Here is a 142909-nt window from a genome sequence, read left to right on the forward strand (position 1 = left end):
CCAAATTCTTGTGTGTGGAGCCGGCTGCATCACCTGACATTAAGGAGCTGTGACAGATGCCTGTCAAGTTATAAATCGATCTTGGACACTTCAAACGTGTGCCACAATTATATGCTTCAATTAGGCACCCTCTGGTGATGATGGGAGGGGAGCTAATCTCAGTGGCGCTCCTCCCAACTACGTGCCGAGGGACCCCACCATTTATTTTCCCTACTGATAGTTCTATCTCCTGATACTACACCAATAGCAGTTTTGTGTTGACACAGGCCTTATGTTGCCTAAAGTTTTGTAATATTGCAAGAATGACTTAATTCTGATAATATTAGGACTTTGAACTTGTATTATTGCAGCCCTTCTCTCAGAATTTTGCAATATATGAATTCTTGGTAGATAATTCCCTGCAGCAAACCAAAGTATCAATCACAGAGGTTGGATAAACACCCCAAAAACATTTTTTTTTTAAAGATTGAAATTGAGATACAATTGAGATTATGATTTTATTTGTGAAAATAATTGTGGTATGAGATTTTTTTGCCATATATGTATATATGTGTGTGTACAGATACATCTATAAATTATTTAAAACAATTTGGCAAAAGAAATTCAAACAAACGTATCATCTTTGCCTTGAGATTAAGAGGTGGCCTGTGGTCCAAATCCCATTAAAGGCATTCTATCTCAAGATTCAGATTGTCATCGGTTTATAAAGTGCAATTTTTTAAAATCAAATATCTGTTTCAGTATAAAATGACACATAAGAATATCCATAGGTGTGTTTTGGTTAACAAGATAGACTGTAGGTGTTCATGAAGAAGCATCATCAGATCAGAAAGAGAATGTCACCCTTGAGGTCACCCTTGGTCTTGGTATTAGTGTTTTTGTTTTTTTGGTACTCTGGCAGCACTCAGGTTTCAAACAGCTATAGTTGACAGGAAAGCCATAACTGCCATGCCACAGAAAATGAGTAGTGTCTGAAGAAGGGAGTGCCTGTATAAGAAATAACTCATAGTTAGAGACATGAAATACATGTTCTTTTCATTCATGATCAATTTAGTATGTAGCATGCCTCAAACTGGATTCCTCTAGCAGATCAGGAACTATATTCACCAAGGCGATGTAAATAAATCCTCCAGAGGTGAATGAAAGTATCCAGGAAGTTGCATTTTCTACAAATGACAAAGAAATGCCGTAGGTCACAGGATGTTTAAGGCTATGAATTCAGCCAGGAAAAGAGTCTACCTGTGCCATTTGGTGATTGAAAATACAACGCGACGCAAGCCCCCAGCACACCAACCAATGCAGTGGACAGCTGCAGACGTGCAGCACTCCAGCGGTCGAAGCCAGCTCGCAACAAAATGGCATAGTCCCCCACCTGTGGACAGCGATACGTCTCATACAACAGGAGTACCTAAGAATTCAGTGACTTCCCATCACCGTTGGGCGTATTTGATTTCTCTGGTTAAAGCTATGGAAAATGTGATTTATCCAACATAATCAGGTGGATGAACCTCACCTCATGTGGGATTTCATGCAGCAAGATAGCAAATGTCGTAAGAAACCCAACCTGAAAGCAGAATAGTATCAGTCAAATTACTGCTAAATAATCTGTTTTTTTTTTTAATCACCTTGTCATTTAAGCAATGGCCGACATGGGCTGTATGTTTTACATCCCAATTGCTTTCACAAAAACACTGGTGAAATGACTTGAGTGCATGGGTGTATCAAGAGTTTAGAAATCCAGCCAATTTCCTCTCTGGCACATATAAGTATAGTTCCCACTGATAGCCTTATGTCACACCATCTGGAGTCATTGTGTTCCAGTTACAATATGTACTATATGGTCACCTACCTACTCAATAGTGTCAACCCTGGATTCTGCTGACTAGCCCAATTCATAATTTTAGACTTTACCATAGCTATCTCTATGGGACATCATGCCCGGCACTTTGGCAAGACAGTTGATAGGGAACCAAAGTCAAAGGCAATACACTGATCCCTCGTTTTTCGCGGATGCTGTAGACCAGACATGGGGGCGATAATAAAAAAAACACAAAGTAGGATCACCCCTATTATTACTACATACCATACTACATGTTTTTGCGCCTATACGAAAATACAAGTACACAAGTACAATTATCAAGAAGTGTATTTATTAAATATCACAGTTGCAGGCATATGAAAAGTCATGATGTGTTTAAAAAATGTAAATATTTTAAGTACTGTACTCAGTGAAAATAGTTAATCTGCGCTTGATTTAAATAATTTTAAAAAAGCACGTTAATGGAGCTTCAGTCTAAGTCTTCTTTGTCAGATTCGTGAGGCATTTTTCTTGTACAAATATTGCTGTTGTTGTTGTCTTGACACTGTCAAGACAATTGCCAAATTCAGTGGCAGCGACCATGGTAGATGCGACTTTCGGGCAGTGAACAACAACTTAATAAGTATTTTTCTTATATTTTTTTTATCCCTTTTTGTTTGTTCCTTACATATTTTATACAAAATTGGTATATATAGATAATTTTACAAAGGTTTCATTATTTTTTTACTGGGGTCCTTGGAATGAATGAGAGCTATTAATGATTAAAATATTTCTCTACTTGTGAAAAAAATGATGAAAACACTTCTGAAAATAATTATTTCATAAGTAGAGATGTCAGTGTATTTGTTAGTCCTACTTAAATAAATTATGCGTACAAACATCAAACTATGTCAAACAGCCCATAAAACAGAGGGCAACAAAACGTCCCATCCAGGTTTTTTTTCTCTTAATACCTTTAGACAGTCACTGACACAAAAAGCCTCTACGATTCCAATACCGTAACTTGCCCCTTCATATTCCATCATAATGAAATAAACTATTTTCTAAAACAACCTTTAGTAAAAGATAGTATGCTCAAGATGTCAGAAATGGTCAATAAAAACAACCATTTGATTCTTGTTCTGCCATCTTAGTTCATTTCGGGTGTTCGGTTGGCGTCTACATGAATTGTTTGACAATAAATGAATCTGTTTTACGTGGTTTACAAGGCAAAGAAATGCAAGCAACTAAAGTCCATATTTTGTGACATGCAGACAGTTCCTTACCTTTTTGCTAACAAAGAAGCTTCCTGCAACAGCCAGTCCGTGTGTAAAGTTGTCAATGCAGTTAGCCAGTAGGTTCAGGTAACCACAAGTCTAAAATATAGCGCAGTTATTGAGGGCATAGATTAGGATTCGGCAGTACATTTTAGGACAATTATAAACATCTGAATTAAAATAGAAGGACCAGATGCCGACAGTTCGCCATTGATTGTTATGGTGGTAAATTACTGAACAAAATGTAGATGGTATGTTTTTATGACTTTTAGGACAACAGATGCTTTAGTTGTAAAGAAAGAATAAATGCTTGAACTAATTGTCACTTAACATTTAGACTGGTCAAGATTTGGGCATGGAATGAGCAGAAACAACATCTTTAGTTTATGAAAATAATGACCTTTTAAAAAGACCAAAAAATACACAGTTGTTACAAAGTTTTTGTGGGTTTGTCGTTTTAAGACATGTTTGGCTGTAATTAAAGTAAGCTGTTGAAGTGCATCACAACACCTGATTTAATGTGCTGCATTCCCATTAGCACCCATCTTTGTATTTACAACAGTATTTACAGCCGAATATATGTATCTTAGCTTTCGGGAAGTCAACACCATTCAAGATATAGCCAAAACATACTCATGTCATGCAGAATGTGAAAATTTTCATTTTAGCTGAGTAATGATTATTTGTAACTTAATTTATTTTCCTTTTTCAGTACGTTTTCAACAAAATATACATCTGACTACCTGGATAACACCATTCAGTACAATGCCAAATTCAGCATTTATTATGAAACCTTTCAGTATTATTTCGTAACAGGCTGATTAATAATTGCAGACTTATTGGTGCCTGTGTTGCCTGTTGTTTGTGAGTTAGCCCATAGAGGTTATGCATAAACTGCCTTCAATGTAAAAACTGTTACTTTATCTAAAATCTGCCAATAGAACAAGTAAAACTTGTCTGAAAATAAGATATGAGATATATCTTTTACTAGAAACTAAACACATATTTTAGACTTTTTTTGCAAAACTGTAGTGTGCAGTGGCACACGTGCTTTTTTTCTCAAAACATTAACACATCTGACCATCTTTAAAGTTCCATTGTACGTTATATATATTAACTGTCACATAATGCATCATTTGTTTAGCAATTGTATATATAAAACACAGCCTTAAGCTATATAGTAGACAATTGTTTTAAATTTGTTCATTATTGCAAATCTGTCATTTTCCACTTAAATACCTTGACGTTTTCAGATGTTTTGTGCAGACTTTTATGCTTTGGGGCTTTCTGACACCCATTTCCATTGAACACACGAGTCTTTTCATTGCAAACTGACCTTGTCTGTACAGAGGGAAGGAAAGCAAAATGTTTATATTAGGGATGTCCCTGATCCAAACACGTGATCAGAAATCAAGTCATTTTAAGAAGATCGGAATTGGGTACATAAAACGTATTCATTTGCATATTTAAGTATTAACTAATTAGCTGACATTGTCAATGACAGATGCCCAATCCAATTTGACTGGGGCACTGGTAGCGATCCAAGTCTAATTGAATTGGACGTCTCTCGCCATCAATGGCAGTGAGACATGGTCCCTCTCTATGGCAGTTACTGAGGTAAGCTAACAATTGACAGAATGATCGATAACTATAATGCTAAATATATAGAACACTGTTGAAACAAACCTTACAGAAAAAGAGATGTCCATGTATTTAAAAAATATGAAATCTCAATGTACAGTTTTATTTCCCATTTTACCTATATACCAGTTTTATGGGAATCCTAAAACAATTAAATTATTCAATTCAATTTCAAACATGATCCCAGACATCAACTATCAGCACCAATTGGGAATATTCACCATTGTTGAGAGTTGCATTTATGAAGAGAAAGGATATCAATGTGTCAAAAGAGTTGGTTAAAGCATAGTGAATGGTGAAACGTGGTTCGTTGAATAAGGTGCACACTCCGAACTATGTAGCACGAAGAGAAGTCTGAATGACACGAATCAAACAAAACTCAAATGATTTAATTGTGAACTGTAATAATTGTTTTGAAGAATGCATTCATTGTTATGGTTATTTGCAGTAATTGAAAACGTATACTATTGGTAATATTGAATGTGCACTTGTCATATTGAGTCTTAACGACCCAGAAAGAATATGTTGCACTTAATGCACTGAGGGTGAGCTGCATAACTTACAGTAGAGTAAGATTTCAGGTCTGGTTGTGATGGGGAATCTTTTTCTCCCTTTTGGTCAGAGAACAACTTCTCTAAAAAAAGGAACGCCAGTAAGCCAGTGATTACCCACAAGCCTTGTGCCATGTAGTGTTTTTCTTTGCTGGCTGCAGAAGAGGAGAAAAACATATTTACTTTTAATAATTGAGTAGTTAAAAGTTTACACTACGCATGAGAGGCAGTGAAACACAACAGTAAACATTCAATGAGCTGTGATCGTATGTTGAGACACTGAAATTGACTTATGTATTTGGGGGAGAAGTCATAGTGTTAGTGGAATCCAGGTGACCTACCTGAAGAATCAGAGAGCGCCCATGCTTCAGGGAGGAGATGAAGGAATACATCACCAAGAAGACCACCAATAGCGAAGCTTAACAGTCTTTTTAGCTTCTGCCCTCCAGCTATGGATATAAAAAAAGTGTGGAATCAATTATACTGCGACTTCATTGTTTTCTCTTTACAAATTAGGAGTGTGGGAAGAATTATACAGTGACTTGTCATACATTTCATTAAAAAATTAACGATTGAAATGTGTTGTATTGAAGTTGAGCACCTCAGGTTCAGCATTTATCAAACACAAAATAAGAAATCAAGTCCTTAATCTTGATCTGCACAAGCCTTAGAACAGAACCTCAGGAGGAGCATTTGAGAGTCTCAACACAGCTGACAAGGCAGAAAATAAGAGTGAAAAAATCTTTCGGCATTACAATGACCGAAAGCATATGGTCAAGGCAACAAAGGAATTTGTTGAAAAGAACGACAATAATTCTCGTTTTAATCCTATAGAACATATGTGCAGGAGTTAAAACATCAAATATCCAAGGGACATCTTTTAAAATGTGAAGGATTTAGAAACGGTCTAATAAAAGAAAGAGACATTAATCTTGAAGTGTGCACAAATCTGTCTTACTCCATGATACTTTATGTCTGATCACAGTGCTAACAAGCCCTTCTCTGTCAAGTATCAAGTAGAAATTGACAGATTATTGGTCAGGCCGATTATCGGTCCCGAAATTTGGACATTTAACGTTAATTGATATTGGCCTTTATGAAAAATCTGACTAGCTAATGAAGAAATCATTTTAAAGCTGGATTATTTTGGCTCAGATGCAAGTGTGGTGCCGAGAGCCTAGCCCAGGGGTGGGCAAACCGGTCCTCCAGAGCCGCTGTGGGTGCAGGTTTTTGTTGCAACCGATCCAGCAAAGGCACTTTAACCAATGACATTTCTGCAGAAAACAAGAAGCACCTGACTGCAATCTACTGATTGCACTTGCAGGACACCAGATTGGTGAAAAGGTGGCCTCTTTATGGGTTGGAATGAAAACCTGCACCCACTGTGGCCCTTTGTGGAATAGTTTGCCCACACCTAGCTGAGCCTAACACAAACGAACTGTCACAGCTTCTCGTTAAATCGAGGCTTTAGAGTTGCACACAGATGCTTGCCGCTACTATGCTTTAATTCTGCGCGCTTTGTTGGTAATGAGATGCGTCTTACCTGCCCTCCCTCCGAACTCTATTTTCTACAATTTTTAACCTGGCAACCAATACAGGGAGTACCCTGCATATTCCCATAGTTAGCTGTAAAAGGCTCCGTCACCTCTACGGCCCCAATGAGGAAAAATGGCAGAGGAGAAGAAAATATCAGATATAGTCAAAACATTAACAAAGTGGCATAATAAGCGGTACGGAAAACGAATGAACGAATGAATGGACTTTTTGTTTCCTATCTGTGAAACTAGCCTAGTTGATTTCCACCATTTGATCAATTAAACATCTCACCAAAATCCAAATAAAGATTTCTATCTTAGAAGCGGTTCACAAAATGCGATGAGAGAGATGAGATCTTAAAATGGGTCGGATTATTAAAGTACAGTAGACTCAAGTGACATAATTGTAGAGTACAGTGCATGCATAACCACACCGAGTGTTTTTTACAGTAGACAGGAAAATGCCATCTGCTCAATATCAGATGATATTTTAGTGCCAATGTTCAAGGTTTCCAATGGTGAGCCAATGTCAATAGTTAAAAAAATAAATGCTCGGGAAAAAATAGGAAATACATTTTCCACAAGGACGAAAATAGTGGTAGACTAGACAATGCAAATGATCATTATGAAAAGTTACAAAGACATTTATAAACAAAGGAAAAACTGCAGAGACTTTTGGTGGAGTCAAAAATCCTCAAGAATATATCTGGACGTTTGAAGTCACTTATAAGTGTCCAGCCATGTCACTGTTAAAATGTCCTTAGAGTATTGTACACAAGAATGCAACTGGTTTTCTAACCATCCATGTATTGGTTTTGTTTTAAAATGTGAATCCTAAATAAGTATACAATCCAATAGGCATAATTCTACCTCCACGTGGATTTAAAAACATGTATATTTATATATGGCTCTGTTTTAACATTTTGAATGGGGATTCATTTATTCCCAGAAAAATGAAGTGTCCTGTCACTGGAGAGCTATTTTTTGAAGAGTCTTATGTGCTATTTAATGTTCCACAAGGGCTACCTGATGCCTGTGGGCACCACATTGCTGACCCCTCCATTAGAAACATCTTGTGAACTAGTACATGAAAATAAAAGTAAATGAGGTGACAGATCCTACCTTCAGTTTTAAGGGCTGCTCCAGCTTCAATTGGAATGACAAGCAGCGGCAAAATTCCACTGAGACCTATAACAACTGAGCCCGCGAGGGACAAGAGCCAGACATGAACCTGCTCACTAGCAAGAAAGTCTGCTACTGCCTGGAGGCCTTGAAGGTCATCGGTGAGGTTAGGGCCTGATCTTGCAGCCGTGTCTGTAGCATGAGCCATGGCTGCTTGGGTCATCTTCTGGGCTGATGCCACCTCAGAGGTCAGCATCAGAAGGGTGACTACGATAAACAGAGCCAATACAGCCCAGAGGGGCCTCTGACAGTCTTTAGCTTTCATCCGTCCCGTGGGCCGAAGAACACATGCAACCGGTAATCCTGTAATAAGAGGAATATATTTAGGTCTGCACAATGTACTCAAAATACATAAATTCACAAAAACAGCTTTAACACACTATATACAGTATGGAAAATGCATATTGTATTCCACAGAGGAAATTGAAACATTGCAAGTAACTCTACGATTCTCATTTCTCAAAGATGCATGGCATTACAAAAAGAAATACAGAAATCCAAGCCAAAATCACAGAAACCTGCATATGCCAGTGATGTGGACTGTGAGCAGCAATCAGGTAACAACATACTAAAAAGGGACAGGGAAGGAGCCATTGACTGGAAAGAGCAAAAGCTGACTTTTCATGCCTCATAATATCGCGTAACAAACTAATTGTTTTAATAGACAGGTAGTTGTGTAGTTGGGCATATACATTTATATACATATACATACATATACATCTACTCGCAAGAAATGTCCCGAATACGGGATGAAATAAAGTTCTAACCTAAGCTAACCTAACCTAATTATGAACTAATAACGCAAACTCTTTTAGAGCCTTAATTGCTAAAATACCATAAAGAGGAGTGGCTGTTACACTATGCAGAAACTCCAGCAGGACTGCTGCTGGTGACGTATAGACTGCACGACAGAAAGTTTTTACGTCATTACAAATTGGGTAGTTCCACCCAACAAAAATGAAGGACAGCAGGCTATCATACTTATTTCAAAACAGCCTGACAACCTCTGCTTATCTTGGGTTATTTCCAACAAAATATCATCAGCAGTTATAGACAATGGCTCTATTGTCTTTTATTTGTTGTTGTGCGGCCTTTGCGACTGTACTGTCTAACTTATAACTATGCCTTTTCTTGCTACTGTCACAATGAAATTTCCCGAATACGGGATGAATAAAGTTATCCAATCCAATCCAATCCAGTAAGTAAGGATGTATCTGAGTAATAAAGGGACTTTATGGATAACGTGGGTACAGTCAAGGCCAGAGCAACGCAATATATAGACATGCTGCAGCAAATGCACAGCCGAATGGTACAGGGCAGCATTTCCACAGTGCCCGTTGGAAAGAAATAAGTTTCTGTTCACTCACACGTGGATAAACAGTTATAATGTCCTTGTTCTAATTTGTCATGTCCCTATCATTGAGGTAAGGTCTGCAGCCATACGAGAACCAGAGAAAATGAATAAATGAACAATCTGCAGCCTGTCGGTCTGATACCCATATTTTTAGACCTGTAAAAATAATACAAAAAATAATGTAACCAGTAAAGGGCAAAACATATTTTACCTATTATAGTGAGCCTTGTGATACCGCTTCAAGAAATGCTCTTTTTACAAATATGACACAATACTCTCTTACTATGATTAGTTTCTAAAGAAAACTAGTCCAAATAGCTACAGAAACATAATAACAAAAAAATGCATAGTGAATTATAAAGACATTTTCATCCTATAATGTCCCCGCCATCCATGGCCCCTGTTGAGAAACTAGTCTGTAAAGCTCATTTTCACTACACATAGGAAAGTCTGACTAAAATGTGGTCATTCACTGGATAGAATGAGTGTCAGTAGGAAAATATACAGTGGCACACATTAGTTTTGTATGTTGTTATAGAAGTTGGAAGTAAACATTGAGCACACTATCTATATACTGTACTAAGTTTAAATGGTGGCCACCTATGGACAATTTGAAGTGTACAATCAACTTGACCACACATTCTTAAAGATTTGTTAGGAAACCACGGTAACCGGGATAAACACAGGCATGGGGAGAATATGCAAACTCAACACAGAATGTGCCATGCTAACCAGTCAGCCACAAAGCCACACTAACAGATATTCATCAAAATAATATAACATATGCAATGCATGTGTTAGTGAAAATTGATTCCTTAACAGGGTTATGGCACACTAATGCACCTCCAGACATCACCATGGGTGCTGCAGGATTTTTTTGTTTCATTTGTCAGAAAATAAGAGATTAATTACAAATTCCTTTGCCACATATCCACCACATGTTACCATATTATATCTTCCTGTGAGTGTATCAGTTTTGTGACTAATCAAAAGGGCCCGGATTTCAAACGGAGAAAATAAATTCATTCATTCATTTTCTTTACAGCTTTATCCTCACAGGGGTCGCATGAGGTGGTGGAGCCTATCCCAGCTGAATCCGGCCCAGAGGCGGGGGACACCGGGGGACACCCTAAATCGGTGGCCAGTCGATCGCAGGGCACAAGCAAACGGACAACCATTACCGCTCAGACTCACACTTGGAGTGTCCAAACCTACCATGCATGTCTTTGGAATGTGGGAGGAAACCATAGTACCCGGGTAAACCCACGCAGACCCAGGGAGAACATGCAAACTCCACACAGGTGGACTGACCTGGATTTGAACCCAGGACCCCACAACTGTGAGGCTGACGTGCTAACCACTCATCCACTGGCCGCCGAGTAAATACATTAGAAGCAAAAAAAAAGTATTGATACTTTTTGTGACGTTTGTCTAGTGTTTTACCATTTAGCCTAAAGTACATAATGCAAGGCAGATCAAAAGCGTGACCTGGCTACATGGAAGTTATCAAACACTGTTGAATACATCAGATATGTAAAAAAAAAGTTTTTTTTCTTGATCAGAAAACTATGTATATCATTTCATTAGGCATTCCCTTAGAAATGCTCGCTTCCTTATAGTTTCACGGAGCCATTACATAACACACTGTATACAGTATTATTTATCGAGTAATACGCATGCACTATAAACTATCACAATAAAACAGACATTACCAATAGGGTATTTGCTCACTTCTAGTTTTCTGTCAGCGTCTAACAAGCCAGGCTCCCCATGCACAGAAAGTTAGCAAGCTAACGCTAGCTCGTATAAAACACAAGTAAAGTCATGAACGTCGACACATTCAATCAGTGCCCAGTACTACCGCAAGCATCACTTGCACTTAGTGCCCGCGACATGAGGCCGATTATATTGTCCCAATACCTTATGAGTGACGCAATCTTTGCACCAGAGTGTCCCTGCCATCCAGGCCAACTTAATCGAATCTGTTTGAGCCCACACTGACGGTCGGCGAAAGCAAGAATGCTCCGGTCGGAGCTGCTTTCGCAGAACGCCGCTTCTCCCCCTTCTTTTGCCTCCAGGAGCCACGTATGAAGATCCGGAGGAGGAAAAGTTGGAGAACGAGAGAGGAAGTGTGAGACGTGGATGATCACGCCCAACTAAACAAAATTCTGGAGAATTCTCTCCAGAACGTAGTTATTAAGCAAGGCGTGTACTGGATTTAGGGATTCTAGGGCGTCGCTTTGCGTTAGGTTATAACAAAACGAGCTACCTCATGCGTAATAACCCCAATTGCCGAGTTACAAAGGTGCCCTGCCTAAAACCTAAAAATAAATAAATACATATTAATATATATATTTAAATAAATAAATAAAATAAACAAATAATTTAATATATATATATATGTATATACACACACATATATATACACACATATATACATTAAATATATATTTAAATAAATAATAATAATGATATATATATATTTAATTATTATTCGTATTATTATTTTTATTTTTTTAAATATATATTTTTATATTTATTTATTTATTTTTAGGTTTTAGGCAGGGCACCTTTGTAACTCGGCAATAAAAATAATAATAATTATATATATATAATTATTATTTTTATTGCCGAGTTACAAAGGTGCCCTGCCTAAAACATAAAAATAAATAAATAAATATAAAAATATATATTTAAATAAATAAATAAAATAATAATAAGAATAATAATTATATATATATAATTATTATTATTATTATATATATGTATATATATACATATATATATATATATTTATATTTATATATATATTCATTCATTTTTAGGTTTTAGGCAGGGCACTTTTGTAACCGGTAATTGGGGTTATTACGCATGAGGTAGCTTGCCAATGAGGTGCCTATTGTATGTGGGAAGGTTTTCAGTCAAGTAAGACAGTGTGAGCGGGATAAGCTACCAAATTAGTAACAGGAAAAAGTAAAGACAGTGGTAAAGAAAGGCAATCTTTTTTATTCCTATCATGCTTGCTGGTATTCATTTGTTGCTCTTTTGCTCATGGAACTCAATTTGGTTCCTTGAATAGCATTTGTTTAATTGTATAAATTTAAGAATTGATTGTGTCATATCACATTCGAACTTTACGGAAACGTATCATTTTGTTTCCTCTTCATATGCTTATGAAAGACTTTCAACTTAAAAGTAAACAGTTATAAATATTCATATTAAATGTTCTCTTTTGACTGACCAAGTGTCTGAGCAATGACCTTTTAATGATAATACGTTGATCATCCAATACAGGGGCAATTTAAAGTGTTCAACCAGCCTACCCTGCATGGTTTTGGAATGTGGGAGGAAACTGTGGTAACCAGAGAATCCACAGGCAAGCCCGGGGGTTCAAACCCTCGACCCCAGAACTGTGAGGCCGAAGCCATAACCACCTTCACCAGTCCCCCTTATCCGTTCTACCAAATACAATATATTTTAAATAAAATGAGGCACAATTTATATTCCAAAAAATATAACACCAACTAGAGAAAGAGTTACTATTTTGCACTGCCTTTTTTTAATACTTAAGCTAATCAAATAATATTGGGCTTTTTGTCTGAACTGTATTTGGATTTTCAGTTTTTCACAGCCTCATACTTGTTTATGGCTTTTGTTTCCTCTCATCTCATCTCATTTTCTGAACCGCTTTATCCTCATTAGGGTCATTGGGGGTGCTGGAGCCTATCCCAGCTGACTCCGGGCCAGAGGCGGGGGACACCCTGAATCGGTGGCCAGCCGATCGCAGGGCACGAGGAGACGGACAACCATGCACACTCACACCCATACTTAGGGGCAATTTAGAGTGTCCAATCAGCCTACCATGCATGTTTTTTTGGGGGAATTTGGGAGGAAACCGGAGTACCCGGAGGAAACCCACGCAGGCCCGGGGAGAACATGTAAACGCTCCACAGGGGGGCCGACCGGGATTTGAACTCAGGACCCCAGAACTGTGAGACTGAAGTGATAACCACTCATTCGCCGGGTCACTATTATAATCGGACACATAATCGGACACAGGCCCTGTCGTCATTATCAACAACACAAAAAGCCCACTTGTCATCACACCCAGAAACTGCGTGTGACGAAATTGGTGGTGCTTCCTAAATAAGTGCTAGTTACGGAGTTATATGTGTATATTCTATAGAACTATTTTATTCAGTACTTTTTAAATGTCAAACATGTGTCATATGAATTAGTGTATGTATATATGTTTAAGTAAAACTTGGACTTTTTTTCTAGAGTCAAAAGTGCATTCTTTGGCAAAGTGAGTGACTGGCTCAGCCGTTTTTGGTGCCCAAATGGCAAAAGAAGTGTTGAGAGTGTTTACTGGCTCATCGGTCATCACTGTTTACTAATGGCAGGAACAGTTGAGGCTGGTGACTGGGCAGCGTACTTACTGCCAACTAATTTGAAAGCCCTCTATTAGTGCTACTATCAATGTCAGACTGGTGATGCCCTGTTAAAACTTCTTCTTCTTCCTAGTCTTGATGTTAGGAGTGACAAGATGATTGGTAATCTTTTATATGGGGGCGCTCAAGAGGCATTTTGGAGTTTGCACTGTCTGCTCCTCGCAGATCTTTTGCCAACAAGGAAAAACACAGCAAAACGTTTGTAATTTGGCATGGCTTGCCCCTATGCGAGTAATAGTGCAGTGCTGACAACTTTGATTGAATTGAATTGAAATGAATGCTTTTGTTGTCATTATACAAATGTAATGAGATTTGAAGCTTCACCACAAAGTGCACAAATAACAACAAACAAACAAATTAATAATTAATAAATAATAACAATGAAAAGTAAATTAATGCTTTCATTCATTCATTTATTTTCTGAACTGCTTTATCATCATTAGGGTCGCGGGGGGTGCTGGAGCCAATCCCAGCTGTCTCCGGGCCAGAGGCGGGGGACATGGAGACGGACAACCACACTCACATTCATTCCTATGGGCAATTTTGAGTGTTCAATCAGCCTACCATGCATGTTTTTGAAATGTGGGAACAAACCGGAATACCTGGAGGAAACCCACGCAGGCCTGGGCAGAACATGCAAACTCCACACTGATGGACTTGACCTGGATTTGAACACAGGACCGCAGAGCTGTGAGTCCGACGCGCTAACCGCTCATCCGCCGGGCCGCCCATGAATAATAAATAAATAATCGATAAATATGTATTAAATAAATAAGTAGTCAACAACATAAAGAAGTAGGGAAGTGCACAAATAACGACAAACAAACAGATAAATAATCAATAGAAAAGTAATAAATAAGTAAGTAGTAAACATAATAGATAAGTAGTAGTCAACATGAATAAGTGGTCACATAAGTATGTAAGTACAAAAGTGACTAAAGTGGTTAGCAGCCTATGGAGTTTTAGTGCAAGTACAAGACTAGTCTTGATTTGGTTTCCTAGGTGCAAAACTCCAGTTGAATATGGTGATGGCTCTTGGGAAGAAACTGTTCTTGAGTCTGTTTGTCTTGGCTGTTATGGTCCTGTAGCACCTGTCAGAGGGCAGCAGGTTGAAGGGGTGGAAGCCTGGATGTGTATTGTCTTTTATGATGCTCTCTGCCCTTTCTAGGCATTCATAGATGGTGGACAGGGTAGGTAGGGGGCAGTTGATGATCTTTTGGGCTGTGTTGATCAACTCCTTTAAATTTTTCTGGGTGTATAATCAGAGGCTATGTCACCATCTATTTTAATTGGTTTCTTGGTTCATTATTCTTCATGTTTGGTTTTATGATTATACCAAACCATTTTGTTTTTCTTCATGACCCTTTGATGGTCTCGAAAATGGTATATTCGCTCTCTGTGTTGCTGAACCTTGTAATCCCGACTTTCGGGGGCATGTTTATATAATGAAACAATATCATGATAATATTGATTATACATGGGTTTAGGGGCCTTCTGTCATAGTCTTCGTCCTGGGCCCGCAGGGGATTTGTTCCGCCACTGGCCTATATACCTCCTACCATTCATAATACATGAAACCAAGGTCCCATCAGGAAGACTTGCGTTGGAAAGGAGGATGCTGTAGTGGATGATTCACTGAACAAAAGGGCTGCAAGTGCGGCGGTGATGGTCGTAACTACTGTCCAAGTGCCTGGATGGAGGAGCTGAGTCATGCTGCATCCACATTACAATGTGTAATGCTTAACTTTATATATATTTAGCTATTACTGCATACATCTTAGGACCATTTTGTTTTGTATTCATTCATTATGTGATGTGATGTTTTTTGCTTATATCATGCTTCAATTAAACCAAAATGGGCAAGACAAAATGTAATATTTTGTCTTTGTATGTAAAAAAAGCTTAACATTGAGATTTTATTATATTTCTGTTTAGAGAGTTGTAATAACCTGTTCATTCACACCACAACAAGCCAAGATAGCACTTTATAATGGAGAAAATATAAACTTAACTAGCCAAGGACATACTAGTTTAAACCATTGTGTGTCTGGCCACTAGGTGGTGTATGCAAAAGCAATGCACTACATAGGCCAAGGGTAGGGAAGCGATGGCTCGGGAGCCATATGTGGCTCTTCTGATGGGTGCATGTGGCTCTTCGCTGACCTGTGAGGTAAAATATGTATTTAAACCGCTAGTGACAGAACCGAGTCCCGAATGCACCAATAGGAGCGTCACTACGGCTCTAACTTCAAGCATCTTTTTTTTCATTAGACTTTTCTGTGTGTTGTAACAGTAACAATGTTGTAACAGTGTTGTCAAAAGAATTCAAAAGTGGTAAAACAACCCCCCCAAAAAATCACATCTCATTTTCACATTTTTACTCTTAAATTCTGAGTATGGCTCTCAAGGAATACAATTTGAAAACCAACCATGAGCATTATTTTTTACTGATACTTGATATAAGCTGCAATTGATTGCGGATTTGTCATCACACACCTAATGTGACAATTTGACTTCATGTGACCCATTTGACAACAATACATTCGGATTGAAAATTAATGAGAGGCTTACTGTATTTCTTTTTTGTTTATTTTCTATTTATTTTTTTGAACAATACCTCATTTGAAAAAAAGATACCAGTGCCTGATCTGGTGTGGTAGATTTGAAGATAAAAACAGCACACACACAAAAAAAATACATGATTAATATCCGCTCTGAGTCATCTTTGTCTGGCTTAAGCAACAGCAAAAGAGGAACTTGGTTGCTTGGAAGGACTGAGGCTGAAAAAGCCTTATATGGTATACATTTCTAAATGAAAATTTCCTATGCTAAGGTTGCAAAAGTAACCATCCAGTAAAATGTATTTAGATTAAAAAAATTAAAAAAGTTTATTAACCAATTGTAAAGATATGTTACATTTTTTTGCTTTTAGCCCATGTGCCGCAAATGATAATTTTGTCCATGTGCCTCATGAACCACACTCTTCTAATAATACCCGTGGCCTTCGTGAGCTTTGGTGTTGTGGAGTCCAGATAAAATGAGGAATCAGGAATAAGAAGTGAGAGCTAGATGTCCTCTAGCACGCATGTTAGGTTACTGTTCCATGTCATTGTGAAACAAATAATGGCCACTGAAACTTTAGCTTAATGTCACTCAGTAAACAATGAATTTAATTTTGCCCTGTACACCTACAGAGGAGAATTGATAAATGGAATCCAGGAAGTAGGATTTATAAATCCATGAATTAAATCAAAGATTTGTTACCATTTATATGCCTATGCAACTCTTTGGATAATTTTAATTGTGATTTCACCATCTTACACTGTATAGAATTGACTTTTTTCGTCTCCTGATTGAATAGTTCTTGAGTTGAAAATACAACAAAAATTATATTTGTGTTTCACCCAAAAACATTTATATGTTCCAATACATACATGCAGAAATAAATTTAAAAATCAAGTGAAATGTCGGAACATTATATTACGTCTTTTGCTTAGTGAAAAAATAATCTTTCTGCATCTTGTGTAGTAAAGAAAAATAAGCAATACTGTACTGTACTGTAAAACCATCGGAGTGCAAACTGACAGCCTGAAAAAGATGTTCTGTAGGAAGTTTGTCACCTTCTTGTTTTTTAATAAGGAACAAGAAGAAATAGGAGAAGAAGCCTTATGGTTCTCAACCTAAATTGGCAGAATTAAGGAAGTTTTTAGTTCCCCTGCTAATTCAGAGATATATAGAAAGCTGCATTTTTCATCCACCTTTGGCAATTTGCTTCTAGTAGTTAACCACGCGACATTTGTGGAAATGTAAATGCTACGCGATGGATGGATGATTTACACAGCAAACTGGTAAGATCAAATCATTTTTGTTTTTTTATGAGAGGCTGTGGGCGTTCCCCAACGAAGACACACTGATCTTTTAGTGTTACTTTGTCTACTTCATTGTCAAACATCACAATGGCGACTTTAACAGTGTTTAACCTTCAGCTTAATCATTTGACCACCAGTCACTATCACATTTTGGGTATTCTTTATAATTGCTTTACACAAGATAATACATTAAGAGTAATATCATTTTATGAATTATATGGGCAATACTTCTGACTCCTACATTTACTTTTGGTGTGAACAGGTCAATATTTACATTGACATGTATAAATGCATCCAAATTAATGTATAGTCATTCATTTTCTGAACCCTTATCCTTACAAGGGTTGTTGGTGTAGCATATCCCAGTTAACTACGGCACCAGGCAGGGATGGGTGGCCATCAATTATTATATAATATCTATTAAATCAAGCAGAAGCTCTTTTAATCCCTTCTACGGTATGATAAGAAATCTGTCTAAGAGTTACAATGTATAACAAAAAACAACGTATTTTTTTAGTGAGTTAAGCTGCATTGTTTTGCATCCAAGTATAGTAAAAGTAACAAAAACATAATTTCCCCCTATAAATGGTAATTTGATATTTTATAGTATAAAACCAAGTTTCGTTTTCCTTTTTTCTTTCTCTCTTTCTCTCTTTCTCTCTTTCTCTCTTTCTCTTGCTCTCTCGCTCTCTCGCTCTCTCTCTCTCTCTCTCTCTCTCTCTCTCTCTCTCTCTCTCTCTCTCTCTCTCTCTGCTCTCTCTCTCTCTCTCTCTGTCTCTCTCTCTCTCTCTCTCTCTCTCTTTCTCTCTTTCTCTCTTTCTCTCTTTCTCTCTTTCTCTCCTTTCTCTCTTTCTCTCTTTCTCTCTTTCTCTCTTTCTCTCTTCTCTCTTTCTCTCTTTCTCTCTTTCTCTCTTTCTCTCTCTCTCTCCTCTCTCTCTCTCTCTCTCTCTCTCTCTCTCTCTCTCTCTCTCTTTCTCTCTTTCTCTCTTTCTTTCTTTCTTTCTTTCTCTCTTTCTCTCTTTCTCTCGTTCTTTCGTTCTTTTGTTCTTTCTTTTTTTTAACCTGCATTCCTATGGTAAAAAGCGTAGATGATTACAAAATATGTGCACTACCACAGGATCTACAAAGTTTGGACATCAACCAGCACCCAGTCTGGCCAAACTGATGTTCTGCAGAGGAGGAGCGCAACACTTCCTGTTGCGCTGTTGCCTGTATCCTGTTTTTCCACAGTCAGTGGTCATGCGTGTCATTCCCCAATGCAAACCTGCGTGGGTACAAACTCGTGATCTTGTGTTGTGAGGCTTCTGAAACTCTAACTCTAACAATCAAAATGTCCGTGCTAAAAACTGTTGATGTCAGCAACATGGGTTTTGCAACATGTCAGTTGACAATTACAAAGTGACAGTTTAGTTTAGTGAGTTACTGCATAAGAGGCCTAAAAGAAGGAATATAGAAAAATAGTGACTTTTAAATATTTGTATGACCTATGGAGTTTTCGATTTGCAGATCAAATGTAGTTTGACAAACAATGTCAGGCACTCATCATTACTACCTAATCACATCTGGCAGCTTTGCGAGCTCCGTCATAGCTTTGTAAATATAGTCTAAATTCTAAATTTGAATGATTTTGGAATCATTTAAATTGGTGTGTGATATTGAATGCATTTTGTGCTCAAATGACTTTGTTCATCTTGAGATCTACAAAAATTGAGAGGTTAATGGAAATGAAAACTAAAGGAAATCCTTCCAAATGTAACCAAATTTGTTATGCGTCACCCTCAGCGGCATTGATCATCTTTTATCTTGATGCTTTCCTATTTTTGCCTTATATACGCTACTATATACCCTCCTTCTGTACTAATTTCTAGTGCATCACTTTTGTTGTTGGAAGCGAAGTCACCACGTAGCTCATTGCCTTGTGCCCTCTGTATTTTGGGCTGGCCCTATGTGTTTTTCATCCCAGGTATTTTTTTTTAATTTTTAGCCAGCCTATGATCACCTGCCAGGCAAATAAACTTTTATCCACAACCCGCCTCTCGCCACAGTCTCGCGCATTTGAGTCCCACTGTGTGTTCCACCGTGACAAAATTATACAACAATTCAATCATTAACTGGTCAAACATTACCATTTTCAGCCATTAATACATATTGTAAACATCACAGGTGGGTTCGAACCTCAGTTGTCTTTTGGAATTTGTTAGAACCGGTCTTCACTTATCTAGGCATGCCAGTCACAGCTATAGACTGCCTTTGTAGACATGCCTGTTTGAGGTGATAATTTGGTGGATAAGAAGCCCACTTTTAATATACCATTTAACAGACAATAAAAGTTTCAATGCAAACTAGAATGTTGGTCTGGAGCAATTTTGGTAAGACGGTAACAGAGGAGCAGAAAAAGAGAATGTTTTGCATACGTGTGGTGTAGACGTGTAATTCATTCTTCTCACAGAATGAAAACGCGTGCGTCCCCCTGAATCAATGTGCAAATCAATTATTTAGTCATTTATCGGAGTGTGGTAGTGGCAGGGCCTATCCCAGCTTACTAATGGTTGGAGTTGGGGTACACCCTGAAATGGTGGTCAGCCAGTTGAAGGGTTTTTATAGACAGACAAACATTCACACACAACACTTCCAACTATGGGGAATTTAGAGTGTTCAATCCGTCTATTATGCTTGTTCTTGGGATGTGGGAGGCAACCAGAGTGATCAGGTTTGGAAGGCAGTGTTCAAGCACCTATTTCACAGTACAGACCTGCAAAAGAAGACTTTACAACATCTGGTTGAGAGGGTGGCTTGGCTCAGAAAACTTTGACCTTGACAAGTTTCTTTTTCCTTGTGTTAAGGTCGAAGTGTGCACTGTGAACATGCTATTTTTAAAAGCTATGTGAAGAAGCCCGCTTATTAGTGGAAAATGATTTGAGTACGTTTATGCAGCATGTTCCATTCTAGTTCCAAGCCGCAATTATGAAAACAGTCTGATTATATCTACACTGTGCTTCTTAATTCATATGATAATATTACTTAAAACTTGCTAAAGAAAACCTGACAATTCACCACAAACTGTAACTTTGTGCATCTTGCAATTATCTGGAAACGTATTGTTTTCATTTATTTGGGCAGAAAACTGAGCACTGCATTACATTTTAGAGAACAAAGTAGTACTTTATGCATAGTCACGGGCTACTGCAACATAGTCAAACAGGTGTTAGTGTGCGATTAAAAAAAAATCCTTTTGTAAACCATAAATACCATTTCAAGTGAAAGACCTCAAGAGGAAATCTTTTACCATCACTTGAATTGAATGCTTTTATTGTCATTATACAAGTATAAAGACATTTAAAGCTTTCACCACATAGTGCACAAAAAACAACAGATCAATAATATATACATAAGAAAAGAATATATAAGTAGTCCAAGTGAAGTCAGCAGAGTGAAGCAGGCTTGTTCCGCCTGAAGTCCATTATTCTATTGACGAGCAAAAAAATTGACCCAGAGGCAAAATGTTAACGATGCATTTTTAAAAAGTGCAGCATTGATAGTGTACAGGGATCATATCTGAAGCTAGATAAAAACTGAAAAACCAAACAGAAAAGCCCCCCCAAAAACAAACAATTCTTGCCGAAGTATAGTAAGAGTATTAAAAATAATTCATTAACAGAATTTTTGTTTATTTTTACTTCCTTGGTCTGCAACAAAGGAAAAACATTTTCCAATTCATATTGAAGTCAGGATCATTTTTACACTGCGACATGCATGCGGATTTATTGTAAGACATTCATAGAACCGAATCCGAAAGAAAACTTTCCAGTTCCTCATTTTACTTTAATGGTTGACGTGCCCTTCATTTTATTCTGCTAAGTTCACAGACCACAGAGAAGACACACCAAAAACATTTATGATTTCGTAATGAATACTAGGTTGCATTGAATGTAATTTCCAATGTTTTGTTCGTCTTGTGTGCATGTTCAGATTAAGATTACAACACTAAACCAGTTTTTCTTTTAACATTTGACAACATTTTTTGTTTGTTTTGTTCGTTCAATTTATTCCTTATAATGCATTATTACTTACAACATAAACCTCCCTCAACACTATTTCTTGTAAAAATCTAGCCTGGTAATGAATGTTTTTATAGACTATAAACCTCAAGTTCATAGCACTTCATCCTATTTGCATACATTTCTACTTCGTTGACAAACAAAACAAAAGAGACCAGGAGAATGGGCTTGACTGAAAAAGAAAGAAGTATCCAATTAAAAAAAAGAGTACTTTATAAAATGACGAGACAACTGAATTGATACTCAATTTACTTGAATTTATTTAACTGCTCTACTCAAACACAATAATAACTGGTATTGCTTTCCCCCCCAAAATTCAGCTTCACCATATGAGGAGGTAGAAGGAGTGCACCATTCACAACATGTAGAACTGAGATGGAAGGCTGCTAACCTCAACTCAAGTCCATGGACCAAAATCCTTCAAAGATATCTTTAATGCTACCGAGATGCCTTTCCATGAGGAAAATGAAGAGATCTCTAAATCTGAGACATTGGCTTCAATCGGAAAATCAAGGTCTTGTTCAGAATGGAGAATGGAAATGGCATCTGGGCATCTGGATAGGTTGCCTACGGGATGGCTTCTTTTGGAAGGTGTTTGGAACATGTCCCACTGGAAGGAGATTGTCGGTTTGATCCCTTACAAGCTGGGCGAACAATATCTATTGGTGTGGATTGATTGCAATGAAATGAATCAACAGGTTTGTGTGGATTTAAATGTCAAATCTGAAAAACATGAGCTGAAGTGTAAAACAAAATGCTTATCTTGCATGATTATGGTTCATATTTTTTTAGCATCTCCCTTAGACTGTTGGTCAGTTTCTGGATCTTACAAATGTCAGAGGAATTTAATATCTTAAATAATGACCGAGATTATCATTCAACCAGCATATTTTTGTCACTTAACACTCAAAGGGTTTTAATAAAAGAGACTATAAACAAAGTAGGGCGGTCCGGCGGTTGAGTGGTTAGCACGTCGGCCTCACAGCTCTGAGGTCCTGGGTTGAAATCTAGGTCAGTCCACCTGTGTGGAGTTTGCATGTTCTCCCCGGGCCTGTGTGGGTTTGCTCCAGGTACTCCGGTTTCCTCCTACATTCCAAAAAAACATGCATGGTAGGCTGATTGTACACTCTAAATTGCCCCTAGGTATGGGTATGCGTGTGTATGGTTGTCCGTCTCGATTTGCCCTGCGATCGGCTGGCCGCCGATTCAGCGTGCCCCCCGCCTCTGGCCCGGAGTCAGCTGGGATAGGCTCCAGCACCCCCAATGACCCTTATGAGGATAAAGCGGTTCAGAAAATGAATGAATGAATGAATGAATGAAAAAACAAAGTAAAAACAAAGAGGACTTAAATACGTAGACATGTGTTAACAAGACATTGAGAAAAGGCACAAGGCAACAGAAAGGCTGAGACACATGGGGGAGGCGACAACAGGTGAAAATAATTGACAATTAGCACAAATTATGCAGGAAAAACATCAAAACTAAAACAATGCCAAACACCAAAAGCACATAAACTAACAAATTTCAATTGATTGAGACTTCAAAAATGTCGTCAGAGTTCACCTGTCTGTGCCATAAAAATAAATGAATACCAGTATGTGTGCAAGCTGAAATACACAATTCAGCTGACATTTGAGTCATGTCACGATGTTGCAAACTGTATGATAATTACATTCATTCATTCATTTATTTATTTTTTGTACCGCTTATCCTCACAAGGGTAGCGGAGGGTGCTGGAACCTAGCTAACTATGGGCACCAGGCAGGGGACACCCTGAATTGGGGGCCAGCCATTCACTGATTTGATTTTGTTTAGTGTTTCCTAAAGCCAGGATGTTTCCATCTTAAATGAATGGAATTTAGTTTTAGGGGCTGTCAATGGTCTGCTTTTTTTCTACACAATTAAACTCCTCAGTGATCATTTGCTGAGACTGATAAGAATTTGTCAGGGGTTGTTGGTCGACAGAGCTCACAAATGGATATGTAACCTTGCAATTACAGGTGTAAAAAACTAAATGTTTCTTGGAACATTTTTTTTCTACTTTCATCTGGTGTAGTTGGTCTAATTGGAAATCTAACCTGGCTGTAGAAAGTTGCTGAATTGTGTCAATATGCTGTATGTTCACAATTACTTTTTTGTTGTATTTAAGTTTTCTCATCATATCCAAGTGTACATAGCCCTTAACAGATAGCAGGTAGCACTGAGTTGTCAGGGATATTTTCTTTATTTCTAAAAGCTTTCCTTTGCTTGCATGGCAAGCATATGCACTCCAAATTATATCCTGAATATATGTTTGGGATGAATGCGATCAGCCAGCATTACTCTACGAATTTCAATAGAGATGGTGTTTCAGGATATTAAATTGCATGTCATTGTGGTCTGTTCTGTTACCAGTTCATCTGTGTCTGGTCTAATGACTTCTAGCAAATGTTTGCATTCCATACCTTGTGAATTAGTCTCTTCTTGCTGGAAAAAAACTGAGAAAATGACCAAAGACAGTGAATGATGCTAACATGACATATGGCAAGAAAAAAAAATACATAAAAAAGTCATAGTTGTAGCTACTAAATAACATGTTCATCGTAATGACACATATCTTTGTGAAATGTAGCATAAAAATTGGAATCCTATTGTTGTGTATGAACAATAATACAGGGCCATTCCTTGGTGCGTTGGAGGACGACAAAACAAAATTAATATTCATTCATTTACTGGATCTCATACCTGTCAACCTCTGCCGATAACTGCCCTTATAAATGATTATGATTCCCCTTACAAACCCCCAAAAAACCTTACAAACACCATACGAGTCGTACGGTGTTTGTAAGTTTTTTTGGGGGTTTGTAAGGGGAATCATAATCATTTATAAGGGCAGTTATCGGCAGAGGTTGACAGGTATGGGATCTTCACATGGGTCGCAGGGTGTTCTGGGGCCTTTCCTAGCCAACTACGACAATACACAGGTGACAGCCATAAGCAAGGCAGCAACATTAATAACAGATATTAAATAGTTAGCTCATTCTAAAATATTACACTTATAGTATTATAAAGGACAGTACAACAGACCAACATCAAAGTCATATAAGCCCACCCCATCTCACCCTACCTTTATTTTCTTTTCTTAAATCTAGATTGCAAGCAGGGGCTATATCCCCTTTTGGCATTTTTTGGGATAGCCCTGTATCTCCTATGTGATAATCAGAATCTCCAAAACTGATACTGTAGCTTCATCTTATCTTCCAGTCATGTGCGGGTATGCATGTGATTGTATGTGTGTATTTCTAGTATGCAAACTATTGAAGGGGGAGCAATTTAAGTGGAGGGTGAGGAATGGAATCCAGGTTTTGACTGGATTTCAGTGTAGCTAAGTGGTTGGTTTCTTATTTACATTTGACTTATTTTCGAAAAAGTGTAACCTAAGGGGAACTTAACAAAAAAATGGTAATGAAAATATTCACATGTACTGAACGGACCCAACTAAACCTATTAAGCGATGCTTCCATATGGATGCTTTAGACAGACTAATTAATTCACTCTATTTTGCAACACAGACACCAGTTTGGGGCAATGACATTTTAATCATCATAAAGACACACTGAATACATTAAAAAATATTCAATTGTATATGAAATGCCTAAGAAAAATATGCATGAATATTCTCTCAACCTAGTCTCATTGCAATAGCAGCCTATGAGTGAGTGCTGATGACAAATAGGAAAAAACTTAAATTCTGGAACAACCCAAATCAATTTCCGAATCATTGCCTTTGCCTCTAGTGATTGTAGCAGAATTTAATATGATGAAGATCCCCCTGACATGGGGACGTTAAAAGGAGACACGGTCACTGATGATTGGCCACCAAGGGTGGTGACAATATAGAGACGCTGATAAATGTGAAGTTTCACGAGACTAACGCAGTAGACGCACTCTGTTGCTCCCACCTACACACATTTACAGAAGTTAAGTTCCTTTTTCATTTTACCAAAAGAAAGCCTATACTTATTTTCTATTTGTAATTTATCCCGCTGGAGGCCTCCTGGATTGGTTCAGCTCATGAAAGTGAACTAACTATACAATAAGTGAGACAGAGGGACATGATTTGGCTATCGTTAAATGAGAGGAAATTTTGAAACGTTGTGCAATGGTGCTGTAAAAGTTTTGAAAGGTTGGAAGAGCTTTTGGTCTGCAAGGTGTCTTTGAGCCCACTTGTTGGAGAAGAAGCCCCCATGTTGCATCCCTACAGAATGGAGAGTTACCTCATAACACCTGTAAGTATAATTTTTTTCCCTCTATTTTTTGTTGTCGTGCCTTCCATTATACGGACTAATTTATTTATTCAATTACGAGGACAAATGTCTTCAACACATACATGAATAACCAACCTACTGAATCATTTTATGTTTGATAAATGACCTACCAAACTCTAGTTCATTTGTATATAGGAGGGCCAAGACTTAAAGTCCGTTATACGAAAAGCAACACAAGAACGAAACTTTTTGGTTCTTGAGAGTTTCAGAACAGCAGTTGCAACATGTTTTTCTTCCAAAAAAGCTAACGCCGACTTAGTGTATTCAAAATAAAGTATGTACTCAAATGTATTTTTGTTTGATTTGTATATATATATATATATATATATATATATATATATATATATATATATATATATATATATATATATATATATCTGTGTGTACACTGCATATGTTCAATGTTTATTACATGCAAATGTTTCTGAATACGTATGTGAATAATATAAAATCTGTGAATATGATTCAAATTCAATACAACTGGACTAGATTTTCCTTGACTTATGTTTCACAACTGACTGTTTCTCTGAATGTTTTTGTATGTGTGTAGTCTTCAGAAGAATTGTATGAACCAGATATCTACAGACACCAAATTCCAGAATATTATAGCCCATATGTTCTGGATACAGAAATACAGGCAGGTCAGTGTAAACATTTGGAATTAATTTATGTTTTTGTACATTAATTTTTAAAAGGTACTATGACTATAAGTTATTGTATTTCATATGTAATTACAACAACATTTATTAAGATGTAATATGAAAAAAAATAACAAGTTAATCCTTGTGAGTAATTACTAATGCATACATTCATTCATTTTTTGTACTGCTTATCCTAAGTGTTGTGTGCTGAAGGATACAATGCATACTTAAATGTTATTTTTTAATTACGCATGGATAGAAACTTTTTATTTATTTACTTTTTTGCACTTAAGGTGAATATGCACAGCTGAAGGGTACAGGAAACAGATGCTATTTTTTTGGTCGCTTCTGCAACTACAGACATAGAACAATTTACGCCCCTTGGGGTTTTGTTGAAATTTTCTTGGTACTAATTTTGAATATTCCACCAAAACAGACTTAAAAGAGAAAGAGGAGTGTGTTTTCTTTTCCAAAACTGTTTCCATTAAATTATTTTCAAAATTAGGGCAAATGAAAGTCTATGGTGAAAATTTGGCACATTCTGACAAGATGTAGATTTCATATTGACTTATATATTAGAATTAAATTGGCAGTGTGCCCAAATGCTGAAAAGCAAAAGTAATCTTGCAATTAGACCTTGGAATTGGCTACATTATATTTAACAAGGCAGTGTCTGAAAATCCTTAAATGTTTTCTTTAATTTTGGGGGAGGAAAATAGTTAATGAAAAATATCAAAGTCCAGAACTGAAATAAAAATGATTTCACATTTTATATATATATTTTGAATATAATGAAAATGCCCTTCTTACAAATAACTTGAAGCTTGTGTTGTAATAATTGTGTCTGATGTAATCCATGTTTCGCCGTTTTCTGATTAGATCACTGGGACTATCATCCTCACACTCATGTCCACCCTGTTGAGTTTGAAAACCTTCAAGAGACAAATTTTACAGAGCTGCAGAGTGTTCAGTCTCTGCACCCACCTTCTCTAGTTCGACATGAGGTGATTCGCTACGATGCAGAAAACCTACTGGATCCAAACCTTGGCCCACATTCTCATATGTTACAGCAACCAGTAAGTCACTCTGTCATGTAATAAGTCCATAAAACTGTATATACTCAGTAAAATCCAAGAAACCAATTTACATACTCAAGTGAAAAAAATTAATAAATGATAATAAAAGGATACTAAAAAACCCTCCCCAGCTATGATGCCTTTTTTGTAGCGGATAGTCATTCATTCATGCTCATTAATGCCGTTAATGAACAAGACTAAAACTGCATTGCTTTGTAATGTTATTTCTGCTATCTACCCCAAGTATGGATTTTCTGGGAGGGAAAAAAGTTGTTCAACTAGATTTCCTTTTTTTAAATTTCATCACCACTATTCAACAATTCAGTTGAATTATAAAATATTAGAACATATGCTACAGATGTTTCTTTTAAAAAGCCAAGTACATGAAGTAAATTTCAGTGTTTCATTATTGGCAACAACAAGAAAATACACACTAATGCCACTAAATTCTTCTCAACCTCTTTTGCACATATTATACAATAAGAAATATTAATTGAAGTAAAAGCCGCATTTTTGTATGGACGCAGCAACAATTTTGGACAGAACAACACATTTTCAGAAACACAAAAAAAACTTAAACATAAGCTTAAAAAAATTGAGCTCAAAGTTGAAAATCTTCAATTGTAAAAACATCAGGCATTTGTTATGAAAACTTTAAAAATATTGGCAAACAATAATAAAAAAAATTCTTGCAAATATTTAACAACCAAAGAACAAAAATATTGCATTTTTCAGAGTATGTATAAATTGCCCTTGATTATGTCGCACTTTGGGATAGCATTTTTTTATTTGGACACAATCCAAGAACAAACACAGATTCAAGAAACTACCATAAAATGGAGAACAACTGGCCAAATTGGCATTTGTTAACTAAGCAGTTTTTTCAGACAATGATAGCCTGAAAAACAAAGCATGACAGGCTGTCGATGGTAAGAGAGGAAAAAAAACATATAAGTCGCAATAAATATTAAGTCGCTGGCCCAGCCAAACTATGGAAAAAAAACACGACTTATAGTCCAGAAAATACGGAGCCAAGTTAGAGAAGTCACTGTATATGATATATGTTGTATATATACTACAGTAGTAAACCATTGAAAATAATGAAACAGTGAACAGTGGCAACATATTTTGGCTCATCGCTTCTTCAGTGTAACTTATAGGTTACATAGCCTTCCAACAAAAAATTGATGTTCATAAATAGTGACACCAATATTGAAGAATTATAGTTTGCGCTATGGGGTTATTCAGCCTTAGAGGCAAAACTATTCATGTTCAAAATAAAAAGCTTTGTCCAAGTTGTTCCTTTTCGGAATTGGAGATTTACACAAAGGAATACTATGAATGTGAAATCTCTTGAGATCCTTGTACTTAGGATTGTGTAAATAGACTTGACAAATGAAATCATGGCTTTGGCCATTTTATATATTGAGTTAAAATTTGTCTCCTGCCAATACGCCCGCTTATTAGGTTAGTACATATAGTTTGAATGCTCTAAATCACCTGTCAAAGTGGCGGCCCGGGGGCCAAATCTGGCCCGCCGCATCAATTTGTGTGGCCCGGGAAAGTAAATCATGAGTGCCGACTTTCTGTTTTAGGATCAAATTCAAATGAAGAGTTTACATGTATATTAAATTTCGTGTTTTGCCCCTTTTAAATCAATAATTGTAATCTTTTAATCATTTTCTTCTGTGTTTTTAGTCCAAAAATCATTTTGTAAAATCTAAAAATATATATAAAAAAAGGTAAAATAAACATTGTTTTAGATCTATAAAAAAAATGAATATGCAGGGCTTTTAATCCAGTCCTTTTAATCCATTTATTTAAAAAAAAATCTAAATATTATATCTAAAATGGTCCGTCCCATGTGAAATCAAGTAGACGTTAAATCGGCCCGCGAACCAACTCCAGTCTGACACCCCTGCTCTAAATTGAAAACCAGCGACCCTTGTGAGGATAAGCGGTATGGAGAATGAATGAATACCTTGAGGTGAATACCACATCGAATTCACTTGAAAGCATAAAGTGTTCAAAATATGAAGCTTTCAAAAATCCATGCCTGCATGAGGTTTTTAAATAAATTAATTATAAAATTGCATGTTCCGATTGGAAGATGAGTTTTATGTAATATTATTATCACTTAAGACAGATTCTTAATTAAAGCAACTTTCTCTGCTATTTTACAGGTAACATTCTTCCCACGGACAATGTATCCGGCGCATGTGTCCCAGCGCAGCACTGATGATGAAGAGCATGGACGTCCAAGTCCGCCCCTGGAGGTGTCTGATGAGGAGTGTCTTCGAGATCAAGTTCCTTACGTCATACCTGGAGAGATGGGTAGGTCAGCCCATTTGTAAAAGTGTATCGTAAGGTGTGGATGAAGAGAAAACAATGAACAGCAGAAAGAGAAGGCTAGCTACAAAGGAGTAGAATCATGCGAAAAGTAAAAAAATGAAACAAGAAAGTTTACAAATGAAACGTCATTCAAAGAAATTTGGTTTACAAATGAACACTACCATTCATAAAAGAATGCATTTTGTTTTGCAAATATAAAATGTAGCCAACAAACGGAAAAAAGTGGCTGAAACCCTCTTTACGTCTATGCAAATCACGTCTTCATTATGCATACAGTATAGTATATAGTTTTAAGTTGCAAACCACAGTTTTTCCCCTTTTTAGTATTGATTCCACCTCCATAAGTTAGCTACCCCGTCCCCCTCCAAAACGGTTCATTTGTATGAGTGTTCTTTCCATTTCATCCAGACGCCAGCTCATCTTATTCATCAGCTTTCATTATCAGAAAACTGAATTGGATCATAGTTTTGCTCCCTCTCTGTGGTTGACTGCATTTTGCAGACTACAGCATGTGTGCTTCTTGTTTTGTCAAGCTACAGGAGCTGACAAGGCAAGCTGACCCCATCGGGCATTTCACAACCGTGATCTTTGCTTACATATGTCTTTTAAACAACATAACCTTTTCTTTAAACATACTTTTTTATTTTACTTAAAAGGGTAAGCAGAACAATTGTATATGGCATTTTTCGAACTACTCCGTGACACCCGATTTTGTTGAAAGAAACATGGTATTTACTTTTACAGAGTCCCCCCAAAAAATTTTGTTAAGAATTTTTTGAAGTGCGTATTGGCAAGTATCAGCAAGTGACTGCACTGTGCCAAAGTAACCATAAGCAAGTACCGTATTTTCGGACTATAAGCTTCACCTGAGTATAAGTCGCACCGGCCAAATAATGCCAAAAGACAATAAGGAAAAATAATTTCACTTCACTCGTTTGAAATTGTTATGTTAACCTTTTCAGGCTCAAATTATGACTTTAATTCACCGGCTGTCATTGACGGCACTAAACGTCCAATTCATTTTGACGGACGGGGAGGGGCGGCTGAAATGACAAAATTAGTGATTGAATCACTTTTTATCTTTCCCAAAGGTAACAAAAAGAAGATTCGATTGTATCAGTTTCTGTTGGACCTTTTACGGAATGGCGACATGAAGGACAGTATCTGGTGGGTAGACCGAGACAAAGGGATGTTCCAGTTTTCATCCAAACACAAGGAGGCTCTCGCACATCGCTGGGGGATCCAAAAAGGCAACCGCAAAAAAATGACTTATCAAAAAATGGCACGGGCTCTGCGCAACTATGGCAAAACTGGAGAGGTAAAAAAGATCAAGAAAAAATTGACATACCAGTTCAGTGATGAGGTTCTCGGGAAGAGTCATTTGGAGAGAAAGTCGTACATGTAGGCAGAAAGGTAATGATGCAAAACAAATGTTAACAATTCAGGTATGGTTCCTAGTTCTCCTTCTTAGTCATTGTTAACATTCCAAGAAAATAGCATTAAAAGTATCATAAAAGCTATCCAGTGTTAATGTACAGCACATGTATTTCTAACGCTACAGAAATATATTGCAATGATTTCAGTTTCTGTCAACCAAGTCAATACCGCTTTTGCAATTCAGGAAAATGTGAAAGCCAGATTTAGTAAGGTGTGTGTATAGCGTTTTCTGAAATATGGCCATGCAATTATGAGTATGTAACCTGTTATTTAAAGATGATAGATTATGGGCCTGAGTCACCAATAACCATGTTAAAATTGAATTTTTGTACTATATAAGTGATGAATAAATGAAAATGGAATAAACAAATATTTCAGTCATAACGCAATTTCCTGTGGATGCCACAGTTTGTTGGTTTTTAATGGACATGTGGGACTTCATTAAGAACGGTTCATAATTAAAGCCTAACGAGCCAACTACGCGTATCTGCCCATGTGGCTCATACACGTGGTGGCAAACCAAAGTAAAACAGAAGCATAGATTAGATATGGGTGGCAGAATAATAACTCTATTTTTATCCAACCATTAAAACACCGACAACCCGACCCCCCACCCCAAACACACACACACACACACACACACACACACAAACACACACATGGTGCCCTCTGGTAAGAATACTCAAAAGGCCATAGCACCGCTAGTTACATTCATGTGTATTTCATCATGTATAATAAATTTGTGTTTTTCTGATGTTTTTCCTTTCTCTCTGTTCTTCTTTTAAAAAATGAACGAATGTTTATTCACCCCTCCTAGTCAAAATGGATGGGACTTCTACCGCCGTCAAATGCAGCCAATGACGTAAATAAGTGTCCTGTGAGGATTAAAAAAAAACAAAAAAACATCATTTCTGCATGAAAGGGTTGATGAGAATCCAGCTGTTTTCAGAGGCGTATAAAAATTAATTCCTAAAACACCTTGAAAAAGGACATTCTGTGCCTTTTAAATGCTAATTATCACGCCAAGCTGATAAAAGATCACAAAAAAACATCTGTAAGAAAAAGCCCAATTTCCTCTCATCATGCAAATTGGTGCATACATTTAAATATAAATGTGTCTGCACGATGATAATAATTATCAGTATAAATGACCAAAGAAAAGTAGGGTGCATGTCACCTTGAGTCAATCACTCGGCATACATACATAAATAACTTAACTCATATTAGAACGCCTAGAAAAATCTTCTTTTAATGAGGCATTATTTTGACAACCTAGGTCCCCTAATTTAATAATGTTGATATGAAATGCAAAAGAGAAAAAGCAACTCATATTCTACTCTTCTACAACTAGTAAATTCTCTGCTTCTCTCCTAGAGATAAAATTTAACCCATTATTAGCACAAGTAATTGAATTCAAGACAAAATGGAAAACCTCTGGCCTATCTGTCCAAGTACAAATATAAATTACTAGTAAAAGGGACAACAACTAAAATATTGGTGGAGAGCATAACAAAATTGGCAAATCGTGGTTTCAGGGAGGATTATTTCTATTCAATATGAACCATGTGCTGTCGAATACACCGTAGTTAATGGGTGACGAACACGTGGCTCCTGAGCCGCATATGGCTCGTGGCCAAATGAATGCGTGTTAGGGTTGTTAGGTTTTATGCTTTCCCCCCCCGGTGTCCTGTCTAAGTGATTGCCCATTGTGTTCAACTGTCGTTTCTCCGCCCCTGGTCAGTTTTTTCGCACATCATCCATCAGGACTCTAAACTTGCGGTAACACGACACACAATCCCTTCTGTGTAATAACTTCGGGGTGAGGTAATATGAAAAGACGTTGGGCGGTGATCTGCCTCCTTCTGGCTGACTGAAGGTAAGTGAAAGACAGTGAGAAGTAAGTGATCCGCTCGGGGGGTGATGCGATGTATCCATAACGGCAGAATGCCAAATTACGAGTCCGAAATTATCACTTATTTGGGTCTTTTGCCGAGAAAACGCACCTTATGGAGAAGCACTACCAACTTCGTCATACGCAGTTTCTGGGTATGATGACAATTAGGCTTTTTGTTGTTGTTTATTGAGTCAATGATGATGACAAAGCCTATGTCTGATTATTATTATCTTGTTATTATTATTATTATTCCCTGCCTGCTCCCTCGTGTGATTCCCAGGTGTTCCTAATTGTCTCGTCAACCCATTTCTATTTAAACCCCACTGATTGTTATGTCATTGGTCAGATCGTCTGCTTTCGTTCGTCCTCGCCATGTTTCCTCGTTACCTCGATCCATGTTCCATGTGCATCGTTCCTCGCTTTCCCGTATCTCGCCTTGTCAGGTTTGGTTTTGGTTTGGTTTCCCTCATCCTTGTCTGCTTCCCTGCGATTGGGTCTTAATTCCTCGTTACGTCACCACGACGTCCTGCCAAAGATGTAACAATGCGGCTCTTTGCTTCTTATAATACTTTGTATATACTGTGGCTCTTTGCCTCTTTTCATATTTCTCTTATTTTTATACTCTCTTAAAACACATTCAAATTTATCAGGGCCCATTAAAAACAAATTATATTTAAATAGTAATTTGGCAGACTGGATTTTTTATGCTGTTTTCGTGCTCATTTTCGTGGGTGTTGATCTTTGACTCTCGCAGTTTAAATTGTTTGCTCTTTGTGTCTAACTTGTTCACCACGCACCCTCGTGTTTTGTGATGCAATTTGTTGTTGTACAGAGGTGATAAGAAAAAACAGGGAATAAAAACTGAAATGTGTACATTTCCTCCAAAATTGAAAATTTAATGTCCGAACACTTTGATATTGAAAAGTGACATTACCTTGTTTTAAATGGATAGAGAAGATTTGCTTACTAATTTTGCTCCAAACTGAAATTTCAAGTCTATAATTTCTTGTATATTCTGGTTGAATTTTCCTTTCATATGATACAAATGGAAGCCCTGATACAAGCTCCTGAAAAAAGGACAATGGATGCTAATTAGCTTTCTTTTTTCACTTAAATGTACTTCACACCCCACATAGTCTTAGTGTTGTCTTTGTTACCCCCTCTTCTTATTTATTTTTTAAATAAAAAGTTCTAAAATTAACCGGTGCCTAACATCCCAGGCTCCCGCTCTCAAGGCCTGTCATTCAGGCGAGGTGTTGGAGGAAATGATGGTTGAAATATAGCCTGGTTGCGTGGTCGCGTGGGTGTATGTGCGTGCGTGTATGTGAGTGTGGCATGCGTGCTGATGTGATTCTGGGTTGGGATGAGCTTTGATGGGACGTGTGTTAGGGCAGCTGTTGTTCTTTGGCCTTCATGTTATGGAATTGAGGTGTCTAGAGAGGTAGTGCACTTATAGAGAGCGAGCACTACTATTAAAGGCAAAAGACAGAGCTAGACAGCAGACTGCACTTTGAGGAGAGGACATCATTCAGGAAGATGCCAGAACCAGTCAAAAAAACAAGTGAGTGCAGATTGTATCCTTAAAATTGTGTGTACTATGGTAGCTAAATGGCCATCCAATCTCACACAACTGTAATTTTTAGTGTGCTATAAGACATTTCCTCTCTGCCTAAGGACAAACCTTTTGAGGCATGAGAACAAATGTGCTGCTTCACAGCTGTCTTAAGCAATATTAACCACAATCAAACTGCTATAACAGGCCAGAGCAGATAAGCTTTTACCACAAAATTTTGCAACATTTACAATTTTGTTTTTTTAACTTGCCTGGCATGAAAAGAATAACCTTAAAAAAGGTAGGTACATAATTACACATAATTATAAAGCAGGATAAAAGTCATGTTGACATAAACTAACACCCAAAGGTGAATATGAGACACAATGGCCTTACTAGGGTTGGTTAAAACCTCTGTGGCACTTAAAATGATTAAAAATCAGTATTGCTTTTTGTCATTGCCACACTATTTATTATGGTACTAATAATGTGCCTGTTAAACATACTTCTTTATCCACTTCCACGCTTGTGTCTACAATTTTATAAAAAAAAATGTTAGGGATGTTCATCTATTGCAATGTATGGCACTATTAGGGTATTACAAAGTCTTAACAAATGGAAACAACCTCCCAGCTTCAGTAACACGAAGGGTCCACAAGTATTTCAATGACTCCAAAGCTGCAAAAATAGACTCAAGATAATCCCATCGCTGCGATACCTGTTCCTCTGGTGCAACTGAAGCCTGCCACTCATTCATTTGTCCACTTCATCCTATATTTAACCCACTCATTGAAGCTGCCACTAGCTAATGTGCAAACACGCACTGTAAAAAATAACTGAACCATTCACCTTGTCTGCAAATACAGTTGTACCCTTACTTATGAAATTAATTGGTTGCAGAACTTGTTTCCTATTTTTTCCCCATAATTATTTGTAAATTATCTATTTCATTCCACGATTCTCCAAAAATAGATAAATAATTCAATAAAATTAAAAACAACAACTTAAAGTTTTTTTTAATCCAGAGAGCTATGAACGGTTCATATTTGTAAATGTACCCAGAATTTAAAAGTAAAAATAAATGCATACATATTTTTGTTATTTCAACACTTAAAGTACAATAAGTATCTACATTATTTTAATAACATTATAATGTTACTAAACAATGAGTATCAATGAAAGTATGGGAACGAAAAGAAAAATTATGACTAAAGCAACGCTAAAGCACCATTTAAACTGAGATGTGCCAACGCGAAGCCCCATTGGTCAACAGAGCGCATTCGAGGTAATGTCGCGAACACTGTGATGTGCCAACACGAGGCTCCCATTGGTCGATGTAGCGGCCCCACTGAAATGTGCCAACTTGAGACCCCCAGGGGGCGATGCAGAAGCGCCACTGTGATGTGCCAATGCAAGGCTCTTATCGGTCGATGTAGCGGCGGTAGGGTTAATGTCGGTGCCACTGGGATGTGAAAGCGTGAGGCTCCCATTGGTCTATGTACGATGTAAGCTTGAGGTAGTGTGATGTGCCAACACGAGGCTCTTATTGGTGCGGTTGAGACTCACCAGCAGGTTCCACCTTTTAGCTTACTGCTCGGTGGAGAGCCATATATACACCCATCAAGGAGCCATAGGTTCCTGACCTCTTGTACAAAACCCATTAAAAATTATCAATGTCCCAATTTTGTCTGAAAGATAAAAGAAAGACAAAAAATAAAGAAAATGATAAGAAAATTGTTTATTAATGAATTAAAATAAACATGCAAAAATATGTTCTATTTGTTTTCGTGCGGGAGTATGTGTTAGGAGGAATCTAATGTTTGGCAACAGACAAAGCACGCGAACACATGCCGATAACACACATCTAAACAAATTCAAATTATGAATTCAAAGCAACTTGGCATTTAATAGAACTTGCAATATCAGTCATGGATGGATAACACACTCCGCTTCTTCAACCACACTCAAAAAAACAAACAAACAAAAAAAAACATGGAGAGTTGTTGTTGGGAGACGGCCAATGGGTGGCCTGCAATGCGTTGTGGGATTGTCAAGCAGGACTCAATGCTATTACGACAATTTTTAAATAAAATAACGAATACGGGAAATGTACTTAAGTTTTGGGGGATTTCGTAACTTAGATCTTGTTTACTTACAAAGGAAGAGTAATTTGCATACTAACAACAGCAATGATCCCACAAAAAAATATAAACTGAGTCATCTTATAATATGCTATTATGTAGGTTCTCTATAGTCAAACAATTTTAAGGTTCAATATGTAGTTTTCTCATTTTCCTTGTTTCAGATTCACCCTTTGCGAAAAAGCCAAAGGCACAGGAAGTCGAAGAGGGGTCCCTGGTGGTCTTTGAAGCAGAAACTGAGAAGTCTGATGCTAAAGTTAAATGGCAGTGCAACACAAAAGACCTTGCCAACAACGACAAATATGACATCACAGCCAATGGAAACAGGCACTCTCTCAAAATAAAATGTGTTAGCCAGGAAGATGCTAATACCTACGCCGTGATTACTGGGGGTTCAAAGGTCAAGTTTGAGCTGAAAGTCCTACCAAAGAAAGGTAAGAGACTTTGGTGTAAGTTGACTAACAGTTTGTGCATCCTAGGCAAAAACAGTACAGTTTCTATATTGCATGGAGACAAATGTCTGTACATTAAAAAAATCTTTTGAATTGTATTGTATAAGTGTCATGATCCCACATATGACAAAAAACTTTTTTTAAAAGCTCTTCCTCCATAAAGACTCTATTTGGCCTGTAAACCAATAGAGGGTGAGACCTCCCAATTGTGAGCTATCTTCACTTACATCTTTCCCTTGAATTCAATGTCTTTTGGCATTTGATTCAATTTAGACAAAGATTCCAAAATGTATTAACATACTAAGATATCTTAAGTTTTTCTGAAACATTTTTTCATGAGAAAGCCACTTTCTGGAATATATATATATATATATATATATATATATATATATATATATATATATATATATATATATATATATATATATATATATATATATATATGTAAATCATAATTCCCCCTTTCAATAAATTCATGAGCAATGCTTAAGGATTGCTTGGATCAGTTCAAATGAAAACAACAGTTGTCTTCCTGAGTGTGCCGAGACCTTGACCTTCAACCAGTACAATTTTTCACAGTGAGCAAGTAACTCTTCATTGGGTCTCACGATAGGCTTGAGAGGTGGCTGATAGTGCATGAAAGCCATCAAAACAAAGACAATGATACAAGTTTCTTAATGTGGCTGAAAAAAGAAATTCATGAAGAATACTTTCAGTTTCAAACAGGGTGAGCACATTAACAACAAATATGCCTTTACTTGGGGAAAACAGATTTTTGAAAATATGTTGTTTTGCTGTAATACATTCAAAAAAATAAATGCAGTTGCTCATAACATAAAATTTGTATTTACAATTTGTGCCTTTTATTTCTAAAACCTTTATTGGGTGCCTTACACCAAATTAAGGAGCCTGTAATTCGTTGTATGTCTGACGTGCATTGTCACAATGGTAACACAAACAGAAACCCCAGCTGAGACTCCAGTTATAATGCCAGAAGAGTCAAGTGCAACACAAGGGCAGCCTAATTCAATACCTGCGACTGGACCCACACAAGACAAGGCCACTCCCCCAACACATGATGCCCTTCAATCAGAGGGTCAGCCAGCACAACCAGTATCATCTAGTTATTTGTCAATACATTCATAAAATGATGTGTATTCACTGCTGAATTGAGCAGATGTTCAGCATCCAGACACCAGACAGGATCTCACCGGCCTCTTCACCGAGAAACCCAAAAGTGGAGAGGTCACTGTTGGTGAGCTACTCACAGTATATATAAACATTCATATATTATATATTAATTTAGCATCCAATTTATATTCAAAAAACAGAAAATTGCCGTATTTTCACGACTATAAGGCGCACTTAAAAGTCTTAAATTTTCTCCAAAATAGACAGGGCCCTTAGCCTTGTGCTTTTTCTTGCCAATAAATTGAATTGAATTGAATTAATCCAGTGTGCTTTACATATGGAAAAAAATTAAAATGTCTCATTCAATGAAGGTGCGCCTTATAATGCGGTGCGCCTTATAGTCGTGAAAATACAGTAGATGGCTAAAACTACAAAATTGATGTTAGGATTTTAAAATGTACCGAATACCCATCGATATGTATATTTTCTATTCTCCCATTCAGGTGGAAACATCACATTTGTGGCCAAAGTTAATGCAGAATCACTGCTGAAGAAACCAACTATAAAATGGTTTAAAGGAAAATGGATGGACCTCGCCAGCAAGTCAGGAAAACACCTCCAGCTAAAGGAGTTATACGACCGCAACACTAAAGTAGATTACTTCATGCTGTTTAATTTGTTCCTGGGTTCCATCATGTTTCAGTCAGAATCCATTTAGACCTGTACACAGTATATATCTGCCATTTTTAATTCAGATTTCGCCATTTTGCAAATGTGAATCCTATTATGTTTTTTTGTAATTCATCCAGAAAAAAACTAAAGAATGGTAATCAATTTTCCGGATTGACTATCAAACAGGTTTACACATTTGAGATGCACGTCTCGGAAGCCAAAGCTAATTTTTCTGGAGCATATAGATGTGAAGTTTTATCCAAAGACAAGTTGGACAGCTGTAATTTTGAGCTCATTGTACACGGTAAGTGTAATTGTTAACTTTCTTTTTTAAATGTTTAATGTTTTTTTTTTACCTTAAATAACTTACATGTTAAATCAAAATGTTTTTGTGTAACATTTTTTGTTTTTGTTTTTATCCTTATGCATACATACTCAAGAGGCTTGTACTTCTAATGAAGGCTTTGATATAAGAACAGCTTTTCGACGCACGTAAGTTATCTTACTTTTTTCCTTTCTTACATTTGCTGTTTGTCTTAATGTGCGCAAAAAATAAGTTTTTCTATTTCGGCTGCTCGAACACAAATGTTTTTATTTGACAAAACCAACATTTTTTACGCTCAATAGGACACTTCACTTGAATATTGGGCTTGAAAAGCCTTCCCTCTCAGTGTGTTGCAAGTACTCACATTATAGTTTTTTTTTAAATGACTGACAAACTAAATGACATATTAACTGATGCAAAAATCCTCAAATTTATTCCAGTATATGTCATCATATCCAGTAGGAGACAAACATTGACAAACCTTGTGAATAATATTAAGCACTGATCGATCTTTCTGTGATTGGAGTGATTTAATATCTTCTGTAAAGATATGGCAAGCGTTGGCTTTCCATCCCCATACTATATATTTTGCATAATCACTCAATATCTTTATATCATACTACTATGCCAGATGGCAAACTGATTAGTACTGTTAAGTCTCAAGACTTAACACAAAAGGATAAACTGTACAATCTAAACTTTCTACTAAATGACAAATAATTGTGGAAATGCTAACCTATTAGGAGCGATCCCGATGTGAAGAGAAGTGGCGCATCACCAAGGTAGTAAAGGTTTAAAATTCCACGCATTGAAGTGGAACTTCTAGTGTGTTCCAGAAGAAACAAGAACCAAGATTGAAGTCCTTCAACTTTGGTCACTTTCTTCACCGTCAAAACTGTAAAGTTTTGAAGAGAAGCAGAAGGCAGAACGTGATAGAGGTGTAAAGCTCAAATTCAATAAATCTTACAGTAACTAGCAAGTACAACATTGTGCTTCAACTCACACGTCTCATGATGTGGAGTTGTATTTTAAAACTACACCATTTGGTGCCTCGGCCTTCATTGGGAACATACTCGACAGCATCTCTTGATAACGTCACCTTGGAATTTAAAAAAAACTGTAATTTCTATACAGAGTGCCAACAACTGAGCTAGTATAATATCAGGGGGAAAAAAACCATGACAAAAACAAAATAATGAGATTGATGAATTAATTGAATCTGTCAATGTAGCAAATGTCTTCAGATGACTTTGTTCGGTTGAATTTGGCTTGCTAGAAGATAAAAAATGTTGGACGGCATCAACGGGAGAACTCGTTTTAAAATCAGTACCAATAGTACAATAATTTAAGGAACGCGAGCCAGTCTGTAGATCAGGGATATTCAAACTCTTTAGAAAAATTTGATGGCCAACTTAAAATCCTCCCTCCTTCAATTGTTAATGAGACGTCTATCGATATGACTGGCAGTGAAAAATTCAATACCCGCCTTCTCAGTTGAAACTGTCAACGGCAGTGAACGAGTAAAGGGCAACCAGCCCAAAATATTCCTGTGCTAATGCGATATTGTAAAATATATACCTAATCACTTTTGCATTCACATGTGAAAAGAGAGGGACAGAGAGAGAGAGAAAGTCAGAGAGAATATTAGACTAGATTAGATAACTTTATTCATCCCGTATTCAGGAAATTTCACTGTCACAGTAGCAAGAGGGTGAGAATACAGACAGAAAAATACATTTTAGGCATAAATAAATTGGTAATAAATAAGTAAATAAATAAATGTATATTATATATATATATATATATATATATATATATATATATATATATATATATATATATATATATATATATATATATATTGTTATACGCAATACTAGAAGCTCTGAGGTCAAAGTTATGCTATGAAACAAACGGGATTCCTTTTCATTTTCATTTAGCAAATAATTTATATGAGAATTTATTTTGAACACCATGTTAATGACAGGTTAGGATAAATTATGACAAGCACTTTCTGATCTGCTTCTGGGTCTCATTCAAAACAGCAGTGACAGCTGCACAAACAGCAATCCACTGAGTGAGCTTTAACAGGAGTTTTGGCCTGACTGAAAGTGCTGGATGTGCTAAGACACAGGGGCTTTTCAGTATCCAGGTTCCTCCACTGGGTCACCACACTGAGGAAGCACAGTTATGGAGTGTTGTAACTTCCTCGCACAAGCCACACACTAACCCCCGAGTCGCAAGGAGATCACAGAAATGCTCACCAATGCTGTTCTTCTCATCTTGTTCATGCTCTTTTTTTTTTTAAGTGCCGGTGTGTGGTGTTGGTAAGATGGCTACTGACGCATCTCTTGGCTAAAACAAACATTTAGATTAAATGTTTGCTTTCTGTCCAACATGAGAAGAATGCCATTTGGGAATGGGATTTAATTATTTTGTTCAATATGATGAGACATGGAATTGTTAAATCTAAAGCATTTTAAAGTGATCACAACTTTCTTTCTAGTTTGGAAAAAGTCTGCAAATGTAACTTTAACTATCGTATTTTCCGCACTATAAGTAATTTAAATTATCTGACAAGCTGGCAATGTGCATTATAATCCAATGTGCCTTTTATATGGATCAATATTGGTTAATCAATGTATAGAAGGCGGCCCGGTGGGTGAGTGGTTAGTGCGTCGGCCTCACAGTGGGAGACCTGGGTTCAAATCCAGGTCGGTCCACCTGTGTGGAGTTTGCATGTTTTCCCCGGGCCTGCGTGGGTTTTCTCTGGGTACTCCAGTTTCCTCCCACATTCCAAATACATGCATGGTAGGCTGATTGGACACTCTAAATTGCCACTAGGTCTGAGTGTGAGTGTGCATGGTTGTCCGTCTCCTTGTGCCCTGCGAGTCAGCTGAGATAGGCTCCAGCACCCCCCGTGACCCTAATGATGATAAATCGGTTCAGAAAATAAGATGAGAGAAGATGAGTTTGGCTGGGCCTGTGACTTAATGTTCAGTGCAACTTATTTGTTATTTTTTTCTGTCTTACCATCGACAGCCTGTTATGCTTTGTTTTTCAGGCTATATTTGTCTGGAAAAACTGCTAAGTTAACAAATGCCTATTTGGCCAGTTGTTCTCCATTTTATGATTGCTTCTTGAATGTGTGTTGGTTCTTGGATTCTGTCCAAATAAAAAATTGCAATCCCAAAGTGCGACATACTCAAGTGCAATTTGTACTGATACAACCCCAAGCCACTACTACTATTACTCCTACAGCTCCAACTAGTGGATGTATAACACAACTCCCTTGCAACTACTACTACTACTACTACAGCTCCATCTAGTGGATGTATAACACAATCCTCTACTAATACTACCCCCACTACCACAACCACTACCACCCCCACTACTAGTACTGCATTTTATAATCTGGGTGTGCTTGATATATGAAACAAATTTAAGATTTGTTCAATATAGGTGTTTCTTATAGTCCTGTACGTCTTATAGTGCGGAAAATACGGTAATAAGAGAAATCCAAAACTTAAAATGATTCTGCAATTCTACTACAATCTCATCATTTTTTCTTTTTTAATTTACGTTTTTATGTCCATCAAGAGTACTTACTGGACTTACTGTATCTCAGATACTGTGTTTGAATGTTGAGTTGTGTTTTCCTATAACTGATGTCTCTGCAGTAGCACAGAAGGTAAAGAAGACTCAGGAGAGCTGGACTTCAGCACATTATTAAAGAAGAGGTAAGCTTTGCAAATATAAATGTGAACAATTTCCTATTTGCTTTTTCTTGCTTCAAAAAAATCTATTCTCTCTTTTCATTTTGGATCATTTTACATCTCCAGAGAGTAAGCAACGGCATACATTTACTTTACTAAAATGAAACCACATGCACAGACAATTGTGAATTTGTCTTTCAATTGATTTTATTCTAATTTAACAAATGCTGATTTAAAATAATTTACTGTATCAGATGCATGACATAATTAATGAATAATATTCACAACATCTATGTTCCACTGTTAATGACTTGGAAGTTACATAAAACAGTTTTATTCTCTGGATGAATCCTTAATATTCAGAATTAAACATGCACATGCAATACATTGAATAATCATGAATACTAACCTTCATATTTGGTTTATATTTTTTTTCTTAAAAAGTGCATGCAATATTAGAATGACATTATTGTATTTTTTGGACTATAAGTCGCACCAGGCAAAGAATATACAGTGGAGAGGAAAAACAATATATAAGTAACAGGAGTATAAGTCACATTTTTGAAAGGACTTTTTATTTTTTTATTTTATCAGCAACCAAGAACAAACATACTATGTAAAAGTAATAATAGTAAAATGTAGAACAACTGGCTAAATAGGCTTCTGTTAAGATAACAGTTTTTCAGACATGTATAGCCTCAAGTAAACATTATAACAAGCTGTTAGTGGTCAGGGATTTAAAAAAAACAGATATTAGTTGCACTTGAGTTTTAGTCGCAGGCCCCAAAAAACTTTGAAATTAATTGCGACTTGTAGTCCGGAAAATACAGTGCTTAATTTGATCTAAAATGCTTATTAAAGTCCATTTAGGATGCTGTAATGTGCTTTTCTAATCTTTCTGGTTTGTTTTGCTGTTTTTACTTCTACCTTTGAACGAGCAGCAGTTTCTTAAAATCCTCCAATCGGTAAGGATTTTCTTAATGGAAAAAGTGTGTGTCCATGTTTTTATATTATTTTATTATATAAGTACGTGATGCCATTCTGTTTCATTATGTTTTAATAATTAAATCAGTCAAATGAGATCCATTATTGTCCACACACTGTTGAAGGTGTCCACGAAAGTCATCTATAACGGCGCTTCATTTCATGTGGAATGGCTGCAATTTCATGACAAATTAAGTAACAAGATCATGTTTCGAGCTGGTACGGGATCATGTCTAGATCGAAATGCAAACGGAACACTCGTGTTGCATTAACACATTTATTTGTTTTGATAAACGTTTCCACAATACTCCCAAGTCCAATTCATGGCAGCAACTAAAAAGGAAACGAAAAATAATGGCATTATATGCACTTTTCGAAAATAAAAACCCTTTTTTGTTACCTAATTGCATTTTATTAAACCTACAAATTTGTGAGATTGAACACTCTAAATTGTCTATAGGTATAAGTGTGCAAGCAAATGGCTGTTTGTCCTTGTGCACTGAAATTGGCTGGCAACAAATTCCCCCATCTACTGCCCGGTACACGGTCGATTGGTCGCCGGTCTTTTGGTCACCGATCTTTTGGTCACCGGTCTTTTGGTCGCCCGGAAGGTTCTTGATAATTACCATCTAAATCATTGCTCAAATTCTCTAAATACAAACTGCAAATTACTATTTAGTCACACTTAATGCTCTAGTAATTATTAGGCTAAAGAAAAGCTCCAAATTTCCCTGACTTTTTTTGTTTTTTGTTGGAGAATTTGTTAAGACCCTGACTGACGTAGCTTCTTAAAGGGACAACGAGTGTACATACAAACTCTTATACACGCTCACGTCGGCTCAGTGAAACTGCTCATGGTCATTGTTGGCTTTTATTGATGCGTAGACCGTGTTGTTTTACCTTGTTTTGTTGCCGGTCTTTTGGTCGCCGGTCTTTTGGTCGCCCGTTGTCGCGGTTGGATCGACAAAAAGGCCACGACCAAAAGACCAGCAACCAAAAGACGGCGACCAAAAGACCGGCGACCAAAAGACCGGCGACCAATCAACCGCACACGCTACTGCCCATAGTTGGCTGGGATAGGCTCCAGTGCCCCCGTAAGAATAAGTGGAATGCAAAATCAGTGAATAAATATACATACTGTTTCCTACAGTGATCGTAACTAATGGAGAGGCACTGTTAAAGTGACTAGCTCCATCTAGTATTAAACCTGAGAAATGCAACAAAATGTAGGCTGTATTTAGGATTCTTTTGTTTTGTCACCCCTATTCTCGACACTTATTTTGCGTGACGCCTTCTGGAAAAGCTGTTCATGTGTACCGGCAATACGTATTGAAACTGTAATATACCTGCCTTCGATGTTTCAGGGCCGTTCAGATCAGTACAGAGCCCGATGTGGATGTCTGGGATATTCTCAGCCATGCTCCTGCCTCAGAATATGAGAAGATTGCGTTTCAGCATGGCATCACTGATCTGAGGGGCATGCTCAAAAGACTGAAGAAGATGAAGAAGGAGGAGAAGAAAAGTGCAGGTTGGTGCACAGTTAACGCATAACTGAACTATATATTTTCTGGTGTAAGAAAATGAGGTGTGTCTGTTTGCAGCTTTCCTCAAAAAGCTTGATCCTGCCTATCAGGTGACAAAAGGCCATAAAATAAAATTAGCAGTGGAGGTAGCTAATCCAGATGTTGATGTCAAATGGCTGAAGAATGGACAAGAAATGCAACTAACTGGAAGGTTGGAGCTTTTTTAATAATTATCTATGCATTATCGTGTTTTTTTCTGCAATCAGTTTTGGGAAATGACAATTTTATAATTCCCCCTCCATGACGGCCATTCTCCTCCATCTCCAGCAAGTAAGTGTCCCAGATGAAATTAACCAATTTATTGCTTATGAAAGATTACTATATGAGAAAGCATGAGAATTACTTGTGACTTCTACAGGTACATTTTTGAGAGTGTGGGAAACATGCGCTACCTTACCATCAACCATTGCTCTCTGGCTGACGATGCAGCTTACTGCTGTGTGGTGGGAGAGGAGAAGTGCACGACAGAGCTTTTTGTCAAAGGTAGATTTGATTCGTAGTCAAATAGGCAATATATACATGATCACACCATTTCTGTCATTTTGACCCTTTTGCTTTAGAGCCTCCTGTTGTGATTATGAAGAACCTGGAGGATCAAATGGTCATGAAGGGGGAACGTGTGGAGTTGGAGTGTGAGGTGTCTGAGGAGGGTGCTAACGTCAAATGGTTAGATTTGCTTCTTTGTCTGCATTGGGTAAACATGTACAATCTATTGATTTATGTGTATGTAGAACATTAAAATAGTACTCATTTTTAGGCCTGCCAACCATTGACTACACAGCAAGAATCCAAAAACGTATACGTTTTTTCCGTACTTTATACGTTTTTTCGATCATTTCAAATTGTGTACGCCATATAACAACTTTTGTACGGGAAAAAATGTTTTACAAAAAGTATGTTTTTTGTAAAAACCTATCTCGTCTTCCCCATTTCGGTTCTATCTGGATCGTCTCGATCACTGGTATCAGACAAAAACGTAATTGTCGGTTGCTAATTTTGTCATGCTTTGAGCATGATCTGCGCATCCGCGTCAGTCACTTCCGCTTTTTCACTGCGCGCCAGCAAGCAATGTACCCAGACAGTCAAGCTGTCAGCGACATACAGTGACATCAACAGAATCTTGAATTTAGTGCATATTTAGACTTTTAACTGCGACCTATATGAGTAAATATGTGCTGCATTGTGTTTGTATGGTTTATTATAGCTTAATAAGGAGAATTCCAATCATAACGGGAGCCATTGGCCGAGATTGTGTGTTAAACAATCTAACTATACAGGAAAAATACACTCTTTAGAATACGCCAAAAACATAAAGAAAGATGTCCCAAAAGGTCCTCCTATATTCGTCAATTAATTCACCATGTGTGTTTTGAAATGTGGAAGGTAAGGAGAATATATGAAATGTCAATAGAGGAATTTTTAAAGATTTGAACAAAAATAATTCTGAATTTAATCAAAATTATTTAATGAATTATTTTGAAATTTTTACTTGTTTAAATTCTTAATAATTTACATGTTTTCGAACTAAAATGTATGTATTTGATGAATAACGATGAGTAACTTCAATGAATAACAATAAATAACTTGAAATGCCACAATCCAAAAATCACCATTAAAAAGGTACAATTACAGCTGACAAAAAGATTAGTTAGAAATCCTTTCATCATGTTTTTTATGGTAAAAAGAGTAGGAACTAATGATAACATTCATTTAAATAATAACAGTGGTTTTACGTGAGATGATCTCAGAATGCTCCATCCACCTCTGAAAAGAATTTTTATGAATCCTGAGGTGTTGCATACTATACTTGTGCAGGGAAAAGGACGGTGTAGAGCTAACTAGAGATGAATCCTTCAAGTATCGTTTCAAGAAAGATGGCTGCAAGCACGTTTTGATCATTAATGAGGCTGCCAAAGAAGACTGTGGTCATTATAAGGTCAAAACAAATGGTGGAGAATCTGTTGCTGAGCTCATGGTGCAGGGTGAGTGTTTTTAGTTTGTTTTTTTCCACATTGCTGTCTGCACGCAAAGTTCTAGGTTTAAAATAATGAATCGCCTGCAGAAGAATTGTGGTTTTGTTTCGTCTCACGTTACATGTCTTTAAAAGTCCTTAAATTAATCTACAAAATCTTATCTAGGCCATCAACTCTTCAAGGTATTCTGAAGTTTTTTAATATTGCTCTCGACCCACTAGTATTTTCCAACATATGAAGAACCTTAAAATCAGTAACTAGTGACAGAAAAATGTTATTTTGCTATTCTATGACATCTAATATTCTTGAATATATTCTATAATATTCTAATACCCCAGCTAATTACACCCTAGCCTAGACCCTTAATTGTTGAGCAGACAATTGCAGGGCATATTATTCTTTTTGAAAGAATAATATAAGATTCAGACAGAGGTCTTGGTAAATAAATGTTCTTTTCTAAGAATTGATCAAATTAAAATATTTCACCATTTTGATCAGGTCTTAATGTTTACTCAGAAAATTAAATAATTGTTCATCATAGCTCCATTAACTGGAAGCTAGAAGTAACTAAACCACAGTGAATGGTTGATCTTTTTTTTTAGAATACCACAAATTATATAATCTTATATAATTTGTTTCTCTTCCTCTTGTTCCCAAGATACACACAAAGTCTGTGTGCACACAAACATATTCGTTCTTTAGTTATTTGCATTACATTACATTACTAATAGAGTTAGAGCATATTAGCAAATCCTTTTTTTCTCAAAACGTTACCCTTTCGAACATTATGGTAAAGTTCATGTTTGTTTTGCTTGTCGATCAACTTTGTTAGCATCATTAAGTCTAATTATCCCAACCTTTTTGTTTTATTTGTATTGCCACAGTGTAATTGGCATTTTCTAATGTCATTTTGTTAACATGCGTGACATTCACTTCTACGCTTCCGTTGTTGTCATTTAAAGTTGGTCTACTAGTTTTTTTAAAACAAATTTATTTTTTAAACTTTGGCCATTAAGTGGTTTATAGATATAGATAACAATGAAAACATTTGGCCTCACTGTTCCATCACTTTTTAAAGTCAGTGTATTGTGTTGACTGCAGAGAAAGAGTTGGAGGTCTATCAGAGCATTGCTGATCTCTCAGTCAAGGCAAAAGATCAGGCAGTGTTCAAGTGTGAGGTTTCGGATGAGAATGTGAGGGGTACCTGGTTTAAGAATGGAGTAGAAGTCAAACCGGATGCCAGAATTAATATTTCACACATTGGCAGGTGAGGTCAACTATATTGTTCTAAAATATATTGACAGGAAAGTTCAACGTTTGACCCTTTCAGGATCCATAAACTGACCATTGACAATGTCAAACCTGAGGATGAGGCAGACTACACATTTGAACCCGATGGCTATGCTTTCAACTTATCTGCAAAACTAAATTTCATGGGTATTTTTACTTTCACAACATGTCGTAGTTTTATCTCCTCTGCCATTATGCTCTTACTAACTTTGTCCTTTTTTTTTTACAGAGGTGAAGATTGACTTTGTGCCACGTCAAGGTATATCAAGAAGCTTTCAGTGTCTATAGCAAACATTAGGCTGAGAATCACAAGCTAAAGACCTGTACTGTATGTGTTATTTTATAGAGGCGCTACTCAAATATAGTAAATATTACATATAATACAAAATTATGAGAACCATTTTTTATGAAAATATGCCACTCGCCATTATCAGCAAAGCCCAATTCGATAATGAATACCTTTTAACAAATTTTGTCATATATTAAATATTGTCATATATATTTACATGCAACCATTATACTGTATCAGGGATATGAGGCTAGTCTTTATTTCAAATATGTTCTCCCAAATGAATTGCTAAAATAAAACAGAAACGCTCAATTAGAAAAAATGTCACCAAACACACTTTCACAATCCTTTCATAGTCCTCTCTATTACCTCTTTTTTATATTAACCCAGATAAGTGTCTATCATAGATCAGGAATGGCCAAGTCCGGTCCACGAGAGCCCCAATCCAGTCTGTTTCCCATATCACCCTCCTCTACCACACCTGAATCAAATGATCAACTCATCAGAAAGCTGTCCAGAAGCTTCATACTGATCCCGATTATTTGATTCAGATGTGTTGGTGGAGGGAGACATGGAAAACAGACTGTATAGGAGCTCTCGAAAACCGGACTTGGCCATCCATGTCATAGATTAGATGTCAAAGTTGACACTAATGTATTTTTGGGTCATATTTTTCTTTGGCTTACATTCTACAGTATTGTCCATTCCTTGCACTTACTTACTGTCTCATGGTCTGTGCATGTGTTCTTTAATTTAACAAAAAAAAGATCCTCCTAAGATTCACCTGGACTGTAGGGGCCACACAGCTGAGTCTACTATCGTGGTGGTGGCCGGCAATAAATTACGCCTGGATGTCCCAATAACTGGAGACCCGGCTCCCACTGTTGTTTGGACTAAAGGTGGAAAGGTAAATACACACAAATTATCATTTGATTGACTTACACTTCACAAAAAAATTCTCGCCTCATTTATCACTTGTCGCTAAGAACTTGTAACTTCGACTCGGCATCCCAATGTGTTCCTCAACTCATCACATTTTGGAGATTTGTATTCATTGATTTGTCTGACTGTAGACCACAAAAATGGTGGTTTAGTCTGCTTGGTGATGATATTAAGAGAGCCTAGACCTAAACCCCATTAAACAGCTATTATTTTAAACCACAAACAAAAATCTCTCATTTGCTGTAAACTGGGCAAGACCATTAAATAAAAAATATTCATTTAAAAGGTGAGTGCTGTGAAGAGATTCTCTACTCTCGCTGGTTTTCACTGTTTTGCTTTACTCATGCGTAGGCTAGTTCTCTTAAGCCTGATATAGAAGAGAAAGGAGGGTCAACTGCTTCTTGGAACATGAGCAGTGGGGTAAGTGTGCATGTTTTTTTTCCAAAGTTTAAGAGCCAGGCTCAGAACTATGTTGGAGCTATGGCATCTGGATCATCAGGTTTGAGTTTGATACATTTACTGATAACATCTATCCAACCAGTCCACAAATAGATTTTATGTTCTCTGTGTAAGTACTATTAGCCAGTTTCACTATAGCTGACTTTTCCTTGGCTTGCTGTCCTTTCTGTAAGTATACCGTAGGGATGCTGTTCAGGTCTTTACTTGAATGTACTGACCTAATATCATATTGCCACCTGTGCGTAACGTACTCAACTCCAGTGAGTTTTACTCTCAGACTGATTATATTTGACTGAAAGATTCTATTTCTACCCAATTCTCGTTTCTTTCTCAGACCAGCGTCAGAAACTACCCCCTTAATACAGGCCATTTTCTCTCCCAGAACATATGTGCTCATCTACTAAATGACCAAATCCAGTGGTTCTTAACCTGGGTTCGATCGAACCCTAGGGGTTCGGTGAGTCGGTCTCAGGGGTTCGGTGGAGCCTCTGTACTATATATCTTGAATTTGAAAAAAGTCATTTTATTTTACACCAAAGGAGGGTTCGGTGAATGCGCATATGAAACTGGTGGGGTTCGGTGAAGGCGCATATGAACCTGGTGGGGTTCGGTAGCTCCAACAAGGTTAAGAACCACTGACCAAATCCCTCTGCAATGAATTGCAAGTCACTCCTGATAAATAATGATTCAGAAAGATTGGACTCCCACAGATGTGCATTAAATCTCTATCTGTCCCAAAAGTACAATAATGATCCAGATCTTTTCATTTTTGCAGGTCATCACAGAGGGAGATGGTAGAGTCCACGTAGAAACCACCAAAGGCCATTGTATTTTTACCATAGAAGGGGCCGAGAGACAGGATGAAGGGATTTATTCCGTTGTGGTCCGTAATCCGGCTGGGGAGGACACAGCAGATATCAATGTGAAAGTTGTTGGTAAGTATATGAGGAAGTACCGGTATTGTTCAACAGCAAGACTGATAATAAACTCCAATGTAGTCCAATCACACATTTCGTACAACCACAAGCAAACTGTGATTGGATACTTGCCTGTTATCTTTTTGACGTACACATTTTTAATTACCATCAGATGTTCCTGATCCTCCCCAAGCTCCCAGAATCCTTAGCGTGGGGGAAGACTCCTGTGTTGTGCAATGGGATCCCCCACTCTTTGATGGAGGCCAACCGATTGTTGGTATGGAAAGAAAAATGAAATTCCCTAGTTTTCCACTACTTCTGACAAACCTGCTACAAAAAAATCACAAGATTGATCATCAATCGAATCAATATGTTTTTTGTTTTTGTTTTACACAGGATATGTGTTGGAGCGAAAGAAAAAGAAGAGTTACCGATGGATGAGGTTAAACTTTGACCCGTACACCGAAACAACGTATGAGGCGAAAAGGATGATTGAAGGAGTGGAATATGAAATGCGTATCTATGCTGTCAACGGAATCGGCATGTCTCGCCACAGTCCAGCCTCACAACCTTTTGTTCCTGTTGGTGAGTCAGACATACAGACAGTCCGATGCACTTTTTTGTTTAGCCGTATATCCTGGTACGTCCGACGGACTGTTACCTATTTCACATATGCACCCTGGAAAGTTCCATTTGAACCCTTTTTCATGGGAGTAACCTTTAAAAAATAGAAAGCTGCTGATTGGGCGATGGCTGTTTTCGTTACATTCATCACCGACCGATCCACAATATGCCACATATGACATATGGGTCACGAGAAGAACATTGTTTTTTGTTGAATGAAAAATATTTTGGTTTTTAAGGAGGACATTGAGTGTATTTGTAACAAAAATTTAGAAATTGAACAAGTTCTATAAGAATGCTATTGAAATTGCAAAGACAAAAACATAATCGTCAACTGCTAATATTGTCATGCTTTAAGCACGATATGCGCTCCCGCATTCTGCTTTCACACGTCCGCATTTTCACCGTCAGCAAGCAATGTACCCAGAAAGTCAAGCTGTCAGCGTCATACAGCGACATCTACAGAATCTTGAATTTAGTCCACAAAAAAGTTTAAGTGCGCCATATGTGAGTAAATATGTGCCCTGTTGCATTTGCGCGGTTTATTATCGCTTAATAAGGGGGATTGCAATCATTAATAGTGGAATTGGCCGAGGTTTACGGGTATGTATTTTTAAATGTTATTCCTTGAGAGCCATACTCAGAATTTAAATGTCAAATTACATGAAAATGTGTGCTTTATTTCTAATTTCAACACCCAAAGTACAAAAAGTCTCAGAATTCGTTTAACAACATCAATGAGTATCAATGAGAATATGCATACACAAAAGACCAACCATCAAAAGAGCCATGTATGACTCGAAAGCCATTGGTTCCCTATCCCTATCACTAATTGTTAAGGGGCTCATACAGCTTTTGAAAGCACTGCTTGCTGGTAGTAGCCTACTTATTAGGTTCAACTCTCAAGTCATCAATTTCCACTAATAAGATCACTGTAATGATTTAACTGAGCCCTTTAAGTTGGCCTGTTTGCCTCTTTCAGCCCCAACAAGTGAGCCCATCGGACTGTGCGTGGATGACATCAGTGACACTTCCATCACAATCAAGTGGCGAGCGCCTGAAAGAATTGGCTCAGCTGACCTGGAGGGTTATGGGGTTGAATACTGCAAGGAAGGCAGTAAGTCCTAGAGCAAACATGTTTTCAATTTTGATTCATTTTTTTTCCAGGCAAAATATTAGGTTTTCCATTAGTAATAAAAACAGCAACATAGTATCTATTTTGAGAAAGTTAAAATATTGTATGTACTTTGTGTGTTACCTGAACATAGCTGATGAGTGGGTACCAGCCATTCAGGGTCTGTCCGAGAGAACGTCAATGACGATCCGAGAGCTCACCACAGGAGACAAGCTGCAGTTTCGTGTGCGTGCATACAACATGGCAGGCCCGAGTGCAGCAGCAACCCTGGTTCAACCCGTCACTATCAGAGAAATCATGCGTGAGTGAGGAGTGGAAAATGACAATATATTTATGTTCCAACAATGATTTGTGTCACTTTTCTTTAAAATTAGAACGACCTAAAATTTGGCTTCCACGGAACCTCCGTCAGACTCTAATTAAGAAAGTTGGAGATACTGTCAACCTTATGATTCCATTCCAGGTGTAGTAGGTTGGATTCTGGTAGAAAGTACTTTCTGCTAAATAGATTAAAGTAAAAGCAGTGTGACTACTCCATCCAATATGATTATGGTGCACTTGCAATGGTTGTTTTTTTATTCGTCACTCAGGGAAAACCCAGGCCTAAAGTTACTTGGAGCAAAGATGGGCAACCACTTGACTCATCGTTTGTCAGCGTGAGAAATAGCGACACAGATACAATTCTATTCATCCGCAAGTCGGAAAGGAAACACTCAGGGCAGTATGATCTCCAAGTAGAGATTGAGAACGTGGAAGACAAAGCCAAAGTCACGCTGCAGATTGTTGGTGAGCAGGACCACAATATAATTTGTTTATAAGACTGCTGTTCAATTTTTTTTGTTCTCCATTAGCTTTGTTGGTTTAGCAGTGTTTGACTATTTTGCCAAGGGAACACTTACCATCATTACTGATATCATATCCAAAGTGTGTTCCTTTTGCATAACATTACTTACTGTTACCTTCTATAAAATTGAACATTGACAAATGCTTCAAACAAATAGTTAGCAGCAGTGTACATCACAGTGGGATTTTTTTCTTCTCTTTTTTTCAAACATTTTCAATGCATTTTATTGTAGATGTCCCGGCACCCCCTGAGGCCCTGAAGGCTCCTGATGTCTGGGGCTTCAATGTCGCCCTTGACTGGAAGCCCCCGAGAGACGATGGAAACTCTGAAATTACTGGTTATTGTATACAGAAGGCTGACAAAAAAACCATGGTTAGTAATGAGTGAGATTGAGCCAGACGACATAACTAAAAATGACGTGGAAACACTAGTTAAGACCTTGTAAGTTCCAGTCTGTCATCTGACTGGACATAGAATAATGTTAGCCTTCCTTCCCCCTCGCTAATAGAGAATGAAAACAGACTCATTGCAGGGGTCCTTTCCCCCATGGCCCACATTATTCCTCCTGACTGTGATGGGGCTTGAATAGAAATTTCATGTATAGATTTTTGGGCATTTCCAGGCTACTTCCTGTTGTCTTTGGGGCAACTCATTGGCTGCTATTGAAGGCAGGGGGTGAATGAACGAATGTTATTGCATATAGGAAATTGCGAAAAGTGTACGTACTTTATCACACAAATCACAAACTTCTAGTTTTGTGGCACCCTTGTAGAAAAAATAAAAGCATTTCATTCTGGACGCACAGTAAGAATGAGCTACAAAGTTCCCGTCAGGCAGTACAACCCTGCGGGCCGGATCGGACCACCTAGCGGGCCACTTTCAGCACACGGGCCACACATTTGACCCTCGACTTAGTTATAATATACCAGTACATTACCCGGAATCATGGCTTTCAGACATGGAAAAATGTACTGGTACTTTACTCGGCTCTCCAGCATTGAAATACTACGTGTGACTATACATGGCATCCAGCCTTTTTTACTTCTATAGATTAAGTTCATTTATTGTAACAATCAGACCCCTTCATATGTAAAAGACCAGACTGAATGAATACAAAGAGGGCAGCCCGGTGGAGCGAGTGGTTACCGTGTCGGCATCACAGCTCTGGGGTCCTGGGTTCAAGTCCAGGTCATTCCACCTGTGTGTAGTTTGCATGTTCTCCCCGGACCTGCATGGGTTTCCTCTGGGTACTAGTTTGCTTATATTTTTGCTCTGTTTTTGCCTACATCATACATTTGCATACACATTTCACATGCAAATTGGTATACGTACTTTTTTCATTTTTATATGGTTTATCATGTGTAGTATTAAACATTGTGGAACAAATTGTGCTAATTCAATGTAAAATGCTGCTCTACTTTTGAACAATCCAAGTTACGACAAAACTTCTGGAGCCAATTAATTTGTAAGTAACGGTACCACTCTACTGAGAAAGATTCAATTCTTAATTGGGTTATAGAGTGTGATTTAGGTCAAATTAAGTAGGGTACATCATGGGTTGATACGGTAGATAATGGAGGCTACCATGTTTTTCCAGTAGGGGTCACATTCACATTTTAATAGCACAATGTTTGAAAAGTCCCAAGAAAATTAACTCTTTTTTTGGTTTTATGATTTAACACTTTTGAAGGAATGGTTCACAGTCTTTGAACATTACCGAAGAACCAACTGTGTTGTTTCTGAACTCATCATGGGAAATGAATATGTCTTCCGAGTATTTGCCATCAACCTGGTGGGTCGCAGCCCGGACCCCTGCTATACGAAGGACAGTGTCTACATTCAGAAAACTGGTAGGTGGGATTGTAAAGACAAAATAAGGACATTTGATATATTGCTTGTAATCAGTAATCCATTTTTAACCTGCACAACCCAATTCAATGCATTGGAAGGGATTGAGTGGAAGCCTGCTGCCTACAAGGATCTTGACTTCTCACAAGCTCCCAAGTTCACTCATCCATTAGTGAACCGCTCAGTCATAGCAGGGTACAATGCTACTCTCAGCTGCTCCGTCAGCGGCATCCCCAAGGTCCGTGAGTTCAATGCCCTTCTGTGAGGTGATATATCCAGTGTATCAAGTACTGACCATGCCATTTATTTAACAATAAATACTCATACGTTTGATTTGTTCACTCTTTGCAGTTCAAACTAAACAATTGCCCTTATTTGCAAGCTACTTTAATGACTTGATAACGTAAGCTATTAACTATTCAATCTGAAAATGTAATGATGCAGAGGCTTGGTACATTTCGGATAGGTTGGTTGCCAGTTCGACACAGATTAGTCAAGGAGATAAACGATCTATAACTCAAATGTACCCCCGATCCAGGAATATCTAATGAAATTGGGTTGGATTGGATAACTTTATTCATCCCGTATTTGGGAAATTTAATTGTTACAGTAGCAAGAGGGTGAAAATGCAGATACAGGAAAAGACATTTTAGACATAAATAGATAGGTAATAAATAAATAAATAAATAAACAAATAAATAAAATACATAAATATATAAATGAATTAATAAATATATATATGAATTAATAAATATATAAATGAATTAATAAATATATAAATATATGACTAAATTAAATATATAAATAAATTAAATATATAAATAAATTAATTAATTTAATTAAAAAACATAAAACAAATATCTCAAGGAAAATAGCTGAATGCGGTTGAAATACAGGACTGACATATTTTGTTGTTGTTAGCCTAAGGTGACCTGGTACAAAAACAAGATGGATATCACAAATGAAGCCAAGTATAGAATGCTCAGTAAGCACGGTGTTCTGACCTTGGAGATCCGAAAGCCTTGTCCCTTTGATGGAGGAGTGTACATGTGCAAAGCGGTCAATGACAGTGGGGAAGATGCCGTGGAGTGTAAACTGGAGGTTCGCCGTAAGTGTTGTTCACATTTCAACACTTTCAAGTAATACCATTTTGCTTGTTTGTTATGTATATCGCTTTAATACATCATGAATGTAGCACTATATGATAATGTTAACTGGTAAATGTTTCACACGGTTAGCCGGTTGCTTAGTTTTGTTAGTTTAGCCATTGCTTCCCGCAAGCATGGAAGTTAATCTTGAATTTCAAAATAAGAATTGTATCGTATTAATTCGGTTTTGCAACGACATATATGAATCAAGTCACTGCATACTAGGGCTGAAAAACTAATTGACTAGACATCGAAATCGAGACTTTAGGCATCGCAGTTTCAAAATCGGCACCGATGTCTTATCGTCCCAGGTGGTAAATAATAAATCTGGTCTTTTCTGCCCTTCACATTTTTTAAATTAATCTGAAAAAAGTACATCATTCTCAAATGATCACAATTGACATACCATTATTGTGAGAGGATTCAATTCGTCCAAAGTAAAAAATGTTATGCCATATTGCTCAGCTCGGCCTACAGTCTCCGTTTAATGCCGTTAGTCAATATAACGTAGTACTGATGTACAATAAACATTTACATTAGTGCTAAAGCTTAAAAAAAGTTTGATTAAAAATATTTTTAAATACACTTTGTATGGCACCAAGGGTCAATGCTTGAAACCTTAAAACACTAAAGCACATGTGTCAAAGTGGCGGCCAGGGGGCCAAATCTGGCCTGCAGCATTATTTTGTGTGGCCCGGGAAAGTAAATCATGAATGCCGACTTTCTGTTTTAGGATCAAATTAAAATGAAGAGTGTAGCTGTATATTGAATTTGCTGATTTTCCCCCTTTTAAATCAATAAATGTAATTTTTAATCCATTTTTCCTGTGTTTTTAGTTCAAAAATCATTTTGTAAAATCTAAAAATATATTTAAAAAAAAAAAGCTAAAATAATCATTGTTTTAGATCTTTAAAAAACTGAATATTCAGGGCTTTTAATCCAGTTCTTTTAATCAATTTATTTAAAAAAAACACTAAATATTATATCTAAAATGGTCCGCCCCACGTGAAATCAAGTTGACGTTAAAGCGGCCCGCGAACCACCCTTGCACTAAAGTCATTTTTGATAGAATGGTGTAATTCCATGACATGTTTGCTAATGACTGTGAATTTTGCAATGAAGCTTGGTTTGAAGAAAATCGTGAACCGAATAAAAATCGCGGTATTAGCAGTAAAAACTGCAATTAAATTTTTAATTAAATTGTTCAGCCCTATTGTAAAGTTTGCTTAAAGGCCATTGCAATAAAAGTCAACATATTTTTAGGCAATATTGCCCAGCCCTACACTGTATACTTAAATATCTTGTTTGACATACACATACACCATTTTTTTAAATGATTGGTTGCCATTTCAGTGATATGAGATTAAGAGTGTTGACATCTCTGTACTTTACCTTCCTTATAGCACCAATTGCCAAAGAAGAAAAGAAGCTGTGAGGGTCCAATGTTTGCTGAACCTATTTCACCTCTCACTGAGTGTTCGTTCACCTTCATACCATTTATTATTATTATTATTATTATTATTATTATTATTATTATAACTTTTTTTGGCAGGAGTAGCTTTAAAATTGCATTTCAGTTTCCTATTCAACCTCCTCACAGCTGGTCATGTATCATATATCCAAAACATGCACTTGTGTCCATCTAAATTAAACCAGTTTTATTTGTCAATCACTCATTTACTCCAACACGTTTTTGAGTTGTGTTGTCTCACTACTTGTTGTGATCCATAGAACATACAAGATGTGCTGCTAATTCTCAGACATGCACATGAATGGATATTTGAGTTAACGCTGGCTCAGCTTTTATAGCAGCCGAGCCTCGCTTAAACCTAAATGTGAGAGGTCGGTGTCTCGTGTATAAATGACAGGTCTTTTTAACCACTAAGCATGTATGAGAAAAGTGTAAACATATGGCAGTTGCTTATCACATAGTTGTTTTGTTATTGAAACATTTAAATTTAACTATTCCCTGCATTAACATTATTCTGTTTGGAAAAAAAACAAAAGTTTAAAAGACCTATTATAGATTTGCATGACAAGAAACTCACTAAATACCGTGAGGCCAATATATGCCTCTTAAATACATGTTTAAACAAGACTTTGATGAGCTTGGTGAACAATTGTTAACTTTGATGGATATAATCGAAGTAATATTTATATTACCTATTTGTGTTAAAGTCAATCTTTACACAAATCAAGGGTAGGTTTATGCCTTTATTTGTAAAATAATAATTGAGACTAGATTACGAAAATGATGCCCCATCGAAATTGCATTTTTTTTGTGGTAAGATGACTCCATGCTCAGTTTAGTTAAAAATAGCAGCTTCTGTTGCTCAGAAATAGAACGCTTAACATCAGCACATGGGAATCAACACCACAACCAAGGGTTGCTTACACACATTGGTCTTCCTTATCCAGTAACTTCGAAATTAAGTGTTTTATACAATTAACACGATACTAATACCCAAATACTGGGAGCTAATATTACTTTTATAGTAGCGAGTACTTAATGCATGCCAATTGATTGTTAAAGTATTTATCGGTAATATAAAGAAAATGAGTTGATGTGGATTTAATTTGCGAGGCAAGATTCTGCACCCATATATATATATATATATATATATATATATATATATATATATATATATATATATATATATATATATATATATATATAATTCTCTAACCCAACTTAAATTTACAAAGCGCATATTTATTGAACTCATTGGCTGCCATTGATGGCGCTACAGGGTGAACGAACGTACATTCAAAATAGTTTGGACGTTCACTGCCGTCAATGGCTGTGAAACATGAACATTCACAGCAAGTCTCCCCAGATTAAATGAATTGGAAGTCTAGTGCCATCAATAGCATGTCATGAGTAAAATATTATTAAAAAAAATAGTATAATTCTATTTTAAAAAAAATAGTATTTTAGTTTTAAAAATACTATTTAAAAAATAGAATAATTCTATTTTTTTTTAAATAGTATTTTAGTTTTAAAAATACTATTTTTAAAAAAAATGTATAATTCTATTTTTTAAATAGTATTTTACTCATGACATGCTATTGATGGCGCTATATATATATATATATATATATTGATATATATATATATATATATATTTATATATATATATTTATATATATATATATATATATATATATATTTATATATATATATATTTATATATATATTAGTAATTATTGTTTATATAAGTTTTTAAATGACCAAAATTAGTCATTAGCCAACTAACTGGTAAGAAGAGTTAAAAAAAGAAGTTTAATTACCAAAAACACTTACTCTGACAAACGATTTGTTAAGATTTGAACAATAGATAACATTTCCTGAAGCCTTAAATACTTTTCTCCAGTGGAGATAACCTGCTAAAGGAGAATAAAAATAAATAAAAACTACCGTATTTTCACGACTATAAGGCACACATAAAAGTCTTACATTTTCTGCAAAATAGACAGGGCGCCTTATAATCCAGTGCGCTTAATTTATGGACCAATACTAAAATTGTTATCACGATAAAATAAAATAAATCAGTCGATAGGGTACACCATCCTCTACAGCTCTCACAACTGCAGCAAGCAGTCCCCGACTCTACTTTCTCCGTAGAAAAAGTATTGTACAGTGACTGCTGGGATATAGTTATTTTGTCAATACACCCAGTATGACGGTGAGCACACTAATTTGGTGCTCGCCGTCATTCCAGGTGGATTTACAATAGAACTCCTGCCGCTAGATGTTGGTGTGGAAATCGACATCAACACAGCTTTACGAAGGGTGGCAGGCAGCGCCGGGCTAGTTACGCTAGCTACTAGATAGCTACTATTTGCGAATGGATTGTGGCCGCCTGGACGAACGTATAAAACTCAGCGTTTTCGATGACTCATTTGGACAATTGTTCAATTTGGACACAGAAAATGAGGACTTTGATGGATTTGTCGGTGATCATGACATGAGTACATTGTAAAATGGCTAAATAAATTACACCCGAACTCAGTTTTGCTTCCGTTGCCTCTTTAAAAACGTGTTTTTAGCGTGTCCGTATGTTTAAGATGGTGTATGTTTCGCCATGCCTGATTGCGTCTTTAAAAACGGTGTGTCCCGTGTGTGTAAAATACAGAAATAGCACTTGTTACTGACACTGCGCCTTTAAATGCGTTGCGCCATAGAGTCGTGAAAATACGGTATATACTAGAGCAGCATGCATGCATTGAGAGCCAAGTTTTTCACCTCAGCCGCAATGTCAAATTCTCAGGTGTTGAATATTTCACACAGGTTTTTCATGTCCACATATTTAAGAAATTTTCCATATATATTAGTTTGACCGTTGCCATTTTTCACCTAGTGCTTGAGGTATAAATCCACACATGGCGGCTGTGTTTCTCCAAATTTATTCACATTTCTTTGTCTACATGAACAGATAAAACCATTCTGGGAAGATCTCAAAGAGAATAAGAAAAAATGCTGAGTATCATTTCTGCATAATTGTCTATAAAACAAAATTATTGCTTTATAATTTGGTTAAAACGTAAAAATCACAGTATACAATATAGATTCCTCCCAGAAATAGCACTGAATATGTTCAAACACGGGTCGAAACAAAACCAGGCACGTCAACAAGAGGGGAAAAGAGATTTCTTGTGTAAAACACTGCTGCTAAATACAATCGAGGAGGTAGCTTCCTAGAACAGCATCCCAGTCTTGATATTTCTCAAATAATTTATAGACAGCTACAAATATAGACAATAACACCTAGTTTCTTAACAAATGTCAAGTTAACTACGAAAACACCTGTACATTTCCACCAGTAGGGACAGGCGCTATGTCGATACAATGGAATTTGGGCAGGCGCGACAGATAAAGAGTCTAGACAATGCATACATGAGCACCCAAAGGACAAAAAAAAGATTCACTTAAAAGACACCAGATTGTCTTGATGGCGGAGACAACAACGTTCCATTGGATGAATTCCTGAGCACATGTACATACATGCTCTAAGGGTGGTACCCACTTAATGTGTAAAACAACTTCAGCCAAGTCTTTGCACGCAAGGGTGCTTGGAAATGAGATTAATATGCTTAACATTCGATCATTGCTCTTCAGACCACTTTGACCTAAAATACGATCCACTCTTCTATCGTACTTTATAATGTTGTTACCGTGTGAAGCAGATTTGAAGAAACATATTTGACATATCATCTGTTCATTTTCAACTACACATGCACCCAGTCTGTAATTAATGTTCAATTAAGGGCTTGGAAGAAAATTGGGTAAAATTTGTGCGAAGCAATTACAGTATAGTTAGCCAGACTTAAAAAGGTGCAACATTCTGCATTAACCTAGGACACTCATTTAGTAATTAATTAGCTGCCACTGACAGCACTAGGCTACGAATCCATTTTGACTGTGAGAGGCTGGCAGCGACCGATCCTTGCCAACACTCCCAGTCGAAATGGAATAGATGCCCCGTGCTGTCAAGGGCACTGAAAGATGAACATTCACAGCCAGCTCTCAAGAAAAATAAAATAAAAAATAGAATATTACTGAAGGCCACAACCAGTGTATTTGGGGGTTTTGTTTGTTTAAAATAAAGATGTGGAAAAAAAACAAAAGAATAATTATCAATAACGAAACTTTACACATATATTAATAAGAGACAATTGGACAACACATTTTAGGTCATGTAGGCCAAACTTGTAGTGTACCAAAACATTGATATCCAAAACCAATATCTGAGGTCCACATATGTGGACACCCGGTTTTTAAGTGGTTAAATGAGGGGTCATCAAAATTTAATTTTCAATTCAGATGGGGGGAGAAAAACAACAACTTTTGCTCAGTTATTTGCATGTACCAGTTTATGCATTAAAGGATACAAGTGGACTGACTATTTGTGGTAGTGACCAGGCCTGACTGGAAATAAATATAATCCCCATTTTAGCGCTGACAAAGTGCCTTTGTTTGTCTTTACTGGTTGGCTCCACCTAAACAAAGACATTCATTTGAAAAATAAATCCAGAAATAAGAGTGATTCTGCAACCACATATATACGGGTAATGTATCGTATGCCATTAGCAATAACTCTACAAAGGCTGGTAATTGAACAAGATTGCCTTTCAAACAAATGACACCATCTGCATCCAAAAATGAATGTCGCTCAAACAATAAATAGGAGCAACACTCTGAACAAGCAATGTGAGCTGTTACTCAAAACAGTGATATCTGCTACTCCGATCACATTCTTAGTCTTGGTGACTTAATAATACAAATAAGTGTGAAGTGGACAACCACAGCCTCTCAAAGCATTAGCGCACTGCTGCACACAGTCACAGTTACAAATACGGGCAGGCATTATTCCATCTTTAAGTTGGAAACCACAAGACTCATACATTCACAGGTTACAGTTGTTTGCAACAATTTGATTAGAAAAGAAAAACAATTAACAAAATATACATTTGCTGTGGCGGCGCTTCACCATTTGTTAGGGTTTAGAATAATTTCAACAACAATGAAAAACAAAAGGTCACGGGTGTACATAAGGAAACCACAAGTACAGGCACGAAGGCAGGCACAGCTGGCGAGTCATCCACTGAGACGTCTGTTCATTGGCCAGTTTTTGACACAATCGCATCCACAAATGCTAAATTCAAAGTTCCCTTTAAATGATTGCTTGTGTGTGTTTGCTCTGTGAAAACAAACAAGTGCTCGCTGTCCCCCATTCCCCAAGGTAACCGCTGACGCAGATCTTTGCACGCAGATAGTTTAACAGGGCGCCAGAGTGGCCTTAGTCTCTGACTCGAGGTATGCTGTACGAGTAGTTTACTAGAGGGAGGCCTTTGCTCTGACAGAAGCAGGCTCTGCCGCACGCCTGAACTTGGTCCGAACTGTCAGAGATGAACGAGTCCCCCTCATCGGCGTATTCGGACTGAGCCGACGGCGTGCCGCTCTCCGGCCGGAATCCCTCGGTGCGCTGGCACGCGGCCACTCCTGTCAGGAGGGTGGGACAGCTGCGAGATTTCACCATGTGTCTGCAGACGGCGGCGGACGAGAGAGAATTGCAGGTCTTGGCATGCAGCGTGGCCTCGCACTCCTCACACAAAACCACGTCTCCACAAAGTTGAGAGTAAACGCCACAGTCAAAGTTGAACTGAGCGGAGGAGCCTCCGCCCGTCAGCTCAGAGTCGCCACTGGCGGCGTCTCCGAGGCTGTCGCCTCCTGTTTGCTTGCCCCCCCTGCTCATATGGCAACAGCCCCGTAACCTCAACCAGTCCTCCCGGAAGGCCGGGCTGAAGAAAACATAGAGAACCGGGTTGAGGCACGCCGACAGGGGGAAGAAAATAAGAGTGACGGACTTGGCGATCGCTGGCCCTCCGGCAGTGGATCCTGCTAAGAGGGGGGCAAAAGAGAAAGCAGCCACAGGACAGAAGAAGATGCAGTTGGTGAAGATGAGCCAAGCTACATGGCGTAGAGCGCCAGTTTGCTCGGGGTCAATCAACTCCACCCTTCCCAGGTGGCAGTATAGCTGAGTGTATACGGCCGCAGTGAAAAGGTAAGCCAGGGCGTTGAGCAGCACCAGAACAACGGTGACGCTCAAGGCTGGACTCTCGGCTCCAGCAAAAGGCAGGCAGAGGGGCGAGGCCGGCCGCTCGCCGTACGTCAGCAGAGGGAGGCAGGCGGCGCCGCCGGCAACTAGGCCCGCAAGGCCAGCAGCCAGGCCAAAATGTCGATCTCGTCTCCAGCATCCTCTGCGGCTGAGGACACTTCTCCTAGGCGTTCTCATCGCTTTGCCGAGAATGTCCCGTACGGCCACGCTCCGCTCCACAGCTGCCAGTAACAGCAACAAAAGCGCCCACTCGGACGAGAAGACCGCGAGAGAGCCCGTGAACTGGCAGCCGGGCCCCATTTCCCACCACACACCAAACTCGGCAAAAGATCCCCATGTGGTGATGTCCAGGATGATCAACACCCCCAAATAAAGGCCGGTGAGCAGGTTTGCCAAGGCAAGGAGCCCCATCAACAACCTGCCTGAGGGAATGGATGGAACCCACCAATGAGAGCGGCCTAAGGTGCAGTGTGAGGGGAAGAAGGTGGCAACTAGCACTAAACTGTTAAAAACCAGCGAAACCAGGCAGATGAACCACACCATCAGGCGAATCATCCAATTCCCTAAAAGATGCTCACAAGGCTTGAAGGCTCCTAAACATGGGAAAAAAAGTTCAATGAAAATAGGACATAAACTCTGATACATTGAGGTGGAGGTATATGGCTTACCTGGTGAGGGAGAGCAATGCATAATCATAGGAGTTTGTTCCACATCCTCTCCACCTAAAAAAGTGATAAAGTTTGGTTGCTTGTTTTGTTTGATTTCATAGTGTTCAACTCATTGCCTGCCATCAACAACTATCAGATATCTAATTCAGTGTTTTCCAACCTTAAAACTATGTCACTTATATTAACAATATAAACTCGTTCTCATCAAAGTTTTAACACCAAGAATTAAATGAAGACCAAAAATGATTCAAAAATCCAAATTTTTATACTGGCCTAATGTCGCCGAAAGTTGATGTTTGCGGACCCCAAACAACTTCTGGTGATGTAAAAAGTTATGTAACATTTTTAATATTTTTTTAATTTTATGAATCAACCCCCTGCACCCCCCAGTATTATCTAAATCTCCTAATATAACACGAAAAGCAATGTTGAGCTCACACAGACTTTACATCGCCAAAAGTTGATGCCCTTGAAACCAAAATGACTTGCGGTTCACGCAACGTAAAACCAAGAAAAAGTCTTGAATCTTATAACATTACAACTTATTTTTACTCCCGATATTACTTAAATCTCCTGACATTACACAAAGAGCAGTTCAAACAGTCCAAACGTCGGCAAATGTTGACGCCCGTGAAGCCAAACAACTTCCAGTTCACGTTATAGAAAAATAAGCAACAAATGACTTTATTATCATTGAACAGTAATCCCTCAAATTTGGTGGATAATGTAGACCAGACATGGCCGTGATAATCGAAAAACGACTAAGATTATTATTACTACTACTACTACTACTACCATACGTGTTTTCGTGCCTACGATTATCAAGAAGTGTATTTATTAAATGTTACTGTTACAGGCGCACAAAGAACATGGTGATTGGGGAGTTGTGGCCGCTGTTTCTTTTGTTTTACAAATATGCTTTTGTACAAGGACATGACACTGTCAAGATGATTGTCAAATTCAATGGCTCCGACCATGTTCATCAATCTCCTGAACCGGTTGTTGAGAAGAATGACAGTATTACGATTTGAATCTTGTAATAGCACAATCTATGATTAAATATTCGTCGTATTCAGATTTTAACCACAATAGTTAAATTTTAAGATCGTAATATAAAGATTTTTCTCTGAATATTACAAAGTAATATGACTTCTTGCTATTTCCCGCGGCACACCAGTGTGCTGCGGCACTGTGGTTGGGAAACACTGATCTAGTTCATTTAAACTGGGAAGAATGGATGTGCATTCTCATTTAGTGCCATTGATAGTGCTTAATGTCCAATCAATTTGTCTGGGAGGGTTGATAGTGATCATTCACTGCTTGCCTCTCCTAGTCAAAATGGATTAGACATCTAACGCTGTCAATGGCAGTCACTGGATTAAATATGTGCCTTTTAAAGGGATCAGAATTCATAGCAATTACATTTGTATGGGGAAAAAAATTGAGGAAGTTCTGTCAAGATAGCATGGCAAATTTCCTGTTTGCATGCCACATTTTGAAGGGAATGGGCTCCCACCTGTTGATCTCTTGACGTCACTTTCCTCACAAGAACCTGCCATCGAGTCACATCCGACAAATGCACAACATTGGTAGGCATAAGGAACGGAGACAAATCTACAAGCAGAAATGGCATATAGTCAGTAAATATATTTGCTACAGTGTAAAGAAGCAAATGTCTATTATCCCAGAGAGAGGGAGAGCGTACAGCGGAGGCTGTACTCTGCTACACTTTTGTATTCAAATTGTTACTGTGCAGCTGATGCGACGTGAATGCTAGTTCCAGACCAACATTCAGGAGACGAAGAAGATGGTAAGGAACAAACAGCTATTTTTAGAATGGTTAGCTATATAGCAGCTAACACAGAGCAGGAAAGCAAAAGGACTAAAACAGCCATAATGAGCGATTGTGAGATGCAGGACGACACAGAGCTAAAAGATTCAAGGGAAGTCTCCCTGTCGTTTTTTTTTAGCCTTATTGAAAATTTCCTTAACCCATTTTAATTCATTCCTCATTTGAGGGCAGCCTGTAATTCTTTTCTCACTTGATATCAAGGAGTTACCCCATTTTATGCAAATGTTTTGAAAACAAGGTTTCTTTTTGTGAGGCTGAAAATAATATGCTTGCCAATAGTGATGTAGTGTAAGGAGGGAGTTGTCTTATGTTATTGCACAACAAAAAACATCATATTTTATATTCTGGCGTGTGTCCACAACACATCTCTGGGGTCGAGACTTGAACCCAGGTTGGTCCTCACTGTGTGGAATTTTCAGGTTCTCCCCAGGCTTGGGTGGGTTTTCTCCAGGTAATCCAGTTCCACATCACCAAAACATGCATGTAAGCTGGTTAAACACTCTAAATTGCTCCTAAGTGTGAGTGTCAGCATTAATGGTAGTCCGTCTCTTTGTGCCCAAATCAGGATGTGCAAAGTCAGGTGGGATAGGCTCCAGCACCCTCCGCAACCATTATGAGGATAAGCGGTACAGAAAATGAATGAATATTTTATATTCTCTTTTCTTTTAAGGTAATGAATGTAATTACTTTCATAATCGGATAACGAGGAAAGTGATTTATTTACTTATTCACCGAATTTGGACGTTTCAATTTAAAAGAAAAAAAAGGTGATAGTTATCGTGATAATTATCAATAGACTGCTTTTTTTTTTTTTTTTTAAATCGTGATAATTTTTGTCATATCGTCCAGGCCTAGGGACAACTGTTTAGAACTAGGAGTTATAAAAAAGTTGCAGCCAGTGACATTTGAGTATTGCACTATTGCATTTTTTAAAAATGTTATGCTAATAGTTATTTGCTTTACGCACACTGTGGTGAAGTGAACTCAACACTAACAAAAAAACTAAAATGCATACAAACCACGATGTAAAATTAGTTGCTGGAAATTCTGTTCAATCATTCTTCATTGATTCCTCACCTGAGTTTGGGTAACTCATTTACTGTCAGTAAATTTTTCATCTGTGGGTTCCCTGAGAGTTTTAGTTGACTTAGGACGCTGAGCCCAGCCGTCGGAAATGCATTAAGATAATTCATAGTCAGATCTCTGTGGGGAAAGGATTGTTCACACAATATTAGACATTATTCTATATTAAATGGATTTGATTTGGTCATCTTTACTTACAGGCTTGTGAGAGCAGCAAGGGTGAGAAAAGCATCTCTGTGAATACATTGGATTTTATTCCTACTCAGGTCTCTGTGGAACACAATAACAATCAAGGTATGCAAGATAATTGGGCAACGAGCAACCGCATGCGAACGCTTCTATGTAGTGTGGGAAAGGGCTAAAAAAATGAATTCAGTACTTACAGTAAACGAAGAGCAGAAAGACCTTGAAAATGTTCCCTTCCAATTTCTTTAATTTGGTTGTGCTGAAAGCTTCTGTAGATTGAAAAGCAAGGTGACATTAAAAATGTAAGTTTTAGCAACTACAGTGGTATAAATACATGTTTTTATTTTGAAACTTCAATTTTCCAGGTCCAGAATGCAAATGGATATCAAAACTCACATCTCCTGCAATTGGACACAGCCCTGAAGGGATGGCAACTCCTTGATCTCATTGTAGGACAAATCTCTAATGAGAGCAATGGAGAGAATTAATTAATTCACTGGGAACATCTGAAACCAAGGAGTGATGACAAAGACAACCCCAAAGGAATGGAAAAGAAAAGTGTCTTACAATGTCCTTAGCAGCTTGAGATCATCACACAAGTCAGCGGGTACAGATGATATTTTGGTCCCTGACAGTGTCCTGGGAACACAAAAACCTCATCAGCCTCCATTATGCAGCACCAAATCAAATAAACAGTGTTTATGTATTCTGTTTAACTCACAAGCTCTCAATGTTGTTTGTCCATGTGAGAATAGGGAAATCATGCATCATGCCTGCCCCACGCAGCATCCTAGAAAACACAAAGGATATTCAATTTAAGCATGCAATGCATCTTGCAATGCTGAATGACTTTAGAACAAATATTTAGTTTTTCTAGGAATATATATTTTTTGTTATTTTTCTTCAGATGAAGCCTCAATTAAAATTCTCCATGAACTGTCATACCCGAAACATTAAAGAAGGTTACATCATACCATTAATAGATTACAAACATTTCTCTGATAACAGAAGAAAACTGAAGAGACTCCCTAAGGCACTTATTTACAACAAGACTTTAAGTGAAGCAAGAAGTAATGCTTGCTGATATTCTATCTAAATAGTGTATGTAATTGTTAGCGCTGTCAAGCGATTAAATTTTTTGATCGCGATTAATCACATACAGTCCAAAGTTAACTCGCAATTAATCATACATGTATATATATTTTTTTTATATGCAAAAATCAGATTCACTTCAAGTTCTGGGTGTACCACTGACCCTTTTATTTCCTCTTAGGAAAATAATTTATAATAATAATTTCCTCCTCATCGATAGTTATTTTTCACTTAAACAAAATTTGAATAAGAGCTCTGTCATGATACATTGTAGACAAGCATGAACACGTGTGCGTGTGTGCGTATGTGCGTGCGCATAAGTGTTTAGCATTTGCCTTTTCAAACCCCTCTTCTAACTCGATGGGTCAAACTGAGAGGATAAGGACTATTCTAGGAACTGACGAAAATAGTTATGTAGTGTCATGAAACTTACAGAGAGTGGAGGTCAGACAAATTTTGGAAAGCCGTTGCACCCACAAATGACAGAGGGTTGTCATAGAAATGTCTGCCATGAGACACAATCATATATTAATACAAAGTTAATGCAATGGAAAGAGTGCTATGTTGCATGATGTCTTATATGTACACTTTGAGTACATAGTGGGATTTGTCGTCAAAGGGTGTGCACAATGTCTTACATGGTTCGCAGCAAGGGGTTGTTATGAAAAGCCCCTTCAGGTATAGAAGAAATATCATTGCTATGGAACCCCCTGCAATATAAAAGGCCAAATACACATTGGGCATATGGAGAGACTTAACATACATCTCATGTTAATTAAAATAATAGTAAATACCAACACCACACTGTATATGTAGTAAAGTTTATATATATATATATACAGTGGTATCTCGTCATACGACCGCTCGTCATACAAAATTCTCGTCTTACGGCGGAAATTTCGATCGAATAATTCGCCCGTCATGCGATCAAAATTTCGTGATGCGACAAAGCCAGGTCTTTTTTGCATATCTTTCGTGTATAAAAATATTTACGAGCACGGAACGATTAATTCAGACGAGTTTCTCCTAAGACCAGGAAACGCACAACGCGCATGCGCGGGCAAAAAGAGGGCTTTCTGGGTAATGAAGTATACTCGTGCACACAACACCCATAGGCAATGGCAACCTTTCTCAGAATAAAACTTCATTACCCACAATCAATATGTGGGTAAGCTCAACTATTGTATTTCCTGTTATTCTTTCTAAGGAAAGAAGCTCCCGCGATCGTTCTTTAAAGACTATTTCTCGTTGGCAAGTGGTCGTGCGTTATCCTATTGTGAGGACATTTGTGTGCATCATTTTGGGAATATTTTGAAGGCAATACAACAGCAAACAGTCCATCGATAGCGAACGTGAGGGCGGAGGCGTGGCAAACCGCCAACCCGGAAAATGAAGGTAACAAAAGATTACAACAAAATTAGAATTCAGTTTTGTGTAAAGTTACATTAAACGTATGTTTGAGTGTCTGTATATATTAATCCAAGTTAATTTAAATTTGTTTGTTACGTTTACGAGTGCGTTGTCGTGGAAAAAAAACGAAACGAGCTCAGTCCCGGAACGAATTAAGCTCGTATCTCGGGGTACCACTGTGTATATATATATATATATATATATATATATATATATATATATATATATATATACATATATATATATATATATACACATATATACATACATACATATATACATACATACATATATATATATATATATATATATATATATATATATATATATATGTATATATATATGTATATATGTATGTATATGTATATATATGTATATGTATATATATGTATATATATATGTATATATATATATATATATATATATATATATATATATAGAGAGAGAGAGAGAGAGAGAGAGAGAGAGAAACATTTCAACAGATGACCAATACCACTTTTACGGTTACTTAAAAAAATAAATTAATACTTACAATTCCTTCAGTTTGGGTAGGGCTTCAATTGCTTTGGGAAAAACAATCAGGTTGTTAAAGTTAAGATCCCTACAAAGAGAAAAGGCACACACATAAGCAAATAGTTTGCCAGTGGTAAAGTTTAATTGTCTCCAAGGACTATGAAATAAAGTTGTTGGCAAGCCAACATCTTTTTAAAAGCAAATGTATTTGTTTGAAAAGATCTGACTTGCAAGTCAGTCATACTGTCAAAATTTACAAAATTCATGGCAAGTCACTCTGGTTTTCTCTGCTTAGGGCTGGATTTTGAAATCAATGCTAGAGGTGGGGCGAACAGACAAATGATGAATCTGAAAGAATCAGATCATAGAAGCACTGATGACCACAAACATTGTCATTCATCAGTGCATTGCCAGATAGAGGTAAGTTTCTCAGACTAACCAAACTTACAAATGACATGTTATGCACAGTCATTTAAAAAATATACCTATGAATATGGCCCAGTAGAGGAGTGGTGTCTGCCTCATAGTTCTGAGGTGAAGGGTTCCGTGACCGGACGTTTCGTCGAAAGACGTTTGGTCGATGGACGTTTGGTCGACGGACAGTTCGTCGAATGGAAAATTCGTCGAACGGACATTTCGTCGTCGCCGGGTTCGCTCGCTCTCAAAATTATAATCATGAGTGAGAGAGGGAGAGAGAGTTTACTGTTGAAAGCAATCAACCAGGTAATCTCTCGCTCTCAAAATTATATTCATGAGAGAGTGAGTTTGTAATTGCATTGACAATGTAAGAGCATTAACATCTAAATATCTAATATCAAAATTATCAATAAGTTGCGTATTATTGGCATGTGTGTACATGTTACTCGTCGCCGGATTCGCTCGCTCGCCCCGCCCCCGGATTCGCTCGTATTGGCGTGTGTGTACATGAGAGTGAGTTTGTAATTGCATTGACAATGTAAGAGCATTAATATCTAAATATTCAATATCAAAATTATCAATAAGTTGCGTATTATTGGCGTGTGTGTACATGTTACCCGTCGCCGGATTCGCTCGTATTGGAGTGTGTGTACATGTTTTTCAAACTGCGTCTGTTCGACGAAATGTCCGGCGGCGAATCCGTCAACCAAACGTCCGTTCGACGAAACGTCCATTCGACGAACTGTCCGTCGACCAAACGTCTTTCGACCAAACGTCCGGGTACCTAAGGGTTCAATCACCGGTGCGGTCCGACCTTCCTGTGTGAAGCTTGGATGTTCTACCACCTCCCAGAGACATGCATTATAGGCTGGCTGAACACTAAATTGTCCCAAGGTATAGTGAGAGCGTGACATGTTATGCATTGTGTTTTATTTTTATATATCTGTAATATCTGCAATATGTGTGCGCGCGTGCGTGTCTTAAAACCAAGAGCCACCCTAGAAAATCCTCCTGACATACTTTTTCACCAAAAAAGGAGTTAGCCATTGGTTGGGTGGCTTTTGAGTTCACAAAAGGATTTTCCATGATAGTGTGTCAGGAAGAAGCAAACAGTGGGAGGGCAGATTTGATAACGATCTTGCACTTTGCTCTATTTATCTTCAAGCAATTACAAGAGGAAGTGGGGACAATGATGTCTGGACAACCACAGCAAAGGTGGGGTGTGGTGTGGGTAGTCGTCGACACGTGCGCACACATCCAAAGCCACACAGCGCCAATCACTCGTATACACATTAACTCAAAACTTACAGTGTTTCCAGGTTTATAAGACCGGTGAAGCAGTTGTTGGCAATTTTTGTTATTCTGTTATTGTGGAGATGACTGAAAAATAAGGATGAAAAAAAAGTTTTAAAATGTATTTTTTTAAATGACATGCAGTACATAGTACGATACATGTGGTTTATCATTTGTCTTATTGGTCACTCTGATGCTAGGAACTGATAAGAGCCTCATATGAGTGGCTCTGAGTGATGTTTTCCATGCTGCAAAACACTCTCTGTACCTCTACATTAAGCATTTTTTAGGTGTACTTTTTAGAACCCCACAATGTACTGAATCATCAAAACGTGACCCGCAAAGTATCGAGGATCACTATATTGGCCAATGCAGTTATGCAAGTTATATATATCTACATTCATAACTACTGAGCTTTGTCGTTGGCCTGGAAAGAAGGTATATCACAGGATGTTGGGTCCTTGAAAAAGAGATCTTGGATCAATAAAGTTTGGGTAGCCCTGGTTTGCATTAAAACAAAAGTCAGAATTTTGAAATTCTTGCAAAATTGACATTTTCATTTTTTTTCCTTTATCAGTGAGCTGCTCAAACACCAGACTTTGCAAGTTTCTGTGGAGGAAACCACAAATAATCATATAAACATTTTGATATAGTATTGTTTTCAATTTCAAATGACAGGCATGGATCCTACAACTGCTTTGGGTAATTTTAAGAAAGCAGAGACTGTCTCCCTAATTAATTTTTAGCAGTACACAAGCAGGTTGGTCCTGCTGTATATGCATTATGACATACTGAAAGTTCCCTGGTTTTGCAAGGGACAATTAAAAAGATACTTTGTACCAAGTGTTCAGCATCACGATTTTTCGATTGGTCCATTCATACATTTTGTATATTGATTGCCTTTATAAGGTGCATAGGATATATGGAAAACTAGATTAGAATATGCTGTTTAAAGAAGGGTAAAGTGATCTGTAAATTTTAGATTTTGTATGGATTGGAAAAAAAATAACTGTATTAAAAGGACTTTTGATTTTTTTTTTGCAGTTTTTTTTTTTCACCTGAAAGCCAATAATTGATGGCGTTTGGTCAAAACTTGAAAGGGTTTCATTGTTTGATGCAGAGCAAGTGGTGAATGCATTCATAATGGAGAATCGTGACTAGAACTAAAATGATCAAACCATTATTATTATTGTCATTTTTGTGTATAGGTTATATAAAAATCACAACCAAATGAAAATTACAACAGTAGCACGATGAAACTTACAGTACAACTAGACTGGTGAGGTTTGCAAAGGCGTTGTCTGGTATGTACAAGATGCGGTTGAGCGCCAACGTCAGTGCTTGTAGATTTGCTTGGTGTTGTAATGAAGCAATGGGGACCTCTGTAAGGTTGTTGTCATCCAACCATAGATGTCGCAGTTGTTGAAGACCCTCGAAACTGTCATCTGGAACCGTAGTAATGTGGTTTGCATCTAGTCGACTAAAGAATACAAGGACAGTGGGGATGGGTCGGGAGGTTGAGCATTAGGACCCAAATTTTGCACATACAAGGCTTATGTCACTGGTAAATACTTGTCGAGCTCGTTGTTGTTAAACATGCATTTAGAAATATTTACCCAGAGTTCCATCATGTAAATATTCCCTCTAATCGCTGTTGATCCTTTTATTATTACTTTGCTAAATATCGATGTCACATTACTCGATCTAGAGCCTTATATATATATATATATATATATATATATATATATATACATATATATATATATATATATATATATATATATATATATATATATATATATACATATATTTATAATTCAATGTAAGGTTTATCACACAGTTGCCCAAAACATTGGAAATTACCAAAATACTTTCACCCTGATAATTATGTGTACGCAAAATCTGACAAAAGGGAAAATATATAAAATACTATGATTATCAATAGGTTTTCTAATTTAAAAAAATGTAACAATTTTTTACTACATTCATAAAAAATACACATACATTTTAGTAACATTCTATTTCTTTTAGATGTCAAATTAGATTTACTTTCTTTGCTGACCAAAATAATACATTTTCATGGTAAAATCTTGTGCTTTGAGATTTCCATAAGAACATTTCGTGTATTGAATAGTCAAGTGTTTTTCACACTATCATCAAACTATTTTCTCCCACTCTACACCCTCACTGTGTGTCTCGCCCTCCCTCAAAATTCCTCAAGTGTCTGAGCTAGGAGAAAAACACACTTGATTGACATTTTGCTCTTTGGGGCCTATGACTTCAGCAATAGACTCTAAACCCTAAACGTCTGTTAAAAAATAAATACAAAGTAAGACATAGAAAAGGAAAAGAGAAACAGAGGACAAGGTGGTGGTTAATAGAGTTTCAACTGATTACATTTAGACTTTCAACATGTTAGTCCTGATGGAACCATTCTCACAATAATCAGTGACTATATTTACATGGACAAAATTTCCTGAATCCAATCAGTTTTAGTTTAAAGTTATGACCGGATCCACTGATTTTATGGACACTAAAAATTATTTTTTAATTATTTTTTTTACTCCATGCATCACATTCAGTTGGAACAAATTTTGGACATGCAAGGATTGACCAAATATCTTCTACTTCTGACCAAATATGTATATCGGAAATACTAGTAAAAGAATCCGTCCTGAGTTTCATATCAACAAGCCATCACTCCAGTCTTTTCCATGTTGAACGTTAGCATTAGTAGGTGATTTTTCACAGGAGACCAATAGTAATTGTATCAATTTATTGCAAAGCATGAGTACTGTTCTCATTGTGTTGTAAATTATGTTAGCCAATCTAATTACCGTATTTTCACACCTATAGGGCACACTTAAAAGTCTAAAAGTTTTCCCTAAAATGGACGGGGTGCCCAATCAGTCGGTGGGGTGCGCCTTGTTTTTGCACTAAATTCAAAATTTTGTATGACCCTGACCGCGTGATTGACTGTTTTTTTCTTCCCGACATGCTAATTATTGCGATCAACCCAGCGGACGTTCACCCTAAAAATAGCCTCCCCGCGTATTCCAAGCATTACGGTAAATCCATTCAAAACATCCCAGACGAGTGGCAAGGCAGTTGACTTCCGTGTGCTCGTAGCACTTTTAACCCTCCATACAAAGACAGGCAGGCAGCGTTGCACGAGTTACGTGACCAATTGGAATGGATTGTCAATGCCAGGGCCAAAGTGCCAGCGAGTACTGTAGTTTGAGCTTTCGTCAAAGCTGGAATCACTATTACGAAACCCCACGGAGACAACTCTGAACCTGACAATGAGAGGGAACCCAGCATTGTTGGCAAGCACGCCCACTTGGCTGAACTCTATGTCGGATACAGAAGATGATGACTTTGACAGATTTGAAGACAGGGTGTCTGCAGGTTGGAACAAGTGCAATTTTAGACTATTTTAGACCTTTTTTAGACCATTGCGGGTTAAATTTAAGACCTTCACGAAGTATTAAAAATAAGAAAAAACAGACCCAGATTGCATTCAACTGACATTTATTGTCATTGAAACAAACACAGACTACAACACGCAACATTTTCAGGTTTTTTTTATTAGTTTGAACAGTTCCCCCATGTTGTCGTTTGTTCTGTATGACTGGTGTTTCGCCACGGTGTTCAGTGCCCACAAAACTTCTGCCCTCATCGTTTGTGTCGAGCCCATTAGGTCATGTATGTCATTTGAAGTATCATTTGTGGATGTGTCTGCCAACAAATAGAACTGGGCAATTCTACGAGACTCACGTGCTGATTTCAGAGAGGCCTGGTGTTTATTGGATTTAACGTGGGATTCGAGTGCCTTTATTCCCAGGGTCCTGAGCTTCAATGGTCTTTTGCACAACGTGCAGTACGCCTCAGTGTCATTGTCAGGGACACGTTTGAGCCAGTCCGCAAAATCCTGTCGTTGGAGCCAGCAATCATTAAATCTGCATTTACCCATTGCTTATTTTGTCCAACTGCCATTCGTCTTGCATTACGTGACAACTATTTGCGCCTCGCGTCAATATCCTGTGACGTAGTTTTATTGTGCTTTCCGCTAACAGAACTACAAGGACAATAAGCCACCAAAAAACGGAACGGCGTGATAAATAGACGCAAGAAAAATATTTTTAATATGTATTCTACATCGATATTTTGCACTTTTGCGCTAGGTCTTAAATGACCCAAATGAGATTTTAGACGTACAGTGGAAAATATCTCGGTATTTTAGACTTTTTTAGGCCTAAAATTGAAAATGTCTATTTTTAGACTTTTTTAGACTCTGCGGACACCCTGTGAAGATGTTTGAATACTTTGACTTGTATTTTCGCAACTGTGACGGACGGCGCCCTTTCAGCCGGTCGTATGGGTTTGAAAATATGATCGTAATGAAATGACCTTTGATAGCAGCCATGGCATTTGTTTCACACTTGATATAGACACTAACTAGCTGGTTGCAATCATTATTTGATGACAGTGTTAATTTTATATGGTAATCCCGAATTTGTCAAACAGTAATGGGTGGTGGTTTTTCTACTGTGTTTAGGTGTTTCTACAGTAATAAAAGGTTTTGGAAACTCACAGAGACTGGAGAAAATGAAGGTTCTTGAGGGCAGTGCTTGGTACCGTCTTAAGTTGATTGTTCTGGAGCATCCTGATGGTGAAAAGTATGTCCATTTTCAGATGAAACTCACAATTTAATCTAATAAAATCCAACTACTATATAGGTAAGCTCCAAAGGATCTAGGGTTGTGTGATGTGTTGTATCGTTCAATTCATTCATTTTCTGAACCGCTTTATCCTCACTAGAGGCGCGGGGGGTGCTGGAGCCTATGCCAGCTGATTTCGGGCCAGAGAAGGGGGGACACCCTGAATCGGTGGCCAGCCGATCGCAGGGCACGAGGAGACAGACAACCATTCACTCTTACACTCATACCCAGGGGCAATTTAGAGTGTCCAATTAGCCAACGACGCATGTTTTTGGAATGTGGGAGTAAACCGGAGTACCTGGAGAAAACCCACGCAGGCCCGGGAAGAACATGCAAACTCCCTACAGGTGGATCGACCTGGATTTGAACCCAGGACACCAGAGCTGTGAGGCCAACGCGCTAACCGCTCAAGCCCCCGGGTCGCCTTGTATCACTCAATTGGATCAAAATTTTGTTTATTTTAGTTGCACATAATACTAGTGATCGACCGATATATCAGGCCAATATTTGGTAATTTCACATATCGGTAAAGGCTTTTTTTTAATCCAACCGGCCGATATGAAGAAATCAATTTAAAACTGAGATATTTTGGCTCAAATGCAGTCACACCTCTCTTGTCTGTCCTGCCTTGCGTTTCTGCCTCTAACAAATGACGAGGGCTTTAAAGTTGTTATCATTAATCTATCTATCTATCGGCTTCAAATATTGGTTATCGGCCTTCCCTAACTACTAATAATTAGTAACTACTGAAAATTCCAAATCTGTCGATCACTACATAATATACGGCATTTCAACAGTTTATGATGCAATATCATTTCAGATTTAGAGTTTTGCAATATGTATGTAAAAAAACAAAAACAGTATGGTACATTTAAGTACTGCATGCATTGTTATTTTTTTAAATGTTGGATTTCCCTTAGTCCCATTGGGGATATCCTGCAGTTACTTTTCAGCTGCTTAGTATAAACCCTACACTGAGCCAAAGGGGTCCAATGCCTTCCAGGCATAGCAGCTCACTGTAACCCCGCCAGGCAAAGGAAAGAGTTGACTTCACGGCGGTAAGCCAACTATGTGGGTCAATGATTGACGTGCCCTGCAATAGTTAATTTGCTTGAGTTATCGCTGCATTCTTCCTCAACATACAAGTTATTCATGGCAATTTAGTTGGGTCATGCAAGGCATCTTGCTGGCCAACCTGTTGAGTTTACATTGTGCTGAATTCTCAGGAAAAAGTCTTATCACTTTAATGACAATGACACATCCATATCCATAATTTCTTATTTTTAGCATCTACATAAATACTTTTGCCTTCTCTCTTCTTAGTGCTAGTGTGTTTTAAGCATTACCACACTTTTTGGATGCAAAGTAAACATGTTCCCCTTTTGGGACTACTTTTTAAGCACAATGACAGTAACAGAGAATTGTGTAAAAGGAGGATTTCTTGAAGTTGTACCAACAGGGCTCACTAATACAAAAAAACTGATTCTGCATTTGCAGCAAAGTCCGCAGACCAAAAAAGCGGAGTTTTATGTTTTCATCAGGAGTGAATGTGATTCGCGCAAAATCGATATAAAATGTAAAAAAAAGATAATAATCACGTAGGACAATTTAAATCAAACTGTTATTATCATGTTTTTACATGAACTGAAATATTGTGGTTTTGGAAACTATTGAAAAAGTAAAGTAGAATGAAAATAAGTATATATATGTGTTTGCGTCCTTCTAAGTGCGTCTTAGTCACTATTTCCAACCTGTGCCATGCTGAAGTCGCACTTGCATGTTGTGCAATGTGCAAATGTTGGTCTTTTTGGAGATGGCTTCAACATGGGATATTTCGTCGAATACGAACGAAAAAACTTCTGCGAGTGTCTGGATTTCTTCTTAGAGGTTTCATCCAAATTGCCATCCATTTTGCGCTTATCCTGAGCAGGCATATTGATAAGATTTACCAGTGCTGTGTACTCCTACTTGAAAGGATTTGTTTCAAAACAAAAGACTGCTGGTTTAGTCAGCCTTAATAATACTTACTTCCCTAAGGAAAAAAAAGAAAATGCTAAAGCGATAGAGACTACCTATGCAACTGATTCCAAATCGATTGCCACGCTGAAGTCCCACAAGACGAATCATTTGTCAGAACTTGTAACTCGGATGATTCACAATGCACTCGTGTTACCGAATTCGTCCGGATTACAGTGCAGTTGAATCAAATGCGGATGTAAGATGGCCGAAGTCGTAGCGATGGTGTGAATTTTGAGGCATTTAAATTGGAAATTTGGTACATTTCTGAAATGGTTGCTTAAAAAAAATGGGGGGATTTCCAGAGTTTAAGAAGGTTGTCAGGAGTCCCCGGAGTTTGCGTTGCTTGTCCGGAGTCAACTCCGGAAATTCCGGAGAAGTTGGCAGCTCTGGTAAACTAATCGTTTTACAAGGTATGTTAGCAATAAACAGTTGTTGGGTAAGTGGATTTAAGAACAAAAATAAAACGTATGCTTATTTCGGTAAGAAAGAATCCATGTTTTGGGATATCAATAACTAACAGTACCTCAGAGTTGCACCACAACATAGTGAAATATTTACATTTCTCCCCACCCTGTGGGTGGAAAGCTTCACACTGTCACTGTGTGGGTTTTTATCTACATGAGAGTGTTAACAGGAGTGGTGGCATGGAGGGTGGATACTTACAGGACTTTGAGCTGATGCAGTCCAGACAAGGCTTCAGGGTGGATGAAGGATAAGTCATTACCTGCAAGTCTCCTACAAGAAAAAGAAACACAATTAAATTAAGTATAAATCTAGTGTAAAATCAAGCAACAGTTTAATGATAAGTGGAGCCAGAGAAAAATTGAAACCTTAAACTCAAACTGTGTCAGCACCTAAGATTTGGTTTGATTTGTCACACTAAACAAGGGGCCAGAGGTGTCAAAGGCATGTATGTCAGGGCCTGTTGTCACTTTGCCTGTCACCCAAACAAGATTAGAACTACAGGACTTCCAGGTATCTCCTCTCCAAATTGCTTTGCTCATTTTGCACCAACAGTATTTTTTGAAGAATGGAACCAATGTATATCTCAGCTTGTGAATGTAGCCATTGACTTCACCCTAACAGTTTTCCCCCTAAAGTTATCCCGTAAAACACAAAAAAAAGGGTGCAGGGACACCGCTTTTCCTGTTGCCAACAAGAGTTGTTCAGACAGTGTGTCTCCATGGGCAAAGTTTAGTGAGACACAGAGTCCAAGTATACCATTAGGCCTGGGAGATTAGCAACAGATTTATCACTCCGCTATGTACGAGTCTGACAAGGTTAAAACCCCGGCAACAAGTTGGGTGCTGGGTGTGAAGCCGAAAATGAAGGTTGAGGGTGTCAGAACACTACATGCTTTTCATGTCCCAGAGAAAATGAAGAATAAAATTCATCAAAATAAGAACTTGCCCTAGACATTATAGAATATTAAAAAATACACATCTTTCCCCTTCAATTTTTTCATCTTTCCTGCTGTCCTGCTGTCTCAATATAACGCTAAACGTCTTTAGGCGAATCATCCGAGCACCATGCTAACATGCGATTCGAAAAATAAGGTTTTTTTATATCTTACAGCGATCCTGAGTTTCAAACTAGAGCCCAGTAAAGTTAACAACCGACATACAAAATACCGTATTTTCTAGCATATAAGCCGCACCCTTAAAATTGCCTTAAAATCGTTGAATTTTACAATTTCTCTCGTATTAGACGCCCCTGATTCACAATTTTCACCTCCATATTCATGGTTTTAATAGGCAGTATTGATGTGTTACTTTGAAGGGGACAATCTTGAGAAAATCATTGCACGTGGTATTTCTGAGATACTGTATGAGAATCGTCTGCTGGATTGCACATTATTTGGGTCAATATCATAAGGAAGTTAATATGCCTGTCTTTGTAAATGCAAAATATCAAATCATTCAATTTGAAAAACGAAATAAGTCGTTAATAATTCTTAAGGAGAACCTGATGCTTTTTAACGACAGAAATTACATGTTTCTTACTAGAAGTTTAAGATGTTGTGGCGGCCATATTGGTTCTAATGTCGAAATATCAAGATTGTTTCGATGGTTCATATTACTGCAATAGTTGTCACTTTTGAACAAGAAATAAAAATAATGTTTAGCGTTTTATGTGTTTATCCTTTCTCTATTTTGAAATAAATTACGTTATGGCGTTTTGTCTTTGTAAACAATGTTTTTGTTTTACCAAGTTTTCTGTTGCTTATTGTGATCAGGCAGCTTCGCACCCGCCGGCATCCAGTTCTGACCAATGGGTAGTTTTCAAAATATGTATGACAGTAGGTATTGCATACAACACCCTAGTCCAGGGATGGACAAACTATTCCACAAAGGGCCGTGGTTGCGGGCTTTCCTTCCAACATATAAAGAGGAAACCTTTCCACAAATCTCGTATCTTAGAAGTAAGTACAAGTAGTGGATTGCAGTCGGGTGCTGCTTGTTTCAACAGAAACCCTATTCGTTAAACTGTCTGTGCTGGATCGGTTGGAACAACAACCTGCACCCACACCCAATTACCAGCTCTAGTCAGCGGTCGTCAAATTTATGTTCCTACTCAATAATTCTGTAAGAGTGCACGCACTATGCTTATTTATTCTTTCCCCACCCACATGTCAACATTGCACTGTGTCACTTTATACCACTAATGAAAGAATAGAATGCATCCACTCACAGCTCCTCCAGATAAGGGAAGTTCTTGAAAGCATTCGCTGGAAGCTCAGTAATGTTGTTCATGCTCAGGTCTCTGTAGAAAAGAAATAAAAATATTATGAGTTAACTATTTGATCTGTTTTTAGGAAGGCTATAGCCACAAAATGCAATGTTAAAATGTCTCACCAGGGTTTAACATAACATTAAATAATTTTAATATTGGAAAAACAGAAGCAGAGTCAGAGGGATAGTTGCATTAAGACATTCTGTATATTTAAAAAACATGTTTGGTCTTAATGTAAACATTTAGTATGATGCACTCTTGACCCGAAAGTCTCGAAGTTCTGGCATTGACTTGATGTGTCTAGGCTGTATTTTACATTGGGCCACAGTGGGTGCAAGATTGACTCCAAACCAAACAAGACACCTTTTCACCAATTTTGTGTCTTATCCAAATTGCAGTCAGGTGCTGCTTGTTTAAAGAAAAACTCTACTGTATTGCTGAAACTGCTCGTGCTGGATTAGTGTGGGAAAACAACAGCACCCAACGGGTCTTGATGACCGGTTTGGGGACCCTTAAGCTACAGTAACTATGTAGAATATATCAGAACTTTCTAGTCTAGACAAGATTGGAAAATTTAAAAATAGACAGTAGTGCCTCTACTTACAAATGTCTCTACATACATGCGATCATTTTGCCTCAGGATACGAAAGAAACTGAAGTCACGAAATGCAAACTCTCAAAAAATTCAAACAACCCCGAAATGTAAATACACTACCTGTAACCTGTATTTTAATGTGAAATTATCAACATAAAGTTGCGCTCTCATTGTCTATCTCCCAACACTTTACTTGCCTCTCATTGGCTAGGAGGCATCTGAATTTCCATGATGCTTTTTATGTCTCCCTTAAACTGCCATTTGTCGTGACGGAGTTCTAACAGTGTTTTGTGAGTTTTTCAAGTGCACTTTAAGCACCTTCATCCTTTATTTTTCATCATGAGCCCCACGAAAATCATGTTTTTTTTTTATTAATAATTTTAAGTTGCTAATTTGTGTTTACACACATGCATTCTTAGGTTTTCAGTTGTGAAACATTTGTCTCCTCTCTCACAAACGCACTTGCCCCTCAACAACAATAAAATGTTTTTGTATTTGATTAATGGCTTAATTATTAAGCCATCAATCACATACAAACATAAAACATTTAATATATATTAAGCCTTAATATATTGTACATGTCTTATCTTTTTACCTTTTATGCTTTTCCCACATATTTCATACACACTATGTATACTTGGACCATTTTTGAATATCTTAGTTGGTAGTATTGGGGACCTTAGAATGGATCACAGGTTTTACATGTAAAATGCATCTCTAATTGCGAAAAATGTAGGTTACGAAACAACTTCCGGAACCAATTAATGTCATAGAGGCACCACTGTACAATCGAATACTGTCACGTCAACTAACAGAAGATTTTTCTTTTCAAAATGTGGACACGTGCACCTCCAAAAGTATTTTTAATGCTTAGTTTGTTTGACATGCTTGGTTTGAGCTACAAGCTATGTTCTTTGTGTTTATCTGGACATGCGAGTGACTTAATATAGAATAGAAGTATTCACAGAAGCAAAGGAGATGCTTATGTTGACACTATCAATTAAGTATCTCGTTTACTTTTCTTAAGATATTTAGCTACATATCTGGTACGTGTGTGCTTAGCAACCTTCAATAGTGAATTTAGACTTAAGTAATGCTGCGATAACTTGCTAATTAGTTTGAACTTACATACTGCAGTGCCACATTTAAACTGAATATTGTTCCTATGTCCATCCCTTTATCACCACAGTGTGTACCAATCTTCACATGGCTACTTCCACCAGATAACACGCCGTGTCGAAAAGCTTGAACCGTCTCAGTGTTTACTTGAACATGACAATGAGTTCACTGTACTCAAATGGCATCCACAGCACCTTTCGGATGTGGTGTTATGCGAAATTCATATCATGGATGTTCAGCCAACAAAACTGCAGCAACTACATGATGTTATTATCAATTAGGACCAAACTCACAGAAGAATGCTTCTATAACATGTTTAAAATCAATATGCCAGAGTCAGCGAAAGGGAGCTAAGAAGGGAAATGGGGCTCAACACGGTACCAGTAAGGTGTACCTAATAAAGTGGCCAGTGGTGTATAATTCAGTATTAATGTTTGTTTTGGAAATTAAGAAAATTAAAAAAACCTTTGGTTAAAAAGCCACAAAAAAAACCTTTCTGCTGCAGGGATTTTTACGTTTCAATCTTTCCTTGAGATAAGCATGTAGCAGCATGACAAATATGCACACAGGACGCGATTTGCTTCCACACAAAAGGAGAACAGAGAAGAGTAGAGATGCATTGTATTGATCCAGAAAATTAATCAAATGAACTGACAAAACAATATGCAAGACTTTCACGTGAAAAGGTGCAGACTACTGACAAGAGAAATACGATACTCTTGACCAGAGATTCACACAGCTACTTCACAATAAAAAAAATAAAAAATAAACATTAAAAACATGTCTACCAAAGAATTTACAAATCAAGCACCATCTTGTCTTTAATGCTTACTCTTAATTTGGTCATCTTAAATTTCATTGCCAGATCACTCGATGACCTGTGTGCGCGCCTGAAATTCAGCATGGATCATATTGCCACTTTTCTGCATTCCCAATGACATACGCATACACACAGTAGCATTACATGAGGGTCCCATTCCAGAATGCTCAATGTGCTTACGATCCATCTCCTGTCTACCCAGTGATCCAGTTACTTTATAGGCAACATCTTAATTCTGATTCCTTTTTCCAACAAGTAGTGGATTTAATCAAGTAAGGCTGTAACCACATGTAGTCAGCAGGACACATTCCTAAGCATATTTTAGTATGTAGGTTAACATACGGAACTGTGAAGTCGCACGCAGAATAAAAGCACATTTTTTACTGACGTCCTCATTCACTATCGGACTGCTTTACTCATTAAGGTACTTGGCCTATCCATGCTAAGATATATTAGACAGGACACTTAAAATGTAGTTGTGATAAATGATGACTAGACTAAATTACTATAAAACCTGTTGTTACTAAATATCAATCCCATGTGTTTTCCCATGTAGGCAAAAAAAATAAACTAAACCTACTCTTTAAAAAAATGGAAATGTCTAAATTGCTAATTTAATCAATATCTTAAATCTAACTACATTAGCTAGCGCATATTTTGCTTTAAAACACACTGAGACAGTGTAAAACCGCTCAGATATTGTAATGGGAAAATAAGTTGATGGTATCTCAATTCCTGGCAGTGAAAGTGTTAAATGTAGCTGCTGTATTCCTCTCAAACATTTGCCATTGTTCTCGAAAACAAAAGGAAGCTCTGCGTGATCCGGTAACCTATAAAAATGATTGACAGGTATTAAAGACCTGCTAAAACACATTTGTAAATGATGTTATTTTGTCACAGTACTGTACCTATCCCTATCAAAAACCCAAGGGGTAACATAAAAGACTACAACAAAAGTACAAGATTGGACAGCGATTGAATGTCAATGCAGACTAGAAGATATTCGTGCATTATCAGAGGCGGTGGGGAGGTTTGTCCAATGAGTGCTATGCTTGAAAAAAATAGATAAAAGATAATAATATTGCTACAAAAAATAAAAACAATCATCGTCACTCTCTTGAGCTTTGTCTCTGAGAAGTTGCATGTTGTGATGATCATTTGGTTTGCAAATGAAGCTTTATTTTGCAATTATCTGAAAAATTGCACAAACAACTTACACTACCACAATTCATTGGGTAATTTGGTAACAGCGTACATAAATGAAATGCCCGTTTTACCACACAACACATTATCATGGTATCATGAAATTCAATACATACAAATTTCCCATTTGAGAGCCAAGGCAAACACACTTATAACGTTATGGAAAGGACAAGTTAAGTAAAGCACAAGCACAGCTATTTATAAAAAAAATGCTGCAAAGCACGCTTGGGAAGTAGCACGGCAAAACCCCACTGTTCACAGCATTTCTGCGCCATGCCATGTTGACAAAAGGAAATTAATTTGCAAAAAAGTGTGTTGCTTATTATACATGTATATATGTGAATTACATCATATTGCATTGACATTTGCTGGCAAGTACCGTATTTTCACGTCTATAGGGTACACTTAAAAGTATAAAATTTTCTCTGAGATGGAGACTGCGCCCAATCAGTCAGTGTGCTCCTTTTTTTGGACTAAATTCAAAATTTTGTATGACCCTGACCGCTTGATTCACTGGTTTCATTTTTGCCGATATGCTCCTTATTGCGGTCAACCCAGTGCACGTTCATGTTCTCGTGGTCAAATGAGCAAATCCCAAAAATAGCCTGCCAGCATACTCCAAGCATTACGGTAAATCCATTCAAACCATTCCAGACTTCCGTGTGCTCGTAGCACTTTTAACCTAGACGAATGTGAAGCACATCTGCCTCATTGTTCCCCCTTGAAGTGAATGAAGTTTCCCTTTGATTTAGCATTTTTGGTACTGCGACTTATAGTACGAAAAATACGGAATTTCTTTAAATACAGTTTGTATCTAATGTAGACCAGACATGGCCATGATAATCGAAAAATCGCAAAGTAGGGTCAACTCTATTTATAACTTTTTTTTTTCTTTTCTTCAGTGCTGAGTCCTAGTAGCAAGAGTGCCTTCCGCTTACGAGTTTCAGCGTGGTTTTTCAAATTTTTATGATTTTTTTAAATAATTAATAGCGGAATAAAATCCCGAAGTAGTGTATTTGCGATAAGTGAAGACGCGATCATCGGGGATTACTGTATACCTTTTATGAATGATATTACAAAAGAAAATAATTTAGGATAAACTAACTAAATAGTTTTGATGTAGAAAGCATGAATGTGTTTTGTTTTTGCTTCAGTGTTTGCTAAGGACACTATTTCTTCCCAAAAAGCATTTTTTTCACATGAGAGAATTGTTGTGTTTGGTTGATTTGTCACTTTTTATTTATTTTTACTTGATTGTCGTTTCATGTTCAACTTATTTGTTACAGTCAGACCGTTGAGCAACTTCAAAATATACTTGCCTCTACTAAAACAAGTTAGGCAACATAGTTGTAGCTAGTTAGACCTCCGGCAATAGCTTAGAACAGTCTGCCAACGTTTTTTGAGCTGCAGCACACTTTTTGCATTGAAAAAATCCCAAAACACACCACCATCAGAAAATCTCATTTAAAACCGTCACCTACATTATAAATATAAAGTTGTACTCATCAAAGTTTTATCAACAGGAACAAATAACTCCCCCCAAAAAGTAATTAAAAATCCACTTTTTCACACAGACCTAATGTCACCAAAAGTTGATGTTCATCTTGCATAAAAATAAGCAACATTTAGTCAACAAATGACTTCTCATATTAGTATTTGAATCTTGTAATAGTACAACGTATGACGTAATGTTCGTCACATTTCAATTTTAATCTCGTAATTTTAAGATTTTTCTCTAGGAATATTACAATTTAAGACTTCTTGGCTGACCATTTCCTGCAGCACACCTGACCATAGCTCACGGCACACAAGTAGTGTGCCGCGGTACAGAAGTTGGGAACCACTGGCTTAGAGCACACGTACTGTGTGCCTGTTTATTTTGGAGACATAGCTGTGAGTGCGGCAGTCCACACTGTTTAATCGATTAAAGGCACTGCTCCTGTTGTGTGTTCAGCTTTGTAAAGGGGAAGAATTGCACTCCACCAAATAAACTACTGGGGGATCCCGTGCCCAATTTAAATACTTCATAGGTACATCGCTTCTCCATTTTAGACATCCCGAACTTGTTGATAGTTTTCGTCCTCTTCTGTAAAGTTTCATGGGAGTTGGCAGTTTTGTAAGGTTCACAACAGTAACCACCTAATGAATCAATTACCGACTAAGCTCCAACCTTTTTATTATAGCAGACTGGTAACTGTTTGATAATTTACCCGCGTACTGGGGAGGTGAAAGGACACAGAGGACAATGCGATGGGAAAGGCATACCTAGCGGTGGCCAGGAAGCAAAGTCCTAAGCATAAGTGCATATATTTTTTATTATTGAACTAGAAAGTGTCTTTACTTTTATTATTGCAAGAAGTAGGGTGAGACTACAACAGCTGTAAAAACGGCTATATACTAGTTTCACCGAGCAACTTTTCAAGTGTCCCAATGCTCGGAAAATCTGCATATATGGAAAAGCCCCTCCCACATTCAAAATGAACATGCAGCAAGATGTGCACTCCTATCGCTTCTCTTAAAGGTCTTTATGCCCAAAGTACACAGGTGCCATTGTGCCATCCAAACAGTGTGCTGATGCCGAACGCCTGTTTATCAGATACCAAACTCTTGGTACTGGTACAAAAAAGAGTTTCTGAAACAGTGTGCCACTGTACAAAGAACACGTACAGCGAGTATGTAGGTGCAGCAGTGTTGCCAGATTCCCCTTGCGGTATGGTACCAAATAGCATATGACAGACCATGCTTCGTTAACAATTGTAGGGACGTATGGTTAGTCAATGGCCTTTTGGGGGACAGAATTTGCTTAAGGTTAATTTTTGGCAACTTGTATGTAAAATATCGTGCTTAAAACCAAATTCTAATTTTATGTATTGTTACAGCCCTGGGATATGCCGTAGTCATGCACAAGACTTAGCAAATAATTTGATTCAATGGGTACCACTCTTAAGTGAATGTACCGCTCTTAAGTGAATTGCTTGAATTTTTAAAATGTCAAACAAAAACTTGAAATGAACATCAAATTTTAAGTGTGATTGGGCCCGAGAAAAGAAAACAAACTAAACTCAGAAGTATTACAGATGTCAAAAAAGCACACCATTTATTCTTCCCATATGGGTAAAATGACTATTGCAGGCATTAACCAAGAGAGAAATAACTCTTGCAGCTGCAATATGTCTCACTAATCCATCACGATCCCCAAACCCCACCACTCAACATACAAAAAGCAGAGGGAGTGGTAGAGGACAACTAAAGTTCAAGACTACGGGAGAACAAATGAGGAGAGCCAAGGAGTGGGGACAAACAACCTTTCACAATCCTCAGAGTTTCAACTGCATATTCAAGTATCTTAGTGTTAAATGTAAGAAAATGTGACAAAATAACAAGAGAAGTTAACATACATAAGTATGAAACTATCACGAAGACAAAAAACAGCTGAGTGCTTGCAAACACCTTTATATGTGAAAAGTCTGCTTCTTGTCAAGATCTCAATGTGAGACTGAATAATACAGAGTACTCATAAAGAAAAAATTGTGAAAAAGTCCTTTGACACTAAAGAGTACGCCCACTGTGACATCGTGTCTTGATGGACGACACTAGTATATAAATTGACTTCCTCTGTTTACTTTTCAGAAAACATTCCTAACAATGGCGACCAGACTAATGTTGGTTCTGCTGTTTGGGGACAAAAGCAGATTTTTTTTAATACAATGTATAATCCCCAGCCACGACTATGATCCCCTTAAAGAAGTAATGAGACCCAAGATTTTTCCAAAAGTCTGCCTTGATAACATTTAAACATTTTTTTTTTTACTTTGCACTATTTATAAACACGAGCTTTCTGATCTTTAAGATTGATGTTGTATTTTCTTAGGCACACATCATTAATCTGTTGTAGTTTTAAAAATCTGAGCTTTATTATAATTATTCATGGATTTTCTATATAGGTTTTAATTTTAAGTTCATTAGTTTGTATAAGCAAAGCATGTAGTACTAAGTCCAAAGTCCAGGGCCCACCTGGCCCACCTACCAATATTTACCAGTCAGAGAAAAGTTCTAAAAACAAAATGAATTGAAGTAATCATGTAAAAAAAATAATGCATTTTAAAGATGTTTCACTGGAATTGTGTTTTTTGTGGCTAGTTATTTAATTTCCAACACAGGCAAGGAAATGTTCTCAACATAGTCACCAAGGCGGTTAAACAAGTTGATTATTAAACCCAAGATATTGTGAAACAACCTGGGTATCTTTTATAGTGTGAAATCATCAATGGAATCTATGGTGTTTTGTAAAAGGGAGTTGTGGGTTGTGTTGATTTTTTGTCCGTTTGTTTTTTTTCTTAAATGGAGGTTGTGAAAAATTGGCATTTACAAGTTGGCATTTGAGAGAGAAATACACATTTCCCATGTTTTAAAATGGTATCGATGACTCTCTGTAAAAAAACACATTAAACCAAACATTTCCAGCACATTTTTTATACAGGTATAAACAATGATCACTACAAACAGCCTGTTCTTACACTTGGGAACATGTGAATTTAATCATGTTTTATCAGTGCTGTTCTTTCTCTCTGTCCCCCATAACTCCTTTATTGCGCAGCAGCATTCTTTGACTAAAAAAACCAAAATAAATCTACCATCTCAGCCAAGATGATGAATGGTGGAAAATATTCCCTAATGGCTTAGGTTTTATTCCATTAGAGCAGGACAACAATCTACCAAATTTAAGTGTTTATTATGTTTCCCACTGAAAAGTTACCAATCTTTCAGACTTTGGATTTGACCGTATGGTTATTAACATGGTTGTAGTTTAACATAGCGTAATACGGTTCTAATGCAGTTTGGTCTACTGATTAACATTATTATTTGTATTAGTATGAAATGTGTTAGTGACTCATTATGAAGTTTGCCAAAAGTACCTCATGTTGTCTGGGCGGCCTGGTGGCACGAGTGGTTAGCGCGTCGGCCTCACAGTGGGTGACCTGGGTTCAATTCCAGGTCGGTCCACTTGTGTGGGGGGTGCATGTTTGCCCTGGGCCTGCGTGGGTTTTTTCCAGGTACTCTGGTTTCCTCCCACATTCCAAAAAACATGCATGGTAGGCTGATTGGACACTCTAAATTGCCTCTAGGTATGAGTGTGAGCGTGACTGGTTGTCCATCTCCTTGTGCCCTGCGATTGGCTGGGCCCCCTGTCCCGGAGTTAGCTGGGATAGGCTCCAGCACCCCCCGTGACCCTAATGAGGATAAAGCGGTTCAGAAAATGAGATGAGAACCTGATGTTGTGGGTGATGTGTGCAATGGTTCTGGCACAATTTATTATTACTAATAAATAAGTTTTCTTAGAAAATATTCTTCAATTCACCCCAAAGCACAACATGGGGAATACATAAAACCACTTCTTTGACGTTCCTGTCGAAATGGAAAGTTGTCAGTACCCTAATAACCCAGGGGAGTTGAAATAATCGATACACGACAACAACACTAAATGAGCCTATGTTAATCAGGTCATTTATGTTGCGCGGAGCCAGAAGCTTTCTCTGCCAATCGGCGTGTTTTGGCCGGGGAATTTCGGCGTGGACTTTGGCGAAAACTTACAGGTAGTAGGTGAACGCACTGAGGCCAGCCGGGACGGTCGTCAGTCCTCTCCCAGAACAATCCGCACCTCCATCTTCATCGCAGCTACATGAGGGGGAACAAACTACCGGAGTCGACGGTCCTTGGCCGGTGGCTCCGGGACGAAGAAAGCACCACAAACAGATCCAGAACAACCCGAAAGGCATTTCCCCCACGTCGATTCAGGTGACTCCAAAATAAGAATTTCAAAACAGGGGGGCTTTGTTTATGGTCTTATCGACGTCGATCTCTCATGTGTTGGTGGATCGTCATGAAAAGAGGTAGCCTGATCGAAGTTAAGCGTCCGCGCGCTCTGTACCACGAAAATGCCAGGTTAGGTGAGTAGTTACTATTCAAACAGCGACATGGTCTTCGAAAAATGTGCGATATTCCTCGGCCAGAGGCAATTATACAGCGCCAGAACGTCGCATTAGTCCGTCAAAATAAAGTTGCATTGATGGCGACAGCCGCGGTAGCCTACCTTGTCGCCCCATTAAATAACCACAAACCGAGCGGCGCTTGTTCGTCCGTGCCGAAATCTCAAAGCCTCGCTCAAGTGAATTCTGGAAGCGTCAGTTGAGCGGAGCAAACAATTATTTTCCACCCTGCTTTGCTTTGCGCCCTCCCTCTCTCACTCACTCACGCACGCTCGGCTCATAATGCTCCTCAGTCCTGATATCAACAGCATGCGTGAAGCTGTGCAGGCACCCTATCGGACAACCTGGAGCAGTGGGCCCTTCCTTCCTGCCTGGCTGACTGCTTGCCTGCCTGTGTCAAACTAAAAGCTGCACCCGTGTGCCTGCGTGCTCCTTTAACCTTCCTATTATGTTACAGATCAAATGGACCCATTTCAATGCTGCAAGAGCAACGAAGTATACTTAAAAGTATTTTGTACGATGAAACTTCTGCGTGTCTTAGTTAGTACAAAAACATATGAAAGGAAAATGATTTACCCCCCTCGATAGCGCATAAACTGAGGCTTGCGGGCCAACTATGGACCCCTGCCTAGTTTTTATTGGGCCGCAGCAAATTATGAGGAAACCAGTGAATATTTTCTCTCTTCTGCAAAGTTTGTTTCATTTGTGTAACAGACATCCCAAGTTCCAAAACCTCATTTATGGTGATTGTCTACTTTTAGAGACGCAACCCGTGCTGGTTTATTTAAACATACCTGTCAACTTTGGCCAATTGCAATTCCCGTTATTCAGCAATAATAAACCTTACAAACACATTGCGGCACATATTTTTAATCACATACGGCACACTTAAAAGTAAAAAAAAATCCCCCAAGTGGACGGGGTGCCCAATCTGTCGGTGCGCCTTTTGTATGCACTAAATTGAAAAAGATGTCACTGTATGAGGCTGACAGCTAGACTGTCTGGGTACATTGCTTTGCAGACACACATATTTATACAGTGAAAAGGCGGGCATGCTTGACGACAGAATGCGGGTGTGAAAGGAGAGGGGGCTTGGGAAAGAAAAGAGCATGTGCCTAAAAATATCCGGAAACGGAATTAACGTGACCATATTATGCTTAAAGCATGACAATATTAGAAATTGACGATGACGTTGTCATCTGCTACCAGTGACCGAGACGATATGGATTAGAGGCGAAATGGGTAAGAGGAGATTGGTCTTGCCACCCGATGGTGCAGTAATTCTTCCTCCCGATTTTGATGCGGGCAGTCTGGGTTCGATTCCCACTCGGTGGAAGTGTGAGTGATTGTCTGTCTCTGTGTGCCCTACGACTGACTGGCGACCAGTCTAGGGTGTAGTCTGCCTTTCGCCCGAAGACTGTTGGGTTAGGCTCCAGCAACCCCCGCAACACTTTTGAGGATGGGCGGTATGGGAGATGAATGAATGAATGATGAGATAGGTCTTACAAAAAACATGCTTTTTTATTTATTTACCCGTACAAAAGTTGTTATACAACATACACAATTTGAAATGATAAAAAACATATAAAATACAGTCGTACCGCTACTTACGAAATGAATTGGTTTCAGAACTTTTTCATAAGTTGAACATTTTGTAAGTAGAGCAGTACTTTATATGTAAATACTCTAATTCGTTCCACGTTCCGCACAAAACTATCAACTAACCCTTAAAAAATTCATCAGTATCCCAATTTTGTAAGAAAAGTGTGAAGACACAAAAAAATGAGAGAAAATGATCATAAAATTATTTAATAAGCCATTAACGTGAATGAACATTCAAAATCCTATTTGTGTGTCACGAAGCTAATGTTAGGAAACAGATGTTAAGATTAAGAATTCAAAACTATTACATTGAAGTTTTAATCTTTTTCATTAATGTTTTATGATTTCTTTGGCATCTAATTTTTCACCCATTTTATTTATCGCCACCGCTTCTTACCTGTTTGGATTTAAGTTCACCTTTGGCGGTCTTGTTGACAGACGTTTGAGAAAAATCGATCTTAAGCCAATTGCCTTTGACGAATTTTAATAATGTTTCGAAAATGCACAAGACAAACGTCATCAAAGTGGGCCATCCCACGACTTGTGAACACTTTTTCAGGTTGTTTTTTCCACGAAGCCCGTTTTTTTCTGATTTGTGCTGTTGGAATGGCGGCTGCTTCCTCCTCAGCCGCCTTCTCGTTGAATTCCTCGTGCATTGCCGAGCATTGCATTAACTCCTTCTCCGTTGAGAGTTCGTTTTGGTGCCCCTCGACCAACTCGTCAACGTCCCCCTTATTGACCGCAACTCCCATTGCCTGTCCCCGTGGCACATTTTCGCCCACTACAGGCCGCGGTTCAGGTTGAGGCTCAACTGTGAGTGGGTCCAAGGCACTCAGCGGCCACAGCTTCCAAGAAAATCTTTAAGCCCACAATGGCGGTGAAAAAAACATAAGAGAATCTTGAAACATGAAGAGTTGTCGACTGCGAGTCCGTTGAAGGTACTCGGCCACAGCTTCTTCCAAGCACAAGTTTAAGCAGACAACGGCGGTCAAAGATACATGGGGGTTGTTGTGAGAGAGACAGGATGCACCGCTTTTAAAGGCACAGCCAGGCATGGCAAAACATACACCAGCTTAAACATACGGACACACGCTAAAAACACGTTTTTAAAAAGGCAATGGAAGCAAAACTGAGTTCGGTTGTACTTTATTTAGCCATTTTACAATGTACTCATGTCATCATCACCGACAAATCCATCAAAGTCCTCATTTTCTGTGTCCAAATTGAACAATTGTCCAAATGAGTCATCGAAAACGCTGAGTTTTATACATTCGTCCAGGCGGCCACAATCCATTCGCAAATAGTAGCTGGCTAGTAGCTAGCGTAACTAGCCCGGCGCTGCCTGCCACCCTTCGTAAAGCTGTGTTGATGTCGATGTCCAGGCCACAATCCATTCGCAAATAGTAGCTAGCTAGTAGCTAGCGTAACTAGCCCGGCGCTGCCTGCCACCCTTCGTAAAGCTGTTGATGTCGATATCCAGGCCACAATCCATTCGCAAATAGTAGCTGGCTAGTAGCTAGCGTAACTAGCCCGGCGCTGCCTGCCACCCTTCGTAAAGCTGTGTTGATGTCGATTTCCATACCAACATCTAGCGGCAGGAGTTCTTTTGTAAATCCAGCTGGAATGACGGCGAGCTGTAGAGGATGGTGTAACCTATCGACTGATTTATTTTATTTTATCGTGATAACAAATTTAGTATTGGTCCATATATTAAGCGCACTGTATTATAAGGCGCCCTGTCTATTTTGCAGAAAATGTAAGACTTTTATGTGTGCCTTATAGTCATGAAAATACGGTAGTTTTTATTTATTTTTATTCTCCTTTAGCAGGTTATCTCCACTGGAGAAAAGTATTTAAGGCTTCAGGAAATGTTATCTATTGTTCAAATCTTAACAAATCGTTTGTCGGATAAGTGTTTTTGGAAATTAAACTTCTTTTTTTTTAACTCTTCTTACCAGTTAGTTGGCTAATGACTAATTTTGGTCATTTAAAAACTTATATAAACAAACATTACTAATATATATATATATATATATATTTATATATATATATATATATATATATATATATATATATATATATATATATATATATAGCGCCATCAATAGCATGTCATGAGTAAAATACTATTTAAAAAATAGAATTATACAATTTTTTTTAAATAGTATTTTTAAAACTAAAATACTATTTAAAAAAATAGAATTATACTATTTTTTAAATAGTATTTTTAAAACTAAAATACTATTTAAAAAATAGAATTATACTTTTTTTTAAAATAGTATTTTACTCATGACATGCTATTGATGGCACTAGACTTCCAATTCATTTAATCTGGGGAGACTTGCTGTGAATGCTCATGTTTCACAGCCATTGACGGCAGTGAACGTCCAAACTATTTTGAATGTACGTTCACCCTGTAGCGCCATCAATGGCAGCCAATGAGTTCAATAAATATGTGCTTTGTAAATTTAAGTTTGGTTAGAGAATAATATATATATATGGGCGCAGAATCTTGCCTCGCAAATTAAATCCACATCAACTCATTTTCTTTATATTACCGATAAATACTTTAACAATCAATTGGCATGCATTAAGTACTCGCTACTATAAAAGTAATATTAGCTCCCAGTATTTGGGTATTAGTATCGAGTTAATTGTATAAAACACTTAATTTCAAAGTGACTGGATAAGGAAGACCAATGTGTGTAAGCAACCCTTGGTTGTGGTGTTGATTCCCATGTGCAGTTGTTAAGCGTTCTAGCCAATAGAGTGGAGCGAGGTTCTAAAGTGAGAATCAATGCATCCGCGTCAATATTTTATGAATAAAATAACAGATTAGGAAATGCATTTACTTTTTGGGGGGTTTCGTAACTTGGATCTTTTTTGTATCTCGAGGCACCACCGATTCAGGGTGTCCCCCACCTCTGGCCCAGAGTCAGCTGGGATAGGCTCCAGCACCCCCCACGGCCCTAATGAGGATAAACCGGTTCAGTAAATGAGATGAGAGAGGTTAACACCAAACATGAGTTAAAAAAAAAGTTGGGCTAAGAGCAGTGGTTCGTTTTGACAAGAGGGAAACTACTGTATTTTTCTCAACAGCATTTAAACACAGTAGTAAATACCGTATTTTCATGACTATATGGCGCACCGCATTTAAAGGTGCAGTGTCAGTAACGAGTGCTTTTGCAAAAGCTCGAACAACCGTGCAAGCAGACACGTTCGTCCAGGCGGCACAATCTATTCGCAAATAGTAGCTAGCGTAACTAGCCCGGCGCTGCCTGCCACCCTTCGTAAAGCTGTGTTGATGCCAATGTCCAGCAGTTTTCAAGCATCTGTTGTTAGTGCCTTTAACAACCGTGCTAGCAGACACGTTCGTCAGGCCGGCACAATCTATTCGCAAATAGTAGCTAGCGTAACTAGCCCGGCGCTTTAGTTAAGCCTCCGGGAATGACGACAAGCTCAGAGTTTATTTTCGTGACTTGGTTTTTCACCGCTGCTTTGGGGGGCCTTAGAAACCAAACTGAAATTGTTTTGCAATAAACAGATACCCACACTATATACGGGTACCTTGTAGGGTCGTGCCTTTAGCGTCTGACCCCACCCACGTCCGCCTTCTCTCTATATAAGAAGAGTGTCGGCAAGAAGTGTTCTCAGTCAGGCTTTAAAGCTTACACACGCCGCTCCGCATTATAAGGCGCCCTGTCTATTTTGGAGAAAATTTAAGACTTTTTAGTGCGCCTTATAGTCGTGAAAATACATTACCTCATTTTATGATATATGACAGTATCCACAAAGTTGATTTGATTGCTCCATTATTTTTAATTTCAATTACTGATTTTAGCCGGTTACACACATCCACTGCTGGCATTTGTTACATAAAGCACCATCTGGCTGACAGAACCCCCACGGTACGCAACACCGGCCGTCTGCGATGCTGTGCATTATTAAACAAAGCCCAAAATATGTTAAGGAATCCCGTGTGAATACATATTTTGGTGACATGGAGTTGTAACTTATTGTCTGCCGCAAGAAATTCAGCGGGCACTTGGAAGAACTGTAAGTTACCACCATAGACCATCATATTACCTCCACCATTCCTGACAGATGCCCTCAGGCACTCTTCAAGCCCACCCAGTAGAGGTAATGTGTTGGTCTTGGTTTGGTTTGGTGCTGATAAAATGGGAGATTTATACAAGACAGAAGGTAATTTGAATAAGGAAGACTATCGCTCCTTAAATAGTTCTTGCATTATTTGAATGGCGGCCCGGCGTCTGAGTGGTTAGCGTGTCGGCCTCACAGTGGGGGTTCAAATCCAGGTCGGTCCACCTGTGTGGAGTTTGCATGTTCTCCCCGGGCCTGCATGGGTTTTCCTCCGGGTACTCTGGTTTCCTCCCACATTCCAAAGACATGCATGGTAGGCTGATTGGACACTCTAAATTGCTCCTAGGTATAAGTGTGAGTGTGAATGGTTGCTTGTCTCCTTGTGCCCTGCGATTGGCTGGCCATCAATTCAGGTTGTCCCCCGCCTCTGGCCCGAAGTCAGCTGGGATTGGCTCCAGCAGCCCCCGCGACTCTAGTGAGGATAAAGTAAATTCAGAAAAGGAGATGAGATTATTTGAACGCGTGCTTCAGTTTATGGTCCGGTTGTTGAGTAAAATTGGCTCCAATTAAGCATTGCTCACAGGGTATGAGAGGGTGCTGCAAAATGGAGCGGTATCCTATAGTAATAGTTTATAAGAGAAACTTTGTTTTGGGCTGGTCACCAGCAATAACAAATTGGCGCCCACTCAAATCCAGAACACTAAACCCCCATTCACACCAGAGGGAGAAGACAAATGTGAAAGATAATAAATACTATACTACTACATGACTGGCTTTAAATGAAAAAAAGATGGCAATTGAATTGAATTGGTAGTTGTGAACGGTAGTATCCCAACAAACAGTAATCCAGGTTTAAATAATATACACTGTAGGGTAATAAGAAAGCATACTGCACGATAATATGCAATTAATCTCAAAGTGGACTTGTTTAATTCTATAATTTCATTTCACTATTTTAACACAGTAGAAGTCACTGGCTTGGTATGAAGGGAAACACTACCCCACAGTGGTTAGTGTTTCTTAGTGCTTAACACTGTTTTTGTCTCTCATGCTCATTTTACTTAAATCCACATGGAGTGTTTTGCATTTTTACCCTGTGATAAGGTTAATTACATTTAAAGTTCTCCAACTTCACTCTTGAACTCCTTTTCAAACTTCTGTGTTGTACTAGAAGAATAGAATTTAACGTCCATTATCCATCACATTGAAGTTAATTCGAATTAACAGTGAAATGTTTTAGAGCAAACATTTAGTTTGGGTCCTTCAATTTGCCACATCAAAAATAAATTCATTCTGGATGGTTTTAGAACCGCAATAAGCTGTTTTATTTTTATATCCCTTGACTATTTTACAGTCCAAAAGGAAAATGTTCGACTGTTAGTCCCACAAGATTGTGAGCAAACGGGAAAGTGTATTGCTAATTCAATGAGTCATAAAAGTGTAACTTTTCTTTTGTTAGAAAAGGCTATATTTCTGACTGACACACAAAATTGTGTGCATCTTTTCCAACTTTATTTAAGATCTAAAGGTAATTTGAACTACCATGTAGTATTTTCAAAGAAATTAGTGTATATGAGCCTGAAACAAGTCAAGTCAAATTTATATATAAGTTTAGATTTTTTTTTAAACTCCAAAAGGGCTTTAAGAAATATCAAACAGTTAACAATTAATACATTAAATCAGCCATATGTAAGAATTGCACTACAATTTTTCATCAAATGGCGTAAATATTTTAATAGACATTAAAGATACATGTTTTTTTTAATACTCACAACACATTTCTCAACAGTTGAATTGAGATTTTCCCCATGTTAAAAGCTGATACCTAGCATGTTTTAGTTCACATCAGATCTCCTGCCCTCCACCAATCAGCCAATAACGACATAAATTCTTTCTTTGTCCAGGTTTCCAGTGGGCTACAAAAACCAAAGTTGGTACAACTTTCACATTCAGAATTAACAACACCCTTTACAAATAAAGCAAAGAAAGAAAAAGAAGCTCTCTTTCCGGATATTAAATAAGTAATCACGACAAATTCAGAAACGAAACAAATATATGCATTTTAGCGTGTGCGGTCGATTGGTCATCGGTCTTTTGGTCACCGTCTTTTGGTCGCCGGTCTTTTGGTCGCGGTCTTTTGGTCGCCCGACCGCGACAACGGGCGACCAAAAGACCGGCGACCAAAAGACCGGCGACCAAAAGACCGGCGACCAAAAGCCCGGCGACCAAAAGACCGGCGACCAAAAGACCGGCAACCAAAAGACCGGCGACCAAAAGACCGGCGACCAAAAGACCGACGACCAAAAGACCGGCGACAAAACAAGGTAAAACAACACGGTCTACACATCAATAAAAGCCAACAATGGCCATTAGTAGTTTCACTGAGCCGACGTGTGAGTGTATAAGAGTTTGTATGTACATGCGTTTTCCCTTTAAGAAGCTACGTCAGTCAGGCTCTTAACAAGTTCTCCAACAAAAAACAATAAAAGTCCGGGAAATTTGGAGCTTTTCTTTAGCCAAATAATTAATAGGGCATTAAGTATGACTAAATAATAATTCGCAGTTTGTATTTAGGGAATTTGAGCAACGATTTAAATGGTAATTATCACTTACCTTCCGGGCGACCAAAAGACCGGCGACCAAAAGATCGGCGACCAAAAGACCGGCGACCAATCGATCGTGTACCCATTTTAGAGGCCTTCGATCAGTGGAGACAACTGAAAAGGGAGACAAATGGACGACAGACGCCCAAGTTGTATGAGTTTGAGTTTTCCAATATTACTTCCATGTATGCTAAAGTGACATTTGGAATATGAACACAGTTCGCATGCTCAATCTCAGAACTGTGAGGCGGACGTGCTAACTCCTCATTCACTGTGCTGTTTCTAGAATGCAACAAATATAAATTTGTCTCCTGACAAAAATAAGGAGCAACTGAGGCAAAGGGATCAAAATAAAGACTTCATTGCCAAATCTGTAGAATAAAGTGCTTGCTTTTTTGTATGACTCTATATAAATAACCAATGTATAATGCTGTAAACTTCAGGCAGTTAAAGGAGCCTTTGAGGATGCACTGTCCATCATCGTGTTGCATTTCTGGTCTCAACGTGCTTCGACGTGTATGTCTCATTTGCACCACTTTCATATTGCAAATGTGATCCTCGAGAAACCTCGAATCCAAAATAACTAGAACTTAATATAAAAGAGACCGGCTTGTACTTACTCAAATAGATGACGCTTGTGTGAACATGGTGACCCAGAAATGGAAACTATTAAGGCGTTCAGCTAATGTTCTCATATCAAAGGTTGCTCATGGATATATTGTAATTTCCTAGGAACAATAGAGGGAAAATTGCTCATGTTGAAGCCAGTAGCTACTTTTGCTAGTTAGAGCCAAAAATTAATTCATTTTCCTGACCACTTACCCGTGTGTTTAAGATCCAAGTGTTGTAAGCAATGGTGGAATTAAAATACAGAAGATACCCTGTACGCATTCAGATATATTTTTTCTTTAGACAAAAGGTCAAAACTTTGGGCCTCAAATGAACCTTTGTGGTCTTATATGACGGTCTAGTATTGCGTCATTCAGGCTGTAGTCCTATAACTCATCCTTTCTGTCTGTATGAATACACATTGTGTTATTTACCCATCCAACTATATTCTTGTAATGACGAATGCATCACCACAGTGCCCACTGTTCATTCTCAATACTATTCAGTAACAAATGTCTGATGTCCTTCAGATGAACACCAAGGGCCTGATTGAAACCATCTGTCCGTATGGTACAATTTCTCTTTGACATTACTTTTTCCAAAGGAAATTACAAGAAACTTGAGAGTTAGTTTGCTTCACATCTAGATCCAGATACAGTTCGACCTCGGTTGACCAGACCAGGAATAATAGATTCTCGGTTTAACAGACAAATTCTTGCATAAATAGAGAACACCTGCACCTCAATAAACCTGCGTGTAGTGAGCAGTCCATTTATTTTAGAATTCAGCACTCTGTTTTCTGACACAAACAACAGACCAACTTTTGTTCCGTGTCCAGGAAAGGCTCAGAACGACATGACGTTAGATCCTCTGCCATGACCAGTACTAACTAGGGTGATAGGGTAACCATATTTTGATTTAAAAAAACTTAAATTAGCCTCATGGTTCACTCAAAGATTTCTTATAATTGTATTTTTTTTTATTGCATTTATGTGTTTAAGATTATGCAAACCTTTCTCGCAGCTGACTTATGAATTGTTGTAAACTGGTGTTGGGTAACCCTAGTCGACTGGAACTGCCACTTTGAATTAAAAAGATATCAAGTAAAATATTAATTCATTTTCTGAACCACTTTATCCTCACTAGGATCGCGAGGGGTGCTGGAGCATATCGCAGCCGACTTTCGGCCATAAGGCGGGGGACATTGAATCGGTGGCCAGCTGATCGCAGGGCACGAGGAGACTGACAACCATACACGCTCACACTCATACCTAGTGGCAATTTCGAGTGTACAAGCAGCCTACTATGCATGTCTTTGGAATGTGGCAGGAAACCGGAGTACCTCAGCCGCCGGGCCTTGAGTAAAATATATTAATTTCAGCAATGCTTTCATGGTTGGCCTTTCCTAGATGACTGTGGGCAAAAGGCAGGCTGCACCAAATCAGTCCCTCGGTCACGCACTCGTAACCGAACAAACAAATTTAAATTAACTTGGATTAATATCTACAGACACTCAAACATACGTTTAATGTAACTTTACACAAAACTGAATTCTAATTTTGTTTTACATTTTTATACCTTCTCCTGGCCGGGTTAGCTGTTTGCCACGTCTCCACCCTCACGTTCGCTATCGATGAGCTGTTTGCTGTTGTATTCCCCTCAAAATATTCCGAAAATGATGCACACAAATGTCCGCACAATAGTATAACGCACGACCACTTGCCAACAAGAAGTAGTCTTGAATGAGCGATCGCGGGAGCTAACAGGCTAAGGAAGGAAAAACAGGAAATGCAAAAGCTCAGCCTACCCACGTATTGATTGTGGGTAATGAAGTTTTATTCTGAGAAAGGGTGCCATTGGCTATCGGTGTTGTGTGTACGAGTATACTTCATGACCCAGAAAGCCTCCTTTTTGCCCGCGCATGCGCGTTGTGCGTTTTCTGGTCCACGTGTAGGAGAAACTCGTGTCAAGAAACCGTTCAGTGCTCGCAGATATCTGTTATACACAAAAGAGATGCGGCAAAAAAGACGCTACAATGATAAACAGCCTCTCATGTCATGGCCACCTGGCCTTCTCGCATCTTGAAATTTTTCTCGTATCTAGAGCTAATTGTTTGCTCGAAATTTTCCTAGTATCTCGAGCATCTCGTAGGTAGAGCTGCTCGTATGTAGAGGTACCACTGTACTGTACTTTACTCGCAGAAGAGACATGCGGAAGACTTGGACAGGTTTTCGGGGTTTTGTTGTTGTTTGCCTCGGATATGGTGGCCAGTAGCCGTGTAGTTTTTTTGAATTCCCAATTTGTTTTTTATTTGACAAGCCTACATAAACAATGTTAAAACAAAAAATATTTCCCTCACCCATCTTTTTCCATTTTCAAAATTTAAAAAAACCCTCCAGTGAGCTAATAGGGTAGTTGCTGATTTGAGTTGCTGATCCATGCGTTAAACCCATGTCTGTGTATTTATGTCCCCATGGTTCATTCATTTCTTGTTGCGTCCTTGTCAATGTCACGTCAATGTTGGGTGTGCATCCAAGCCCTGGTCTGGTATGTTTGATTCTCTAGCTTTTGATTCATCTTTCTATTTTTGGATTCCCGGCTCTTGTTTGCACTTTGTTTTTGGTTTGTTTAATTAAAACCTTTTGATTTACCAACACTATTCCTGGCCTCTCTATTTCCATGCGATTTGGTCCATTACCCATTTTTCACACCTGCTCGCCCGGTCTACTTGACAATAACTTTGGAAAATTGAAAAATAGCAGTATACATGTATCCCACTGCAGTAGGTGCATTTTGAACAATGCTGTTTTCATTGACGCACACGTAAATGCCATTTTCCGAGTGTACTGTTGAGTGTGCATGTGGTGCACCACAGTCATTCTCTGATGACCTTTAATACATATTGCATAATGAAAGTCTTTGTATTTCCTAAAGATTGCTAATTCATCTTTTGACCCTAACAAGTTAACCCACTCCCCATGGGGATCAGTTGTTATGATTCATTGTATTGTTATTATTGCTTATGTAACTCAAATCGTCATAGTTTTCTAAGGTCTCCTCTCCTGTTCCCTCGCTTCGAGTCACACGTCTCAGTTTGTCTTTCTTCTTTTTCTTCATCTTTGTGCTAAGTCTCAAGGGTAAACTCAGTGCCCTCTTCCATTTGGCAGCTATTTTGGTCTCCATGTCAACAAGATATGAGTCACTAGACACTCCAAACACAGGCCAATCGCTAAAAATGTCTACGACCAATAAATCAATCAACTCGATAAGTTAACGCAAAACCTTTGCGGTCCATCAGTCATCAACAGTTCAAACTGCCTGCCTGATCGAGCCTAAAACAGCAGTATGAGGAAGAACAAACAAAGCCTTTTACTCTGTGTAACTTGGCTTATTAAAGATTCTGACTCCTGGAGCCTATTTTTTACAATCCACTTTTAAAGCACTTTCAGCAAACAAAATCCATTGAATCTGACTATCTGCCATCAGCAAAGGATGTATTTTGTCAGATTTGACACGATTCATATCAGATATGTAGTACCCCATTTTTCTACATGAAATCCATCTTTTATGCAAATGTGTATATTATATGCAGTAATACCTTGACATATGAGTGCTCCAACATACGAGAAAATTGAGATACGTACAAAATTCCAAGCAAATATTTGGCTTGAAGAACGAGACAAATTTTGAGATACGAGCATACGAGACACCCAGGTGGCCGATGGGCGAGAGGCTGCTTATGATTTCTTTCTCGCCGCATCTCCCTCGTGCAAAGATCTCTACGGGCATTGGGCAGAGGGTTGCATTTTTACCATGTTTTTTTGCGTTATTTAGAGCAGAATTAAGGGAAACACAATGGGTCCAAAGCAAGGCGTTGCAATAAAGGGTAGTCCAAAAAAAGGCGTATGATGACAGTCAATATTAAGCAATAGAAAATAATCCAAAAACATGAGAAGTGTACACGTGACTGAGCTGGCTCGCCAATACGTATGGAGAAGCAGGAAGTTCACCTCGAAAGCCACGGTGTAATACATTTACCTCTTTGCCTTGGTTATTGCACAAGAAGGTTTAAATTTAGTGTAACGTAAGATTAAAACTTGTTACAACCGCATCTGTCAAGTCTCTCTCTCTCCCATCTGCGAACTCCGTGTTGTACTGAACAATGTCTCATTTTAGTATTAAACATCAAAACCACTAGTTATTTGTTACTCTGTTAGTAGATGGTGAATTACAACCAATAAAATGTTTATCCATTGTAATATCCTGTTTTTTGGTGTGTTTTTTCAGAGGGTGGGAACGAATTAATTTTTATTTAGTTAATTTCTACGGGAAACGTTGATTTGAGATACGAGTAAATCGACATACGAGCTTGGTCCTGGATCGCATTACGTTTGTATCTCAAGGTATGAAACTCCAGAAAACAACCAAGATATATATATATATATATATATATATATATATATATATATATATATATATATATATATATATATATATATATATATATGTATATATATGTATATTGTCTTCTGGAGTTTCCTGCATTGTCCATGTTTGGAAAACAGGTGATTGTGTTTCTCCCTTGCACCGACCTGAGGTCCTCTCCAGGTCAATTAACCTTAATTCACAAACTGCCTCTTGTCCAGCCTCATGCCTTTCAGTCAGGCTCTGGCCAATGAGGCTTTCTGCCGTTTAAAGAAGGCGTTTTTTTTCAGCCCCTTTATTCACCATCCCTGACCTGCGGTGCCAGTTTATGGTGAAAGTGGATGCCTCAAACATGGGTCTTGGTGCGATTCTCTCGCAGTGGTCCAAGAGGGACAACCACCTCCACCCTTGTCCCTTTTTTCCACGGAAATTGACACCTCCCGAGGGGAACAATTGTGAGGGGACCTTATTGCTGTCAAGGCGGCCTTAGAAGAAAGGAAGCACTTGTTTGGAGGGTCTCCGTATCAGTGTATTTTTTTATAGATAAACATGGCTAGTTTGTGCGACTGATGAGAGGAACCATTAACCAGGGAGTACAGATCAAAGTGCCAGATAAAATAGTAAATTAACTAAGTTAATATAAGGTATACATGGTCCATTAGTTACTTTGTGGTTAATTTGGAGTGAAGGACACTTTTTTAAAATGATAAAATGACACCTCAATCCACCATTGGTAGGACAGTCATAATAAGAAGCAATTCAGCAGAATGTGATCGGAACCTTGATTATTGAGGTTCCTTCTATATACTTAGTACAAACAGATATAATTCTCATATTTTTTCACCTTGAAAATGTTTTGAGCTGTTAGATGCAATGTACTTTGTACTGATGTGCTGTACATTGGGCATTGTTGATGTCCCAGACAAGTATTTGGGTTGGGTTGTCATTAAGGTCACTTGGTAAAACTACTTCTGCACTATTACTTAGAGAGCATTTTGTGGAACACTCCATAAAAGTTTAACCATGCTTTAGTCTGTTATAAGACTTGCTATATTTATTCGTCTTAAATTAGGAAGTCATAAATAATTTCTATGAGTTGGCCAGCAGACATGGGTGACTTCACACTGAACTGTAACTGCAAAAATATATCCATCTTAAATGAGCCTGGGCTGCAACAGCCATCCTATATTACACATAAAGTCACCCTGTTTGTCAGAGATTGAATAGGGCAAAAGGTATAGATTAGTCATCAATTGGGAAGCAAAAAATAATTCATTCATTTCTATACCGCTTATCCTCACAAGGGTTGCAGGGTGCTGGAGCCTGTCCCACCTGACTTCGCCCACCCTGCATGGGTGGGCAGCCAATCGCTGGGAAAACGGAGACGGAGAACCATGCACACTCACACCCATACCTAGGGGCAATTTAGAGTGTCCAATCAGCCTACCATGCATGTTTTTGGAATGTGGGAGGATACTGGAGTACCCAGAGGAAACCCACGCAGAGAAAATGCAAACTCTGCACAGGTGGATGTGATCTGGATTTGAACCCAGGACCCCAGAGCTGTGAGGCCAACGCACTAACCACTCGCACCACCGGTAAGGTAAGTTTGAAACTAAAGCATGGGTGTCCAAACTCGTCCTCCAGGACCGCAGTGGGTGCCGATTTGAACTCTAACCAATGAAGAGGATACATTTTCACCAATCTAGTGTTTTAAAATCAGTGGATTGTAGTCAAGTGCTGCTTGTTTCAGCAGAAACCTTATTGGTTAGATTGTATGTGCAGTATCAGTTTGAACTTGTTACTTTTTGTTCTTTCTTTGAAGTATTGTTGACAGAATGTTCAGAAAACCTCTGGCAATGGAAGTCATGTGAATGAGGAAAAAATATTTGACGACTTCTCGTTGTAATCTGTCACAGAAAAATAAACTCAGGCATTTTCTCTGGCTCGCAAAAATTCATCATGGTGGTGCCTGATGCGTGCCGCCCCCTGCAAGGCCACCCATGCACAATGACATTGTATGAGAACCCGTCCTGGGATGAGAAAAAAAAAGCTACAGGAAAGAAACTTTATGCTAAATCAAAACTTTATTAATGTAGCAAAAGAATGAGTGGAATTAATTTTAGAGATACTTTATGCAATTTGAAGAACTCTTGTTAACTATAGTTTGTCATACCTTATTGGTTGAAATTTTCAAAAATAACAATTTTATCGTTTGATGGTGAAGCCACTAAGACTTAAAGACAAGAGCCAGGCAAAGTTAAGTCATATTTCTATTTAAAATTTTCAAGCAGTTAAGTTTTTGGAGAGGTGAAAGTGATACAAGCAGTAAACACAGCATAAAAAGCCTATATATCGATTAAAAGAATTACATATTTAAAGATAACGGTCTGATGTAAAAGTTATTTATAATTTCTGAACCCAATGTCCTCAATGAAATACATCAGAGGATTGAATTGCATCACTCCATGTCTCATGGGCACCTATTTATGCCAGTGTAGTTAAGCAAGGCTTTCCTAAAGACCTCGAGGCACTTGTGTATTTAATGAGATGCTGCTAATAAAGAAATCATGAGTCAAAGAAACACAGAGCAAGTGAAGGGGCGTGAGGAGATCTGGAATGAACACTGAGGGAGCAATAATGGTTCATCCATATTTTCTAGAAACTTACCCTCTTCTTACTCAATACAAAAGTTTGATCATTTTCTGATGAAAAGCTAGTTTTTATTATCATTCATTCATTTTCTGAACTGCTTTTCATTCATTTTCTGAACTGCTTTATCCTCACTAGGGTCGCGAGGGTGCTGGAGCCTATCCCAGCTGACTTCGGGCCAGCAGCGGCGGACACCCTGAATCGGTTGGCAGCCAATCGCAGGGCACGAGGAGATGGACAACCAGTCACGCTCACCCTCATGCTTTGGGGCAATTTAGAGTGTCCAATTAGCCTACCAAGGATGTTTTTTTGGAATGTGGGAGGAAACCGGAGTACCGAGAGGAAACCCAAGCAGAGAATATGCAAACTCCACACAGGTGGACCGACCTGGATTTGAACCCAGGACCCCAGAGCTGTGAGGCAGACGTGCTCACCACTCAAGCCAGTGGGCCGCTGAACAGCTTTTATGATTTCTATTTATAACTGCATGACTGAGTTGTTCGATTGTCTATTCCCGCAAAATGTGTTTGTGTCTCACAATTAATGATATTCATGACGTGACAACAAAACATCCACCCAAGGCAAAGATGCATAGAATGGAATATCGACGGTGACGTACGTGTCAGGTGTTTGCCATCTTCCTGAGTTTTTAATATTTGAATGTTTACCAGACTTAAATTGTTCCCTTTATCAAATTTATTTAAATATCAGTCAAAGGCAAGCCATTTTTAAAGCTATTTTTGATGGGTTTTATTAAAAATCCACCTGATGGAATGGAAGTTCACTCACATGACTTCGGTGTGGGCAGGCGCGGGTTCAATTCCCACTGGTGGTAGTATGATTTTAAGTGCAAATGCTCGTCTGTCTTTCTGCCCTACGGCTAGCTAATGACCAGTCTAGGGTGTAGTCTTCCTTTCGCCCAAAGTTGGCTGGGATAGGATAGGCTCCATCAACCCTTACGGGGATGCGCGCTATTGGATTGGATTGTTTTTCCCAAAGCAATTGAAGCCCTACCCAAACTGAAGGAATTGCATACCTGTCAACCTCTGCTGATAACTGCCCTTATAAATGATTATGATTCCCCTTACAAACCCCCAAAAAACCTTACAAACACTGTACGACTCGTACGAATTGTAAGTATTAATTTTATTTTTTAAGTAACCGTAAAAGTGGTATTGGTCATCTGTTGAAATGTTTCTTTATATATATATACATATACACGTGTACATACACATACATATATATAAGCACATATATCCATACATACACTAAGATGTACATGCATGCATACGGTAGGTCTTAACACAGCCATTTTTTTGTTAAAGAGCCTGACAGCTGATGGGTGGAAGGATTTGCAGAAGCGCTCCTTCCTGCAGTGAGGGTGCAGCAGTCTATTGCTGAAAGAGCTTCGGAGGGACTCCACAGACTAATGGGGGTGGGAGGTGCTGTCCATGATGGACATCATCCTGGGCAGCATCCTCCGCTCTCCCACTTCCTCCACAGAGTCCAAAGGACAGCCCAAAACAGAGCTGGCCCTCCTGACCAGCTTATTCACCCTGTTCCTGTCCCTCTCCGTGCTCCCGCATCCCCAACAGACCACTGCATAAAACACTGTAGTTGCCACCACAGTGTCGTAAAAAGTCCTCAGCAGTGTCCTGCACACTCCAAAGGAAGATGAATGAACAACGGCCCTCACTGATGAGGCCCCAGCAACCTGAAATGTCTTGCACTGTCTCCACCCTGTCCCCATGAGGTTATTGGTGGCTGAATGTCCAGCTTAGTACATATCCCGAAGTACACAATGGATTCCATTTACTTGTAGGGGTTGAGGACAAAATTGTTGGTAGCGCGCCAGTCTGACAGCCGCTCTGCTTCCACTTAATAATGAGTCACGTCTCCCTTAGAGATTAAATTTACCACCGGTGCCAACCGCAAACATGATGATGGTGTTGTCCGAGTGGCCAGACGTGGGTGTTGACCAGTGTTGTTTTCGGTAACAAAACAATTTTTTAAAATAACAATAACGAGCTATACACGTCTTGGATCACTAATACAGCGAAACCTTTGCTAATTTACATCTGAAAAGACAACACGAAAATGCAAATTACTAATGTACTGGATGTTCATTACATGACTTTTTTTTTGCTTATTGCAGGTAGAGTTTGTCAGACTGCACCCTAGCCATGTTTGGTTAAGTGACTTGTGTATTTTCATCTATAAAAACACAAGATTCAAACTGAAAGGACTGGCAAAAACAACACTGGTGTTCCATCTGGGTCCTTAAAACACAACAAGCATGTCTGTATAGTCTGACCAGGCATCTCTCCAGCACATTCAACCTCAGTGTGTGACCACTTTGAGATGATTGAGATTACCTCGTTCAGCAGCAAAAACCAATATTGGCTACCGTTTCCACTGAAGCCAGTGTTAGCTAACATGTGTGGAATTACAATTCATGGTTGCTAGACCAGATGGTAACGGTTATGTTGGCTACCGATCACCACAATCGAGGACCACAGGTGGCAGCCCCAAACCACTATGCAGAGGATTTTCACACCTGGAATTCACTTCTAAAAAAACTGTCCATTATTGTTTAACCCTAGAAGCAGTCAAGGGAGCCTTGACAATTAACGTAGCAAGGTGGGCCCTCCTCTGGTAAACTGCCAAGTGGAGAAGACTGACTACCCTCTGCGTATCTTTCCAATCATTCTCTGAAGATCGCCGCAAAATTCCGTGAGACAACCTTATTTAGTAGCCTCAACAAATGGAAAGATTTCTCTTGAATTGAAAGCTTTGTTCATTGCACATTGTACATCGTCCAACAAGATGCCTTCCAGGTAGAACCCGACTGGACAGATAGTTATAACATACGTACATATACAATAAAGACCAGGCTACCTGCCGACTCGCCATTGACTGAGCTCTGAAATCAGTGTAGAAATTAAAACAATGTGCAATATTAGAATCACTTAAAATCTGTACACTCAACACCATTCACTCCTGGGAGATTTCGCCAAGGCCAAAGATAATTTTTCTATTCCAGTCCCACGATGTACAATGTTGCTGAAATCGGTGCCTTTTCTTGCCTCTCTCCAATGAAGGAGATCGAGCACCGTGTCCAGCTTGTGCTTGATCCCAGTAACATGGTCACTTGCCGCATCAGGCTGAAAAAAAAAATGAATAAAAAAAATAAAATAAACCAAGGCAGAATCTATTGCCATGGTAGCACAAAAATGGTGAAACCTATTTGGGCAAACTATTTCGCCACTACAGAGCTTGAAGATAATAAAATAAAGATATTAAAACCATTGTGTCACCAACACTAAAAGCCATCTAAATGTGTCCGTATGAGTGTTTGTGTGGGCTGTCAAACCAGCCCCTGTGAGAAAGAAAATTAGTGAGTAAGTGATAAAAACAAGACAGGACGCTGTGTTGATGAGTGAGAAAATGCCGCACGTTCATTTTGTTCTAAACAATATCTGACTCCAGGAACAGTAACTTTGATAATTTGTAGAAAGGCTCGAACAACAATTTTCCAAAACGTCAGTTGCGGTCAGTTGGACTAAAATCCTGGACCCACTGTGGCCCTTTGTGGAGTAATTGCCCATCCTTGGATGTAAAGGGCCAATACCGGGACCCCAAAAATATTTTATCACCAGCTGCCGCTGCTATACAGTCTGTATGTCACAACACTACAGCATGACAGGACACAACCTATGCCACGTTGTGGTCAGTTGCTGTGTTGTTTCTGTTCTCACTATAAACGGACCCCCATAGAGTTTGAATGGAAGCCATCCGATGTTTAGTTTCACATCTGAATGTGGATGTTGTGTTCATAGATTCCTCAATAGAAAAAAAATCATCATTTGCTGAATTTTTGATACATCTTTAACCTATTAATTTCATAAGGTGGTAATATTCAATTTCAGATTTGGAGGGTCAAACCAAAATGCAACATGAAAGGATGTCTGATTGAATTGAATGTTCATGGATGAATTCATCTTCCGTACTGCGCATCCCATCAGCCTATCCCAGCTGACTTTGAGCAAAAGGCAGACTCCACCCTAGACTGGTCACCAGTCAGTCATAGAACACACACATGCAGACGACTATTCGTGCACACAATCAAACTGCTACCAGCGGGAATCGAGCTCGCATCTGCCCGCACAGAAGTCAGAAAGAGTGAACCACCACACACCAGACGGCTTCGTGGATGTCACTAGGCACAATAGTCAGTCCTTAAATATTTTTATAATTATATGACCTTTTTTCTTCTCCTACTTACATACATACCTTAGGGGAACGATCAAACACACATGGAATATGAGCCACAATTGTATTTGGTCAAAGTGGAAGGAATGAAAGCGCCCGTGAATATTATCACTCAACTTGATAGTATGTATTCATGTCATGCTTATGTATGCTGAAGAAGAAATACATTAATTTCTTGTGATAACATGCAGGGAAGATTAAAATCTGCCGAGACCCAGATTCCTGCTTGAGGAAATGCATCGGGGGTTCTGAATTTGTCTTTATATGGAACAAAACTGCTCATTTAAAAGGTCACTGGCTTTCCTAATGTTAAACATTTCAAGGAGGGCAATTAATGGTGTGTTTCTGGATGTAGGAGTCCTTTTGCATTCCCAACATTCTTTAACCTTACGGGTCTTGGGGGGAGGCAAAATGCAGTCCTCAAAATAACAGTTATCTTTATATCTCTGTATACTGGTAGGTATTTCACCAAGTATATTGTCTTCATTTTCCCCAAGTATTGTTTATATCAGTTCACATAACTAGCGCTTGACTGACTTCGGTTCCTTTCGACACTTGCTGATTAAATCATACAAGGGCAGAGAAAGTAAGTGTGTGAACATACTGGGATCAGTGCACATGCACAGAAAATGGTGCCTTAGCAAAATGAAAAAAAAGCGGAATCATGACATGGCTCTTGATTATAACATAATAAGAGCGGATTTGTGCTTGACGATGTATTTGAGTCCCTTATGGGACACTAGAGGGCAGGGATGCTCTAAATTGTTATCAATTCCGAAAGCTTTAGCTTAGCAGGAAGGGGTGGGGGGGTCAAATTTATTACCAAGACGTTTATGGTGATGAAGTCAGGGTTTTGTGCAGTACTTCATGACAAAATCACCAAACTATTCCTTTCAGGACTTCTTAAATCAATTTTCGCTCAATTTTAATTTGCCAACCTCTGGTGATGAATCAACAATTGTGCTAACATATTCAATTCGGTTAAATAATTCAAAGGCAAAAATGCTACCTTATACAAGAATGAGTTGGAGGAGCGGATTCAAAAAACATTTGCACTGATTATTCTTCTGTGCTTGCCTGTTTTTTAATACTCTAATTATGATTGTCAACATGCAGCACAGTGTTCCTCAACCCAAACAGTCCTAATTTAACACTGAGTATCAAGATGTATGTTTATATGGGGAGGGGGGTGAGAAAGTGTTAATTTCAGTTAGGTATTGCAAGTGTGCAATGGCAAGGTAGATTCAAAGGGAAGTAAGAGCAAGGTGGTGGTGCAGCTTATGCTGTACATGGATTTTTACAAGGTGTTTAGTCTTTATAGTCCACTGGAGGTTATATGTGAACAAATTGTTTTCTTGGGAAATTTGGTGAGTGCAGTTTATATTAAAAAAAATCAAATATAAATAGTTTTGACCTTTACTCAAATATTGACTGCACGTACATGTAGTCAATGAAGCAACATAGATCAAACACCAGAACTAAATACAAGAAAACGACGAGAAATACAGTGCCTAAAAACGGCAAAACGAAAACCTAGTTGCACCAAATATTAACGAAAGACAAAGGAAGACGACAGCATGTATGCAAATCACAAATTCTGGCACTTTTCAGTTGATTTAAATGAGGAAAATGGATGTTGCTTATTCATGTTGATTTTGTTCTCTAATCAAATGTCTAAGCAATACTGATTGAAGTAATTTTTCATCGATCAATATAAACCAATGATGTCGAAATGTCACATTGATAGATTGGTTAAGGCAGTTTACCATCAATCTGCTGCCTTCTGTATCGTTCACAGCTCCATTTCATTATAAGGTGTGTGCAGCGCAGACACAGCAATCCTGTAGTCCAACAAAGGAGAGTGAGTGGTGCTTGCTCTAATAAGGCAAGGAGATGAGTCATCAACTGAAGTGAGGCATGTATATATGCAAGTGCAGAGATGAAAACCTCTGGAAATGGACCAAATCATAGCGACATGCAAAGGTCTATTGTTTTATCAACAAGCCGCAGCTCTAGAGAGAAAAATATTGCAAATCAGTATTGGCTTCATTCCTCATGGCTTTAACAGAGTGATTCATTTTTGTCTTAAAAACCCTACCACCCTCACAGGAGTGACATTTCAATTTGTTTTTAAATGAACAATTGGATAAAAAAAACACTGATTACAATGTGCCTTGCAGGATGATGAATTGCCAGAGACATTCCTGAGATAAATGTATCCGGGCTGTGGAAGTAACCAGATTTTCCTGCAACACCTTAATGACGTAAGTCTTTTCCCTGACTTGCTGATCTGAATTGAGTAACTGCCCAACTCGACAAAAACACTAAACACAAATGCATTTGGTCTAAGATGAACGCTGGCCAAGACTGAAACCAGGCTGGCAAATGTCAATTGAAGGATGTTGTCTTTTTGTGTACATCATGCTGGAGGAATGGGAGGTATGTGAAGCCAGACAGACATAGTCCGAGTCACAAATATGTCATTCATCGAAAGGAAATGAAATAATAAACAACCTTCAACCTGACAACGTGAAGCGTTTTTTAAAAGTAATTTAATAAAAGTTTAGTCTAAGGACGAAGGGGTTGGTGAGTCATAGGTCAGTGGTGAGTAGAAGGTGAGAACATTGGGAAGCCTGAGGCATTTAGGGAGTTAATGAGCCCTTGTGGACCTCCCAAGTTCCAAGCATTAAGACATATTACATCCTTTTAGGCTCGAGCTACAAGGACCTTGCTTTATTCACAGCTCTAATGCAGCTACAATCTACCGAAATGCATACGTTTTGTTACTTCTATACATATGCTAAGTCTAATTTTTTTTCTGTAATTAGGATTAATACTTTCTAAAGTATATGTTAATTGCTTTATTAGATAGATTGTAAAGAAATCAAATGAATGACTGTGGGAGAGGGCGACACCGTAAACTGGTCGACAACTATTCAAACTCAAATCATGAATACAGATAAATTAGTGTTTCAAACCAACGTACCATGTGTGTTTTGGAGATGTTGGAAGGAAACTCATACAGCCACAGTGAGATACAAGTTCCACAAAGGAAGACCAAATCCAAGGGTTGAAGCCTCCATTTCAGTATTAGTATGTGTCAGACGTGCTGCCCTATCATTTATTGTGTCACAATATAAAAAATAGCGGATTATTGAATGCCCCAATACTTTTGTAATGTTCAGTTGCTTGAATGGCAAATCTGAGGGGCTGTTTACACTGAGACACTGCAACAGCAATCAGCAACGATTGTGTTGCAGATTAGCCCCGTATTTTGACATTGATATTACAATGTTTTGGATTCCAGTGTCACGTGAAGTAATAATTCTAATCTTATCATTTCACTGCTCAAGGTATTGAAAAACAATGTCAGTTTTTCTGCACCCGTCAGCCTAAGATGAATAGGATGGTGTCAAGAAACTGTACGTTTTTGCTGTTGCACTGTAAAACTACACTGCCTCCTACTGCATGGGATGAATACTACATCATATTCACATGGATTTCCGGCTTTATCTGAATGGAGTTCGAAATCAGGGTGTTTTCAATTGAGTCAGTCAATGCGTCTCCTTATAAGCAACCGCTGAATATCTTTAACTGCTGAAACAGTTTAATAGTGCCACAAATAATTTTTTTTTGACTCACTTTGTGTTTGTTTATAATAAGTTGTCTATTAATAAATTGCAACTGGACAGAAGTCGGTTTAAGGGGACAGGCGGAGAGAACAAACATAAGGAATTGGAACACACAGACATGATTGAATATATAAGCAACCTGGCAAAACCAGATGTTACAAAAATGTTTTAAAAAAATCCTCATTAAGCAAGAGGGGATTTAAACTTATCACCCATGAGGAATAGAGAGTCGTCCTACTTAGTATTGTCCTATAGTCTTATTGTCATTCCAACGCCACTAACTATAATTATGCTTATTCATCCTACATGCGAGTTAATCAAACTGAGTAACTAACTAATTGTCATGGTCTTGTTCTGATATAGTAACGTAAGAATCCACTGGTCCTGGGAAAGTAGTTTTGGTTCGGTTATATACAGAGAAAGGCATGCACTTATGTCCTCTGGAGGCATAGAAATGTAAACATTGGCTGGATGGGGAAGGAAGTGCGTACATTTCAAATAAATTATTAATCCTAAGGCCCCCCAAAAATAAAAAAAAACTTTGGCAAAAAAAGAAAAAATTAACCATCAAAAAGGCCCGGTGGATGAGTGGTTAGCGCGTAGGCTTCACGGTTCTGGGGTCCTGGGTTCAAAGCCAGGTCCTTCTATGTGGAATGTGCATGTGCACCCTGGGCCTGAATGGGTTTTCTCTGGGTACTCTGGTTTCCTCCCACATTCCCTAAACCTGCAGGGTAGGTTAATTGAACATTGCTCCTAGGGACGAGTTTGCGTGAATGGTTGTCTGCTTCCTCGTGCCCTGCGATTGGCTGTCCACCAATTCAGTGTGACCCCCGCCCGGGACCCTTGTTAGGATAAGCAGTTGAGGAAAAAAAATGAATGAATGATTGAATGAATAGCCATCTAGAAAAGTCGGAAATCTGTTTCTTTTCACTTCCTCTTACCACCTGTATGTCAACTTTCCTGCAATATTGTTGTTTTGAAACTATGATGATATGGAAACAAGGACATTTACATTTGTATTTGGTATTGCATAACTACATGAGATCAAATGAGCATATAAGAGTTATTTGTGTACATATCATATTAAATTACGTGTGCATTATTTTGCCACCAACTTGTGACTGTGGTTATGTGTGAGTTTAATACACACTGTACAACTTGTAAACCATTGCCTCATGTTTCTTCTGTCTGGGTTTGCCTAAGTCTTTCCTGTGCTCACTTGTTGCACCACATGCAGTAGTTCTTCCCCAAAAAGGTCAAATGTCTCTAACAGAGTCAAGATTTACTGAAAGCACTCTGCTTGACTTCTTTATTTGGGGTTGCTAAATTCTCCCTCTGTGCTTCCTTTCAGCCAGATGATGTAAGTTATTTATGTAAACTCATTCACAAAATGTTTCGGAGATGTCAAATATGTAAACTATCATGCACTACCCGGACTCGACGCTTAGTCCCTCGGCAGATTGGGAAGGAATTCAATATTTACATTTTTCTATGTCATCAAAAATTCACCAGACTTAACAAAAGGATGACTATGCAGCATAGCCCTGGCTTTGTTCTGTTAAAGGAAGCAGTCTTTAATTCTTAAAATATCTGGAACATTGTCATTTGGAGTCCCACCATGGAATTAGGGGAATTTAGAGGCTCTAGCTGGTAACTGTCAGCGCACTCGCCAATAAAGGTGAAGGTTGTTTGGTCATCCTATAGGTAAAAGTTATCCCCAAAAGTGTAGCTTCAAATATTTAAATAATACAAAATGTGCTCATGTGTAAAGAATTTCTAAGCTTGTTTAATGTAAGCAACAAAGTACCTTTAAGGATATACAGGAAAGCCAGGACAAAATAGGTTTGATTTCAATGGCTGTTTTGGGTTTGTTAGTTATTGGGATGATGTACAAAAAAATATAACCAAATCCCATTAGAAGAAATGACACTTGTTGCTCAAGAAAGCTTTCGTTCATGAGGGCAAAACTTCAGTAAGAAGGGAGCTGTGTCCTGTTAAATGATAAATTTTGCCTACTAAAGTATATCATATCTACAGTATGAATTAGTCATCATTGAACAGAATCATCTAAACCTGCATAGAAACATCTTCTACCTACTTTTTGCCGTGTTCTTGACAGTGAACATTCTGTTGCTCTTAGAAACTGCAGGCTTCAACATTTTTCACGTTTGTTTACTGCTCAACCTTAGGAGAGGTCTGCATGCGTCAAAGTGCTTTTTAAATCGCTGTGTTTGACCATGAAATGAAATATGTCTATCATAAAAGCTATAGAATGTGTGTCTTGATATGGTCGAACGGACCAAAACATATTAATAAGTCTTGTTTTCCAAACCAGATGTCTGAGGTAATACACTGAATGACCTGTGACAGGCAGGCAGAAAATACACGAGAAAGAGAAGTAGTAGAATAAGAAGAAAAAGCAAGGATAGTCGTTTATCTGGTAGACATTGCAGTTGAAATCATATACTATATATATTTTGTTAAATACTATGCGAACACTTCACAAGTGGCTTCTCCATTTTTTAAGTTAAAGCGCAAGTTAGAGATCGCTTTTGTTTCACTTAATTGTCACATAAGTCTTCGTCCAGCCGTCCTAAGTGTTTAACACACACAAGGATTTTGATCGTAAATACTGAAAGTTTTTAACATTTACGATTGTCAGATATATTTAGGCCAATGGTTGGGTTCTGGTAAGTGTGCTGTTAAGTCAACAGACGTCTGGGTCAGGCACGGGGAGTAATAAAACGGCTGAGTGGTCGGCATTCCAGATATTTTACATCCGTTGATGAAAATCCAACGCATCAGTCTTGCTACTGACCTGGCTTTATAGACATGAGCACTGCACCCAAGGCATTATAGTACCTATGTAACCCCAGCACCAGACAAATAGCCATGTCCCATTTTTAATTGCCTGTGGAATATTTGTTAAAACATATTGATGGCTATTTTCATGAAGTCAGTGGCCCCTCCAGTGACTTGGACCATTGTATGGCGTAAACTGTTCTTGTGTTTATTCCATATCCTGACTAGACCAGTTTATATTTGTCATTTGTGTCCTTAAATAGGCCAAATCACCAATTAGCACCCAACCCAAAATGATATTAAAATAAGTTTGAACAAAACAGCACGATGGAACACATTCAAGTTAACGCTTTTCAATCTGTTAAACGTTACGCCATAAAGTATTCATTGCCTTCTTTAATACCATGCGGTGGTTTTATTTATTTCTTTTTTTCAATCGGACACAGGGGATTGGTGTGTATAAATCATTTCGATCCATTAACAAATAATGGAAAAGCAGCGATTTTAGTTTGTGTCTTCAACAACAAGAACAAGTATGCTACCCCCATGAGGCCTAAAAATATTTGGTGTATCAGAGATTACTCAAAAAATAAATACAGTGAAGACCGAGTTACAGCATTTATACGTTCCAGGGTTTGGATGGCAATGGGAAATCATTGTATGGCGAGAAATTGAAGTTATTGTTATAGTTATAGAATTGAAGATTGAGTTGAATACGTGAGATCTGAACTGAGCGAGCGATAGCTCCATCCACTCTTGCTCATTTTGTGCTTTTGCTGCTTTTCTGTCTTAATGATTTGATTTGGTGATTCTTAATGATCCCATTTACTTTGATTTGCTTTGTATTTTGTGCTTTTGCTTTGTTGTTCTGTGGCCTTTGCGACTGTACTGTCTAACTTAGAACTACACCTTTTCCTGCTACTGTCACAATGAAATTTCCCGAATACGGGATGAATAAAGTTATCCAATACAATCCAAAGAGAGACAGAGGATCACTAAGGCATTGTGAGAAGGATTTTGAACACCGTCTAATAGCAAACCAGCATCTTAATGACGTCATGACGCCAACTAATAGCAGACCAGCATCTTAGTGATTTCATAAGGCAGGAAAATGTCGTAAAAAGGGATGAAAAAAACTTTATATTCCGTTTAGTAACGTGAACAAAACATTTGGTTGGGATGCCATATCTCGGGGTCCACGGTACCGTATTTTCCGGACTACAATTTGCATTTTCTTTTACTCAATTGCAACTTATACATGATTTTTTCTTTTTTCTACCATCAACAGCCTGTTATGTTTTTTTAAAGGCTATAGTTGTCTAAAAAACAGTTTTGTTAACAGATGGCTATTTAGCCTGTTGTTTTCCATTGTACTATTTTTCCTTTATTTTTTTTGTGGTTCCTGAGAAAATAAAATAATGTGACATAGTTTTTCCTCTTCAGTGTCTATTGGCTGCTGCGATGTATACTCGGGTGCGACGTATAGTCCAAAAAATATGGTCTTTCTTCAGCAAACATCACAGATCACACTAATTAATAATGATTAAAAGAATTAAGTGAGTGGGTGAATGGATGGATGGAATGGAAAACAATGTCATTTAATGTTATTGTAATCACAGTAAAATGTTAAAAAAATGTAGTCTATTCTACTGTATATAAAACATTACCAATTATTTTCTCTACTTAAAAGAAAATGTAATCTAAACAGCTACATTTACTGTGTTTAAATGGATCAATGAGTGAAGAATGGAAGAATATTAATGTCATGTAATCACAATAAAATGAGACCAGTATGGTCTATGCACTGTGTATCATCTACTGCATATAAAACATTACCAATGACTTTCTCGGTTAGTTTCTTAATTAGTCTCTGCCCAATTATTGTTTCTCGCTCATTTGTCAAGTTGTTGAAGATATTTGTTTTCAGCAGTGTGGCAATAAAAAGTCATTCTGTTAATGTGCCCTCCTACTACTCTAGACTATGACTCATATCTAAGCCTCACTGCAGAGAGTTTTATGTGCTGTGAATACTTATCAAGACAATATTTTGAAACGTGTTTCTTTACTTTGGGCTTTAATGAGTAAATCAGTGGCAATGATGCATATGTTTATGCTTTCATGTACAGTAATGTAGATGAATCTAGAATAAATTAAATTCAACAACTGTTTGGCTCTGTTTCAAACCATAGCAACACATGATTTTAAATGAATGATTTAAAACAAAATATACTCTAAAGTATTAATTAAAAAAACAGTACCTAGTACCTAGCTGGTCATGTTGTTGAAATACAGGCACAACACATGTGCATATCAATCCTGGTTAACTTATAATCATTTTGATACTTGTAATTTAACTAAAATTGTCTTCATTTATTTACATTTAATCTCTTTATTTACAATTAGATACGGTTATCGAGTGTGTTTCAGACAGAGAGGGGTCAATGTTATCTGACCAACTGGAATAAATTTAGTTTGACGTCATGACTTTATTTTTAGAAAGTAAATATATGGTGTGGAAGTGCCTTTTCATGTTCCAAACAAAACACAAAACACATGGGCCACATCGATGTGTGCATGTGTGGAGGCATGTGACGGCATGTGTGCATGTGTCTATTGCTTTATCACGTGTTAATGAACTACAGAAGATTAAAATGTACCTTTTTCCCTTTTTTTAAGCAGGGCTCTTAAAGATAATGCCATGTAAAATGAAGTAAAGGTAAATGTTAAATAAGTACTAAAGGTAAAACATAAAACAAAGCAAGACACCATTTTAGGAAGGAGTGGTCAAAAATATAGGATAACCTTCATACAATGAGATTATGTTGTTCCATTGTGTAAAAATAAAACAAGCAACCCATTGTCATATAATAAAAACACATTTTATTTTGCCGGTCAGGGCTAGCGCATTTTACATTGTTGGCACATCGGTACTCTTGTATTGGGCTAAAATTAGTTTAAAAAAATGATATTATACATGAAAAAAATACATACATTTGTCTTTAAGCATCGATTTGCTAATAATAATAATAATAATATAATATGGTTTCAGCCATAACGTCCCTTTTGTTTTTATAAATTCTTGCTTTACTTTGGCAGTTACTCCCTCTTTCCTGACATCAACAACACAGACTCCTAGCTTGAAACCACGTTTTCAAGGCCTTGGTCTCGTCTCGGTCTCTAATCCCCAAATTCTTGGTCTTGTCTCATTCTCTGAATGAGCAGCATTGATTTGCTATTTCTCAACTTTATTAATGTGATCATGAGAAAATTCACTGCAGTTACTTCTTGGTCGATCACACTTCCTACAAGACGCTTTGGTTTGATTTTTTTTCTCCTTAACTCGATGAACAGCGTTAAACCTCAGGAAAACGTGTGCACTATTGACCAATTGTAGCATGTTTCTACCTGTCTATTTCTTGACTAATGTCTGCAATATTACAGCTCCTGCTTGTTTCTGCGCTCACTTCTACCATTCGTGTCTTTCTACTTCCATCACTTATCAGCTGCCATTGACTGTATTAGGTGTCCAATCAATTTCAACTTGGAGAGCTAGCAGTGGGTGATCAATGTGGCATTGATGGAGTAGACATCCATTTAAGATTAACCGTGGTTGGCATTGATCATTCAATCCCAATCAAAATGGATTGAACATCTACGTATACCATCATGAGTTAAAGCACACTAATTGTCCAGTATTTGGTAGGAGTTATCATAACTTTAAAGAAAAAATTCATCATCACAGTATTTGGGCCTACATACTATCATTTAAACTAACTTTCCATGAACAATGAATTTCTACAATCTAAAAACCTTATTTAAATAAAATACAGATAAAGTTGTTTTCAGTATGAGTAACACCGGCAAATATTTCTTGCTTAAATGAATTATTATCATTAGTGTCTTTCATTCCAACCAAAAGTTGGCTTCATTTACCGTATTTTCACGACTATAAGGCGCACCGCATTATAAGGCGCACCCTCAATGAATGACACATTTTAATTTTTTTTCCCATACATAAGGCGCAATGGATTAAAAGGCACCCTGTCTATTTTGGAGAAAATTTAAGACTTTTAAGTGCGCCTTATAGTTGTGAAAATACGGTAATTATTTTATTGGATTCTGGCTGTATCTGATATGCCATAATAACAAAATATTTTCTCAATTTTCAAACCCAAGCAAGGCATTTCCTTCAGAAGCATTTTATTTGAGAAAAAATAAATAAATGTTTATATAACACGCTAAATTGCCCCTAGATATGAGTCTGAATGGTTGTCCTTTTTCAATATTTTCTCAATTTTCAAACACACACAAGGCATTTTATTTGAGAAAAAAATGTTTATATAACTCTTTAAATTGCCCCTAGATATGAGTCTGAATGGTTGTCCTTTTTCTCTTTGTAACCTGCGATTGGCTGGCCACCGATGCCCGTAGTTATATGGGATAGGCTCCAGCACCCCCCACATGTGGGATTGTGAGGATAAGCGGTTTTACATGAAATTTAACTTAGCCTATCATTTCAGTCAGCAGGGGGAGAAAACTCTGCATCCCACTCTTAGTTTCTTAGCTACGTCTTGCTCAGTCACTCGCTCTGCCTCCTAACTTATACTCCCCCACTGTAGGCAACACCATGAGTCAGAGAATGGCACATTAAAACCAGTGGCTTGACCATCCTTGTTCAGAGTCTAAGATATGGTCTCAACTATGTTTGTAATTAACAGATGCTATCCTAGTGTTTTAAAGCAAATTACTGTTGTGGAAATGAGACAAATTCTAAATCTTGTACCCATATGTGTCTTGTATGTGCTACTAGCCAAGAAACATGTACTACTATCTTGTAGTTAAGCTCTTGTTGTTGTTGTTTGTGGAAAAAAAAGCATAATCTTTCATTGTCACATTAGCCATTCCAACAAAATCAGATAAAATGTCAAAATTTATGAATTAATTGGCAACCCAAAAATGTTGATTTCATTTCAAGGTTTGCGCTAAAGTTGTGTTTAATCACAGTTTGGTAAGGAAAAAGTGAGTTTCACCATTCTTTACAGCATATATCCAATAAACCCTGCCAAATGGGTGGCGGCACTGAATTAATTGAGAAAAATGTTGTTATTTTAACATATCATGGTTGGTAAGTATTTTTGAAAGGCAAATCTGGCTTCTGTCATTTTCTTAGAATTTAAAATTTAAGGGAGGAATGAAAAAAAGATTGTTTTACTTCATCTAATGACTTTCAAATATATTTAGGAAAGATGAGTAAAAGCACCATGTGGCAGCTGAAAATCAAATTTTTCAATACTCCGCTAGTGTCTGGTTTTAATTTATAATTTTGTTACCGTTCCCAAAGGTCAAGGATTTTCTCTTGTTGAGGTTTGAACATTTTGTTCAACATTGGTTGAATATTTTATACTTATTTTTTGTACAGTTTAGTATAATTTTTAATCCACCCGTTCAGTCTCTCTAAACTTTCTAAAGCAATAATAGACACATTCACACTTAGGGGTCAATTTAATTAATTTAGCATGCAATGGGCTGTATAAAAAGAATTAGAACAGAGTCGAGATTCTTACTCTAAATCACAGAAATTTTGGACAGATATGCTAACCGTTAAATCAATGTTTCCCAACCTTCATTAAGTCATATTTCACAATGATCTTTTACAGCACACTGTTTAGAGCTCATTCTACTAGATTGATGTGTAGTTCATTTCATACTACAGAATAAGCTGTGTGCAATTAATTTTATTACCGTTATTCATTCATTCATTAAAGTATGAATGTTCAAAGTTCCAAATCTAATGTTATTCAGATTTCTATTCCTCCCACATTTATATGACAAATTAAATAATTATGTTACTGAGAATTATTATGTTGTGCTGTTAAAAAAGATTTGATGAAGTGAAACTGGTAATACCTACCGGTGCAAACCTGTTTCAATGTGCTTGTGACAATAAAGAAAAATACATAATTCAGCAGGGCAAAGTCGGCACAGGTGCTTGAGTGGGTCATCTATTGATTGGAGGATTGAGGGTTCGAATCCAGCTCCCACTTGTACCCATTGTTGTAGTATCCTGAGGCAAAATGCTTCACGATACATGCCTGAGTGAAATTAGTGTGAGAATGAGTGGTTGATTGTGGTCAGCAAGGCCGATGGCGCAGATTGGTCGCCTCACTTCTTTCCGATTTCCTCGGGGCAGCTGTGGCTGCAATAGTAGCTAGCCATAATCTAGTGTGGGGTTTTTGAGTGTACTGAAAATTGCTATATAACCCCAATGCATTATTATTATCATTATTATTCATTCATTCATCTCATCTCATTTTCTGAACCGCTTTATCCTCACAAGGGTCGCGGGAGGGTGCTGGAGCCTATCCCAGCTGACTTTGGGCACGAAGCGGGGGACACCCTGAATCGGTGACCACCCGATCACAGGGCACAAGGAGAATGACAACTATTCACACTAACACTCAAACCTAGTGGCAATTTAGAGTTCCCAATCAGCCGACCAGGCATGTTTTTGGAATGTGGGAGGAAAATTGAGTATCCGGAGAAAATCCACACAGGCCCGGAGAGAACATTCATCTCCACACAGGTGGACCGACCTAGATTCAAACCCAGGACCGCTAACCACTCATCCTCTGGGGCACATCATTATTATTATTATGGAGGCCCAGTGATGTGAGTGGTTAGCGCGTCGGCCTCACAGTTCTGGGGTCCTGGGTTCAAATCCAGGTCGGTCCACCTGTGTGGAGTTTGCATGTTCTCTGTGTGGCCCTGTGTGGGTTTCCTCCGGGTACTCCAGTTTCCTCCCACATTCCAAAAACACGCATGGTAGGTTGATTAGACACTCTAATTTGCCCCTAGGTATGAGTGTGACCGTGAATGGTTGTCCGTACCCTAACCCGTGCACTGCGATCGGCTGGCCACCGATTCAGTTTGTCCCCCGCCTCATGAGATGAGGTGAGAATTATTATTGTTGTTGTTGTTATTATTATTATTATTATTAATTTTTCCCATTAGCACCTGCCACAGCTTTTACATTGAATCTCTCTGAAACTGTCCCAAATTAGTTTTGCTGTAAACTATTATTGATTTAAACAATGTTAATGCACATATAAAATGTTCAAGGGTAGAATCTCAGTGAAGACATTGACAGAACTGCACAAAGGCCAATCACAGTTACAGCTTTTTTTTAATTGCCATCAAAGTAGGTTTAGATTGGCCCACGTGTTATGATGATTGTCATCTTCTCCAAGGAAATGAAATTCTTGCCACTACAGTTAGCTGTAAACAGGAAAAGAAATTGGACACGGCCCCAATAATTTTGGACAATGGGAAGGTGTTGTGTGTTTCGATCACACTCCATTTGTGCTGCAAACAAACAAACAAACAAACCAACGAACATGAAAGTTGTGTCCCTTCCTGCCTTTTAACAAACAGACCGGATGGTGATAAATATTGGAATGACACACTTTGGGGGCAGTGCCAGTGTACTGTCTGTGTTTGGATTTGTCAGAGCATCAGCAGTAACGCTGAAACAAAGCTCATGACCAGATCTTGACCGTAATAAAAACATGTTTGTTTTAAGAGTATCCCAAAGTGCCTTGGGAGTGACAGAGGGCAAAGGCCACAACACTTGTGGTGAAGCTTAGGTCAGAGGCTGTCCAAAGGAAAATACAGAGGACATGCTCAGCAAGTTAAGGAATTTAAATGTAACACTTTGGAGGGCGTGTGTTTCAAGCGTATATTCAAGCATATAGGAGCACTGCACAGGAAATAACCCAAAGAAGATGTGGCAGGGAATACGACATATTACCAATTACAATGACAATAATGTGTCTGTTAACGCAGATGCCTCACTAGCAGAGGAACTGAACCGTTTCTTTGCCCGCTTTGAGACTGACAAATCAGACCCAGTCTCAACACATTCACCACCACCCTGCAGCAGTACACTGGAGCTTCAGGAACATGAAGTGAGACAGGTACTGCAGACTGTGAACACCAGGAAGGCTGCTGGCCCTGACGCAGTACCTGGGAAGGTGCTCAAAGCCTGTGCTAACCAGCTGACTGGTGTTTTCACAAAGATCTTCAATTGTTCCCTGCAACAATCCATCATCCCATCCTGCCTGAAATCTGCCACCATTATCCCTGTCCCTAAAAAGCCAACCATTGACAGCTGAATGATTATAGGCCTGTTGCACTTAGCCCTGTGATCATGAAGTGCTTTGAAAAGTTGGTCGCCTGCCATATCAGGGATACAATCCCTCTCTCAGTTGACCCTCACCAGTTTGCCGATAGAGCAAATAGGCCCACTGAGGACGCCATCGCCGTAGCTCAACACACAGCACTGAACCACCTGGAGCACCATGGGAACTACGTGAGGATGCTTTTCATTGACTATAGCTCAGCCTTCAACACTATAATACCGGACATTCTGGCTGACAAACTCTCCCACCTTGGACTATCCTCTTCCATCTGCTACTGGATTAAAAACTTCTTAACCAACCGTCCACAAACTGTTAGACTTGGTCCCCACCTCTCTTCCTCCATTACACTGAGCACTGGCTCCCCTCAAGGCTGTGTACTGAGTCCTCTTCTGTACTCCCTGTACACATACGACTGTACACCGACCCACCAGTCTAACTCCATCATCAAATTGGCCGATGACACCACTGTGGTCGGACTCATCTCAGAGGGGATGAGTCTGCTTACAGAGATGAGGTCAACAAACTGTCTTCGTAGTGTTTGGTGAACAATCTCACACTAAACACCACGAAAACTAAAGAATTAATCCTGGACTTTTGCAAACGCAGCACAGATCTGGCCCCACTCCTCATAAATGGAGTTTGCGTAGGCAGGGTCCAGTCCTTCAAATTCCTGGGGGTGCACGTCACGTCACGGACAAGCTCTGCTGGTCTACCAACACCACGGTAGTGGTGAAGAAGGCCCAGAAACAACTCCATTTCCTGAGGGTACTCAGGGGGAACAACTTGGACACTAAGCTTCTGGTAACCTTCTATAGAGCCACTGTGGAGAGCATCCTGGCATACTGCATTACAGTGTGGTACGCTGGAAGCACAGCAGCAGACAGAAAGGCCATGCAAAAGTGATCAACACTGCCCAGAAGATCATTGGCTGCTCTCTGCCCTCACCGGATGACATTGCGAGCCCTCGCTACCTCAGCAGAGCCAGGAACATTGTCAGGGACCAATACCACCCTGGTCACAACCTGTTCCAGCTGCTGCCCTCTGGCAGACGCTACAGGTCTCACAAAGCATCATACAGGACCGTTGGCACGAAAGAAGTAGGCGAGCAGGCAAGAACCAAGGTGTGGACCCAATTGCAGGGAAACAGGGAGAGCCACTTTCAATTTGGATTCTGACTTTTTACATGATAATGCCAATGAGTATGCTAAAGCCATTGAATCATATGCCCTCTGCAGGAATTGTTACTAATGAAAATGTCATCACCTCTGAAAACGTCATCACTTTCAACTATGCAGAGGCAAACTGTTACAAAAATTTGTTTTACTGCTGAATTTTCATACTTTTGGATCTGTATGACTCTCCATTATTTATTTTGGAATATTCTTTGACACGATTCCATCATTTAATTAGTGTGTAAACACTCATGATATTGAGACTTTGAATCCAAAGGAGCAGATTTTGCCAATAAAATAGAACAAATTACTGAAAGGACATTTGCATTTGGAAAAGTTTTTGGCTCAGTGGCTGAAAGATCTTTAACTTTGCTGATGTATAATTTTACAAGGGCTATAACAAATCTTCACACAGATGTGAAAATGAGTGGTTGATTGTGGTTTAAAAATGCTTGATTTTCATAGTTTGCGCTGAGGGCGGTCAAAAGTTTTCAATTATATACATGGCCAGGCAGCTTTGAAAGAAAGTTCCCTAAATGAATAAAATGGTCAATGAAATTTAACTTCATTTTAGACAAATTAGGTTATTTGTCTGAGAATAAAAAATATTTATTGAGATTGAAAATTCAACTGGCAAAAACTGCAAAAAAGGAACATTGAGAAGGAGGCACATGCTTTTTCTCTGCACTTTCAGATACTAAACGAGAACAATATTATTCTCAAGTGTGATACATGGATGAATGTCTTTCTTTGCGTTATACTGTAACTATGAATGTATTCCAAATAACCCAGAGCCTATAAATAGAGAACCGGGTAAATGGTATCGCACGCAACAACCCAGACATGTTTTGCATCTAAATTGTCTGAGCTTTTGAAGTAACTTAGAGTGAATATGTGATTTGTCGATTGATTATTTTCTCCCAGGCTATGAATAAAATGCTTTAATTATTGATGTACTGACGTCAGGTGTCGGCTTTAATGTTATATGTGGTGCTGACTTCTTTCTCCAGGCAAATTACAGATCCCCCCTCCACTACACCTTATCAACCCTTCACCCCCACCACTCCCCACCCCGCTACCACACCCACACACACAGGAACAATGTGGCTGAGGCTGGTACCTGTCGTGAATGGGACTCCAAAAGACTTAAAATGGGTTGAAAACTAGTGTTATTACTGTTGAAAGAAGGGCTTTCCAAAAAGAAATGCTGCTTCTCTGCTGTATACTTACAAGGTCTAAATACACTGTTCCCCACTAGGGGCTCCTCTGTGCCACACCATCACAGTACAGTGTTTGCTCTGTGTGGGTAATTGCAGCTTTAAAAGAAAATATCTGCGTGTGTGATATTGCTGAAATAATATTTAAAATGCATGCTAGATTATAACTTTAATAACTATAACCCAATAACTAATCATTATTAACCAACAAGGCACATATGTTAATAAACTGCATGTTTGTATAAACCCCAGAAGGAACATTTACTTATTTTGGAGTGATGCTTGTATTCTGAATGCAAAATAGATGTTACCTTCACAGTATTGTTGTTTATTACACTCATGAAATAAATGCTGTTGTGGGGTAGCAGAAATGATTTTGGATCATTTTGTTGTTGTCGGGATGTCTTACATTAGGATACTTTGTGACTTTGAAAATATTCTAAGCATGCTTTTTCCAGTAAAGAGTGAATCATCGCAGCTCAGCTCCTCCATCTCTTGGTGTGTATGTTGCATTAATGAGCTCATGCACAGCATAAACTGAGACAGGTCAGATACAAAAGCTTTTGCTCTTTCAAAAGGAAGATGTTTTGGTCTTGATTATATTGTGTTGTGATTTACTCTTGTTCCAAGGTCACCGAAGTGAAACGCTTTGTTCTTCATACCTAAACAATATCAACTAAAAGCAAGCCCACCCTAAAGAGTGGAGAGAGAGAGAAAGACGCACATACATGCTTTGTGAGGATTGGCGTATGCCACAGACGTGAAGAGATCCTCTTGAGGAGGTGGAGGGATGGAGCGAGGCACAGGCACATTGAAGCAGATGCAGAGAAATGTGAGAGGGTGTCAGTGAGACTGGTGATGACGCGTTCGTAGCTGCGGAGAGCTGGCGAGGCCGCGGCCCTGGCTCTGACTCACCTCATCCCCACGGGGCCTCCTGCTTGACGTCACTCAGAGCTGCACTGTGGCATTTCTTTGCTTCAACTTCTTTGTGAGCCACTCTTCAACATTTCTCACATCTCACTGTCTGTCTGTCCGTCTGCAAATGAATGATTCATCACTCTTAAACAACAACATCACATAACACTCATCGCCTGTCTATTTGCTGACAAATGAAGATATGGAGTTTTTCCCTGAATTTGTTTGCCTCTCGAACAAATGCTTTTCCCCGTCAGCTAAAAATAAAATCAGTTAAATCAAGCAATTCTATACCCACTGTTTTTTATTTAAAGCAATGTTGTCAATTTTTACATGAAAATCAAGAAAAATGCATCAAATGCATCAATTTAAGAATACTGCAGTGATATTATTTTGGCTATACTATGGCAGTGTATATATGTATTTCCTAATTTGCCCGTAATAATGCTAATTGTTAGTGAGTGACAGTTTCCTCTGAGTCCTGTTAGTAGATCAGAATTCATTACACGTGAAACCTACACAAGTACACGAAAGAAACAGAGGGCATATATAACCCAAAGGATGGATGCTGCGTTGTATGGAGCTCCTATGTAAATTGGCTTAAGTGTCATAGATGGGGTGCGGCTGCCTGCATAATGTTCTGCTCAGCTCTCATTTCTTATTATTATTACAAAGCAGGTACAGAAATACCTTGACATACGAATGCCCCGACATACGAGGAATTAGAGATACGAGTACAATTTCGAGCAAATATTTACCTTGAGATACGAGACAAATTGAGATACGAGCATTCCAGACAGCCACGAGAGGCTGCTTATGATTTCGGCGCACTGTCTTTCTCACTGCATCTCCCTTGCGAAAAGATCTGTACGAGCATTGGGCGGAGCGTTGCATTTTTTGCGTGTTTTTTTTTGCGTTAGTCAGTGCATAATTAAGGAAAACACAAGGGGTCCGAAGCAAGCCGTTGCAATGAAGGGTAGTACGGAGAAATGGCGGATGATGACAATTGATATTAAGCACGAAATTATCGAAAAACATGATAGTGTACGAAAGCCGCGGTGGAATACATTAACCTCTTTGCCTTGGTTATTGCACAAGAAAGTTTTAGTGTAACGTAAGATTAAAACTTGTGTGTATAGGAATCTAAGTTCATTTAAGTTTGTTATGTTGTGAACCCAACCATCAAGTCTCTCTCTCGCTCTCTCTCGTGATCTCTCTCTTGCTCTCTCTCCCATCCGCAAACTCCCCGTTGTATTGAATAATGCCTCATTTTATTATTAAACATCATAACCACTAGTTATTTGTTGTTTTGTTAGTAGATGATGAATTACAACCAATAAAAATATGTTTTTCCATTGTAATATCCTGTTTTTTTGAGAGGGTGGGAACGAATCAATTTGTATTTAGTTCATTTCTACGGGAAACATTGATTTGAGATATGAGTAAATCAACATACAAGCTCAGTCCCGGAACGCATTAAGCTCATATCTCAAGGTATGAGTGTAGTGTAATTTTATTATACCGTAAAATGTTACTGTTTCTTCTTTCAGTGAAACCTCAAATAAGGGTTTTCAATACAAAACCTCGGTGCTTTTCACTACTTAAATTCAGTATGCGAACCATTCGTACAAAGAGTGTATAGGTATGTATAGGCTGAGTCTGGGAGCACATGCGTAGGAGACTTGTTAGCCTTTCAATGTCTGGTCAAATGCCACAAATCACAAATGACACTGTGGTTGTGCTGGCTAGATTAATCAGCAGATGAACAGTGTTCGGTACATCTTGCAGTGTCAACTCTGCTTCATGCTTTTTTCAAAATGCCTTCTTGCTCAGTGGTAATAGTTGACAAACATGCACTTATTGTGTTATGTAAATGTTAGTCAAGAGCTTTACTAAAGAAAACCAATTGGATATCAACATTTGCGGTTTACATTTCTATAAATTGATGTTGCTGTGTGTAAATGCATATATGGTAGATGTGTTCACTTGGAACTTTTTTTCTCAATGGAAAAGTGGGCATATATACATTCATTCATTCATTTTCTGAACCGCTTATGCTGACAATGGTCGAGGGGGGTGCTGGAGCCTATTCCAGCTGACTTCAGGCCGATGGCGGGGCCACCCTGAATCGGTGGCCAGCCAATTGCAGGGCACTATGAGACGGAAAACCATTCATACTCACACTCATACCTAGGGGCAATTTAGTGTCCAACCTGCCTATCATGCGTGTTTTGGGGATGTGCTAGGAAACCGGAATACCCAGAGAAAACCTACGCAGGCCCGGGGCGAACATGCAAAGTCTACTCAGGAGGATCGACCTGGATTTGAACCCAGGAGCCCACAACTGTGAGGTCGACGCGCGTTATAACCACTCAGCCCTGGGGCTGCCCAGGGCATACATAGTTTTTCCTAAAATTTATTTTAGTGAGCAATATAATGTGCTTTAGGGAATAACATGTAACTCATTCATTCATTAATCTTCCAGGTATTCTCGTATTGGTCGTGGGGGTTGCCGGAGCCTATTCCAGCTGATTTCAGGCGAAAGGCACACTACACCTTAGACTGGTCGCCAGTCAACCGTGGGGCACACAGAGACAAACGACCATTTGCACTCACAATCATACCGCCACCAGCAGAATTGAGATCGCGCCAAAGTCAGGCGTCTGAACCACTACACCATCACGTGGCGAAAATGAAACTATAGGTAGCATTTTCAATTTGAAGTCAGACTTTCACCATCTAGCTGAAATTAGTGGAATAACTCTTTCAAAATGAGAGTAGTTGACGCGTAATTGGGATAGTTTTTTTAGTAATTTGGGACAACAGTAGTGGCAAGTGGACCCATGTTGCTATCAAACCTGGATCCAGATGGGGCCCTTTATATCATTTGGGAAATTTAAAAGCCATAGTTGTAGTTTTTGGCATTGTCAGTGAACTATTTATTGCATTCATAGAGCAACATGTGTGGTCTTTATATAAATGCATCACTGCAGTATATGCGCAAGTCTACCTTTAGGATCAAATGTTAGTTATTGGCCATGAAATGCAAACCCATTTGTGTATATCTGCAGAGAAGACGATTTTTTGGTAGCAGACAACAAATAAATAAATTGAAATGAAGGAATGTCAGCGTGAAGGATGCGATATGGTGGCTGGCCAGACAACAGTGTACAATATAAAGATTTAATATGTATACGGTCTTCTTCGAACATTACCAACAGTTGCTTGGCAACCACTTTTGTGCTTTCTTGTTCTAATCAGAGTCCTTGACAATGGTGGTTTTTCAAGAAAGCAAAAATTTTAAAAAAAATGAACAGATGAAATGTGTTATATAAGTATAGATAGATTAAAGTGATGAATGCTCATGTATGTGAATGTGACTAGAAAATTTAAACTGAACTCTTAGAATAATAGGAAGTGTCAAAACATCTGATGAAATAAATACAGTCGTACCTCTACTTAAAAAATTAAAGCATCCGCGAAAATTTCAAAATAAAATAACAGATAAGGAAATGCATTTACGTTTTGGGGGATTTCGTAACTTGGATATTGTTTCGTATCTCGAGGCACTCGTTTGCATGTAAAAGCTTTCGTAACCTGAAAATTTTGTGCCTAGAGGCATGTCTGTAAAATACAAGGCAAATTTTGTTATTTGTTTTGATCCGTTAACCAAGTTGAGCCATACTGGTGTCTTTCTTTTAGGGGTCTTAGTCTATAGTTTTAACTGCTGGGCGACGGCAATCTCTGACCTTAGTTTCATGTCACTCTGGTGAATGATGCTTGTACAGGAGCAAAAAGGACAACTGCTGTGATTATTACAGGTTGGCACACAAACAGACCATTTTCTCTACAGTCGACTAATGGCTGTGAGTAAGGAGGGGGTTGATAGTAGGGTTTAGTTATTTACTCTACGTCTACTTGAAAGGTGGCGGTTATATTATTGTTCTGCTACTATCCAATATATCGCCTCATTGATGTTGAATACAGATAGGATGGTTTTACCATTTGCTCTGCTGCAATCTGATTTTTAGGTTTGCACTTATTTGTCTTTTCAAACGCATTTTGATTTGATTGTTATATTTTTGTTGTCATCCGGGTAAATGGAAAGGCATCTTTATGTCTGAACATCTTGCTTGTAATGGGCAACGCATGGCAGATATGTACACTCTTTCCTGTTGCTTACAATATGTTCCATGAATTAATAATGTTTTCTCATTTTGGAAATATGAACCTTTATTTTGTGATCTGCACTCACAAATTAGTGAACTCAGTCTTTTTTATTTATGTTGTGTAAATGTACCGTATTTTCACGACCATTCGGCGCATCGTATTTTAAGCCGCAGTGTCAGTAACAAGTGCTATTTCTGTATTTTAGACACACAAAGCACGCACCGTTTCATTAGACGCATATATATAATATATTATATATGGATGAACACTGAAACGCAATAGCGCTGGCTACCGGAAGCAGACTATTTCCGGGTTCTGGTGCGCAGTGACCAATGTTCCCTCTAAGCTGCGCTCAAGGAGGTTGTCTTTCTGCCCAGACCAACGAAAAATTAGAGGGAACATTGGCAGTGACTGCTGGGAAATATAGTTCTTGCACGCTACACCCACACGCTAAAAACACGTTTTAAAAAGGCAACGGAAGCAAAACTGAGTTCGGTTGTACTTTATTTAGACATTTTACAACTCACTCACGTCATCATCACCCACAAATTCCTCAAAGTCCTCATTTTCTGTGTCCAAATTAAACAATTGCCCAAACGAGCCTTCCAAAAAGCCGGGTCCCCTCTCTTCGTTCTCAGAGTCACCGTAATTTCCATGTGGCTCCTTAGAAATGATGCCGGCTTTGGCAAAAGCTCGAACAATCGTGCAAGCAGACACGTTCGCCCAGGCGGCCACAATTCGTTCACAAATAGTAGCTAGCTAGTAGCTAGCTAGTAGCTAGCGTAACTAGTATTCCAAGGCTGTCTTCCATACTTCGCAACTGTGTTGATGCCGATCGCCAGGCCACAATTCGTTCACAAATAGTAGCTAGCTAGTAGCTAGCGTAACTAGTATTCCAAGGCTGTCTTCCATGCTTCGCAACTGTGTTGATGCCGATCGCCAGGCCACAATTCGTTCACAAATAGTAGCTAGCTAGTAGCTAGCGTAACTAGTATTCCAAGGCTGTCTTCCATGCTTCGCAACTGTGTTGATGCCGATCGCCAGGCCACAATTCGTTCACAAATAGTAGCTAGCTAGTAGCTAGCGTAACTAGTATTCCAAGGCTGTCTTCCATGCTTCGCAACTGTGTTGATGCCGATCGCCAGGCCACAATTCGTTCACAAATAGTAGCTAGCTAGTGTTGATGCCGATCGGCAGGCCACAGTCCATTGGGTGTATTGACAAAAAAAACTACATATCCCAGCAGTCACTGCGCAGTACTTTATCTACGGGAAAAAAGTAGAGTCGGGGGCTGCTTGCCATAGTTGTCCTATCGAGGGATTTATTTTATTTTATCGTGATAACAATTTTAGTATTGGTCCATCTATAAAGTGCACTGGATTATAAGGCGCCCTGTCTATTTTGGAGAAAATTTCAGACTTTTATGTGCGCCTTATAGTCTTGAAAATACGGTAATTTGAATAGAGGCTGAATCAAGTATTTCTTTTCCATGTGTATTAATGGTGTGTTTTTTTCTGGGTACCTTCTGACATTTTGCTAATCATCTCTTCAAAATTGCTTCCTAATATAATGTGATTCTGAGAAAGGTGTGGGTGGAGGCCAGGCTCGTGGATCTCTACATTCATGTGGATCCCCAGAGACTCCGCCCTCACAAACGTGGCCGAATGAGCAATAGAATATACCCGAACGATTTCTGAGAATCCTGGATGAAACCTTACTTCACTTATTTTCCTCATTTAGTGGTGGCAAATTTCTATGCTCACTTGGAGAAATTTACAGTCTAACCTGGCTGTAGGGTTTTATGGCAATTTCTGGTGCGAACGTTAGCTTTGGCAGTATTTGTTATGCAAGTAGAAAGAAAAACCGCAAGTCTGTGATTAAAAAAACAAAAACAAACTACAAAATACAAATAGAGCCCCGAGGATGGATAGGTACGTGGCCCTTATATACTGTAGCAACCAAATTTCAACATGATTGGTTCAGGAATGATGGAGGAGTAGAACTTAAAAGTTAAAATTCCCAAGAACAACAAAAAGAACAACAACTACTTGTACCCTGACAGTCCTTCAGCATATAAAAGTGTGATTAAAATCTGACTAAAGATTAATGTTCTAGGTATTTTTTTCTTATAACCTTCTATGCTATTTTACTAGGTTTACACAACAATTTGCATAAAAAATACCCGGAAAATTATTTTTCTAACTAATTTAGATGGTCCTTTGGGTCTCTTCTGTAGACATGTGGTTTTGTTTTAAGATGTGGCTGAATAGACCTATCGTATTTTCACGACTATAAGGCGCACCGTCATTGAATGACACATTTTATTTTTTTCCCATATGTAAAGCACACTGGATTATTAGGCGCCCTGTCTATTTTGGAGAAAATTTAAGACTTAAGTGCGCCTTATAGTCGTGAAAATACGGTAATCTGAATATAAGGTGGGTGTTTTGGTGGGAAGCTGGGGGACGTCGTCGGCAATGCAGTTAGTGAAATCGCAGAAACGCAATTTACAATCATCTTCAATGACAAAATGCATTAATATTTACAAAAACAAAATATCCATGCACAGTACACTCCTGCTTCAGCAGGGTTCCTGTTAAGGTTGGTTTCTTTTGAGAGAATTATTTTGGTTTTTGAGGCATGTCTTGTGGTTTTGCCCTCGGTTTGGCTTGTCCCTGTGATTTCCCATTGATTTCACCTGTTCTTGTCTGCCCTCATGTGTCTCAGCCAATCCGCAGGCTCTCGTGTCACCCACTTGTTCCACGTTGTCTCGTCAACCCGTCTTGTCTATTCAAACCCTTACTCATTGTCTGCCCCTGGTCGGATCTCTGGGGTTCTGCTTTTCATGTATGTTTGTCACCTTGCAACCTCGTGCTATTTATCCTCCTCGTTTTTCCCCGAAAGTTTGTATGTGAGCTCTTTCAATTGGTACTTTGTGTACTTTGGGTGCACCACCATCCTTGTGTCCACCTGTACTTCTCTGCATTTGAGTCTGTTCGGGCGGCCCGCCAACTGAGTGTTAGTGTGTCGGCCTCACAGTGGGAGGACCTGGGTTCAAATCCATGTTAGGCTGATTGGACACTCTAAATTGCCTCTAGGTATGAGTGTGAGCGTGAATGGTTGTTTGTATCCTTGTGCCCTGCGATTGGCTGGACACCAATTCAGGGTGCCCCCCGCCTCTGGTCCGAGGTCAGCTGGGATAGGCTCCAGCACCCCCCATGAGCCCTAGTGAGGATAAAGCGGTTCAGAAAATGAGATCAGATGAGTCTGTTCCCTGTTTCACCTCACTCATACCGAACATTTCCGTGGGAGCTTGCGTGCAGTTTTAGACAAGAGGTTTTGTTAGGACTTACTGGCTAAAATGCATACATTTATTTAATCCTTATTCTTATTTTCACACACAGGATGCTATCACACTCAGAAGATGTGTCAAAGCCATATGTCGTCGTCATATTAAAGGTGTACAGAAGCAACACAAAGAAGACCCAAAGAAAAATAGACCGACTCATGCAAGCCCCCCCAAAAAGTGGCGCTCGGGCAGTTATAAGGCAAACAGCAGTGGGGGGAGGGTGGCTACAGGGAAAAAAGGGACAGAGACAGGAAATGGTCCTGTGACGAAAGTAATATACCAAACCACAGCTAGTGTAGTTTTATAGATTTAAATAATGATTTTTTGACAAGTGTGCAGCTTCACAGCTCTGGGGTCCAGGGTTCAAATACAGGTCGGTCCACCTGTGTGGAGTTTGCATGTTGTCCCCGGGCCTGCGTGGGTTTTCTCCAGGTACTCCGGTTTCCTCCCACATTCCAAAAACATGCATGGTAGGTTGATTGGATACTCTAAATTGCCCCTAGCTATGGGTGTGAGTGTGCATGGTTGTCTGTCTCCTCGTGCCCTGCGATTGGCTGGCCACCGACTCAGGGTGTTCCCCGCCACTGGCCCGGAGTCAGCCGGGAAAGGCTCCAGCACCCCCCGCGCCCCTAATGATGATAAAGCGGTTCAGAAAATGAGATGAGATTTTTTGACAAACTCCAGATGGCCATTTTCTCCAATTTTGTGCTCAGTGCTCCAGATATTAGCGAGCGTGAAGAATAAACAAAGTGAGCACGTATTAACATGATAAGGCATAGTGACATAACACCGTGACCAATTTTAAAGCCTATTGTTTGCAGAAAACACTTAAACTGGACGGACACTTCCATAACTCAGTGTTATGCATTCAACAGTTTAACATATTGGGAAATGACTTAAGAGCCCCTTAAAATGCATATAGCGTCCTACCAAGCATGCAAACCAATGTTGTGTCTCATCAGCCTTAAAACTTCCTTGGAAGACAGTTGCCAATATGTCAGATCAATTATAACATTTAATAAAGATACATTGAACATATCGTTGCCATTTAATGTGTGGGCATTTTCAGCAGAGGATATCATAAAAGTGGATGCCATGTTTCAATCCCCCATAATAAAAGTCACCCCTTGTATCTGCACTGTTTGGCACTTATCAAACAAGGTGGATTTCTTTCTTGTTGGATGCTCTTCCAGAGAGACCTCTATTATAAACAATGATTATGACAGCTTTGATGAAATTGATCCTTCCTTTATAACGGAAAAGAGAACGAGAAAGGAAGTGAAGGTGTTAATAGAAAGAGCCTTTCCGTGTCAGTCTGTTCTCCATTAGAGTGAATCTCGTACTGTACATTCTTCAAGTTGTCAAGAAGAAGCCAGAGTCTTGTCTCTTCTCGTTCCTCCCACGGTAAGGTAATGGTCACACTGCCTGACTCACTTCTCTTTGTGAAATAGTGAAATGTCAAAAATCTGCAGTGAGGTGTAAATTAATATTTCTTTTTTGAAAGAAAAGATTTATTGTTTCAAATCAGTATCTTACAGAGCATATTTCTTGTTTTCTCCTGTCTTATTGAAAGTATTAGTTCACCTTGTACAATTTCCCCTAAAGTTATTTTAGTCAGGCAATATTGTCCGAAGCGTAACTTGCATCTTTATTAGTATTTGCCCATGCAAAGAAAGTTCCTATCGGTTGAGTGCAATAGTGTTCCAGTTGCTGGACTCTAACCTATGCTCATTTTTTCTGTAAGATATAAATCTGGAGTCAGAACATCCTTCAAAAAACTCAAAGTTGAACAATGACAGGCGGCCCAGTGATGGAGTGGTTACCACGTTGCACTCACAGTTATGAGAACACGGGTTCAATCGCAGGTGGGTTCTGACCTTTCAGTGGGAAGTTTGCATGCTCTCCCCAGACTCGCGTGGGTTTTCTCCCACATCTAAAAAAACATAAAGGGTCGACTGTTGAACACTCTAAATTGCCTCTAGGTATGAGGGTGAGCATAAATGGTTGTCCGTCTCCTTGTGATTGGCTGGCCACCAATTCAGGGTGTCAATAGTTGGCAGGGATAGGCTCCAGCAACCCCCATGAACCTTAAGCTGTATAGATATTTATAAATGAATGAATAATGACAGGATTTCTACCTCACTAGGTTCGTGTTTGGTTTGGAATATGGCTGCTGGAGACTTTTTTGTACAGGCCGGCACAAAGTAACGAGCCAGCAAATTTTGTAGCTGAATGTTGAAAAAACAGTATAAGGGAGGCCATTTTTAAAGTTCAGAGGCCACACTGTTGAGCTAGTTTTTGTACGATTTGTACGTAATGCCCTTCAAAGGTTCGCTGGATGAATGCAGTGCTTCTCAATTATTTTCTGTTGTTCCCCACCCAGGAAGAATGAAACGTTTCACACCTCCTAGATCTCCCAGATCTCATGAACACACCCACCAATTTTGACTCCGATCGGTGAAATGCGGACCCTGTAAATGGCAAAAAAATTTCCAGCTTTGAGCAAAGATGACCGACTTATTTTTCGGTTTGGGACTTGGATGCCAATGACATTTTTGTGCAGTTTGGGGCAAAATATTGACACCAAATTTCAAAGCTCTACTTTGGAAAAAGGGCATAAAATGCAGTATTGGAAATTTTGAGGGGGCGCTGTTAAGCCAGTTTTTGTACAATTTTCCCAAAACAATCACTGTAAATTTTCACCAGGATCGATTGATGTGCCAAATTTGGTGCAAATTGGGGTATGTTAGGTTCTCCAAAATGACATTTTAGTTTGCTATGCATGATAATATTCTTTATAAGAACAATAGAGCCCTTCACGTTGAAGGGTTGCTCGGGGTCTTATGAAGGTCCTTTATGGTATGAGCGCTACACATTTTTGTATTATTTTTTATCTATTGAATTATTGTCTGTTTAAACAATCCATCATTTCACTACACTGCTTGTTCTGTTCAGAATTGCAAATTACATTTTCACCTGAGGTCAGGCAAGAAAAGGAATTGTAAACAACGGAGAATAACTTTCTCATAATACAGAGAAAGTTGTTCTCAGGGGCGAATAAGTCATTTAGGTTAAAAGTATGAACACAACAGATTTCTCAAGGAAATATTAGATGGGCATTCAATTGATCACTGTTGTCAAAACAATTGTAGCTCGCAGCCAGTGGGTTCCCTTGGACTGTAGCCTGTTCAAACGAGACAAGGCTACGAGGCAAAACAGTTACTGACTTTGTTGCACTCACGGACGGCTGCTCAGGCTTTGAGGGACCAAAAGCCTGGAGGAGCTAGAGGCTTTCCTGTTGCTGGTCCTGAACTATGGGATCACACCTAAATGTACATCAGAAAAGCTCTCCCTTTTTTTGTTGCTGTTGTTTTGTTTTTAGAAAATATCCCTCAAAACCAATTTTTAACACAATTTTAAAAGCGCTTGAAATTCTACTGCTTCTTTGATTTATTTACTTCATTTGTAAACCTCAGTCTTATTGTTGCTAAAAGTTTTCATTCATTCATCTTCCGTACCCCGCATCCTCGTAAGGGTTTCAAATTTTTGTTTAATTAAAAAAAATAAAATTTGCATTGCATTGGTTAGATCTGGGCAATACTACCGATATATTGTGATATGAAGTGGCACAGTATGCTTATTGTTCAGTTTGCAATATATTGCGTATATGTATCTCTTTTTGTGAAATATTTCATCATTTACATTTATTTTATTTGTCAATTTTTTTCATCGGCCCGGTAGCCTCACAGTTCTGGGGTCAAGGGTTCGAACCCAGGTCAGTCCTCACTCTGTGGAATTTGCATGTTCTCCCCGGGCTTGCGTGGGTTTCCTCCCACATCCCAAAAACATGCATGTAGGCTGGTTGAAGACTCAAAATTGCTCCATTGTATGTATGAGTGTGAATGGCTGTCCATCCCCTGCGATTGGTTTGCCACCAATTCACGGTGTCCGAAGTCAGCTGTGATAGTTTCCAGCACCCCCAGCGACCTTTGAGTGGATAAGCGGTACAGAAAATGAATGAATGAATGATTTTTTTTCATGGATGCTATATTATTATTTGACATTACAGGTCTAGGTCACAGGAATGCGTGCTACACGGTTAAAGCGGTACTCGGCCGTTTGGTCGCCGGTCTTTTGGTTGCCCGGAACGTTATTGATAATTACCATTTAAATTGTTGCTCAAATTCCCTAAATACAAACTGCGAATTATTATTTAGTCATACTTAATGCCCTATTAATTATTAGGCTAAAGTAAAGCTCCAAATTTCCCGTACTTTTATTGTGTTTTGTTGGAGAACTTGTTAAGACCCGGACTGACGTCCCTTCCTAAGGGAACAACTCATGTACATACAAACTCTTATGCACTCACATGTCCGCTCAGTGAAACTGCTCAGGGCCATTGTTGGCTTTTA

General features: G+C 38.5%; 4 protein-coding genes and 1 long non-coding RNA gene across 8 annotated transcripts; 3 read left to right on the forward strand and 2 right to left on the reverse strand.

Annotated features, from left to right (window-relative positions):
- Positions 1-483: 483 nt before the first annotated feature.
- slc39a13 (solute carrier family 39 member 13) lies at positions 484-11516 on the reverse strand. Of its 3 annotated transcripts, none has more exons than XM_077626148.1 (10): positions 11259-11516; positions 7925-8287; positions 5609-5716; positions 5280-5422; positions 4315-4416; positions 3085-3174; positions 1514-1564; positions 1240-1372; positions 1067-1166; positions 484-987 (listed from the first exon to the last, which is right to left on the reverse strand). In XM_077626148.1, exons 2-10 carry the CDS (start codon positions 8247-8249, stop codon positions 912-914), a joined length of 1128 nt encoding a protein of 375 aa, XP_077482274.1. In that variant the 5' UTR covers positions 8250-8287; positions 11259-11516; the 3' UTR covers positions 484-911. The 3 variants fall into 3 exon arrangements, with proteins under 3 accessions (XP_077482274.1, XP_077482284.1, XP_077482292.1); XM_077626158.1 differs by lacking the exon at positions 11259-11516 and adding an exon at positions 11070-11209; XM_077626166.1 differs by lacking the exon at positions 11259-11516 and adding an exon at positions 11051-11163.
- A 14109-nt stretch (positions 11517-25625) lies between these two features.
- spi1b (Spi-1 proto-oncogene b) lies at positions 25626-31918 on the forward strand. The gene is made up of 5 exons (XM_077594547.1): positions 25626-25984; positions 26574-26664; positions 27544-27740; positions 29924-30074; positions 31184-31918. Exons 1-5 carry the CDS (start codon positions 25943-25945, stop codon positions 31495-31497), a joined length of 795 nt encoding a protein of 264 aa, XP_077450673.1. The 5' UTR covers positions 25626-25942; the 3' UTR covers positions 31498-31918.
- Positions 31919-36216: 4298 nt separating this feature from the next.
- On the forward strand, positions 36217-59124 carry mybpc3 (myosin binding protein C3). The gene is made up of 31 exons (XM_077586453.1): positions 36217-36260; positions 37258-37550; positions 38746-38823; positions 39203-39351; positions 39558-39675; positions 39812-39863; positions 43377-43436; positions 44351-44377; positions 45761-45924; positions 45998-46130; positions 46247-46249; positions 46338-46462; positions 46540-46645; positions 47795-47961; positions 49054-49219; positions 49283-49389; positions 49472-49501; positions 50299-50438; positions 50825-50893; positions 51708-51867; positions 52022-52126; positions 52246-52434; positions 53456-53590; positions 53742-53909; positions 53983-54071; positions 54199-54394; positions 54685-54824; positions 56143-56302; positions 56402-56538; positions 57222-57408; positions 58852-59124. Exons 1-31 carry the CDS (start codon positions 36217-36219, stop codon positions 58881-58883), a joined length of 3729 nt encoding a protein of 1242 aa, XP_077442579.1. The 3' UTR covers positions 58884-59124.
- Positions 59125-61839: 2715 nt separating this feature from the next.
- lgr4 (leucine-rich repeat containing G protein-coupled receptor 4) lies at positions 61840-93194 on the reverse strand. 2 transcript variants are annotated; one of them, XM_077626472.1, is made up of 18 exons: positions 92883-93194; positions 83013-83084; positions 80985-81056; positions 78176-78247; positions 74846-75061; positions 73597-73668; positions 71891-71959; positions 70587-70658; positions 70382-70453; positions 69578-69646; positions 69424-69495; positions 69253-69318; positions 69054-69125; positions 68869-68940; positions 68665-68790; positions 67252-67349; positions 65736-65789; positions 61840-65660 (listed from the first exon to the last, which is right to left on the reverse strand). In XM_077626472.1, the coding sequence occupies exons 2-18, from the start codon at positions 83072-83074 to the stop codon at positions 64249-64251; spliced, it is 2748 nt and encodes a 915-aa protein (XP_077482598.1). In that variant the 5' UTR covers positions 83075-83084; positions 92883-93194; the 3' UTR covers positions 61840-64248. The 2 variants fall into 2 exon arrangements, with proteins under 2 accessions (XP_077482598.1, XP_077482590.1); XM_077626464.1 differs by having other exon boundaries at positions 92384-93193.
- Positions 67260-69573, forward strand: LOC144093162 (uncharacterized). The gene is made up of 3 exons (XR_013306218.1): positions 67260-68070; positions 68153-68964; positions 69222-69573. It is a non-coding gene; the product is annotated as an uncharacterized LOC144093162 (long non-coding RNA).
- Positions 93195-142909: the final 49715 nt, after the last annotated feature.

Source organism: Stigmatopora argus, chromosome 2 (genome assembly GCF_051989625.1).
Source record: "Stigmatopora argus isolate UIUO_Sarg chromosome 2, RoL_Sarg_1.0, whole genome shotgun sequence".
Classification (NCBI taxonomy): domain Eukaryota; kingdom Metazoa; phylum Chordata; class Actinopteri; order Syngnathiformes; family Syngnathidae; genus Stigmatopora; species Stigmatopora argus.

Coding starts and splice junctions, on each gene's coding strand:
- spi1b (XM_077594547.1), top strand. CDS start 25,943: ATGTTGCATCCCTACAGAATGGAGAGTTACCTCATAACACCT. Junction 27,741..29,923: donor CTCATATGTTACAGCAACCA/GTAAGTCACTCT, acceptor GCTATTTTACAG/GTAACATTCTTCCCACGGAC. Junction 30,075..31,183: donor CGTCATACCTGGAGAGATGG/GTAGGTCAGCCC, acceptor TCTTTCCCAAAG/GTAACAAAAAGAAGATTCGA.
- mybpc3 (XM_077586453.1), top strand. CDS start 36,217: ATGTGCCAACGCGAAGCCCCATTGGTCAACAGAGCGCATTCGAG. Junction 39,864..43,376: donor AGAACAGCTTTTCGACGCAC/GTAAGTTATCTT, acceptor ATGTCTCTGCAG/TAGCACAGAAGGTAAAGAAG. Junction 49,502..50,298: donor TGACTTTGTGCCACGTCAAG/GTATATCAAGAA, acceptor AACAAAAAAAAG/ATCCTCCTAAGATTCACCTG.
- lgr4 (XM_077626464.1), bottom strand. CDS start 92,568: ATGCCTTTCGGGTTGTTCTGGATCTGTTTGTGGTGCTTTCTTCGTCCC. Junction 68,941..69,053: donor CTTTCTGCTCTTCGTTTACT/GTAAGTACTGAA, acceptor TGTGTTCCACAG/AGACCTGAGTAGGAATAAAA. Junction 68,791..68,868: donor CTTGCTGCTCTCACAAGCCT/GTAAGTAAAGAT, acceptor CTTTCCCCACAG/AGATCTGACTATGAATTATC.
- slc39a13 (XM_077626148.1), bottom strand. CDS start 8,249: ATGAAAGCTAAAGACTGTCAGAGGCCCCTCTGGGCTGTATTGGCTCTG. Junction 4,417..5,279: donor ACCTGAAATCTTACTCTACT/GTAAGTTATGCA, acceptor CCCTCTGTACAG/ACAAGGTCAGTTTGCAATGA. Junction 3,175..4,314: donor AAACATCTGAAAACGTCAAG/GTATTTAAGTGG, acceptor GCTATATTTTAG/ACTTGTGGTTACCTGAACCT.